Source organism: Biomphalaria glabrata, chromosome 3 (genome assembly GCF_947242115.1).
Source record: "Biomphalaria glabrata chromosome 3, xgBioGlab47.1, whole genome shotgun sequence".
NCBI classification, from domain to species: domain Eukaryota; kingdom Metazoa; phylum Mollusca; class Gastropoda; family Planorbidae; genus Biomphalaria; species Biomphalaria glabrata.
Genome location: NC_074713.1, coordinates 30,283,478 through 30,427,656, shown reverse-complemented (window position 1 = coordinate 30,427,656; position 144,179 = coordinate 30,283,478). Strand labels below are relative to the sequence as shown.

Genomic DNA, 144,179 nt, shown 5'->3' with positions numbered 1-144,179 from the left:
GTTTTTATTTTAATCTTTTGTAGAAAAAGTCTAATTCTTTTAGTTTGAAAGTATTTTTTTCAGAGGTTTCCAGTCCAAGAAAGTCTTATTTGGAAGTGAAAAAGGTGAGATTTCTATTGGTGATTTCCCTTTTTTAAATTTTAGATATAATATATTTAAATATTTGTAGATACTTGTTAGTCCCAAAGTAAAATTTCCTTTTTCACACCTTGATATTAATAGGGAAGATAATGTTCAAATCATCTGTATGTGTGGCCCACAGTTAATGAGGGTGTCATGTGGCCAGCACAACAACCAACCACCTTAATTTCTTCTCCAACCTATGTTAAGTAACTATTTGAGCTGGTCAATTAGATATCCCAAAATTTAAAATTCCTCATTTCACAAGGATTCAAACCTTGGACCTATAGTTCTGTAGTCGAGTCTTTATCTGCTAATTAACCCCATGAATTCACTAAAAATTTTTGAAATATTTTTATTATTTTAGTGCAGATAAATATCTTTATATCTTTTTGATTATAATAACTATTCTGTTTCAGATCAAAAAACAAGAAAGTAAAGAGGGCTCTTTAGAACTGTACATGTCATTGTGACATTACCATTAAGGTGAAGTTATTCAAACATTATTCTTTTTTCGTATAATGTTTTGTTTTGTTTGTGAATTGTTTTGTCATGACGGCCGCCAACAAATGTTTTCGTTTTGTCTTGTACCGTCTATTTAGCGCATGCTTTTTATATTTTTTGAAGCTGTTTTCTTATAGTTTTTTTAAGTTTACTTTTATTCTTTTAGTATATAGTTTGTATTTTAATCTTTTGTAGAAAAAGTCTAATTCTTTTAGTTTGAAAGTATTTTTTTCAGAGGTTTCCAGTCCAAGAAAGTCTTATTTGGAAGTGAAAAAGGTGAAATTTCTATTGGTGATTTCCCTTTTTTAAATTTTAGATATAATATATTTAAATATTTGTAGATTCTTGTTAGTCCCAAATTAAAATTTCCTTTTCACACCTTGATATTAATAGGGAAGATAATGTTCAAATCATCTGTATGTGTGGCCTGCAGTTAATGAGGGTGTCATGTGGCCAGCACAACGACCAACCACTTTAATTTTTTCTCCAACCTATGTTAAGTAAATATTTGAGCTGGTCAATCAAATATCCCAAAATTTAAAATTCCTCATTTTACAAGGATTCAAACCTTGGACCTATAGTTTTGTAGTCGAGTCTTTATCTGCTAATTAACCTCATGAATTCACTAAAAATTTTTGAAATATTTTTATTATTTTAGTGCAGATAAATATCTTTATATCTTTTTATATAGAATAACTATTCTGTTTCAGATCAAGAAACAAGAAAGTAAAGAGGGCTCTCCAGAACTGTACATGTCATTGTGACATTACCATTAAGGTGAAGTTATTCAAACATTATTCTTTTTTCGTATAATGTTTTGTTTTGTTTGTGAATTGTTTTGTCTTGACGGCCGCCAACAAATGTTTTCGTTTTGTTTTGTACCGTCTATTTAGTGCATGCATTTTATATTTTTTGAAGTTGTTTTCTTATAGTTTTTTTAAGTTTACTTTTATTCTTTTAGTATATAGTTTTTATTTTAATCTTTTGTAGAAAAAGTCTAATTCTTTCAGTTTGAAAGTATTTTTTTCAGAGGTTTCCAGTCCAAGAAAGTCTTATTTGGAAGTAAAAAAGGTGAGATTTCTATTGGTGATTTCCTTTTTTTTAATTTTAGATATAATATATTTAAATATTTGTAGATACTTGTTAGTCCCAAAGTAAAATTTCCTTTTTACACCTTGATATTAATAGGGAAGATAATGTTCAAATCATCTGCATGTGTGGCCCGCAGTTAATGAGGGTGTAATGTGGCCAGCACAACAACCAACCACCTTAATTTTTTCTCCAATCTATGTTAAGTAACTATTTGAGCTGGTCAATCAAATATCCCAAAATTTAAAATTCCTCATTTCACAAGGATTTAAACCTTGGACCTATTGTTCTGTAGCCGAGTGTTTATCTGCTAATTAGCCCCATGATTTCACTAAAAATTTTTGAAATATTTTTATTATTTTAGTGCAGATAAATATCTTTATACCTTTTTTATTATAATAACTATTCTGTTTCAGATCAAGAAACAAGAAAGTAAAGAGGGCTCTCCAGAACTGTACATGTCATTGTGACATTACCATTAAGGTGAAGTTATTCAAACATTATTCTTTTTTTGTATAATGTTTTGTTTTGTTTGTGAATTGTTTTGTCATGACGGCAGCCAACAAATGTTTTCGTTTTGTTTTGTACCATCTAATTAGTGCATGCTTTTTATATTTTTTGAAGTTGTTTTCTTATAGTTTTTTTAAGTTTACTTTTATTCTTTTAGTATATAGTTTTTATTTTAATCTTTTGGAGAAAAAGTCTAATTCTTTTACTTTGAAAGTATTTTTTTCAGAGGTTTCCAGTCCAAGAAAGTCTTATTTGGAAGTGAAAAAGGTGAGATTTCTATTGGTGATTTCCCTTTTTTAAATTTTAGATATAATATATTTAAATATTTGTAGATACTTGTTAGTCCCAAAGTAAAATTTCCTTTTCACACCTTGATATTAATAGGGAAGATAATGTTCAAATCATCTGTATGTGTGGCCCGCAGTTAATGAGGGTGTCATGTGGCCAGCACAACGACCAACCACCTTAATTTTTTCTCCAACCTATGTTAAGTAACTATTTGAGCTGGTCAATCAAATATCCCAAAATTTAAAATTCCTCATTTCACAAGGATTCAAACCTTGGACCTATAGTTCTTTAGCCGAGTCTTTATCTGCTAATTAGCCCCATGAATTCACTAAAAATTTTTGAAATATTTTTATTATTTTAGTGCAGATAAATATCTTTATATCTTTTTGATTAGAATAATTATTCTGTTTCAGATCAAGAAACAAGAAAGTAAAGAGGGCTCTTCAGAACTGTACATGTCATTGTGACATTACCATTAAGGTGAAGTTATTCAAACATTATTCTTTTTTCGTATAATGTTTTGTTTTGTTTGTGAATTGTTTTGTCATGACGGCCGCCAACAAATGTTTTCGTTTTGTCTTGTACCGTCTGTTTAGCGCATGCTTTTTATATTTTTTGAAGCTGTTTTCTTATAGTTTTTTTAAGTTTACTTTTATTCTTTTAGTATATAGTTTTTATTTTAATCTTTTGTAGAAAAAGTCTTATTCTTTTAGTTTGAAAATATTTTTTTCAGAGGTTTCCAGTCCAAGAAAGTCTTATTTGGAAGTGAAAAAGGTGAAATTTCTATTGGTGATTTTCCTTTTTTAAATTTTAGATATAATATATTTAAATATTTGTAGATTCTTGTTAGTCCCAAATTAAAATTTTCTTTTCACACCTTGATATTAATAGGGAAGATAATGTTCAAATCATCTGTATGTGTGGCCTGCAGTTAATGAGGGTGTCATGTGGCCAGCACAACGACCATTCACCTTAATTTTTTCTCCAACCTATGTTAAGTAACTATTTGAGCTGGTCAATCAAATATCCCAAAATTTAAAATTCCTCATTTCACAAGGATTCAAACCTTGGACCTATAGTTCTGTAGCCGAGTGTTTATCTGCTAATTAGCCCCATGAATTCACTAAAAATTTTTGAAATATTTTTATTATTTTAGTGCAGATAAATATCTTTATATCTTTTTGATTATAATAACTATTCTGTTTCAGATCAAGAAACAAGAAAGTAAAGAGGGCTCTCCAGAACTGTACATGTCAATGTGACATTACCATTAAGGTGAAGTTATTCAAACATTATTCTTTTTTCGTATAATGTCTTGTTTTGTTTGTGAATTGTTTTGTCATGACGGCAGCCAACAAATGTTTTCATTTTGTTTTGTACCGTCTATTTAGTGCATGCTTTTTATATTTTTTGAAGTTGTTTTCTTATAGTTTTTTTAAGTTTACTTTTATTCTTTTAGTATATAGTTTTTATTTTAATCTTTTGGAGAAAAAGTCTAATTCTTTTAGTTTAAAAGTATTTTTTTCAGAGGTTTCCAGTCCAAGAAAGTCTTATTTGGAAGTGAAAAAGGTGAGATTTCTATTGGTGATTTCCTTTTTTTTAATTTTAGATATAATATATTTAAATATTTTTAGATACTTGTTAGTCCCAAAGTAAAATTTCCTTTTCACACCTTGATATTAATAGGGAAGATAATGTTCAAATCATCTGTATGTGTGGCCTGCAGTTAATGAGGGTGTAATGTGGCCAGCACAACGACCAACCACCTTAATTTTTTCTCCAACCTATGTTAAGTAACTATTTGAGCTGGTCAATCAAATATCCCAAAATTTAAAATTCCTCATTTCACAAGGATTCAAACCTTGGACCTATAGTTCTTTAGCCGAGTCTTTATCTGCTAATTAGCCCCATGAATTCACTAAAAATTTTTGAAATATTTTTATTATTTTAGTGCAGATAAATATCTTTATATCTTTTTGATTAGAATAACTATTCTGTTTCAGATCAAGAAACAAGAAAGTAAAGAGGGCTCTTCAGAACTGTACATGTCATTGTGACATTACCATTAAGGTGAAGTTATTCAAACATTATTCTTTTTTCGTATAATGTTTTGTTTTGTTTGTGAATTGTTTTGTCATGACGGCCGCCAACAAATGTTTTCGTTTTGTCTTGTACCGTCTATTTAGCGCATGTTTTTTATATTTTTTGAAGCTGTTTTCTTATAGTTTTTTTAAGTTTACTTTTATTCTTTTAGTATATAGTTTTTATTTTAATCTTTTGTAGAAAAAGTCTAATTCTTTTAGTTTGAAAATATTTTTTTCAGAGGTTTCCAGTCCAAGAAAGTCTTATTTGGAAGTGAAAAAGGTGAAATTTCTATTGGTGATTTCCCTTTTTTAAATTTTAGATATAATATATTTAAATATTTGTAGATTCTTGTTAGTCCCAAATTAAAATTTCCTTTTCACACCTTGATATTAATAGGGAAGATAATGTTCAAATCATCTGTATGTGTGGCCTGCAGTTAATGAGGGTGTCATGTGGCCAGCACAACGACAATTCACCTTAATTTTTTCTCCAACCTATGTTAAGTAACTATTTGAGCTGGTCAATCAAATATCCCAAAATTTAAAATTCCTCATTTCACAAGGATTCAAACCTTGGACCTATAGTTCTGTAGCCGAGTGTTTATCTGCTAATTAGCCCCATGAATTCACTAAAAATTTTTGAAATATTTTTATTATTTTAGTGCAGATAAATATCTTTATATCTTTTTGATTATAATAACTATTCTGTTTCAGATCAAGAAACAAGAAAGTAAAGAGGGCTCTCCAGAACTGTACATGTCAATGTGACATTACCATTAAGGTGAAGTTATTCAAACATTATTCTTTTTTCGTATAATGTCTTGTTTTGTTTGTGAATTGTTTTGTCATGACGGCAGCCAACAAATGTTTTCATTTTGTTTTGTACCGTCTATTTAGTGCATGCTTTTTATATTTTTTGAAGTTGTTTTCTTATAGTTTTTTTAAGTTTACTTTTATTCTTTTAGTATATAGTTTTTATTTTAATCTTTTGGAGAAAAAGTCTAATTCTTTTAGTTTAAAAGTATTTTTTTCAGAGGTTTCCAGTCCAAGAAAGTCTTATTTGGAAGTGAAAAAGGTGAGATTTCTATTGGTGATTTCCTTTTTTTTAATTTTAGATATAATATATTTAAATATTTGTAGATACTTGTTAGTCCCAAATTAAAATTTCCTTTTCACACCTTGATATTAATAGGGAAGATAATGTTCAAATCATCTGTATGTGTGGCCCACAGTTAATGAGGGTGTCATGTGGCCAGCACAACAACCAACCACCTTAATTTTTTCTCCAACCTATGTTAAGTAACTATTTGAGCTGGTCAATCAAATATCCCAAAATTTAAAATTCCTCATTTCACAAGGAATCAAACCTTGGACCTATAGTTCTGTAGTTGAGTCTTTATCTGCTAATTAACCCCATGAATTCACTAAAAATTTTTAAAATATTTTTATTATTTTAGTGCAGATAAATATCTTTATATCTTTTTGATTAGAATAACTATTCTGTTTCAGATCAAGAAACAAGAAAGTAAAGAGGGCTCTCCAGAACTGTACATGTCATTGTGACATTACCATTAAGGTGAAGTTATTCAAACATTATTCTTTTTTCGTATAATGTTTTGTTTTGTTTGTGAATTGTTTTGTCATGACGGCCGCCAACAAATGTTTTCGTTTTGTCTTGTACCGTCTGTTTAGCGCATGCTTTTTATATTTTTTGAAGCTGTTTTCTTATAGTTTTTTTAAGTTTACTTTTATTCTTTTAGTATATAGTTTTTATTTTAATCTTTTGTAGAAAAAGTCTTATTCTTTTAGTTTGAAAATATTTTTTTCAGAGGTTTCCAGTCCAAGAAAGTCTTATTTGGAAGTGAAAAAGGTGAAATTTCTATTGGTGATTTTCCTTTTTTAAATTTTAGATATAATATATTTAAATATTTGTAGATTCTTGTTAGTCCCAAATTAAAATTTTCTTTTCACACCTTGATATTAATAGGGAAGATAATGTTCAAATCATCTGTATGTGTGGCCTGCAGTTAATGAGGGTGTCATGTGGCCAGCACAACGACCATTCACCTTAATTTTTTCTCCAACCTATGTTAAGTAACTATTTGAGCTGGTCAATCAAATATCCCAAAATTTAAAATTCCTCATTTCACAAGGATTCAAACCTTGGACCTATAGTTCTGTAGCCGAGTGTTTATCTGCTAATTAGCCCCATGAATTCACTAAAAATTTTTGAAATATTTTTATTATTTTAGTGCAGATAAATATCTTTATATCTTTTTGATTATAATAACTATTCTGTTTCAGATCAAGAAACAAGAAAGTAAAGAGGGCTCTCCAGAACTGTACATGTCAATGTGACATTACCATTAAGGTGAAGTTATTCAAACATTATTCTTTTTTCGTATAATGTCTTGTTTTGTTTGTGAATTGTTTTGTCATGACGGCAGCCAACAAATGTTTTCATTTTGTTTTGTACCGTCTATTTAGTGCATGCTTTTTATATTTTTTGAAGTTGTTTTCTTATAGTTTTTTTAAGTTTACTTTTATTCTTTTAGTATATAGTTTTTATTTTAATCTTTTGGAGAAAAAGTCTAATTCTTTTAGTTTAAAAGTATTTTTTTCAGAGGTTTCCAGTCCAAGAAAGTCTTATTTGGAAGTAAAAAAAGGTGAGATTTCTATTGGTGATTTCCTTTTTTTTAATTTTAGATATAATATATTTAAATATTTTTAGATACTTGTTAGTCCCAAAGTAAAATTTCCTTTTCACACCTTGATATTAATAGGGAAGATAATGTTCAAATCATCTGTATGTGTGGCCTGCAGTTAATGAGGGTGTAATGTGGCCAGCACAACGACCAACCACCTTAATTTTTTCTCCAACCTATGTTAAGTAACTATTTGAGCTGGTCAATCAAATATCCCAAAATTTAAAATTCCTCATTTCACAAGGATTCAAACCTTGGACCTATAGTTCTTTAGCCGAGTCTTTATCTGCTAATTAGCCCCATGAATTCACTAAAAATTTTTGAAATATTTTTATTATTTTAGTGCAGATAAATATCTTTATATCTTTTTGATTAGAATAACTATTCTGTTTCAGATCAAGAAACAAGAAAGTAAAGAGGGCTCTTCAGAACTGTACATGTCATTGTGACATTACCATTAAGGTGAAGTTATTCAAACATTATTCTTTTTTCGTATAATGTTTTGTTTTGTTTGTGAATTGTTTTGTCATGACGGCCGCCAACAAATGTTTTCGTTTTGTCTTGTACCGTCTATTTAGCGCATGTTTTTTATATTTTTTGAAGCTGTTTTCTTATAGTTTTTTTAAGTTTACTTTTATTCTTTTAGTATATAGTTTTTATTTTAATCTTTTGTAGAAAAAGTCTAATTCTTTTAGTTTGAAAATATTTTTTTCAGAGGTTTCCAGTCCAAGAAAGTCTTATTTGGAAGTGAAAAAGGTGAAATTTCTATTGGTGATTTCCCTTTTTTAAATTTTAGATATAATATATTTAAATATTTGTAGATTCTTGTTAGTCCCAAATTAAAATTTCCTTTTCACACCTTGATATTAATAGGGAAGATAATGTTCAAATCATCTGTATGTGTGGCCTGCAGTTAATGAGGGTGTCATGTGGCCAGCACAACGACAATTCACCTTAATTTTTTCTCCAACCTATGTTAAGTAACTATTTGAGCTGGTCAATCAAATATCCCAAAATTTAAAATTCCTCATTTCACAAGGATTCAAACCTTGGACCTATAGTTCTGTAGCCGAGTGTTTATCTGCTAATTAGCCCCATGAATTCACTAAAAATTTTTGAAATATTTTTATTATTTTAGTGCAGATAAATATCTTTATATCTTTTTGATTATAATAACTATTCTGTTTCAGATCAAGAAACAAGAAAGTAAAGAGGGCTCTCCAGAACTGTACATGTCAATGTGACATTACCATTAAGGTGAAGTTATTCAAACATTATTCTTTTTTCGTATAATGTCTTGTTTTGTTTGTGAATTGTTTTGTCATGACGGCAGCCAACAAATGTTTTCATTTTGTTTTGTACCGTCTATTTAGTGCATGCTTTTTATATTTTTTGAAGTTGTTTTCTTATAGTTTTTTTAAGTTTACTTTTATTCTTTTAGTATATAGTTTTTATTTTAATCTTTTGGAGAAAAAGTCTAATTCTTTTAGTTTAAAAGTATTTTTTTCAGAGGTTTCCAGTCCAAGAAAGTCTTATTTGGAAGTGAAAAAGGTGAGATTTCTATTGGTGATTTCCTTTTTTTTAATTTTAGATTTAATATATTTAAATATTTGTAGATACTTGTTAGTCCCAAATTAAAATTTCCTTTTCACACCTTGATATTAATAGGGAAGATAATGTTCAAATCATCTGTATGTGTGGCCCACAGTTAATGAGGGTGTCATGTGGCCAGCACAACAACCAACCACCTTAATTTTTTCTCCAACCTATGTTAAGTAACTATTTGAGCTGGTCAATCAAATATCCCAAAATTTAAAATTCCTCATTTCACAAGGAATCAAACCTTGGACCTATAGTTCTGTAGTTGAGTCTTTATCTGCCAATTAACCCCATGAATTCACTAAAAATTTTTAAAATATTTTTATTATTTTAGTGCAGATAAATATCTTTATATCTTTTTGATTAGAATAACTATTCTGTTTCAGATCAAGAAACAAGAAAGTAAAGAGGGCTCTCCAGAACTGTACATGTCATTGTGACATTACCATTAAGGTGAAGTTATTCAAACATTATTCTTTTTTCGTATAATGTCTTGTTTTGTTTGTGAATTGTTTTGTCATGACGGCAGCCAACAAATGTTTTCGTTTTGTTTTGTACCGTCTATTTAGTGCATGCTTTATATATTTTTTGAAGTTGTTTTCTTATAGTTTTTTTTAAGTTTACTTTTATTCTTTTAGTATATAGTTTTTATTTTAATCTTTTGTAGAAAAATTCTAATTCTTTCAGTTTGAAAGTATTTTTTTCAGAGGTTTCCAGTTCAAGAAAGTCTTATTTGGAAGTAAAAAAGGTAAGACTTTTTGGTTATTTCCCTTTTTTAAATTTTAGAAATAATATATTTAAATATTTGTAGATACTTGTTAGTCCCAATGTTAAATTTCCTTTTCACACCTTGATATTAATAGGGAAGATAATGTTCAAATCATCTGTATGTGTGGCCCACAGTTAATGAGGGTGTCATGTGGCTAGCACAACAACCAACCACCTTAATTTTTTCTCCAACCTATGTTAAGTAACTATTTGAGCTGGTCAATTAAATATCCCAAAATTTAAAATTCCTCATTTCACAAGGATTCAAACCTTGGACCTATAGTTCTTTAGCCGAGTCTTTATCTGCTAATTAGCCCCATGAATTCACTAAAAATTTTTGAAATATTTTTATTATTTTAGTGCAGATAAATATCTTTATAACTTTTTGATTAGAATAACTATTCTGTTTCAGATCAAGAAACAAGAAATTAAAGAGGGCTCTCCAGAACTGTACATGTCATTGTGACATTACCATTAAGGTGAAGTTATTCAAACATTATTCTTTTTTCGTATAATGTCTTGTTTTGTTTGTGAATTGTTTTGTCATGACGGCCGCCAACAAATGTTTTCGTTTTGTCTTCTACCGTCTATTTAGTGCTTCCTTTTTATATTTTTTGAAGTTGTTTTCTTATAGTTTTTTTAAGTTTACTTTTATTCTTTTAGTATATAGTTTTTATTTTAATCTTTTGGAGAAAAAGTCTAATTCTTTTAGTTTAAAAGTATTTTTTTCAGAGGTTTCCAGTCCAAGAAAGTCTTATTTGGAAGTGAAAAAGGTGAAATTTCTATTGGTGATTTCCCTTTTTTAAATTTTAAATATAATATATTTAAATATTTGTAGATACTTGTTAGTCCCAAAGTAAAATTTCCTTTTCACACCTTGATATTAATAGGGAAGATAATGTTCAAATCATCTGTATGTGTGGCCTGCAGTTAATGAGGGTGTCATGTGGCCAGCACAACGACCAACCACCTTAATTTTTTCTCCAACCTATGTTAAGTAACTATTTGAGCTGGTCAATCAAATATCCCAAAATTTAAAATTCCTCATTTCACAAGGATTCAAACCTTGGACCTATAGTTCTGTAGTCGAGTCTTTATCAGCTAATTAACCCCATGAATTCACTAAAATTTTTTAAAATATTTTTATTATTTTAGTGCAGATAAATATCTTTATATCTTTTTGATTAGAATAACTATTCTGTTTCAGATCAAGAAACAAGAAAATAAAGAGGGCTCTCCAGAACTGTACATGTCATTGTGACATTACCATTAAGGTGAAGTTATTCAAACATTATTCTTTTTTCGTATAATGTCTTGTTTTGTTTGTGAATTGTTTTGTCATGACGGCAGCCAACAAATGTTTTCGTTTTATTTTGTACCGTCTATTTAGTGCATGCTTTTTATATTTTTTGAAGTTGTTTTCTTATAGTTTTTTTTAAGTTTACTTTTATTCTTTTAGTATATAGTTTTTATTTTAATCTTTTGGAGAAAAAGTCTAATTCTTTCAGTTTGAAAGTATTTTTTTCAGAGGTTTCCAGTTCAAGAAAGTCTTATTTGGAAGTAAAAAAGGTAAGACTTTTTGGTTATTTCCCTTTTTTAAATTTTAGAAATAATATATTTAAATATTTGTAGATACTTGTTAGTCCCAATGTAAAATTTCCTTTTCATACCTTGATATTAATAGGGAAGATAATGTTCAAATCATCTGTATGTGTGGCCCACAGTTAATGAGGGTGTCATGTGGCTAGCACAACAACCAACCACCTTAATTTTTTCTCCAACCTATGTTAAGTAACTATTTGAGCTGGTCAATTAAATATCCCAAAATTTAAAATTCCTCATTTCACAAGGATTCAAACCTTGGACCTATAGTTCTTTAGCCGAGTCTTTATCTGCTAATTAGCCCCATGAATTCACTAAAAATTTTTGAAATATTTTTATTATTTTAGTGCAGATAAATATCTTTATAACTTTTTGATTAGAATAACTATTCTGTTTCAGATCAAGACACAAGAAATTAAAGAGGGCTCTCCAGAACTGTACATGTCATTGAATAACTTCACCTTAATGGTAATGTCACAAACATTATTCTTTTTTCGTATAATGTCTTGTTTTGTTTGTGAATTGTTTTGTCATGACGGCCGCCAACAAATGTTTTCGTTTTGTTTTGTACCGTCTATTTAGTGCATGCTTTTTATATTTTTTGAAGCTGTTTTCTTATAGTTTTTTTAAGTTTACTTTTATTCTTTTAGTATATAGTTTTTATTTTAATCTTTTGGAGAAAAAGTCTAATTCTTTTAGTTTAAAAGTATTTTTTTCAGAGGTTTCCAGTCCAAGAAAGTCTTATTTGGAAGTGAAAAAGGTGAAATTTCTATTGGTGATTTCCCTTTTTTAAATTTTAAATATAATATATTTAAATATTTGTAGATACTTGTTAGTCCCAAAGTAAAATTTCCTTTTTCACACCTTGATATTAATAGGGAAGATAATGTTCAAATCATCTGTATGTGTGGCCCACAGTTAATGAGGGTGTCATGTGGCCAGCACAACAACCAACCACCTTAATTTCCTTTCCAACCTATGTTAAGTAACTATTTGAGCTGGTCAATCAAATATCCCAAAATTTAAAATTCCTCATTTCACAAGGATTCAAACCTTGGACCTATAGTTCTGTAGTCGAGTCTTTATCTGCTAATTAACCCCATGAATTCACTAAAAATTTTTGAAATCTTTATATCTTTTTGATTAGAATAACTATTCTGTTTCAGATCAAGAAACAAGAAAGTAAAGAGGGCTCTTCAGAACTGTACATGTCATTGTGACATTACCATTAAGGTGAAGTTATTCAAACATTATTCTTTTTTCGTATAATGTCTTGTTTTGTTTGTGAATTGTTTTGTCATGACAAATGTTTTCGTTTTGTTCTGTACCGTCTATTTAGTGCATGCTTTTTATATTTTTTGAAGTTGTTTTCTTATAGTTTTTTTTAAGTTTACTTTTATTCTTTTAGTATATAGTTTTTATTTTAATCTTTTGTAGAAAAAGTCTAATTCTTTTAGTTTGAAAGTATTTTTTTCAGAGGTTTCCAGTCCAAGAAAGTCTTATTTGGAAGTGAAAAAGGTGAAATTTCTATTGGTGATTTCCCTTTTTTAAATTTTAGATTTAATATATTTAAATATTTGTAGATACTTGTTAGTCCCAAATTAAAATTTCCTTTTCACACCTTGATATTAATAGGGAAGATAATGTTCAAATCATCTGTATGTGTGGCCCACAGTTAATGAGGGTGTCATGTGGCCAGCACAACAACCAACCACCTTAATTTCTTCTCCAACCTATGTTAAGTAACTATTTGAGCTGGTCAATTAGATATCCCAAAATTTAAAATTCCTCATTTCACAAGGATTCAAACCTTGGACCTATAGTTCTGTAGTCGAGTCTTTATCTGCTAATTAACCCCATGAATTCACTAAAAATTTTTGAAATATTTTTATTATTTTAGTGCAGATAAATATCTTTATATCTTTTTGATTATAATAACTATTCTGTTTCAGATCAAGAAACAAGAAAGTAAAGAGGGCTCTTTAGAACTGTACATGTCATTGTGACATTACCATTAAGGTGAAGTTATTCAAACATTATTCTTTTTTCGTATAATGTCTTGTTTTGTTTGTGAATTGTTTTGTCATGACGGCCGCCAACAAATGTTTTCGTTTTGTCTTGTACCGTCTATTTAGTGCTTCCTTTTTATATTTTTTGAAGTTGTTTTCTTATAGTTTTTTTAAGTTTACTTTTATTCTTTTAGTATATAGTTTTTATTTTAATCTTTTGGAGAAAAAGTCTAATTCTTTTAGTTTAAAAGTATTTTTTTCAGAGGTTTCCAGTTCAAGAAAGTCTTATTTGGAAGTGAAAAAGGTGAAATTTCTATTGGTGATTTCCCTTTTTTAAATTTTAAATATAATATATTTAAATATTTGTAGATACTTGTTAGTCCCAAATTAAAATTTCCTTTTCACACCTTGATATTAATAGGGAAGATAATGTTCAAATCATCTGTATGTGTGGCCCACAGTTAATGAGGGTGTCATGTGGCCAGCACAACAACCAACCACCTTAATTTTTTCTCCAACCTATGTTAAGTAACTATTTGAGCTGGTCAATTAAATATCCCAAAATTTAAAATTCCTCATTTCACAAGGATTCAAACCTTGGACCTATAGTTCTGTAGTCAAGTCTTTATCTGCTAATTAACCCCATGAATTCACTAAAAATTTTTAAAATATTTTTATTATTTTAGTGCAGATAAATATCTTTATATCTTTTTGATTAGAATAACTATTCTGTTTCAGATCAAGAAAGTAAAGAGGGCTCTCCAGAACTGTACATGTCAATGTGACATTACCATTAAGGTGAAGTTATTCAAACATTATTCTTTTTTCGTATAATGTCTTGTTTTGTTTGTGAATTGTTTTGTCATGACGGCAGCCAACAAATGTTTTCATTTTGTTTTGTACCGTCTATTTAGTGCATGCTTTTTATATTTTTTGAAGTTGTTTTCTTATAGTTTTTTTAAGTTTACTTTTATTCTTTTAGTATATAGTTTTTATTTTAATCTTTTGGAGAAAAAGTCTAATTCTTTTAGTTTAAAAGTATTTTTTTCAGAGGTTTCCAGTCCAAGAAAGTCTTATTTGGAAGTGAAAAAGGTGAGATTTCTATTGGTGATTTCCTTTTTTTTAATTTTAGATATAATATATTTAAATATTTGTAGATACTTGTTAGTCCCAAATTAAAATTTCCTTTTCACACCTTGATATTAATAGGGAAGATAATGTTCAAATCATCTGTATGTGTGGCCCACAGTTAATGAGGGTGTCATGTGGCCAGCACAACAACCAACCACCTTAATTTTTTCTCCAACCTATGTTAAGTAACTATTTGAGCTGGTCAATCAAATATCCCAAAATTTAAAATTCCTCATTTCACAAGGAATCAAACCTTGGACCTATAGTTCTGTAGTTGAGTCTTTATCTGCTAATTAACCCCATGAATTCACTAAAAATTTTTGAAATCTTTATATCTTTTTGATTAGAATAACTATTCTGTTTCAGATCAAGAAACAAGAAAGTAAAGAGGGCTCTTCAGAACTGTACATGTCATTGTGACATTACCATTAAGGTGAAGTTATTCAAACATTATTCTTTTTTCGTATAATGTCTTGTTTTGTTTGTGAATTGTTTTGTCATGACAAATGTTTTCGTTTTGTTCTGTACCGTCTATTTAGTGCATGCTTTTTATATTTTTTGAAGTTGTTTTCTTATAGTTTTTTTTAAGTTTACTTTTATTCTTTTAGTATATAGTTTTTATTTTAATCTTTTGTAGAAAAAGTCTAATTCTTTTAGTTTGAAAGTATTTTTTTCAGAGGTTTCCAGTCCAAGAAAGTCTTATTTGGAAGTGAAAAAGGTGAAATTTCTATTGGTGATTTCCCTTTTTTAAATTTTAGATTTAATATATTTAAATATTTGTAGATACTTGTTAGTCCCAAATTAAAATTTCCTTTTCACACCTTGATATTAATAGGGAAGATAATGTTCAAATCATCTGTATGTGTGGCCCACAGTTAATGAGGGTGTCATGTGGCCAGCACAACAACCAACCACCTTAATTTCTTCTCCAACCTATGTTAAGTAACTATTTGAGCTGGTCAATTAGATATCCCAAAATTTAAAATTCCTCATTTCACAAGGATTCAAACCTTGGACCTATAGTTCTGTAGTCGAGTCTTTATCTGCTAATTAACCCCATGAATTCACTAAAAATTTTTGAAATATTTTTATTATTTTAGTGCAGATAAATATCTTTATATCTTTTTGATTATAATAACTATTCTGTTTCAGATCAAGAAACAAGAAAGTAAAGAGGGCTCTTTAGAACTGTACATGTCATTGTGACATTACCATTAAGGTGAAGTTATTCAAACATTATTCTTTTTTCGTATAATGTCTTGTTTTGTTTGTGAATTGTTTTGTCATGACGGCCGCCAACAAATGTTTTCGTTTTGTCTTGTACCGTCTATTTAGTGCTTCCTTTTTATATTTTTTGAAGTTGTTTTCTTATAGTTTTTTTAAGTTTACTTTTATTCTTTTAGTATATAGTTTTTATTTTAATCTTTTGGAGAAAAAGTCTAATTCTTTTAGTTTAAAAGTATTTTTTTCAGAGGTTTCCAGTTCAAGAAAGTCTTATTTGGAAGTGAAAAAGGTGAAATTTCTATTGGTGATTTCCCTTTTTTAAATTTTAAATATAATATATTTAAATATTTGTAGATACTTGTTAGTCCCAAATTAAAATTTCCTTTTCACACCTTGATATTAATAGGGGAAGATAATGTTCAAATCATCTGTATGTGTGGCCCACAGTTAATGAGGGTGTCATGTGGCCAGCACAACAACCAACCACCTTAATTTTTTCTCCAACCTAGTTAAGTAACTATTTGAGCTGGTCAATTAAATATCCCAAAATTTAAAATTCCTCATTTCACAAGGATTCAAACCTTGGACCTATAGTTCTGTAGTCAAGTCTTTATCTGCTAATTAACCCCATGAATTCACTAAAAATTTTTAAAATATTTTTATTATTTTAGTGCAGATAAATATCTTTATATCTTTTTGATTAGAATAACTATTCTGTTTCAGATCAAGAAAGTAAAGAGGGCTCTCCAGAACTGTACATGTCATTGTGACATTACCATTAAGGTGAAGTTATTCAAACATTATTCTTTTTTCGTATAATGTCTTGTTTTGTTTGTGAATTGTTTTGTCATGACGGCAGCCAACAAATGTTTTCGTTTTGTTTTGTACCGTCTATTTAGTGCATGCTTTTTATATTTTTTGAAGTTGTTTTCTTATACTTTTTTTAAAGTTTTCTTTTATTCTTTTAGTATATAGTTTTTATTTTAATCTTTTGTAGAAAAAGCCTAATTCTTTTATTTTGAAAGTATTTTTTTCAGAGGTTTCCAGTCCAAGAAAGTCTTATTTGGAAGTGAAAAAGGTGAGATTTCTATTGGTGATTTCCCTTTTTTAAATTTTAGATATAATATATTTAAATATTTGTAGATACTTGTTAGTCCCAAAGTAAAATTTCCTTTTTCACACCTTGATATTAATAGGGAAGATAATGTTCAAATCATCTGTATGTGTGGCCCACAGTTAATGAGGGTGTCATGTGGCCAGCACAACAACCAACCACCTTAATTTCCTTTCCAACCTATGTTAAGTAACTATTTGAGCTGGTCAATCAAATATCCCAAAATTTAAAATTCCTCATTTCACAAGGATTCAAACCTTGGACCTATAGTTCTGTAGTCGAGTCTTTATCTGCTAATTAACCCCATGAATTCACTAAAAATTTTTGAAATATTTTTATTATTTTAGTGCAGATAAATATCTTTATATCTTTTTGATTAGAATAACTATTCTGTTTCAGATCAAGAAACAAGAAAGTAAAGAGGGCTCTTCAGAACTGTACATGTCATTGTGACATTACCATTAAGGTGAAGTTATTCAAACATTATTCTTTTTTCGTATAATGTTTTGTTTTGTTTGTGAATTGTTTTGTCATGACGGCCGCCAACAAATGTTTTCGTTTTGTCTTGTACCGTCTATTTAGTGCTTCCTTTTTATATTTTTTGAAGTTGTTTTCTTATAATTTTTTTAAGTTTACTTTTATTCTTTTAGTATATAGTTTTTATTTTAATCTTTTGTAGAAAAAGCCTAATTCTTTTATTTTGAAAGTATTTTTTTCAGAGGTTTCCAGTCCAAGAAAGTCTTATTTGGAAGTGAAAAAGGTGAGATTTCTATTGGTGATTTCCCTTTTTTAAATTTTAGATATAATATATTTAAATATTTGTAGATACTTGTTAGTCCCAAAGTAAAATTTCCTTTTTCACACCTTGATATTAATAGGGAAGATAATGTTCAAATCATCTGTATGTGTGGCCCACAGTTAATGAGGGTGTCATGTGGCCAGCACAACAACCAACCACCTTAATTTCCTTTCCAACCTATGTTAAGTAACTATTTGAGCTGGTCAATCAAATATCCCAAAATTTAAAATTCCTCATTTCACAAGGATTCAAACCTTGGACCTATAGTTCTGTAGTCGAGTCTTTATCTGCTAATTAACCCCATGAATTCACTAAAAATTTTTGAAATCTTTATATCTTTTTGATTAGAATAACTATTCTGTTTCAGATCAAGAAACAAGAAAGTAAAGAGGGCTCTTCAGAACTGTACATGTCATTGTGACATTACCATTAAGGTGAAGTTATTCAAACATTATTCTTTTTTCGTATAATGTCTTGTTTTGTTTGTGAATTGTTTTGTCATGACAAATGTTTTCGTTTTGTTCTGTACCGTCTATTTAGTGCATGCTTTTTATATTTTTTGAAGTTGTTTTCTTATAGTTTTTTTTAAGTTTACTTTTATTCTTTTAGTATATAGTTTTTATTTTAATCTTTTGTAGAAAAAGTCTAATTCTTTTAGTTTGAAAGTATTTTTTTCAGAGGTTTCCAGTCCAAGAAAGTCTTATTTGGAAGTGAAAAAGGTGAAATTTCTATTGGTGATTTCCCTTTTTTAAATTTTAGATTTAATATATTTAAATATTTGTAGATACTTGTTAGTCCCAAATTAAAATTTCCTTTTCACACCTTGATATTAATAGGGAAGATAATGTTCAAATCATCTGTATGTGTGGCCCACAGTTAATGAGGGTGTCATGTGGCCAGCACAACAACCAACCACCTTAATTTCTTCTCCAACCTATGTTAAGTAACTATTTGAGCTGGTCAATTAGATATCCCAAAATTTAAAATTCCTCATTTCACAAGGATTCAAACCTTGGACCTATAGTTCTGTAGTCGAGTCTTTATCTGCTAATTAACCCCATGAATTCACTAAAAATTTTTGAAATATTTTTATTATTTTAGTGCAGATAAATATCTTTATATCTTTTTGATTATAATAACTATTCTGTTTCAGATCAAGAAACAAGAAAGTAAAGAGGGCTCTTTAGAACTGTACATGTCATTGTGACATTACCATTAAGGTGAAGTTATTCAAACATTATTCTTTTTTCGTATAATGTCTTGTTTTGTTTGTGAATTGTTTTGTCATGACAAATGTTTTCGTTTTGTTTTGTACCGTCTATTTAGTGCATGCTTTTTATATTTTTTGAAGTTGTTTTCTTATAGTTTTTTTTAAGTTTACTTTTATTCTTTTAGTATATAGTTTTTATTTTAATCTTTTGTAGAAAAAGTCTAATTCTTTTAGTTTGAAAGTATTTTTTTTCAGAGGTTTCCAGTCCAAGAAAGTCTTATTTGGAAGTGAAAAAGGTGAAATTTCTATTGGTGATTTCCCTTTTTTAAATTTTAGATTTAATATATTTAAATATTTGTAGATACTTGTTAGTCCCAAATTAAAATTTCCTTTTCACACCTTGATATTAATAGGGAAGATAATGTTCAAATCATCTGTATGTGTGGCCCACAGTTAATGAGGGTGTCATGTGGCCAGCACAACAACCAACCACCTTAATTTCTTCTCCAACCTATGTTAAGTAACTATTTGAGCTGGTCAATTAGATATCCCAAAATTTAAAATTCCTCATTTCACAAGGATTCAAACCTTGGACCTATAGTTCTGTAGTCGAGTCTTTATCTGCTAATTAACCCCATGAATTCACTAAAAATTTTTGAAATATTTTTATTATTTTAGTGCAGATAAATATCTTTATATCTTTTTGATTATAATAACTATTCTGTTTCAGATCAAGAAACAAGAAAGTAAAGAGGGCTCTTTAGTACTGTACATGTCATTGTGACATTACCATTAAGGTGAAGTTATTCAAACATTATTCTTTTTTCGTATAATGTCTTGTTTTGTTTGTGAATTGTTTTGTCATGACGGCCGCCAATAAATGTTTTCGTTTTGTCTTGTACCTTCTATTTAGTGCTTCCTTTATATATTTTTTGAAGTTGTTTTCTTATAGTTTTTTTAAGTTTACTTTTATTCTTTTAGTATATAGTTTTTATTTTAATCTTTTGGAGAAAAAGTCTAATTCTTTTAGTTTAAAAGTATTTTTTTCAGAGGTTTCCAGTTCAAGAAAGTCTTATTTGGAAGTGAAAAAGGTGAAATTTCTATTGGTGATTTCCCTTTTTTAAATTTTAAATATAATATATTTAAATATTTGTAGATACTTGTTAGTCCCAAATTAAAATTTCCTTTTCACACCTTGATATTAATAGGGAAGATAATGTTCAAATCATCTGTATGTGTGGCCCACAGTTAATGAGGGTGTCATGTGGCCAGCACAACAACCAACCACCTTAATTTTTTCTCCAACCTATGTTAAGTAACTATTTGAGCTGGTCAATTAAATATCCCAAAATTTAAAATTCCTCATTTCACAAGGATTTAAACCTTGGACCAATAGTTCTGTAGTCAAGTCTTTATCTGCTAATTAACCCCATGAATTCACTAAAAATTTTTGAAATATTTTTATTATTTTAGTGCAGATAAATATCTTTATATCTTTTTGATTAGAATAACTATTCTGTTTCAGATCAAGAAAGTAAAGAGGGCTCTCCAGAACTGTACATGTCATTGTGACATTACCATTAAGGTGAAGTTATTCAAACATTTTTCTTTTTTCGTATAATGTCTTGTTTTGTTTGTGAATTGTTTTGTCATGACGGCAGCCAACAAATGTTTTCGTTTTGTTTTGTACCGTCTATTTAGTGCATGCTTTTTATATTTTTTGAAGTTGTTTTCTTATACTTTTTTTAAAGTTTTCTTTTATTCTTTTAGTATATAGTTTTTATTTTAATCTTTTGTAGAAAAAGCCTAATTCTTTTATTTTGAAAGTATTTTTTTCAGAGGTTTCCAGTCCAAGAAAGTCTTATTTGGAAGTGAAAAAGGTGAGATTTCTATTGGTGATTTCCCTTTTTTAAATTTTAGATATAATATATTTAAATATTTGTAGATACTTGTTAGTCCCAAAGTAAAATTTCCTTTTTCACACCTTGATATTAATAGGGAAGATAATGTTCAAATCATCTGTATGTGTGGCCCACAGTTAATGAGGGTGTCATGTGGCCAGCACAACAACCAACCACCTTAATTTCCTTTCCAACCTATGTTAAGTAACTATTTGAGCTGGTCAATCAAATATCCCATAATTTAAAATTCCTCATTTCACAAGGATTCAAACCTTGGACCTATAGTTCTGTAGTCGAGTCTTTATCTGCTAATTAACCCCATGAATTCACTAAAAATTTTTGAAATATTTTTATTATTTTAGTGCAGATAAATATCTTTATATCTTTTTGATTAGAATAACTATTCTGTTTCAGATCAAGAAACAAGAAAGTAAAGAGGGCTCTTCAGAACTGTACATGTCATTGTGACATTACCATTAAGGTGAAGTTATTCAAACATTATTCTTTTTTCGTATAATGTTTTGTTTTGTTTGTGAATTGTTTTGTCATGACGGCCGCCAACAAATGTTTTCGTTTTGTCTTGTACCGTCTATTTAGTGCTTCCTTTTTATATTTTTTGAAGTTGTTTTCTTATAATTTTTTTAAGTTTACTTTTATTCTTTTAGTATATAGTTTTTATTTTAATCTTTTGTAGAAAAAGCCTAATTCTTTTATTTTGAAAGTATTTTTTTCAGAGGTTTCCAGTCCAAGAAAGTCTTATTTGGAAGTGAAAAAGGTGAGATTTCTATTGGTGATTTCCCTTTTTTAAATTTTAGATATAATATATTTAAATATTTGTAGATACTTGTTAGTCCCAAAGTAAAATTTCCTTTTTCACACCTTGATATTAATAGGGAAGATAATGTTCAAATCATCTGTATGTGTGGCCCACAGTTAATGAGGGTGTCATGTGGCCAGCACAACAACCAACCACCTTAATTTCCTTTCCAACCTATGTTAAGTAACTATTTGAGCTGGTCAATCAAATATCCCAAAATTTAAAATTCCTCATTTCACAAGGATTCAAACCTTGGACCTATAGTTCTGTAGTCGAGTCTTTATCTGCTAATTAACCCCATGAATTCACTAAAAATTTTTGAAATATTTTTATTATTTTAGTGCAGATAAATATCTTTATATCTTTTTGATTAGAATAACTATTCTGTTTCAGATCAAGAAACAAGAAAGTAAAGAGGGCTCTTCAGAACTGTACATGTCATTGTGACATTACCATTAAGGTGAAGTTATTCAAACATTATTCTTTTTTCGTATAATGTTTTGTTTTGTTTGTGAATTGTTTTGTCATGACGGCCGCCAACAAATGTTTTCGTTTTGTCTTGTACCGTCTATTTAGTGCTTCCTTTTTATATTTTTTGAAGTTGTTTTCTTATAATTTTTTTAAGTTTACTTTTATTCTTTTAGTATATAGTTTTTATTTTAATCTTTTGTAGAAAAAGCCTAATTCTTTTATTTTGAAAGTATTTTTTTCAGAGGTTTCCAGTCCAAGAAAGTCTTATTTGGAAGTGAAAAAGGTGAGATTTCTATTGGTGATTTCCCTTTTTTAAATTTTAAATATAATATATTTAAATATTTGTAGATACTTGTTAGTCCCAAAGTAAAATTTCCTTTTTCACACCTTGATATTAATAGGGAAGATAATGTTCAAATCATCTGTATGTGTGGCCCACAGTTAATGAGGGTGTCATGTGGCCAGCACAACAACCAACCACCTTAATTTCCTTTCCAACCTATGTTAAGTAACTATTTGAGCTGGTCAATCAAATATCCCAAAATTTAAAATTCCTCATTTCACAAGGATTCAAACCTTGGACCTATAGTTCTGTAGTCGAGTCTTTATCTGCTAATTAACCCCATGAATTCACTAAAAATTTTTGAAATATTTTTATTATTTTAGTGCAGATAAATATCTTTATATCTTTTTGATTAGAATAACTATTCTGTTTCAGATCAAGAAACAAGAAAGTAAAGAGGGCTCTTCAGAACTGTACATGTCATTGTGACATTACCATTAAGGTGAAGTTATTCAAACATTATTCTTTTTTCGTATAATGTCTTGTTTTGTTTGTGAATTGTTTTGTCATGACAAATGTTTTCGTTTTGTTTTGTACCGTTTTTTGAAGTTGTTTTCTTATAGTTTTTTTTAAGTTTACTTTTATTCTTTTAGTATATAGTTTTTATTTTAATCTTTTGTAGAAAAAGTCTAATTCTTTTAGTTTGAAAGTATTTTTTTCAGAGGATTCCAGTCCAAGAAAGTCTTATTTGGAAGTGAAAAAGGTGAGATTTCTATTGGTGATTTTCTTTTTTTTTAATTTTAGATATAATATATTTAAATATTTGTAAATACTTGTTAGTCCCAAATTAAAATTTCCTTTTCACACCTTGATATTAATAGGGAAGATAATGTTTAAATCATATGTATGTTTGGCCCACAGTTAATGAGGGTGTCATGTGGCCAGCACAATGACCAACCACCTTAATTTTTTCTCCAACCTTTGTTAAGTAACTATTTGAGCTGGTCAATCAAATATCCCAAAATTTAAAATTCCTCATTTCACAAGGATTCAAACCTTGGACCTATAGTTCTGTAGTCGAGTCTTTATCTGCTAATTAACCCCATGAATTCACTAAAAATTTTTGAAATATTTTTATTATTTTAGTGCAGATAAATATCTTTATATCTTTTTGATTAGAATAACTATTCTGTTTCAGATCAAGAAACAAGAAAGTAAAGAGGGCTCTTCAGAACTGTACATGTCATTGTGACATTACCATTAAGGTGAAGTTATTCAAACATTATTCTTTTTTCGTATAATGTTTTGTTTTGTTTGTGAATTGTTTTGTCATGACGGCCGCCAACAAATGTTTTCGTTTTGTCTTGTACCGTCTATTTAGTGCTTCCTTTTTATATTTTTTGAAGTTGTTTTCTTATAATTTTTTTAAGTTTACTTTTATTCTTTTAGTATATAGTTTTTATTTTAATCTTTTGTAGAAAAAGCCTAATTCTTTTATTTTGAAAGTATTTTTTTCAGAGGTTTCCAGTCCAAGAAAGTCTTATTTGGAAGTGAAAAAGGTGAGATTTCTATTGGTGATTTCCCTTTTTTAAATTTTAGATATAATATATTTAAATATTTGTAGATACTTGTTAGTCCCAAAGTAAAATTTCCTTTTTCACACCTTGATATTAATAGGGAAGATAATGTTCAAATCATCTGTATGTGTGGCCCACAGTTAATGAGGGTGTCATGTGGCCAGCACAACAACCAACCACCTTAATTTCCTTTCCAACCTATGTTAAGTAACTATTTGAGCTGGTCAATCAAATATCCCAAAATTTAAAATTCCTCATTTCACAAGGATTCAAACCTTGGACCTATAGTTCTGTAGTCGAGTCTTTATCTGCTAATTAACCCCATGAATTCACTAAAAATTTTTGAAATATTTTTATTATTTTAGTGCAGATAAATATCTTTATATCTTTTTTATTAGAATAACTATTCTGTTTCAGATCAAGAAACAAGAAAGTAAAGAGGGCTCTTCAGAACTGTACATGTCATTGTGACATTACCATTAAGGTGAAGTTATTCAAACATTATTCTTTTTTCGTATAATGTCTTGTTTTGTTTGTGAATTGTTTTGTCATGACAAATGTTTTCGTTTTGTTTTGTACCGTTTTTTGAAGTTGTTTTCTTATAGTTTTTTTTAAGTTTACTTTTATTCTTTTAGTATATAGTTTTTATTTTAATCTTTTGTAGAAAAAGTCTAATTCTTTTAGTTTGAAAGTATTTTTTTCAGAGGATTCCAGTCCAAGAAAGTCTTATTTGGAAGTGAAAAAGGTGAGATTTCTATTGGTGATTTTCTTTTTTTTTAATTTTAGATATAATATATTTAAATATTTGTAGATACTTGTTAGTCCCAAATTAAAATTTCCTTTTCACACCTTGATATTAATAGGGAAGATAATGTTTAAATCATATGTATGTTTGGCCCACAGTTAATGAGGGTGTCATGTGGCCAGCACAATGACCAACCACCTTAATTTTTTCTCCAACCTTTGTTAAGTAACTATTTGAGCTGGTCAATCAAATATCCCAAAATTTAAAATTCCTCATTTCACAAGGATTCAAACCTTGGACCTTTAGTTCTGTAGCCGAGTCTTTATCTGCTAATTAGCCCCATGAATTCACTAAAAATTTTTTGAAATATTTTTATTATTTTAGTGCAGATAAATATCTTTATAACTTTTTGATTAGAATAACTATTCTGTTTCAGATCAAGAAACAAGAAAGTAAAGAGGGCTCTCCAGAACTGTACATGTCATTGTGACATTACCATTAAGGTGAAGTTATTCAAACATTATTCTTTTTTCGTATAATGTCTTGTTTTGTTTGTGAATTGTTTTGTCATGACGGCCGCCAACAAATGTTTTCGTTTTGTTTTGTACCGTCTATTTAGTGCATGCTTTTTATATTTTTTGAAGTTGTTTTCTTATAGTTTTTTTTAAGTTTACTTTTATTCTTTTAGTATATAGTTTTTATTTTAATCTTTTGTAGAAAAAGTCTAATTCTTTTAGTTTGAAAGTATTTTTTTCAGAGGATTCCAGTCCAAGAAAGTCTTATTTGGAAGTGAAAAAGGTGAGATTTCTATTGGTGATTTTCTTTTTTTTTAATTTTAGATATAATATATTTAAATATTTGTAGATACTTGTTAGTCCCAAATTAAAATTTCCTTTTCACACCTTGATATTAATAGGGAAGATAATGTTTAAATCATCTGTATGTTTGGCCCACAGTTAATGAGGGTGTCATGTGGCCAGCACAATGACCAACCACCTTAATTTTTTCTCCAACCTTTGTTAAGTAACTATTTGAGCTGGTCAATCAAATATCCCAAAATTTAAAATTCCTCATTTCACAAGGATTCAAACCTTGGACCTATAGTTCTGTAGCCGAGTCTTTATCTGCTAATTAGCCCCATGAATTCTCTAAAAATTTTTGAAATATTTTTATTATTTTAGTGCAGATAAATATTTTTATATCTATTTGATTAGAATAACTATTCTGTTTCAGATCAAGACACAAGAAATTAAAGAGGGCTCTCCAGAACTGTACATGTCATTGAATAACTTCACCTTAATGGTAATGTCACAAACATTATTCTTTTTTCGTATAATGTCTTGTTTTGTTTGTGAATTGTTTTGTCATGACGGCCGCCAACAAATGTTTTCGTTTTGTTTTGTACCGTCTATTTAGTGCATGCTTTTTATATTTTTTGAAGCTGTTTTCTTATAGTTTTTTTAAGTTTACTTTTATTCTTTTAGTATATAGTTTTTATTTTAATCTTTTGTAGAAAAAGTCTAATTCTTTTAGTTTGAAAGTATTTTTTTCAGAGGTTTCCAGTCCAAGAAAGTCTTATTTGGAAGTGAAAAAGGTGAGATTTCTATTGGTGATTTCCCTTTTTTAAATTTTAGATATAATATATTTAAATATTTGTAGATACTTGTTAGTCCCAAAGTAAAATTTCCTTTTTCACACCTTGATATTAATAGGGAAGATAATGTTCAAATCATCTGTATGTGTGGCCCACAGTTAATGAGGGTGTCATGTGGCCAGCACAACAACCAACCACCTTAATTTCTTCTCCAACCTATGTTAAGTAACTATTTGAGCTGGTCAATTAGATATCCCAAAATTTAAAATTCCTCATTTCACAAGGATTCAAACCTTGGACCTATAGTTCTGTAGTCGAGTCTTTATCTGCTAATTAACCCCATGAATTCACTAAAAATTTTTGAAATATTTTTATTATTTTAGTGCAGATAAATATCTTTATATCTTTTTGATTATAATAACTATTCTGTTTCAGATCAAGAAACAAGAAAGTAAAGAGGGCTCTTTAGAACTGTACATGTCATTGTGACATTACCATTAAGGTGAAGTTATTCAAACATTATTCTTTTTTCGTATAATGTCTTGTTTTGTTTGTGAATTGTTTTGTCATGACAAATGTTTTCGTTTTGTTTTGTACCGTCTATTTAGTGCATGCTTTTTATATTTTTTGAAGTTGTTTTCTTATAGTTTTTTTTAAGTTTACTTTTATTCTTTTAGTATATAGTTTTTATTTTAATCTTTTGTAGAAAAAGTCTAATTCTTTTAGTTTGAAAGTATTTTTTTCAGAGGTTTCCAGTCCAAGAAAGTCTTATTTGGAAGTGAAAAAGGTGAAATTTCTATTGGTGATTTCCCTTTTTTAAATTTTAGATTTAATATATTTAAATATTTGTAGATACTTGTTAGTCCCAAATTAAAATTTCCTTTTCACACCTTGATATTAATAGGGAAGATAATGTTCAAATCATCTGTATGTGTGGCCCACAGTTAATGAGGGTGTCATGTGGCCAGCACAACAACCAACCACCTTAATTTCTTCTCCAACCTATGTTAAGTAACTATTTGAGCTGGTCAATTAGATATCCCAAAATTTAAAATTCCTCATTTCACAAGGATTCAAACCTTGGACCTATAGTTCTGTAGTCGAGTCTTTATCTGCTAATTAACCCCATGAATTCACTAAAAATTTTTGAAATATTTTTATTATTTTAGTGCAGATAAATATCTTTATATCTTTTTGATTATAATAACTATTCTGTTTCAGATCAAGAAACAAGAAAGTAAAGAGGGCTCTTTAGTACTGTACATGTCATTGTGACATTACCATTAAGGTGAAGTTATTCAAACATTATTCTTTTTTCGTATAATGTCTTGTTTTGTTTGTGAATTGTTTTGTCATGACGGCCGCCAACAAATGTTTTCGTTTTGTCTTGTACCGTCTATTTAGTGCTTCCTTTTTATATTTTTTGAAGTTGTTTTCTTATAGTTTTTTTAAGTTTACTTTTATTCTTTTAGTATATAGTTTTTATTTTAATCTTTTGGAGAAAAAGTCTAATTCTTTTAGTTTAAAAGTATTTTTTTCAGAGGTTTCCAGTTCAAGAAAGTCTTATTTGGAAGTGAAAAAGGTGAAATTTCTATTGGTGATTTCCCTTTTTTAAATTTTAAATATAATATATTTAAATATTTGTAGATACTTGTTAGTCCCAAATTAAAATTTCCTTTTCACACCTTGATATTAATAGGGAAGATAATGTTCAAATCATCTGTATGTGTGGCCCACAGTTAATGAGGGTGTCATGTGGCCAGCACAACAACCAACCACCTTAATTTTTTCTCCAACCTATGTTAAGTAACTATTTGAGCTGGTCAATTAAATATCCCAAAATTTAAAATTCCTCATTTCACAAGGATTTAAACCTTGGACCAATAGTTCTGTAGTCAAGTCTTTATCTGCTAATTAACCCCATGAATTCACTAAAAATTTTTGAAATATTTTTATTATTTTAGTGCAGATAAATATCTTTATATCTTTTTGATTAGAATAACTATTCTGTTTCAGATCAAGAAAGTAAAGAGGGCTCTCCAGAACTGTACATGTCATTGTGACATTACCATTAAGGTGAAGTTATTCAAACATTATTCTTTTTTCGTATAATGTCTTGTTTTGTTTGTGAATTGTTTTGTCATGACGGCAGCCAACAAATGTTTTCGTTTTGTTTTGTACCGTCTATTTAGTGCATGCTTTTTATATTTTTTGAAGTTGTTTTCTTATACTTTTTTTAAAGTTTTCTTTTATTCTTTTAGTATATAGTTTTTATTTTAATCTTTTGTAGAAAAAGCCTAATTCTTTTATTTTGAAAGTATTTTTTTCAGAGGTTTCCAGTCCAAGAAAGTCTTATTTGGAAGTGAAAAAGGTGAGATTTCTATTGGTGATTTCCCTTTTTTAAATTTTAGATATAATATATTTAAATATTTGTAGATACTTGTTAGTCCCAAAGTAAAATTTCCTTTTTCACACCTTGATATTAATAGGGAAGATAATGTTCAAATCATCTGTATGTGTGGCCCACAGTTAATGAGGGTGTCATGTGGCCAGCACAACAACCAACCACCTTAATTTCCTTTCCAACCTATGTTAAGTAACTATTTGAGCTGGTCAATCAAATATCCCAAAATTTAAAATTCCTCATTTCACAAGGATTCAAACCTTGGACCTATAGTTCTGTAGTCGAGTCTTTATCTGCTAATTAACCCCATGAATTCACTAAAAATTTTTGAAATATTTTTATTATTTTAGTGCAGATAAATATCTTTATATCTTTTTGATTAGAATAACTATTCTGTTTCAGATCAAGAAACAAGAAAGTAAAGAGGGCTCTTCAGAACTGTACATGTCATTGTGACATTACCATTAAGGTGAAGTTATTCAAACATTATTCTTTTTTCGTATAATGTTTTGTTTTGTTTGTGAATTGTTTTGTCATGACGGCCGCCAACAAATGTTTTCGTTTTGTCTTGTACCGTCTATTTAGTGCTTCCTTTTTATATTTTTTGAAGTTGTTTTCTTATAATTTTTTTAAGTTTACTTTTATTCTTTTAGTATATAGTTTTTATTTTAATCTTTTGTAGAAAAAGCCTAATTCTTTTATTTTGAAAGTATTTTTTTCAGAGGTTTCCAGTCCAAGAAAGTCTTATTTGGAAGTGAAAAAGGTGAGATTTCTATTGGTGATTTCCCTTTTTTAAATTTTAGATATAATATATTTAAATATTTGTAGATACTTGTTAGTCCCAAAGTAAAATTTCCTTTTTCACACCTTGATATTAATAGGGAAGATAATGTTCAAATCATCTGTATGTGTGGCCCACAGTTAATGAGGGTGTCATGTGGCCAGCACAACAACCAACCACCTTAATTTCCTTTCCAACCTATGTTAAGTAACTATTTGAGCTGGTCAATCAAATATCCCAAAATTTAAAATTCCTCATTTCACAAGGATTCAAACCTTGGACCTATAGTTCTGTAGTCGAGTCTTTATCTGCTAATTAACCCCATGAATTCACTAAAAATTTTTGAAATATTTTTATTATTTTAGTGCAGATAAATATCTTTATATCTTTTGATTAGAATAACTATTCTGTTTCAGATCAAGAAACAAGAAAGTAAAGAGGGCTCTTCAGAACTGTACATGTCATTGTGACATTACCATTTAGGTGAAGTTATTCAAACATTATTCTTTTTTCGTATAATGTCTTGTTTTGTTTGTGAATTGTTTTGTCATGACAAATGTTTTCGTTTTGTTTTGTACCGTTTTTTGAAGTTGTTTTCTTATAGTTTTTTTTAAGTTTACTTTTATTCTTTTAGTATATAGTTTTTATTTTAATCTTTTGTAGAAAAAGTCTAATTCTTTTAGTTTGAAAGTATTTTTTTCAGAGGATTCCAGTCCAAGAAAGTCTTATTTGGAAGTGAAAAAGGTGAGATTTCTATTGGTGATTTTCTTTTTTTTTAATTTTAGATATAATATATTTAAATATTTGTAGATACTTGTTAGTCCCAAATTAAAATTTCCTTTTCACACCTTGATATTAATAGGGAAGATAATGTTTAAATCATATGTATGTTTGGCCCACAGTTAATGAGGGTGTCATGTGGCCAGCACAATGACCAACCACCTTAATTTTTTCTCCAACCTTTGTTAAGTAACTATTTGAGCTGGTCAATCAAATATCCCAAAATTTAAAATTCCTCATTTCACAAGGATTCAAACCTTGGACCTTTAGTTCTGTAGCCGAGTCTTTATCTGCTAATTAGCCCCATGAATTCACTAAAAATTTTTTGAAATATTTTTATTATTTTAGTGCAGATAAATATCTTTATAACTTTTTGATTAGAATAACTATTCTGTTTCAGATCAAGAAACAAGAAAGTAAAGAGGGCTCTCCAGAACTGTACATGTCATTGTGACATTACCATTAAGGTGAAGTTATTCAAACATTATTCTTTTTTCGTATAATGTCTTGTTTTGTTTGTGAATTGTTTTGTCATGACGGCCGCCAACAAATGTTTTCGTTTTGTTTTGTACCGTCTATTTAGTGCATGCTTTTTATATTTTTTGAAGCTGTTTTCTTATAGTTTTTTTAAGTTTACTTTTATTCTTTTAGTATATAGTTTTTATTTTAATCTTTTGTAGAAAAAGTCTAATTCTTTTAGTTTGAAAGTATTTTTTTCAGAGGTTTCCAGTCCAAGAAAGTCTTATTTGGAAGTGAAAAAGGTGAGATTTCTATTGGTGATTTCCCTTTTTTAAATTTTAGATATAATATATTTAAATATTTGTAGATACTTGTTAGTCCCAAAGTAAAATTTCCTTTTTCACACCTTGATATTAATAGGGAAGATAATGTTCAAATCATCTGTATGTGTGGCCCACAGTTAATGAGGGTGTCATGTGGCCAGCACAACAACCAACCACCTTAATTTCTTCTCCAACCTATGTTAAGTAACTATTTGAGCTGGTCAATTAGATATCCCAAAATTTAAAATTCCTCATTTCACAAGGATTCAAACCTTGGACCTATAGTTCTGTAGTCGAGTCTTTATCTGCTAATTAACCCCATGAATTCACTAAAAATTTTTGAAATATTTTTATTATTTTAGTGCAGATAAATATCTTTATATCTTTTTGATTATAATAACTATTCTGTTTCAGATCAAGAAACAAGAAAGTAAAGAGGGCTCTTTAGAACTGTACATGTCATTGTGACATTACCATTAAGGTGAAGTTATTCAAACATTATTCTTTTTTCGTATAATGTCTTGTTTTGTTTGTGAATTGTTTTGTCATGACAAATGTTTTCGTTTTGTTTTGTACCGTCTATTTAGTGCATGCTTTTTATATTTTTTGAAGTTGTTTTCTTATAGTTTTTTTTAAGTTTACTTTTATTCTTTTAGTATATAGTTTTTATTTTAATCTTTTGTAGAAAAAGTCTAATTCTTTTAGTTTGAAAGTATTTTTTTCAGAGGTTTCCAGTCCAAGAAAGTCTTATTTGGAAGTGAAAAAGGTGAAATTTCTATTGGTGATTTCCCTTTTTTAAATTTTAGATTTAATATATTTAAATATTTGTAGATACTTGTTAGTCCCAAATTAAAATTTCCTTTTCACACCTTGATATTAATAGGGAAGATAATGTTCAAATCATCTGTATGTGTGGCCCACAGTTAATGAGGGTGTCATGTGGCCAGCACAACAACCAACCACCTTAATTTCTTCTCCAACCTATGTTAAGTAACTATTTGAGCTGGTCAATTAGATATCCCAAAATTTAAAATTCCTCATTTCACAAGGATTCAAACCTTGGACCTATAGTTCTGTAGTCGAGTCTTTATCTGCTAATTAACCCCATGAATTCACTAAAAATTTTTGAAATATTTTTATTATTTTAGTGCAGATAAATATCTTTATATCTTTTTGATTATAATAACTATTCTGTTTCAGATCAAGAAACAAGAAAGTAAAGAGGGCTCTTTAGTACTGTACATGTCATTGTGACATTACCATTAAGGTGAAGTTATTCAAACATTATTCTTTTTTCGTATAATGTCTTGTTTTGTTTGTGAATTGTTTTGTCATGACGGCCGCCAACAAATGTTTTCGTTTTGTCTTGTACCGTCTATTTAGTGCTTCCTTTTTATATTTTTTGAAGTTGTTTTCTTATAGTTTTTTTAAGTTTACTTTTATTCTTTTAGTATATAGTTTTTATTTTAATCTTTTGGAGAAAAAGTCTAATTCTTTTAGTTTAAAAGTATTTTTTTCAGAGGTTTCCAGTTCAAGAAAGTCTTATTTGGAAGTGAAAAAGGTGAAATTTCTATTGGTGATTTCCCTTTTTTAAATTTTAAATATAATATATTTAAATATTTGTAGATACTTGTTAGTCCCAAATTAAAATTTCCTTTTCACACCTTGATATTAATAGGGAAGATAATGTTCAAATCATCTGTATGTGTGGCCCACAGTTAATGAGGGTGTCATGTGGCCAGCACAACAACCAACCACCTTAATTTTTTCTCCAACCTATGTTAAGTAACTATTTGAGCTGGTCAATTAAATATCCCAAAATTTAAAATTCCTCATTTCACAAGGATTTAAACCTTGGACCAATAGTTCTGTAGTCAAGTCTTTATCTGCTAATTAACCCCATGAATTCACTAAAAATTTTTGAAATATTTTTATTATTTTAGTGCAGATAAATATCTTTATATCTTTTTGATTAGAATAACTATTCTGTTTCAGATCAAGAAAGTAAAGAGGGCTCTCCAGAACTGTACATGTCATTGTGACATTACCATTAAGGTGAAGTTATTCAAACATTATTCTTTTTTCGTATAATGTCTTGTTTTGTTTGTGAATTGTTTTGTCATGACGGCAGCCAACAAATGTTTTCGTTTTGTTTTGTACCGTCTATTTAGTGCATGCTTTTTATATTTTTTGAAGTTGTTTTCTTATACTTTTTTTAAAGTTTTCTTTTATTCTTTTAGTATATAGTTTTTATTTTAATCTTTTGTAGAAAAAGCCTAATTCTTTTATTTTGAAAGTATTTTTTTCAGAGGTTTCCAGTCCAAGAAAGTCTTATTTGGAAGTGAAAAAGGTGAGATTTCTATTGGTGATTTCCCTTTTTTAAATTTTAGATATAATATATTTAAATATTTGTAGATACTTGTTAGTCCCAAAGTAAAATTTCCTTTTTCACACCTTGATATTAATAGGGAAGATAATGTTCAAATCATCTGTATGTGTGGCCCACAGTTAATGAGGGTGTCATGTGGCCAGCACAACAACCAACCACCTTAATTTCCTTTCCAACCTATGTTAAGTAACTATTTGAGCTGGTCAATCAAATATCCCAAAATTTAAAATTCCTCATTTCACAAGGATTCAAACCTTGGACCTATAGTTCTGTAGTCGAGTCTTTATCTGCTAATTAACCCCATGAATTCACTAAAAATTTTTGAAATATTTTTATTATTTTAGTGCAGATAAATATCTTTATATCTTTTTGATTAGAATAACTATTCTGTTTCAGATCAAGAAACAAGAAAGTAAAGAGGGCTCTTCAGAACTGTACATGTCATTGTGACATTACCATTAAGGTGAAGTTATTCAAACATTATTCTTTTTTCGTATAATGTTTTGTTTTGTTTGTGAATTGTTTTGTCATGACGGCCGCCAACAAATGTTTTCGTTTTGTCTTGTACCGTCTATTTAGTGCTTCCTTTTTATATTTTTTGAAGTTGTTTTCTTATAATTTTTTTAAGTTTACTTTTATTCTTTTAGTATATAGTTTTTATTTTAATCTTTTGTAGAAAAAGCCTAATTCTTTTATTTTGAAAGTATTTTTTTCAGAGGTTTCCAGTCCAAGAAAGTCTTATTTGGAAGTGAAAAAGGTGAGATTTCTATTGGTGATTTCCCTTTTTTAAATTTTAGATATAATATATTTAAATATTTGTAGATACTTGTTAGTCCCAAAGTAAAATTTCCTTTTTCACACCTTGATATTAATAGGGAAGATAATGTTCAAATCATCTGTATGTGTGGCCCACAGTTAATGAGGGTGTCATGTGGCCAGCACAACAACCAACCACCTTAATTTCCTTTCTAACCTATGTTAAGTAACTATTTGAGCTGGTCAATCAAATATCCCAAAATTTAAAATTCCTCATTTCACAAGGATTCAAACCTTGGACCTATAGTTCTGTAGTCGAGTCTTTATCTGCTAATTAACCCCATGAATTCACTAAAAATTTTTGAAATATTTTTATTATTTTAGTGCAGATAAATATCTTTATATCTTTTTGATTAGAATAACTATTCTGTTTCAGATCAAGAAACAAGAAAGTAAAGAGGGCTCTTCAGAACTGTACATGTCATTGTGACATTACCATTAAGGTGAAGTTATTCAAACATTATTCTTTTTTCGTATAATGTTTTGTTTTGTTTGTGAATTGTTTTGTCATGACGGCCGCCAACAAATGTTTTCGTTTTGTCTTGTACCGTCTATTTAGTGCTTCCTTTTTATATTTTTTGAAGTTGTTTTCTTATAATTTTTTTAAGTTTACTTTTATTCTTTTAGTATATAGTTTTTATTTTAATCTTTTGTAGAAAAAGCCTAATTCTTTTATTTTGAAAGTATTTTTTTCAGAGGTTTCCAGTCCAAGAAAGTCTTATTTGGAAGTGAAAAAGGTGAGATTTCTATTGGTGATTTCCCTTTTTTAAATTTTAAATATAATATATTTAAATATTTGTAGATACTTGTTAGTCCCAAAGTAAAATTTCCTTTTTCACACCTTGATATTAATAGGGAAGATAATGTTCAAATCATCTGTATGTGTGGCCCACAGTTAATGAGGGTGTCATGTGGCCAGCACAACAACCAACCACCTTAATTTCCTTTCCAACCTATGTTAAGTAACTATTTGAGCTGGTCAATCAAATATCCCAAAATTTAAAATTCCTCATTTCACAAGGATTCAAACCTTGGACCTATAGTTCTGTAGTCGAGTCTTTATCTGCTAATTAACCCCATGAATTCACTAAAAATTTTTGAAATATTTTTATTATTTTAGTGCAGATAAATATCTTTATATCTTTTTGATTAGAATAACTATTCTGTTTCAGATCAAGAAACAAGAAAGTAAAGAGGGCTCTTCAGAACTGTACATGTCATTGTGACATTACCATTAAGGTGAAGTTATTCAAACATTATTCTTTTTTCGTATAATGTCTTGTTTTGTTTGTGAATTGTTTTGTCATGACAAATGTTTTCGTTTTGTTTTGTACCGTTTTTTGAAGTTGTTTTCTTATAGTTTTTTTTAAGTTTACTTTTATTCTTTTAGTATATAGTTTTTATTTTAATCTTTTGTAGAAAAAGTCTAATTCTTTTAGTTTGAAAGTATTTTTTTCAGAGGATTCCAGTCCAAGAAAGTCTTATTTGGAAGTGAAAAAGGTGAGCTTTCTATTGGTGATTTTCTTTTTTTTTAATTTTAGATATAATATATTTAAATATTTGTAGATACTTGTTAGTCCCAAATTAAAATTTCCTTTTCACACCTTGATATTAATAGGGAAGATAATGTTTAAATCATATGTATGTTTGGCCCACAGTTAATGAGGGTGTCATGTGGCCAGCACAATGACCAACCACCTTAATTTTTTCTCCAACCTTTGTTAAGTAACTATTTGAGCTGGTCAATCAAATATCCCAAAATTTAAAATTCCTTATTTCACAAAACATGAATTGATTGAAAAATGTGCACATTTTTTAATCAATTAGTTATCTTCTTATCTTATATAATACAGACGTTACTTCAAAAAAAGATGATTACGTCCTACGCGTCATGCATTTAGTCATGCATATTAACCAATGACTTAAATTCTGCCAAGTCACTGGTTTTCCTGGCTAGCTCAGGCAACCCATTCCATGCTCTAATAGCACTAGGGAAGAAGGAGTATTTGTACAAATTTGTCCTAGCATATGGGACGAGGAATGTGCCTTTATCTTTGTGTCTTTCAGAGTATTTTATTAAATTTTGTTTTTGTATTTGAAGATTATGGTTCAGTGTTTTATGTATTATTGCTACTTTACTTTTGAGTCGTCTGTCCTGAAGGCTTTCTAAATTTAGTGATTTTACTAAAGGTGTTACTCTAGTCAAATGTGAATATTCGTTTGTTATGAATCGCACTGCTCTATTTTGTGTCTGTTCTAGTTTCTTAATGTTTTCTTGAGTTGAGGGGTCCCAAACGGAGGATGCATATTCTATTATTGGCCTAACCAAGGTTAAATAACATTTTAGTTTTATGTTCTTATTTGATTTATAGAAATTTCTTTTAATAAATCCTAATGCTTTGTTTGATTTTTTTGTAGTTTCATCAATATGTGGATTCCATGACAGTTTTTCATTTATTATAACACCTAGGTATTTTGCGTTTTTAGCCTGTGTTACTGGTTTGCCATGAATAAGATAAGTGGAATTAATTTGTTTTAGTTTTTTTGTTACTCTTAACAACTGACATTTTTCTGGGTGGAAAGACATGCTCCAATTTGATTCCCATTTCTGTAATTCATCTAATTCTCTTTGTAAAATATCTGTGTCTTGTGTTGTTTTTATTGTTCTATATATTATGCAATCGTCTGCAAATAATCTGACTTTTGTTCCTGAACTAATGCAATTTGGTAAATCATTTATGTAAATTAAAAATAGTAGTGGACCCAAGACTGTTCCTTGAGGTACACCTGAGTTTACTGTTATCGGTGTTGATTTAGAGCCATTTATTATTACAGTTTGTTCTCTCCCTATCAGAAAGTCTTTAATCCACTGATGCAGTGGACCATTAATGCCGAAATATTTTAATTTTTTAAGCAAACTATGGTGGTGAACTTTGTCAAAAGCCTTAGAAAAATCTAGTAAGATAGCATCTATTTGTTCACTATTATCTAAACCTTTTGAAAAATCATCAATTAGTCCTATTAGTTGTGTTTCACATGATCTATATTTCCTAAAGCCATGTTGGTATGGTGTGAGGACATTATGTTTGTCTAAGTGGTTTATGATGTTGCTACATATTATGTGTTCTAGGATTTTACATGTGATGCTGGTAAGTGATACTGGTCTGTAGTTTCCTGGGTCAGATTTTTCTCCTTTTTTAAATAGGGGGGTGACATTAGCTTCTTTCCAGTCCTTTGGTACTCTGCCCTGGTTAAGTGAAGCCTGAAAGAGTATTTTGAACACTGGGGCTAGCTCATTACTTAGTTCTTTGAGTAATCTAGCTGGAATACCATCAGGTCCAGAAGCTTTATTTGGTTTGGTGTTGGCTAATAGTTTTTGAATTCCATTTTCTTGTACTACTATATCTTCTATGTTGTCTACTTGGTTCAAATTCAGTAATATGTCTTTGTCTCCTGGGGCTGAGAATGCTGATGCAAAGTATTTGTTTAGAATGTTTGCTTTAGTTTCATTATCATTATGTATTATGTTATGTTCATCTTTTAATGGCGCTATGCCTGTTGTTTCCATTTTCTTAGACTTAATGTATGACCATAGGTTTTTGTTGTTATCTTTAGATATTACATTGTTTATGTATTCACTCTGCAGCTGTCTGCTTACTTTTTGGGTTAAGTGTTTAATTTTTATATACTTTTTGTAAACTCTTTCTGCATTAGTTTTACTTAACCTAGATGTAAAAGTCTAGTCTAGATAGGCCCCCTATCCTCTAGATCTATTAATCATTGTTAATAATATAAGCTATGGTTTATCATTACATTATTTTTCTTCTACAAAATGTAACAAACTGCAAGGATTTTAGATTTAGATTTTACTACTTCAGTTATGTTGAGTTTAGTTTACAAGAATTGAAGGTGTATAGATATATCTATATAGATTTAGATCTAGTCGGGGCTTTTTTTGTAACATACCAGCACCTTTTTCAATGTGGGGAAAACATTATTACTTTTCTAGTTCTGGTATTTTAACGTTTTTTTTTAAATATATTAGTAGTTAAAAGTTAGGAAAAACAAAGCACTGGATCTAGTCTTATAGAGTGTAGTCTAGATATCTATACCGGGTATACCTCAATCTAAAATTTGTTAGGTCAAATCATGATAGATCTAGCATCATATAGATCTATAAATTTGTTCAATTTCATATTAGGTCAGCAGATCTTGGACTAATAATATCGTGAACGATACGAAGTGTGAGTGTGCTAACTTCTGTCGTCATGATCATATTCTAGTCTAGTGACTATGACTAGACTAGTGGCACTGTGACTGTCATTCATTTCAATGATTGAATGAATGTGAATCAATGACAATGAAATTATGAATGGGTACTTAATTGAATTCAACAACGGTACATTTAGAACAGTGTAGATTTATCATCTTATAGTAATTAACAAGGACGAAACTTGAAATATTGATCTAGATTTCTAGAGCTAAGCTTGATAGAATGTTGCTTGCGTAGAGACTTCTTAGCCCTCACTGAACAGAACTCAGGATTTTCACGTGATTTTTTATTAAACTTTTGACGTGGAAGAGCATACCTCTTGTGTTTATTTCAGTTTAAGCATTATTTCAATTTCGCAATATTACCTGTAAATACATTTAAATTTAAAAGAATACGGCTGCCCATTTCTCTTATTGCTAATAAAAATAATATCACTTTGACACATTTAGAACCATTTTTAAGTGCCAACGAAGTCCTAGATCTAGATCTACTTTCTTTTTATTAATTATAATAAAGATTGGAGAGAATAAAAAAAAATTGGGATATTCATATCATGATAATGAATGATATATTCATTAATATTCAATAACAGTTACAATATTAGATCTAGATCTATATTGTTTTTATTTGTTATTGCCTAGATTTATCTACTCTTGTAACTCTAGAGTCTAGAGTCTAGATCTAGATTAGGTTCTAGACTAGTGACTTAAGTAACACTTGTAATAACTTAAATAAGATGTAAACAATGAAAACTTCTTTTTGTTTAAATCTAGAATAGCAATAATCGGAATATATCACATAGATAGATTATATGATAGATAGATGATTAGATCTAGACTCTAATATTAAATATATATCTATTAGTAGTATTAGATCTATTATCTAGATCTAGATTCTAGATATATCATAATATATAGATCTAACTAGATCTAGACTCTAGGCCTTCTACTAGATCTAAGTTCTAGACCTAGATCTAGGGCCTAGGGCTATAATATGGTATGGACGGTAAATGATTAAATTTAAATCATAAATTTAAAATGGTAATACTTTAACTCTTACTACACTGAGTAGTCTTAGTCTTAATATTTAGATCTACTATAATTTAGAGTTAGACTAATACTAGACTAGATGTAGTAGTAGTCTAAGTAGTACTATTAATTACTAAACTAATAGTAATTGCTAATAGTATAGTACTACTAGGTAGTAGTAGTACTATAACTAGTAGGCATAACTATAATAAATATATAGTAATAGATGATTAATTTAGATCTAGTACTAGTACTAATAGTAATACTGTACTATACTATTAGTTACTAGATCTAGACTGTACTATGTCTGTAATATAGTAAAATACTAAAATTAGTAAAATAATAGATCTAGTAATTAATAAGTAATACTAACTTATACTACTTATAGTTGAGTTTGTATAGACTATAGTAATAGTCTAGTTATAAATCTATTAATAGTAAATATTTAGGCCTATACCCTTTAGAATATAGTAATATTATTAATATTATAGATCTATTATGCTGATTGCCTCCGATACTATTTAACTATTAAGTATTAAGTGATAAGTCTATAATTAGTATTATCATTTATGATTTTTATTTGTGATATACTATAGATGTTACATGTACATCAGCTATGTACTATAATGTACACTACTTAAATTATAACCATATACTTGAAAAAGTCATATAGATTAGATTAGATCTAAATCTAAGACACACTAAGACTTAGACTTACTTAGACTTAGGTCCTCCCGCGCCGTTCGGCGTATTGGGCAGCAAGCTGTCTCCATAAAGATCTGTCGTTGGCAATGTCTTAAGCCTCTTCCCACCTGGTGTCCACTGTTCTAAGGTCTTCTATGAAGGTGTGGCGCCAAGTAATATGAGGACGTCCCTGTTTGCGCTTTCCTCGTATTGGCCTCCATGTCATCGCCTTATATCCCACTCGCTAAATTTTGGTCCTATCTAAGTTTATGCGGAGGCCAATTTTGGGTGTTTCTCTATCTAGACTCTCTGTCATTTCTTGTATGCCTTTATTTGTAGCCCAGAGTAGTGCAATGTCATCAGCAAAGTCCAAGTCCATTATTCGATTTTGTTCACGCCATGGAATACCAAAGGCAGTCTGGTTCATTGCTCTCCTCATTATGTAGTCAATGGCTAGGAGGAAAAGGAAGGGAGATAAGATGCACCCCTGTCTCACACCTGTCTCGATGCTGAAAAACTCGGTTGTTCCTTCTTCTGTTTTAATGCAGTAACTAGACTGACTGTATAGGTGTCGTAGGATCTAGACAAATTTTTCTGGGATGCCATATTCTCTAACTATTTTCCATAGTGATTCTTTGAAGGGTGAAAAATCTCTAGCTTTCATTCCCCTCTAAAGAAGCTGATTGTCTGTATGCTTGAACTTTCAAGTAAAGAGTAGGCTAAAAAGCATCCTGAATCAAGAATACTTTCATCATATTAAAGACTGTTGGTAAAGATGTTCTACTAGAAATTAATCACAACCTTAAATAATCTGTCAGCAAGTAGATTGCTAATGAGGTATCTTCATATATTTTGAATATAGATAAGTTATTGTATACAGTAGAACAGGGGTGGGCAACCTTTTTGTATCGAGGGCCGCATTAAAAAAATGTTAAAACTTGGGGGTTATATATTTATATATATATATTTATATATACTTACAACTTAGAAAAAATACGCTAGCTAACTGTATTATGTCTTTTAATTCATATTTATATTGTATTTTACATTTACTTTAACTTTTTTCACACTCCCAATTGAGGAATTACAACAAGAGTTTGCAATTTCTGAAACCAATTTTACTATTTAAAAACAATAATTACTATAGTCTTTTTACATCACAATATTTCATCACAAATGTACAGCTGTACTTAATGTGAAGTATTTAACTGTTTACACTCGTGCCTAATGTTCCGGAACTGTGGAACTAGCTTACTAGCTGTTATACTTGTGACTGCTGTCAAATTACAGTCATTCACCATCAACCTGTGATTACACTTGTTTATTTAAAAAAAAAAATGCTTCTTTACATATGTATGTGTACCCAAATAATGTTAAAGCTTAGCAGCAAAGTTTTTTAAAGTGTGGAAATAAAGCTTCTGGCACCCATTAAGCTACCGCAGTAGTACTGACTTGAACTTCTCTTACAGGTCATAATTTACATAAAGTTGTGTTCTCTGGAACTGAATTAGCTTCTGCTCTAAATGGTGAGCTGATGGTATTGAAAACTGGTTTTTGGCATCAATTCCATAAGGAATCCAATAAGTCTGGTACTTTTAACCATTTCACTATAAATATTTTCACCTTTTAACAAAGGAAAATGACAAAACCTTTTTTCACTTGTTGGCCTGGAGAAATTGGAAATTCTTGTTTGAAAAGATTTAACATGCACTTGCATTTCAATGCAAGCAGCCCATTGAAATAACAGTTATGAAAAACATGAAATCTGTCTTCCACTCTTCACTAGAAATATTAGTAAAAAGGTCATAGTCAATGTGGCCATGTGGCCTGCGGGCTGTAATTTGCCCACCCCTGCAGTAGAAGGAACTTTTAATGGCTCCGTTTTAAAGTGTATACTTTACTAAGCCTGTAATGAAGTATTCAGTTAAAAATAATAAAGGTTATGAGTGTACTGTACATTTTGTGATACACATTAAGATTTTATATAGCCTCTTAACCTACCTACATATAGAAATACATATCAATACGGAATTGTACTTTTGTTTTTATACTCAAATTTTTTATTCCATTATATAACTTTATATATTGTGAGGTCAGGTACCAATAGATGCACATCATATCAGATGTCACTTGTGGACCAGTTCCTGGATCATATGATAATGCTAGAGCTGAATATGACATCTGTTCCACCCCTGAAGTCTAGCACTTTATCACTAGGAAATCATGCCCCCCTGACAATGTAAGGAAATAATTAATTTCCCTTGTAGACAGTTGTAAAATGTACCACATGCTTAGTTTTCATGCCTTGTATACTGTTTCACTTTGACCTTTGCAATGTTTACCAGAATGTTTAAAGAATGCCATAACTTTCTATGTTGCAGTCATTAGCTTAAGTGTCAAAGAAAACAGTCCATGCTTTAGCCACATTAGAGCATCTTTTTGATAGGCAATGGTGCACTGGGTGTGTTATTAGTTTGCTTCTGTAATGTGTTGGTATATAGTAGTAGTAAAATTTCAATTTTCAACCATGTTGATTATAGACCCTAACTTGAGTTTGAAATATTATAGTAGTTAATGAAGTTAATTTGTTTCTATTTCAGAAAGATTTGTGCAGACTCATCTTGTGGGTCAGCTCATGAACAGAATGATACACACAAAATGTCAGGAGGCAGGATTGGTGAAGTGGGAAATTCTCCAACCTGACTTTATAATTACTGATGCATTAATCTTCTATAAGTCCAGGTAGCCAAATCTGTTACATATGTTGTACTTTAAAAATGTGCATATCTTTTCAATGTAAATTCATCATTAAAGGGAAAGTCAGATGGATTTGACAATTTTTGATATAATATGTGTTTTGATAAGGGACGCGGTGGTTGAGTGGTTAAGCGCTTGGCTTCTGAACCTGGGATCATGGGTTTGAATCTCTGTGAATACTGGGATTTAGAACTTCAGGATTTTTAGGGCGCCCCTGAGTCCACCCAACTCTAATGGGTACCCTGACTTGAATTGGGGAAAGTAATGGCAGTTGGTCCTTGTGCTGGCCAAAGAAAGAGATAACCTTAACATCATCTGCCCTATAGATCGCTAGGTCTGAAAGGGGAACTTTACTTTATGTGTTTTGATTTACAGACTAAGACTTACTTAGACTTAGGTCCTCCCGCGCCGTTCGGCGCATCGGGCGGCAAGCTGTCTCCATAAAGATCTGTCACTGGCAATGTCTGAAGCTTCCTCCCATCTAGTGTCCACTGTTCTGAGATCCTCCATGAAGGTGTGTCGCCAAGTAATACGAGGACGTCCCTGTTTGCGCTTTCCTCGTTTTGGCTTCCATGTTATCGCAGATGACTTCCACGTCTCACATGCATATGTAGCAGTTGGAATGACGATTGTGTTGAGAAGGTGTATTTTTGTCTCGAGTCCAATGGCTTGGCTAGTCCAAATAGGCTGCAGCCTTTGGAAAATGCTCCCTGCCTTTCCTAATCGGCATGCTACATCATGGTAAGCATCTCCATCATTTGTTATGATGCTGCCAAGGTACGTGAACTTGTCCAGCTCTTCAAGCTTTGACTCGCCAAGTCTGAGGGGGACACCCTTTGCCTTATATCCCACTCGCATAATTTTAGTCTTGTCCAAGTTTATGCGGAGGCCATTTTTGTGTGTCTCTCTGTCTAGGCTCTCCGTCATTTCTTGAATGCATTTATTTGTAGCCCGAGTAGTGCAACATCATCAGCAAAGTCCAAGTCCGTCAATCGGAGTTGTTCATGCCATGGAATACCAAAGGTAGTCTGGTTCATTGCTCTCCTCATTATGTAGTCGATGGCTAGGAGGAAAAGGAAGGGAGATAAGATGCATCCCTGTCTCACACCTGTCTCGATTGTAAAAAACTCTGTTGTTCCCTCTTCTGTTTTAATGCAGCAACTAGACTGACTGTAAAGGTGTCGTAGGATCTGGACCAATTTTTCTGGGATACCGTATTCTCTAACTATTTTCCATAGTGATTCTCGGTGGACACTATCAAACGCTTTTTTGAAGTCCATGAAACTGATCGTTAGACGTTGTTGGTACTCAAGACTTTGTTCTATGATATTTCGTAGAACGAAAATCTGCTCTGTACATGATCTGCCTCTTCGGAATCCTGCTTGTTCTTCTCTGAGCCTTTCATCTACAGACTGTTGAAGCCGTCTCAACAAAACAGTGCTGAAAACTTTGCCCGGGACAGAGAGGAGAGTAATGTCCCTCCAGTTGTTGCAGTCTGCCAAGTTGCCCTTTTTTGGAAGCTTTACAATCACTCCCTTTTGCCAGTCCTCTGGGACTTTTGAAGTTCACCAACAGAGATTTAAGAGATCAGTCATTCTGTTAACAATGCACTGTCCCCCATATTTTAGCATTTCTGCTGATATCATGTCTAGCCCTGGTGCTTTGTTATTCTTTAGCACTGCAATGGCCATGGTAACCTCCTCAGCAGTTATTGGGTCTTGACCTTAAGATCATTGTCTGGAGAGGGGTCCTTGAATATTTAAGTTAGGTCTGGCGACAGTTGGTTAAGGGTCTCTTTAAAGTGCTCTACCCATCTTGCATCCTGTTCTTCTTTTGTTAACAAAGTTTTGCCTTGCTTGTCTTTTATCGGTGCCCCATGTCCACTCTTTGCTCCAGTGAGATCTCGGACAATACAATGGAGGGTTTTTGTGTCATTTCTGCTTGCAGCTGCTTGTGGCTCTTGTCCCTTCTGCTCAATCCAGTCCCGTTTATCTCGCCGACAGCTTCTCTTTACTTTCAGATCTGCTTCCCTATAGGCTTCTTCCGCTAGGCTGCGATCCTGTGTTTCATTTTTCTGATCTTGTCTACGTTTGACCTCTTTCCTCTCATCAATCTATTTCCATGTTCTGTCTTGTATCCAATGCGAGATGCGGTGGACATCAAGTGGACAAATAATCAATGATGGCAAGACAATAATATATTCAGGACATGATAAGGAGCACATTGGTGGTGTAGGAATCATCATGTCTAAAATAGCAGCTTCAGCGCTAATTGCTTGGAAGCCAGTCAGTGACCGCATCATTACAGCTCGACTCCAAACAAAGCAAATCAAAGTCACTACCATCCAAGCATATGCCCCTACAGAGGATGCGGAAGATACCATCAAAGATAATTTCTATAATCAACAACAAACCACTCTTGATGAAACACCTAATCACGACCTAATTCTACTGATGGGAGACTTTAACGCCAAAATCAATCCCAACCGAACTGGCTTTGAATATGTAATGGGACCATATGCCTCTGCAAAAAAAAAAAAAAGTGGGTAATGGCGAGCGCTTGATTTCTCTCTGCACATCCAACAGCCTTTCAATTGGAAACACATATTTTAAGCACAAACAAATACACAAAAAAACATGGCGATCACCAAATGGAGAAACCTTCAACGAGATAGATTACATTTGCATCTCCAAACGATGGAGGTCATCTCTGTTAGACGTGCGGACCCGCAGAGGAGCGGATATCGGCTCAGACCACTACCTTGTCAGTGGCAAATGTAAGCTCCGATTGAAACGCCAACCAAAACGAGCCACACGACCCCGCCCATTTAATGTAGAGAAGCTTAAAGACGGCAATACTGCAGCACAGTTCCAATTGAAACTAACGAACCGATTTGAGGCTCTTGCAGATATATTGACCCTTGAGGAAGAGTGGGCCAACTTCAAAGATACCACTATTGGGTGCGCGGAAGAAGTTATTGGAAGGAGGCGAGGTTCATACAAGGAACGGTGGATACAAGACAGAACATGGAAATTGATTTACAGATAATGAATATATTCTTTTTTTTTTTATTTGCAATAATAACTAAGTAATTGATGTTTTTCTGACATAATTTTCCTGCGCATCCAAAACTGTCAGACTTTCACTGGGTTTCTATGTGACGTCACACAAACCTATTAATTTAATCTATTGACTTACTGTATAATGGAAAAACATACAGTAAAGTTTACATTGTCATAAAAGAAATATATCTTCGTCTATGCAGTTAGATCTAGGATCTTGTAAGCAAAGAAAACAATGCGTGCCAAAAGTAGATTTATATGCTTGATTAACCATGGCAGAGTGTATTTTCTCACCTTACCACTCAACACACAACAAACACTATTGCTTGGTTGTCTTGTCATGACTGACTACACATAGTCTAGACTAGTCTTACACTGATCAGTTTGTTTGAATCAGTCAGACACACGATCTATTTACTTTCTGGGACAGGGAGGGGCTTAGATGAAAATTTGTTTTTTCTCGAGTTGGTTATCCTAATGCTTTTATATACATAACAGCCTAACAGCTACTGTAAGAATGAAGGGATATGATTGGTTAAATCTAGTTTCACTTTCAGTATTGTTAATGAAAGTGACGTTTGCCTAATTTAAAAACAAAATCTCAAAGAACCCCGGTTTTTTTTTAGATGTCAAGAATTTATTGACTAATTTATTAAATATAAATGTTTCTAAGCATTTAAATAAAAAATGGTAAAATGTTTACTATTAAAACATTAATGCAGAATTTAAATATGTCAATAACTCAAATTTGAAAAACCATTGGAGTTTCCCTTTAAATTATTTGCCATGAAAGCAAACAAACAAAAACATTTGAAACAAAAAATTCGCATTGTTATTCTTGTCAAGAATTGACTGGATGTTGGTAGTAGAAATATGTCTATGTTGTTGTTTTTCTGTAAAGAGTCTATGTTATGTTGATTAAAAAAAAAGTAAAAGTACCCCTTTAAGATCTTGACATATATAAGTTATGTTAATAGATGCCATTATTTTATGTAAATGTTAAAATAATTGTACATGTAGTTAAAAGCATAAAACATTTAGTTACCTATAGAGATTATAGTAATACTTATGGTTACATCTGTAAATGTGTTTTCATCTGTTTAGGTGTCTTTGATTTCACAATGTCTGTACATGACTTCTTCTATATTTTCCCCATCTGATAACTTCTATCCATTAAAGCTTGTTTATTTAAAAACATCTTGTAATCAAAAGTAAAAGTATCCCCACTCTCCCAGTAAATTCATAGTCTTTAATAAAATATAAATATATTATAATAATACATAGATACATTTTTTCCAGAAGTTTCCAGTCCAAGACATTCTTATTTGGAAGTGAAACAGGTGAGATCTTTTTGTTATTTCCCTTTTTTTTTTTTAGAAATGATATATTTAAATATTTGTAGATACTAGGTAGCCACAAAGTCAACATTCCCTTTCAGACCTTGCAATCTATAGGGTAGATAATGTTCAAGTCAACAGTTTCTGTGGCCCATGGTTAATGAGGGTGTCATGTGGCCAGCACAACGATCAATTGCCTTTACTTTTGCCCAACTAAAGTAAGGTACCTATTAGAGCTGGGTGGACTCAGAAGCGCCCAAAGATGCTTAAATTGAAAATCCCAATCTTCACAAAGATTTGAACTCTAGACCTACAGTTCAGAAGTCAAGTGCTTAACGGCTCAGTCACTGCGCCTCCTAGTTAGCCCCATGAATTCTTTTAAATAATTTTGAAATAAAGTTATTCTCTCTTGGCAGATCAACATCTTTGTATCATTTTCAACACAATAACCATTCTTTTCTGTTTCAGATTAAGAAACAAGAAAGTAAAGAGTGCGCTCCAGAACTCTACATGTCACTGTGACATTACCATTAAGGTGAAGTTATTGATACATTATTCAACTTTCGTAGAATGTCTTGTTTTGTTTGTGAATTGTTTTATCATGACGTCAACAAATGTTTTAGTTTTATGTCGTGTACCGTCTTCGTATTGCGCGCCTTTTATATTTTTAAAATTTGTTTTGTTATAATTTTTAAAAGTTTTTTATCCTTTCGGTGCTGTTTTTGGATTTTTATTTTTTGAATTTGTTTTCTTATAATTTTTTGAAGTTTTTTATCCTTTCAGTGCAGTTTTTGTTTAAATCCTTTGGAGAATATGTCTAATTCTTTGAGGTTTTTTCTTTTTCAGAAGTTTCCAGTCCAAGACATTCTTATTTGAAAGTGAAACGGGGAGATCTTTTTGTTATTTCCCTTTTTTTGTTTTAGAAATGATATATTTAAATATTTGTAGATACTAGGTAGCCACAAAGTCAACATTCCCTTTCAGACCTTGCAATCTATAGGGTAGAGAATGTTCAAGTCATCAGTTTCTGTGGCCCATGGTTAATGAGGGTGTCATGTGGCCAGCACAACGATCAATTGCCTTTACTTTTGCCCAACTAAAGTAAGGTACCTATTAGAGCTGGGTGGACTCAGAAGCGCCCAAAGATCCTTAAATTGAAAATCCCAATCTTCACAAAGATTTGAACTCTAGACCTACAGTTCAGAAGTCAAGTGCTTAACGGCTCAGTCACTGCGTCTCCTAGTTAGCCCCATGAATTCTTATAAATAATTTTGAAATAAAGTTATTCTCTCTTGGCAGATCAACATCTTTGTATCATTTTCAACACAATGACCATTCTTTTCTGTTTCAGATTAAGAAACAAGAAAGTAAAGAGGGCGCTCCAGAACTCTACATGTCACTGTGACATTACCATTAAGGTGAAGTTATTGATACAGTATTGAACTTTCGTAGAATGTCTTGTTTTGTTTGTGAATTGTTTTGTCATGATGGCTGTCAACAAATGTTTTAGTTTTATGTCGTGTACTGACTCTGTATGGCATGCCTTTTATATTTCTTTGTTTTCTTATAATTTTTAAAAGTTTTTTATCCTTTCAGTGCTGTTTTTGGATTTTTATTTTTTGAATTTGTTTTCTTATAATTTTTTAAAGTTTTTTATCCTTTCAGTGCAGTTTTTGTTTAAATCCTTTGGAAAATATGGTCTAATTCTTTATGTTTTTTTTTTTTTTCAGAAGTTTCCAGTCCAAGACATTCTTATTTGGAAGTGAAACAGGTGAGATCTTTTTGTTATTTCCCTTTTTTTGTTTTAGAAATGATATATTTAAATATTTGTAGATACTAGGTAGCCACAAAGTCAACATTCCCTCTCAGACCTTGCAATCTATAGGGTAGATAATGTTCAAGTCATCACTTTCTGTGGCCCATGGTTAATGAGGGTGTCATGTGGCCAGCACAACGACCAATTGCCTTTACTTTTCCTCAACTAAAGTAAGATACCTTTTAGAGCTGGGTGGACTCAGAAGGGCTCAAAGATCCTTAAATTGAAAATCCCACACTTCACAAGGATTTGAACTCTAGACCTACAGTTCAGAAGCCAAGTGCTTTACTTCTCAACCAATAATCCAAATATTCAGTGTAAAAGTGAGTGCCAATCTTCTAAAACAAAAAAAACTTTGTTAGTTTGAAAATGTAACAAAGTAGATAATGACTTTCGTGGTGAACATTAATTTCACCTTTTAAGTTATTGTCAACTACTAAGACCTGTATTGAATAGATGATGTTTATTACTCATGCTTACTTCTACTACCAACATTATTTTATGAAACCAAAATAAGAAAGCATTGTTATGATGCTTATTCTAATTGAATTGTTATATGGATGATAGCTCTTATTTTATCAATGCCTTTTGCAATCATTCTTAAATCAATGAATTTTTATTCTCCTTAGGCCATAATGACAAGATAAGAGAAAATTTATGGATAGTGAAATTCATCAATCAATGGAACTTTAATTTCCTGGATATTTGACATGTTGCTTATAAATGTATCAGTATTATTGTCTAAAGATATTAAATTGATAACAACCAATCTTTTGTTAGTCACTTAGTATGTTTCAAGTTATGTGTTGTTGTTTTTTTTTCACATATAAAGAACAAAGTAAAACAATACTTCTTAACACATAATTTTACAATACTAAATAATTTTTAAAAACAGAGTCTTCAATATTATAAATGCATTCATACAAATAAAAGTCAAAAATACAAAATGATCAAAGTTGTGTTGGAACTTCAATATCAATTTCAGCCATTTGAAGGCAATGACACATGAATAATCTTTCCTTTCTTTTACATCCCTACAAGATATGATATTGAAACTTGATCCTGTAAGTCTTGATAGAAGTCATTGAGACCATTCATCAGGAACTATAATATTAGATGTACAAATAAATTCAAATTGATTGTCTAAACCAAATGTTTCCTTTATAAGCCTTATGTCTAAACAAAATGTTTCCTTTATAAGCCTTATGTCTAAGCAAAATGTTTCCTTTATAAGCCTTATGTCTAAACAAAATGTTTCCTTTATAAGCCTTAGGTCTAAACAAAATGTTTCCTTTATAAGCCTTATGTCTAAACCAAATGTTTCCTTTATAAGCCTTAGGTCTACTTTTTATTGTCACTCATTCTCAAGCAGGCAATCAATACATGGTTGTTTTTTCAATCCCTAACTCATTCATCTAATTCAATCATCCTATCACTTGTCTGATCCAATAGTGAAAGGGGGAGCAAGAAGTGGTATCAGTCTAAATGTTACAGTGACCTCTTAAAATGCATTTTGTAACCAAAAAATTATATGCCTTGAATTTGAACTCGATGGCTCAGCCTCCTCAAGCCACTACACTACCCACTGTGCCAGCAAAGGGCTTATGAACATATGTTCAGATTTATATATTGTTAGTTTTTAAAGTTTTTAAGTGAGGACCGAATTCTCTACATAAAGTATAAATGGGACTAATTAAACATATACCACCACATCAATCAATTACAATTTCTTGCCTTTGTTCAATATCAAACAAAATTATTTATTCCCAATAGTTAATAAACTGTTTTTTAAGTGATTCTTGTTTTGTCAGATACATAAAAAAAATGTGCACACTAGGTACATCTGTGATTGGCTGTGGGAGAAATAATGAGTACAAACATTTTACAATACAGATATAAGCTTTGTAGAAAACAAAAATAAAGTACCCTTTTAGACCTAGGGATCAGTTGGGCAGGTTAGGTAAATATGGATGGCTAACAAGGGTGCCATGTGGTCAGCACAAGGACCAACCACCATTACTTTCCCCAACTAATGTCAGGTAATTAGAGATAGAATCGAATACCCTAAAAATCTTAAATTCAATATCCCAATCTTCACCAAAAGATTCAGAAGCTAATATCAGCCAGTCTGCCTCCATGGAAAACAAAAGACTCCACTATTTAATTCTACCGTTATTGAGTAATCTCTAAATTTTAAAATATTTTATCTTATTAAAAAAACAAAACAAATGAAAACTGTGATATGTTAAATTTACTTAAGTTCCATGTTTTATAATTTACAAAGATTCCTCCAAAAAAAAAAAAAATAGCATTGTAAAGATATGCCATCAGTTTCCTGTCCAACTTTTGAAACTCAAGACTAAAATATATGTGTAACACCTGCATTTGATTCTCTGTAGCCTGTTTTTTGTATTCAGTCATTCTTTGAGCCTTTGTAAACAGCCTCTAGTATCTGCATAAATAAAGAAAAAAAAAACCAAGCTCATTTGACTATAGTGTTAATGTTTTAATAAATACACATAGGCTATGTCAAAAACACAAAAGTCGTAGTTCAATGTAATTAGTGTACTCTACAGATGCAATAGCCTAAGATTTGTGAACACTTGGTGGGGTCTATAGCACTGAAATCATTTCAAAGTCATTTGAACAATGACAATGAAAAAAAAAATCTATATTTCAGTGTTAGACCAATGATAACATGCAAAACATCGCAAAGCTTAAAAAAGAACAGAGTAGCATATGAATTAACACATTAGACAGGTTTAACAATGAAATGCCAGAAGTTGAACAGCAGCACAGGATGCTGGGAAGATTTGTGAATGTCACATCTGCTGACTTATTATGGGAGGGTGAAAAAGAATTTTGATGTTTAATTGTAGTAATAAAAAAAAAAAACGGGCTTTGAATAAACCAATTTAGTTCATTATAATATAAGAACTTTTTCATTGCTTAAACATCATGCAATCTGAAGATCCTGCAAAGGTATCCTCCACTCTACATTTGATTTGTCAGTTACACCCAACGCCAAGAGTTAATTGCTAATAGCTTATGATTATAACCAGGTAGCCAGGGACACTTATTCACGGGCCAAAAATATGTTAGGTGATCGTTAAAATGTGGTCCGTTTATTCAAAAAAAAAAAGTAAAAGGGATGTACCTGCCAGAAAAAAAAAAAGAAATAAACCCTAAAACTGCAATACGCTTAAAATCGCAAGAATTTTCTTAAACATTAAGGTGATTAGTCCGTTTCGTTTCTTTGATTAAAAAGTATTGGGCCGGAAGTCGCTTTTTTCCCTATATATCTTTGTATTTTTCAGTTCTCTTTGTAAATTAAACTGACATTATTATGCTATAATTTTAAGTGTGCCTAATAGAGAAAAAAATTCTGCACAAAAACACGGGTAGTTAGGATCAAACCCGATAGAGGCTATAAAAAGAAAAGACCTGAAACTAGCGCGTGAAACTACACATTTACAGTACTTTATTTGATGAGTATTTTACCCAAGATCTGTGTTGTTTTTTTAGGCCTACCTTATTTCATGTACCCGGCATTTTCCGATACACAATTTCATACACAAAATAATTGTTGAAAACAATTGTAGTGATTTTAAACTTTAAATGATTACTTAAAAAGGTGTTACTCTAATCAATTTTGAATATTATTTTGTTATGAATGTCACTGTTTATTTTGTGTCTGTTCTAGTTTCTTACATTTTTCTTGAGTAATGGGGTCGTTTTTCTCCTAATGGGTATACCTGATTTCTCCAAGCAGCCTTTGTAAAATATTGGTCCTAAATAATGCTATGTTTATAAACGAAAAATCGCATGGCTGCATTATGATGAATGTACGTGTTAGTTCAATAAATTTTATATTACTAGTTAACTATAAAGAACCGAATAAATAGACGTAAGTTTAATTTTTTTTTCTGTTACATAAAGTCATATGGCAATTTTTTTTTTTTATATCCTAATTCAAAAATGGAATAATAATAGAATTATACAGTAAAATAATCACTAAGTTTTTCTTTTAATAGTTTTGAAAGTCTAACTGAGTTTGTGTTTTTGCCTAATATTATTTTAAAAAAATAATAATCACTCATTATAGACATCATTCGCAATTTTATTATTAGGTCTAGGCATTGAAAAGTAAATCTATTAATAAACTATAATAGATCTAAGTCTAAGTACTAACTTATTAAATAAGTCATTATAAGTAGAAGTATTATAATGAAAATTGTATAGATCTAGATTGACTAGATTATAGATAGATCTATAGATAGAACTCTAGTTTAGTAGATTAAGTATAGAGTATAGTAAATGTATTACTAATAATTAAAAAACTTTAGTCTTTATTAATATCTAGACTTTTTTCTAATAAAAACTGACTATAGGCATAGCGGTACGTGACGTTTTGGCGCCGCCGTTTTGGCGCCGCCGTTTTGGCCCCGCCGTTTTGGCGACGGGACGTTTTGGCGCGAGCCGTTTTGGCGACAGGACGTTTTGGCGCGAGATATCATTTGACGATTATTTAATAAGCAAGTAGCTTTTATAACAATGTTTATTTCACTCTACCACAATATTGTATGTATAGTATGAATTCTAACACCGTTCAGCGTATTGTTTTTTTTTTTAATTTTAATTTTAAAGGTTTTGCTTATTTCATGAATATAGGCCTATAATAAGTCAGATAAATAAACCAATGTTAATGTAAACAAAGCATTGCATCAATTTTTAGTCTATCATCGTTTCATTTTGTTTTTGATTTTTTGTTTTTAATTTTAAAGTAATTTTAAAGTAATATCTTAAAAAATTTCTTTGAAAATAAAAGTGTGCCTCTTAAAAAGTGTGCCTCTTAATAAACACACATAAATGATGTGAAAAACAAACACACATTTACATTTCATATTTTGATCAAATAAACATTCAAATTTGGTTTTCTAAAGCTACATTCGTTTACGACAGCTGCGAAGCCAAGTTGAGATAGGCCTAGATCTATATTCATTCATGAATCGCGTACAAAAAATTATTTCGTTTTATTGTTACTATAATCCCATCCCTAGATCTAAAACTCTAATTCAACACTAAGATGATAAAACTTCTCTTCGCACAGATAGTCTTATACTTTAACACATAAACATATTAATTAAAGTCCATTCATTTCATATTTTGATCATGTAAACATTCAAATTTGGTTTTCTAAAGCTACATACATTTACGAAAGCCACGAAGCCGAGTTGAGATAGGCCTAGATCTATATTCTATATTCATTCATGAATCGCGTACTAAAAATTATTTCGTTTAATTGTTCACTTTATAATCCCATTCATTTAACAAAGCTATCGCTCTTTTCGTTTTTAATAGATAAGAATGTATCGACCTCGGGTAAACCCATTTTCACAAAACTAATTTTATTTTCGTAACGAAAGAGAAATTACGTGAAAGGATTATTAGCTAAGTTTAACATACATCTAAATCCAATCCACTAGATTATTCAAAAGCATTTTTTACATAAATTAGTTCCTGATATCTGTGACTACAGATTTCCTGGCGAACATTATTTCATTAGACATTACCAATGGTTACACATTAACACATCTCTCTACTGAGTCTATTTCTAGGCCTAGGTCTAAAACTCTTATTGAACTCTTAAGATGATAAAACTTCTTTTCGCAAAGATAGTTTTGTACTTTAACACATAAATATACTAATTATTGTCTATTCATTTCATATTTTAATCAAATTAACATTCAAATTTGTTTTTCTAAAGCATTTTAATACATTCGTTCGCTGTTCGCTAAAGCTGCGTAGCCGTGTTGAGATAGGCCTATATTCATTCATGAAAAAAGGTCACGCATGCACAGCACAGAATGAACTCTATAAAAGCCAATGTTTAACTCTAGATTAGTGTAGATTTAGATCTATGTCTACCTCAATATATACTTTATACTTTATACACATGAACATACAAAATTTAGTCTATTCATCTCAAATTTTAATCAAATATATGTAGGCCTACAAGCAAATGTTTTAATTTGAAAAAAAATAAAAAAATTAAGCCTATTATCTATTTTGATTTGATAGCTTCATTCACACCATTTTTACATTGACACATTCGCTTTACTTATTACATTATTATTGTTTACAAAACACTCTCAGTGACTATATCGACAGTAATGCGCAAATAAAGACCCGCGGGTCGCGGGTAACATATGTCTAGTATACTATAAATTAAATTTTTATATCGAGTCGCCCCATACCTATTCTTTAATGCCAAATGCAATCTTTAGCAGAAATTAGGAGCGAGGATTAATCGTTTTCACTCTACCGCCATTCCCATTTCCAGACAGAGTTTTTGTAATTTCACATGAAGTTATCATAAGTATTTTAAGAAAGACTTTGCATTGGAAACGTTAGAATTCAAACGAAATTTTTCAGTATAAGAGTCATGATTGAGATGAGTTCTAAACTCAAATAACATTTTCATAGTCGCCTTTTCCCAACCTTTACTCAATCTGATATTTTTCTAGCTAAATAAATTTGGGACTCTAACTCACAATTTATGCTAGAGTTTTCTTGAATACTATTTATCGAATTAGTTTTTTTTCGGCGGCGATCCTCAAAGCAAAATCTATATACGTGGGGTATCCTATCTTTTCAAGGAACAAATCGGTTTTATTTGCAATGTATTATGGGCCTATAAATTCATATTAGAATATTTTTCAAGTACAACATTATTCGAAAGGTCGTTTTTTAATAGTATGAATAATGAGCTTCAGGTCAGGAGAATGCGTTTCTACAGTGAAGAATGCAAGAAAACGCTTTTGGCGTCGGGGCTTCGCCCCGAACTCCATTTATGAGTAATTAGTTGTAGATGTCAGGAGAATACGTTTCTGCAGAGAAGAATGCAAGAAAACGCTTTTGGCGTCGGGGCTTCGCACCGAACTTCATTTATGGGTAATGAATTGTAGATGTCAGGAGAATGCGTTTCTGCAATGAAGAATGCAAGAAAACGCTTTTGGCGTCGGGGCTTCGCCCCGAACTCCATTGATGAATAATGAGCTGTACTTGTCAAGAGAATGCGTTTCTGCAGTGAAAAAAGCAAGAAAACGCTTTTGGCGTCGGGGTTTCGCCCCTAACTACATTGTGAAGAATGAGCTGTACTTGTCAGGAGAATGCGTATCTGCAGTCAAAAAAGCAAGAAAACGCTTATGGCGTCGGGGCTTCGCCCCGAACTCTATTGATGAATAATGAGCTGTACTTGTCAGCAGAATGCGTTTCTGCAGTGAAAAAAACAAGAAAACGCTTATGGCGTCGGGGCTTCGCCCCGAACTTCACCAGAGAACCTTATAGCGCTGCCCCAGTTGTTTTGGTTTTCGCCGAAGGTTGAGAAATGCTGCTTTTTTTTATTCTCATATTTATATATATATATATATATATATATATATATATATATATATATATTTGTAACTTCTTCTATAGAGAAATGACTTTTGTAATTTCTTTTACTGAAAATTGGGCTATTTGCGTCTGACACATATATATAATTTTTATGTTCAGCAACAAACCCTATTGAGGCATTCAGAAAATGCAATATCTAATACCCTACATTGCTTGCCTTATGTTTAAAAAAAAAAGTAACCAAAAGTGCCAAAAAAAAAAGTTAGGGGCTGTCGTTTTAATTTTTTAAAAGCCGAAAAGTGTAAGAGCGGGGTGTTTTATTTTATTGTAACATATAACAATAATTCATGGTCTAAAAGTTAAAATGTGGCCCGATTACTGGAAGTTTAAATAAAATAAAATATACTTTTAAAAGAAAAGCTTAGATTAACCTTACTTGTATCAATTTGTTTGTATCAATTTTTTTGTATTAATTTCTTTGTATCAGTCATAGAATTGAATAGAAAAGTGGAAATGTTCCAACCATAGTAAACACTAGAATGCCAGAGAACAAATTCACTTAGCGTTTAATGCTTTTAGAGATATACGGTGGATTATTTTTTTTAATAAAAGACTGATTTCGCTTTTCAAAATTATTCTGCTTATGTGATATTTCTTGACATTCATATGTTAGAATAATCGAAATTCTCTCAACTGTTTGTATTGACAACTTTTGTGTGACAAAAAAATAAAAAGGTCATAAAAGTTGATCTTACAACGATCACAGCCATTTATGTAACTCGGACATTTTCCCTTAACAGTAGGCTAGTTGTCAGTGCTGCTTCCTTCTTTATTAGATCTGCCACTTTTTTTAAAACTAGAATGAAGATTTGCTCTCTTGCAAGAGGATACATCAACATCGGCCTGTCAAATCTTTTATTTGCTATATTTTTTTCCCCAAATTGCGCTCTTCTACTATGAGATAAAAATGAGTTCTGAAGCTCAGAATGCTTTCAAAAGCTTGGCTCCGGGAATCCTTCTCTGACCCCACACTAAGCTTACAACGCTACTCCCCAGACCCCACACAACGCTACTCCCCAGACCCATTGATGAATGAAAGGAAAACCTATTTCCTATTCAATACTATCTCCAGAAAAAAAAATCCTTTTCTAGTATGCAAACAATTTAAGATTACCCTCAAAACGCTCAATTGACTATATGGACTAGTTTTAAGAATATAGGCCTACATTTGGATTCACGACCGGAAACATTTGAGACACATTGCTCTAACAGTTACAATGTTCCAGAGTTATATCAATGAACATTTCATTGTTATAGATAGAAAAGTACAACCCCCCCCCTTTTAACAACTTCATATTATGTATATTTACATTGGTACAACTTTGAGCACTATTGCCTCACCAATAGTCTCAGAAGTTCTTTGATCGGATAAGTAGAACACTAAAATCTACGTACATGGAGAAGTAGAGAATCCAGTCCCAAGAGAGCGTACACATTCTATAAAAAAAACATGCACTATGCCAGTGAAATAGACTACATATCAAAACTGAAAAGAGAAACAGAACAACAAAATATATTTCCTGCTAATGATGACAACCTACAGTAGAGTAAAACGGAAGACCAAAACATTCGCCCTAGGTCATTACAAGCAAACTTTAGAAAGGACAATCCAAGAACTACTCATCATTCCCTGCGACCAAGGGAAGAAACCGACAAGATTCAATGACTGTTTCCTAATCAACTATTCCATGTTCATTTTTACATGTCACATTTCCTATTCATCCATGTACGTCTATGGGCTTGTTGTGCTTTGGTCAGTTCATAGTTTGTGCCACTTTGTTAGAGAAGTCTGAAAGATTCGATTGATGTACATAAAATGAAAATTTGTTAGTATAGAGTGCATATAGCCTACTGGTAAACATTTGTTAAAATTATTATTCTGGAGATAACATGTTGATAAAAGTAGATGAAAGTAATGTGTACTCTCAGTATGAATCAAGCAAAAATCCTATTTGTCTACTGGAATCAATAACTACTTTCTAAATATTCCTTTTCAAACAAAAATTAAAAATAAACATCTTACTCTCTTTGGACTTATAATAACGTTGCAGTTTATTGGCGGATAAAAATGTATTTTATCATTGAATATAAATTAGAATTCTTTGACTTATAAGTAGAATATATACATATATATTTTAACGTTAACTTTATTTTGTACTTGTATAGAATAGAATAGATGTAGGTCCAATTGTCATTTTATTTACTTAATTAAATTACGTTAATATTCATTTAAGGTCACTATCCAATAACATGCGGTGCATTGAGTGTGAATATAGATTTGAAATACCTCGATACTTTGTTGTTGTTTTCAAATTAATGTGTCTAGTAGTTTTGCAACAAGCACGAGATGTATTGTAGGCAATGTTTAGTGGTGTCTAGAATTATTGGACGCCATCTTGACATTATTAGATCTTCTCGAAGAAACCCGTTTTGTTTTGTTTTTTTTTGTTTTTTTATCAAATTTACTGATTATATTTAATTCTTTTTTTTCCACATTGAATTGTTAAATATGGATATTTCGGATTATATAACGCATGTTAAGTTATTTTAAATATTTCTAACCCAAATTTTCTAGTCATAACCAGTCAGCAACTTCTTATGTTGTTGTTTTGTCAGATCTCACATGGATGTGTGGCTTAGTGGCTAAATCATTTGTCTCTCAATCAAATTCTTAGTCAAGGGGTCTCGGGTACGAATCCTATTCTGGCCGAGTGGTGTTTCTTAATTCTCAAAATAAACTAAAATTAAAAATTAAAAAAAAAATCCAGTTCTAAATCGAGGGGTCGGAGTTTAATTTAATAACAAATAAATATCCATAATGGGGGCGCGATATGCAAGTGAAAATACTAATTACTATTAGGCGAGTCAAGTAGGCGTAAGATATAAATGTAGACATTGTGATTACATACGATAGTGAGAGAGGGGTCTCTAAGAGAGAAAGTGCGCACGGTGCGAAAGAAAAAGAGAGGGGTTGCACGGTGCGAGAGAGAAAGGGCGTGAAGTGAAGTAGTTGTGCACTGTGAGAGAGAGAAAGAAAGGTTCGCACAGTGCAAAAGAGAGAGGGCGTGACTTGCGCACGAGAGAGAAAGGAAGAACGGTGGTGCGCACTGTGCCAGAGAGAGAGAGGGCGTGAAGAGAAGGAGTTGCGCACGATGCCAGAGAGAAAGGAAGAACGGTGGTGCGCACTGTGCCAGAGAGAGAGAGGGCGTGAAGAGAAGGAGTTGCGCACGATGCCAGAGAGAAAGGAAGAACGGTGGTGCGCACTGTGCCAGAGAGAGAGAGGGCGTGAAGAGAAGGAGTTGCGCACGATGCCAGAGAGAAAGGAAGAACGGTGGTGCGCACTGTGCCAGAGAGAGAGAGGGCGTGAAGAGAAGGAGTTGCGCACGATGCCAGAGAGAAAGGAAGAACGGTGGTGCGCACTGTGCCAGAGAGAGAGGGCGTGAAGTAATTGACTGCTTTGAATATCTTCTTCAAACCAAACCAATTCTTCTACCAAGTTTTAGCTTCAGCGGCTGTACAATCTTGAAGTAAAATTATTTGTCGTTCTAATTCGGTGTGATAAACGCCTTTTTCATTTAGAAATGTATTGATTTCATTCAAGGACAAAGCAAAACGTTTCATCACCTTACCTTTGGAAAGTCATAGCACTTTCTTGGGAATACTGAGTCTCCATTTCCTTTAAGTGGTAGAGTGCTTTTTACAAGATGCTGTTAACAATCTCTATTACCAAATTCATGACCTCATCTATTTCGGTCGGAATTGGGCACAAAGCGCTTCTTCGTGCATTATTTAGTGAAACGTAAGAATTTCTTGGTTTATTTTGCTTCTACGAATCGTTGTTGCTCTTTTATTTTTTCCTGTCATACCTCTGGCTCTATCAGTTGCTATTTAAATAATTTTATTTAAATCGATCTTATTGTCTTCAAGGTATTTTCGCATAGTATTCGCTCTATCGTCCCTTCTAGTTTGTCATGAGAGCGGTAGCAATCCTAGGGAAGACATATACCTGACAAAATGGGCAACTTGGGCCGTGTCTTTATGTCGCAAGACTAATCTATAGCAAGTGATAAGGCAGAAGAAAGTTGAATACAAATATTTTACATTTAAAGACGTTTTAGCCATACGGTATTGTCTTGTACTGTTTCAGCGGATAGTGGCAAATGTTTGATTTTTTTTTTCAAGATTTCTGGTTTGTTTTTGAAATCACGAAACAGTTCTTCAGATGTACGTAGGAAGCAGTCTATGACATACTAATCATCTGTAAATGGTATGCGTTTTTGTGCAATTTCTAGTGGTGCCGCAAAGCTTGCCAGAATAGCAGATTGCTTCTAATTTTGAGAAGATAATTATCTTGTAACTCATTTACTGGAAACAACAAACTATACGTCACAGTCAAAGCACGTGATTAAGATGCCAATTCGTCTTGCGTCAAAGCGAATTAAAACCTACATAGAAACATCCAACGACGGTCAAGAGCTTCCGACGGATCGAATAGGCACCTCATCTTCGTTAAAAGATTCAGAACTATTTTTTTTAAAGTTTTGATAAAAAAAAAATATTTGCGTATGTATTATGGTTCGCGATCCGCATATGGTTCGCGAGCCGCAGGTTGCCGACCCCGGGGGTTAGGGTTTGGTGTACTATTAGCTTATTAATTAAGGATTTTTTTTATTGCTTGTTAAAAAAGCCCCTTGATAGTGCCTCATGTCACCTATTCGGAATCGCAAGATGATTGCTTGGTACAGACGTAGAGTGTGAAATAAACTCAATTATTGCGAACGTGTAGCTTTAAAAATGTTTTTAAAACACAAGATTCATAGGCGTAGTGAGGGAGTCAAGGTGGCATCATGCCCAGGGTGCCACTCAGAGGAGCGCCAAAAGATTTTCAAGACAAATAGGCCTATGATTTGCTGGAAATTTTTTATTTAAAAAAATCAACTTCGTATCGTCTTGCATTTTAGGTAGGCTATTGCATTGTAATGAAACAACTCTACCAAAATTACCAATATCTTGGCTTTATTCAACAATATAACATTGAACAAGCACAAAAACGTCACACATGTCTGATTGTTTAAAGTACTATGAACACAATATGTACATGACCTTCTGACACGCGCACACGCAGAAAATAAACAACTCGGTTACACTACATCCATCATTAAGGTCATTGTGTTAGGATAGTAGCCTATACACAGGGCCGGCCGCGCGAATTCTAGGTGTAAAGTATTAAATTAAACCATTTTAACTTATTATTAAAAGGGTTCCTGGAATTCTGAAATTGCAAAATATACGAAAAAGTCATGAAAATCTGAAATTATTAAAATCTGAAAACTCATGCAAATCTTCTTTAAAAAAATACATAATTGTCATTTCTGGGTGTCATTCAATATTTAAAACGCCAATTCTTCTCGCAATAAAAAAAATACGCATTGTCCGCTTTCATTTAATAAAAATGTAATAATAAGGTGAATACAAATATAGATCTAAATCTATATCGATCTCTTAAAAAGCGATATTTTGCTAGTCGTAGTAGGCCTAAATCTAAAAGGCAGATATGAATGTTTATAGTCTTTTTGTTGGAAAACTACTATCTACTATAGATAGCTCATTAAGTTAATTTGACAGTGATTTTGTACTTAGTAAAGTATGGATAAAATGCAAAGACGAATTGAGTTTCTAATACAAAATCTTAATTATCATTTATTATCCTTATCCCTACCCATACTGTGCCCCACGCAATCAGTTTCGCACAGGGCCCCGCAATCTGTAGGACCGGCCCCGAGAATACATACTCCTTACAATTAGCTTTATATTACATAAATATATATATATATATATAGTTATGACATTTTTGTTTGCCAAGTCTACAGAAAAAGGTGTATGTTGAGTCTATTCCTGCAGATGTTTAAAGGCCAGACTTTTAACCTTCTCTCATTTTCATCAGATATTTATTGCCAAATTTCATCAGGATCCTGTAAGTAAAAAAATGTCCAAAAAAATATCTATATCTTAAAGTTCATACTTAGCTAGTGTCGTAGGCCTACTTTAACAAAACCATGTTACATCTAAAGCTTTATTACACTGAATGATGAAAACAACTACACATATAGTTGTCCACAGTCCAGTTTTAGAACCTCTGTGACATGAAGTGACACTCAGTCACCTATTGTAATATTCCGTGCGGGCAAGCACGAGGTTATGTGAATAAGTTAAAGGACTCTGAAATAAGGGTCAATATTAGTGAGTTAGTGAAGAACTCCAGCAGAGAGTGGATGTAAGATTTTCTCTGTCTGTAATATGTACCTTAATGAATTGGATCTTATGTTAACATAAGAGATTTCTTCGGACTTATATTGTGAACATTTCATTGATGTGATTACTTATTCTACATGGCATGAGCAGCCAGTATTTATTGGTTCATATTTTGTGACGGCTGAAGTCGCCAGTATTTTCTGTAATTTATCTTATATGTAATAAACTTCATGTCTGCTACCAGTGTGTTTATCAGCAATTCTAAATGTTGTCGTTGGAGACTTCAGTATACTAGTGTTGTTGCGCACTTGCAAATCTAGTGCGTTTAATAAAGTACATCGTTAAGAAGAGCATTATAGCCGTACCAGAAGAGGTACCTACAACATACACGGACACATTCACGTCGTCACGCCTACAACTAAAAATAGGCAGCGACAATAGTGAAGATCACGACACAGAATATGTTCAGTACACAATCTAACAAATGTAAACAAACACAACGGGCGACAATGAAAATATAAAATTTACGACATTCACCCCTCGTTTAAATTTTATACATATAACACAACAGATAGTCAACGATGAATAAAACAAACATCTTTACACATCTGCAATATTGGTTGATAGTTAACTGTTTATCAAACACATTAGTCTTTTAAACCCTGTAGTTGGGGTTTGATTTCCTTTCTCTTATGTTGTATCGGCAGGTTGGATTGGTAGGCCTACTATTAATACCAACAAAGTTACTTGGCGACTCGATGGTCGGGGCTGTTAGACACCTTATTTATATAGGTTAGTTATTTAGCGACGCACCATAGGAGACGCATATTGAACGGGACTAGTGACGTTTGGGATATGTTGGGTTAGAGACCGGAAAATCAGTTAGCAATAGAATACTCCAGGGTAACGACGTGTTTAGTGACAGAGACTTCTACTGTGGCCTTTTATCAGAATAAATCCATGTGAAATTGTTCATCAGAGTCGACTACATCTCTTCACTCGTTAAAACAGATGTGCCAGTTCTTGTTTGTATTGTTGTTCAACTACACGTAATACACCCGAACAATTACACCCAAACGATTGCAGAGTAATTGGTTGACTTCAGGACAGCCTGAACTATAGAAGACGCATATTGAACGGGACTAGTGACGTTTGGGATATGTTGGGTTAGAGACCGGAAAATCAGTTAGCAATAGAATACTCCAGGGTAACGACGTGTTTAGTGACAGAGACTTCCACTGTGGCCTTTTATCAGAATAAATCCATGTGAACTTGTTCATCAGAGTTTGACTACATCTCTTCACTCGTTAAAACAGATGTGCCAGTTCTTGTTTGTATTGTTGTTCAACTACACGTAATACACCCGAACAATTACACCCAAACGATTGCAGAGTAATTGGTTGACTTCAGGACAGCCTGAACTAGCAACATCACAGGGCTTCAACCGAGTCCACTTCACCCGATAAGATTGAGTCGGTTGTTTGGTTAGCAGGAGGATTCAGAGTAGAGTTCTCAGCGTTGTTTTCTGTTTCGCTTTGAAGTGAAAGTGTCGCATTCATGGAAGAACCGTCTCTCAGCACAAGGGGTCTCACATTTTCTGTGAAACAGTCTTTTTCTTTGGGCGCCATCAATCTTAAAGAAACAGTTTCTTTTCGGCCCGTAGATAAGAGCGTATTGAGGGTTGCTGTTCACAAGTTCTACCTCTTCTCTTAATGGGTCATATTTACTATTGTTTTTTTTTAACAACACGGGACCAGGAGATGTTAACCACGTTGGTAGGGATGTTCCAGAACTACTTCTGCGATAGAATCCAAAGAGTCTCTCATGTGTTTTGTTTGTCGCCGTTCCCTTTGAGATGTACTCAAGTCCTGGGACTGTAAGGCTAAAGTTATAGCTTTCCAAAGACGACTATTCAGTTTCTCTATTTGATCGTTCCCTCCAGTATTATAAGGCGTGCTCCTGCTCGTAGCCACTCCTCTTTCCTTAAGATACTTCTGTACTTCAGCAGACATACAAGAAGTACCTTTGTCGGTATGGACATAGGAGGGTAGCCCGAATAAAGCGAACAACTCATTTAGGCATTTAACAACAGTAACAGATGACATATCTGGGCATGCAAAGGCAAAAGGAAACCTAGAGAATTCGTCGATCATGGTAAGTAGATATTTATTGCGTGAATTAGAAGGCTGAATTTAAAGTCCATGCTTATTCTTTCGAATGGCTGAGTGGCTTTGATTAAATTTCCTGTTGGTTGCCTGAAGAATCGAGGTTTAAGTTCAGCACATGTCTGGCACTGGTCGATCACAGTTCTGACGTCATCGCAAGAAAAAGGTAAATTTTTGGATCTCACAAAATGTAGCATCCGAGTGTGACAGGTGGGGAAAGGTGACGTGTGTTTGGCACGTTTTATGTCTAGGGGATGATTATTTTTAAATGCTATCACACCCCCACTTATCAGCATATGAATCGGGAGCAGACACGCAACGAGACAAAGCAATGAAAGATAGATACAAAAGTTAAAATAAAAGAATATTTATTTACATAAATATACATATAAGAATAAAAGGGGGAGGGTTTGCATCTATCTCTAATTAGTAAGGTATTTTGATCATCACTGTAGCACCTAATAAGAGAGTATGTCACTTTGTCCTCTGACTTAGCTGGTTGTCCTGTTGATGTCGCAGCTGGCTGTGTCCTGGCTTGAGGTTCTGCAGCTGTAGGTGGCGCTCTAGCGGATAGAGGGACGCCGGCGATATAGTTCTTGCGGAGTCTCAGTCCCAAGTTCTAGTATCTGTAGTGGGCACAGTAGGGCGGGTGGCCGGCTACCGTGGGCACAAGGTTACTGCGGGCAGAGCGGATCTGCCGTGGGCAGCGTAGTTGACAGGATATGTCCAGTGAGTTGCAGAGGGTTGGCGTAGCTATGACGTCTCACACAGACCTGAGCCCATAGGGACGTCGCACCTAATAGCTTGACAAGTGGGCTGTCGAATAGGCGGGCAATGCCGATAGCGCCAAGTAGTAGAGTTGAGTAGATCTCAGTAGGCAAATGCAGCGCTGAATAGCACTAAGCACAACTGCAGGTAAATGGATCGTTGATCCAGTAACTAGGCAATAGGTGATTCTTGATAGCAACTAGGCAAGTGCAGCGCTGGTTAGCACTAAGCACATAGATAGGCCAGTAGGCAAATAGGCAGGTAAGTGATCCGATAAATAGGCAGACACCTGAGGGAGGCACCAGGTATTCCTCTAGGAGAAAGAATAAGTGATATAGTCCAGACTCGATAGTTCAGCTCGAATGAGAAAGAGAGGGTGATTTGAGTTGGTTTACTATATATATATGCCTGAAAGTGTGGGCGGACACCGGAAATATCCTAGGCTAAGAATTATCTTACACGTGGGTGAAGTCCGACAAGAGCCGCACCTTGGAGTATCACGCGGTGTGTAGACCAGGGTAATCTCTTGGATCAAAGAGAGACGTGAGGAAAAGGGGGGGGGGAGGATTAGCTTGCATTCAACCAAGGTGGCGTCAACCGCGGCTGTCAGACATCCTGTCGATAAGATCAAGGTCTGAGCGTATCTTTGCCCCGGTCAAGGGAAGATAAATGAAAGGACTGGCCTAATTTTCTCCAAGGTGGTGGACTAAGTCTAGCCTGGTAGAGAGGAAAAGGTGTGGCGGGTGAATAATTTAGGGGTAGGATGGAGAAATAATTAAAATAAAATAAATAAATAATGAAAAATAATAATTAATGCTGTGATAAATTAGAGTGACTCTGACAGCGAGTTTTTGACTTGTCACATACGCCGCCGCCAAGATGGATCTATCGCAGAAAGATCCATAAAGTGCGAGCAGACTGATGTCACTCTAACTTTAAGATCAGTTGTTATCACAGCATTAGAAAAAAAAATCTGGAAAATAAAGGGGTATCCATGCCAGGAGGAGAGTCTGTCCAAGTCTGTCCGTGGTCTACTTTCCGTCCCTGAGTATGTAGTCACCTGGGTGAAACATGTGGGGCTGCTTGGGAGAGTAGATTGGGCGATTGGATGAGTTATATTTCCTTCCTGGGGCGGATTGGGGAGGGTGATTGGGGCTTAGGCGGGGTGCCCAAGGCACGTGTGCTCGTTGGGGCTTACCTCCGAAGCCGCTGTGAGGCGCTTCTTCACGAGAGTAAGTAGTCAGCTTACCTCGGTATCGTCTGACACGATCAATGTTAGGGAAGAGTGGCCTGATAAAGAATGTGGAGTTCTGCAGGAGAACGTCCCCACGAGTGCAATAATGTGGCTTACATCGTGGCTTCCTGACATGGTCAATGCCAGGGGAAGGTCGATATTGAATGGTGGCTGAGGAGCCATGGTGAGAAGTGTTTTCACGAGCGCGAGGGTTCGGCTTATCTCGTGACTTCCTGACACTATCAATGCCAGGGGGAGGTTGATTTGGAATGGTGGCTGAGGAGCCATAGGGAGAAGTGTTTTCACGGGCGCGAGGGTTCGGCTTACCTCGTGACTTCCTGACACTATCAATGCCAGGGAGAGGTTGATTCGGAGTAGTGGCTGATGAGCCATGGAGAGGAGTGAGTCCACGAGAGCAAGGGTTAATCTTACCTCGGGGCATTCTGACACTGTCAATGTCAGAGGAATGTTGCTTAATTTTGGCTGAGTAGCCTGGGTCAAGTAGACCCTCACGAGTGCGCGGGCACACTTTAACTCGTGACTTTCTAGCAGTGTCGATGCCAGGGCAAAGTGGTTTGAGCTTCGCTGATGAGTCGGGACTAGGCGTATTAGTGTGGCGACCAGGGCTTCCAACCAGCTGGTTGCTGCCACGTTTCTGCTTCGCCGATCTACCGACGGGCAGAGAAAAGTATGGCTTGTTGACTTCTCCAAGAGGAACATATTTGGAGCCTAGAATGAAGTCATACACTGGCGTGTCCATAACGGCGGCGTCAATGGTGCCATGTACGTATCTGCACTCCACGTGCACCCTCGCGACAGGTAGAACCTGCGGAGGAGTGGCACGGTCTATAGACTGGATTGTCACTGTTCCACCAGTGAGATCCGATGGGTCAATCAGCGTCTTATTGATAACCGCGCCGAACGAACAGCCTGAGTCGTATAGGCCCAAAACTTCGACACCGTTAGCCAGAATGTTCTCTACTCCCGGAGGAGAAGAGGTGGGGTGAGGTAGCACCGGTGGGAGTTCTAATCTGCTGAGATCAACGGCAGTGGGTTGAGGAGCCACGGCCATCGTGGAGACGACGTATGTGTCCTCCTCTGGTTGGTCAAATGGATCAACCACAGAGGGTTGAGGGACTGGCGCCACCATTGATAGGGTCCGTGGGGCCTGCTGCTGCCGATGTAGAGCGGGTCTACTGTCACGCGCGCCATGACGTGAGTCACGCTGAGAGTAGTTGGCCTGGTTGTAGCGAGACTGGTGGTTGGGGCGGTTATTGTGGTTATGAGGGACTGATTGCCGGCCTGGTGCCTGGTTGGGCTGGGGAGTTTTAGGAGCAAGGTTGGATTGAGCAGGAGAAGTTGGTTGGTCTGTTTGCTGGTCTGTCGCGGTCGCTTTGCCTTTTAAGTCCTTACGAGCGTTCAAGTACCTATCAGCGGCGGAAGCTATGTCGGCGGGTGCAGTTGCTTGTTGCTCCTTGACATAAACTCTGACCTCTGGGGACATGCATTCCAACAGCTGCTCAGAGAGTATGAGGCATGCTAGGCCATCAAAAGTCTCTGGCAATTGGCTGAGAGCGTGCCACCTGACAAGGTACTTGTCCAGCCTTTCGCAGAGGTTGCCGTAGGTCTCTCTGCGTTAGAGGCGGGAACTTCTGAACTTTTTGTGGTAGGCCTCGGCAGTCAGCTCGAACTGGATCAGCAGCGCCTGCCTGAGGGCTGCGTAATCTTCTCGCTGGCCGGAGGGAAGTTTGGAGTAAACCTCGTAGGCTTTGCCTCGGAGGCATTGGGATAGCCGGAAGCACCATTTCTCCTCTGGCAGACCGTAAAAGCGTGCTACTTCCTCAAAACGGACAAGATAAACTTCGATGTTCTCTGTCTTGTCGTCGAAGTGCTCCATTGGCATGTGGGGTAGACCGTTCAAGGAACTTTGAAAGGATGCTGGGCTAGCTGGGCGAGACTCAGAAGAAGCCTGGCGGGCGGCCTCGTTCTCTTTGTCCGCGGCTATCTTTTCTCTCGCCGTTATTTCTTTCTCCTTCTCCCTCAGAGTTATTTCCTTTTCTCGCTCTGTGACTTCCTTAGCAATAGCTATTTCAGCTTCCTTTCTTTCTCTTTCTTTAGCTATTTCAGCTTCCTTTCTTTCTCTTTCTTTAGCTATTTCAGCTTCCTTTCTTTCTCTTTCTTTAGCTGTTTCTGTTTCCCTTCTCTCCCTTTCCATAGCTATTTCATGCTCCCTTGCCAGTTTTTCCCGTTCCTCTCTTTCAAACGCCTCAAATCGTGCTTTCACAAATTCTTTCCGTTCTGCCTCATCATCAAATATGGAGGCTGCGGCGTCTTTCCATTCAGCCATTCTCTGCTTCATGTCAGAGTCCGCTTTGGAGCGTGTGCCGCTGGCCATAATGGTGAGGGGTGGGCGATGAGGGGTGCTGGGATGGTGGAAGGGCAGATAGAATGGATAATGGGATTGAGCTAGACTTAAAGAAAGTGGGTTAGCGAAAGTGAGTCGCCGGTTATAGGAAAGAGTGCGAAAGGAATGTGGTGTCTGCCTATGTTAATCACAAATTCCTGCAATGAAATATTACAAATAAAATGCAATAAATATAAAATATAAAATATGACAGAAGTGACACTCTTGAAAATGCGAAGTGATGATACTTATAAATATTCTTAGAAAAATTATTGATAGGAAATTTAGTTATTGCTGCCTGTTCGTGCCTGCTGTACTGATGGGTTAAATCCACGGACGGGCTCGCCAAAATGTGACAGGTGGGGAAAGGTGACGTGTGTTTGGCACGTTTTATGTCTAGGGGATGATTATTTTTAAATGCTATCACACCCCCACTTATCAGCATATGAATCGGGAGCAGACACGCAACGAGACAAAGCAATGAAAGATAGATACAAAAGTTAAAATAAAAGAATATTTATTTACATAAATATACATATAAGAATAAAAGGGGGAGGGTTTGCATCTATCTCTAATTAGTAAGGTATTTTGATCATCACTGTAGCACCTAATAAGAGAGTATGTCACTTTGTCCTCTGACTTAGCTGGTTGTCCTGTTGATGTCGCAGCTGGCTGTGTCCTGGCTTGAGGTTCTGCAGCTGTAGGTGGCGCTCTAGCGGATAGAGGGACGCCGGCGATATAGTTCTTGCGGAGTCTCAGTCCCAAGTTCTAGTATCTGTAGTGGGCACAGTAGGGCGGGTGGCCGGCTACCGTGGGCACAAGGTTACTGCGGGCAGAGCGGATCTGCCGTGGGCAGCGTAGTTGACAGGATATGTCCAGTGAGTTGCAGAGGGTTGGCGTAGCTATGACGTCTCACACAGACCTGAGCCCATAGGGACGTCGCACCTAATAGCTTGACAAGTGGGCTGTCGAATAGGCGGGCAATGCCGATAGCGCCAAGTAGTAGAGTTGAGTAGATCTCAGTAGGCAAATGCAGCGCTGAATAGCACTAAGCACAACTGCAGGTAAATGGATCGTTGATCCAGTAACTAGGCAATAGGTGATTCTTGATAGCAACTAGGCAAGTGCAGCGCTGGTTAGCACTAAGCACATAGATAGGCCAGTAGGCAAATAGGCAGGTAAGTGATCCGATAAATAGGCAGACACCTGAGGGAGGCACCAGGTATTCCTCTAGGAGAAAGAATAAGTGATATAGTCCAGACTCGATAGTTCAGCTCGAATGAGAAAGAGAGGGTGATTTGAGTTGGTTTACTATATATATATGCCTGAAAGTGTGGGCGGACACCGGAAATATCCTAGGCTAAGAATTATCTTACACGTGGGTGAAGTCCGACAAGAGCCGCACCTTGGAGTATCACGCGGTGTGTAGACCAGGGTAATCTCTTGGATCAAAGAGAGACGTGAGGAAAAGGGGGGGGGGAGGATTAGCTTGCATTCAACCAAGGTGGCGTCAACCGCGGCTGTCAGACATCCTGTCGATAAGATCAAGGTCTGAGCGTATCTTTGCCCCGGTCAAGGGAAGATAAATGAAAGGACTGGCCTAATTTTCTCCAAGGTGGTGGACTAAGTCTAGCCTGGTAGAGAGGAAAAGGTGTGGCGGGTGAATAATTTAGGGGTAGGATGGAGAAATAATTAAAATAAAATAAATAAATAATGAAAAATAATAATTAATGCTGTGATAAATTAGAGTGACTCTGACAGCGAGTTTTTGACTTGTCACATACGCCGCCGCCAAGATGGATCTATCGCAGAAAGATCCATAAAGTGCGAGCAGACTGATGTCACTCTAACTTTAAGATCAGTTGTTATCACAGCATTAGAAAAAAAAATCTGGAAAATAAAGGGGTATCCATGCCAGGAGGAGAGTCTGTCCAAGTCTGTCCGTGGTCTACTTTCCGTCCCTGAGTATGTAGTCACCTGGGTGAAACATGTGGGGCTGCTTGGGAGAGTAGATTGGGCGATTGGATGAGTTATATTTCCTTCCTGGGGCGGATTGGGGAGGGTGATTGGGGCTTAGGCGGGGTGCCCAAGGCACGTGTGCTCGTTGGGGCTTACCTCCGAAGCCGCTGTGAGGCGCTTCTTCACGAGAGTAAGTAGTCAGCTTACCTCGGTATCGTCTGACACGATCAATGTTAGGGAAGAGTGGCCTGATAAAGAATGTGGAGTTCTGCAGGAGAACGTCCCCACGAGTGCAATAATGTGGCTTACATCGTGGCTTCCTGACATGGTCAATGCCAGGGGAAGGTCGATATTGAATGGTGGCTGAGGAGCCATGGTGAGAAGTGTTTTCACGAGCGCGAGGGTTCGGCTTATCTCGTGACTTCCTGACACTATCAATGCCAGGGGGAGGTTGATTTGGAATGGTGGCTGAGGAGCCATAGGGAGAAGTGTTTTCACGGGCGCGAGGGTTCGGCTTACCTCGTGACTTCCTGACACTATCAATGCCAGGGAGAGGTTGATTCGGAGTAGTGGCTGATGAGCCATGGAGAGGAGTGAGTCCACGAGAGCAAGGGTTAATCTTACCTCGGGGCATTCTGACACTGTCAATGTCAGAGGAATGTTGCTTAATTTTGGCTGAGTAGCCTGGGTCAAGTAGACCCTCACGAGTGCGCGGGCACACTTTAACTCGTGACTTTCTAGCAGTGTCGATGCCAGGGCAAAGTGGTTTGAGCTTCGCTGATGAGTCGGGACTAGGCGTATTAGTGTGGCGACCAGGGCTTCCAACCAGCTGGTTGCTGCCACGTTTCTGCTTCGCCGATCTACCGACGGGCAGAGAAAAGTATGGCTTGTTGACTTCTCCAAGAGGAACATATTTGGAGCCTAGAATGAAGTCATACACTGGCGTGTCCATAACGGCGGCGTCAATGGTGCCATGTACGTATCTGCACTCCACGTGCACCCTCGCGACAGGTAGAACCTGCGGAGGAGTGGCACGGTCTATAGACTGGATTGTCACTGTTCCACCAGTGAGATCCGATGGGTCAATCAGCGTCTTATTGATAACCGCGCCGAACGAACAGCCTGAGTCGTATAGGCCCAAAACTTCGACACCGTTAGCCAGAATGTTCTCTACTCCCGGAGGAGAAGAGGTGGGGTGAGGTAGCACCGGTGGGAGTTCTAATCTGCTGAGATCAACGGCAGTGGGTTGAGGAGCCACGGCCATCGTGGAGACGACGTATGTGTCCTCCTCTGGTTGGTCAAATGGATCAACCACAGAGGGTTGAGGGACTGGCGCCACCATTGATAGGGTCCGTGGGGCCTGCTGCTGCCGATGTAGAGCGGGTCTACTGTCACGCGCGCCATGACGTGAGTCACGCTGAGAGTAGTTGGCCTGGTTGTAGCGAGACTGGTGGTTGGGGCGGTTATTGTGGTTATGAGGGACTGATTGCCGGCCTGGTGCCTGGTTGGGCTGGGGAGTTTTAGGAGCAAGGTTGGATTGAGCAGGAGAAGTTGGTTGGTCTGTTTGCTGGTCTGTCGCGGTCGCTTTGCCTTTTAAGTCCTTACGAGCGTTCAAGTACCTATCAGCGGCGGAAGCTATGTCGGCGGGTGCAGTTGCTTGTTGCTCCTTGACATAAACTCTGACCTCTGGGGACATGCATTCCAACAGCTGCTCAGAGAGTATGAGGCATGCTAGGCCATCAAAAGTCTCTGGCAATTGGCTGAGAGCGTGCCACCTGACAAGGTACTTGTCCAGCCTTTCGCAGAGGTTGCCGTAGGTCTCTCTGCGTTAGAGGCGGGAACTTCTGAACTTTTTGTGGTAGGCCTCGGCAGTCAGCTCGAACTGGATCAGCAGCGCCTGCCTGAGGGCTGCGTAATCTTCTCGCTGGCCGGAGGGAAGTTTGGAGTAAACCTCGTAGGCTTTGCCTCGGAGGCATTGGGATAGCCGGAAGCACCATTTCTCCTCTGGCAGACCGTAAAAGCGTGCTACTTCCTCAAAACGGACAAGATAAACTTCGATGTTCTCTGTCTTGTCGTCGAAGTGCTCCATTGGCATGTGGGGTAGACCGTTCAAGGAACTTTGAAAGGATGCTGGGCTAGCTGGGCGAGACTCAGAAGAAGCCTGGCGGGCGGCCTCGTTCTCTTTGTCCGCGGCTATCTTTTCTCTCGCCGTTATTTCTTTCTCCTTCTCCCTCAGAGTTATTTCCTTTTCTCGCTCTGTGACTTCCTTAGCAATAGCTATTTCAGCTTCCTTTCTTTCTCTTTCTTTAGCTATTTCAGCTTCCTTTCTTTCTCTTTCTTTAGCTATTTCAGCTTCCTTTCTTTCTCTTTCTTTAGCTGTTTCTGTTTCCCTTCTCTCCCTTTCCATAGCTATTTCATGCTCCCTTGCCAGTTTTTCCCGTTCCTCTCTTTCAAACGCCTCAAATCGTGCTTTCACAAATTCTTTCCGTTCTGCCTCATCATCAAATATGGAGGCTGCGGCGTCTTTCCATTCAGCCATTCTCTGCTTCATGTCAGAGTCCGCTTTGGAGCGTGTGCCGCTGGCCATAATGGTGAGGGGTGGGCGATGAGGGGTGCTGGGATGGTGGAAGGGCAGATAGAATGGATAATGGGATTGAGCTAGACTTAAAGAAAGTGGGTTAGCGAAAGTGAGTCGCCGGTTATAGGAAAGAGTGCGAAAGGAATGTGGTGTCTGCCTATGTTAATCACAAATTCCTGCAATGAAATATTACAAATAAAATGCAATAAATATAAAATATAAAATATGACAGAAGTGACACTCTTGAAAATGCGAAGTGATGATACTTATAAATATTCTTAGAAAAATTATTGATAGGAAATTTAGTTATTGCTGCCTGTTCGTGCCTGCTGTACTGATGGGTTAAATCCACGGACGGGCTCGCCAAAATGTGACAGGTGGGGAAAGGTGACGTGTGTTTGGCACGTTTTATGTCTAGGGGATGATTATTTTTAAATGCTATCACACCCCCACTTATCAGCATATGAATCGGGAGCAGACACGCAACGAGACAAAGCAATGAAAGATAGATACAAAAGTTAAAATAAAAGAATATTTATTTACATAAATATACATATAAGAATAAAAGGGGGAGGGTTTGCATCTATCTCTAATTAGTAAGGTATTTTGATCATCACTGTAGCACCTAATAAGAGAGTATGTCACTTTGTCCTCTGACTTAGCTGGTTGTCCTGTTGATGTCGCAGCTGGCTGTGTCCTGGCTTGAGGTTCTGCAGCTGTAGGTGGCGCTCTAGCGGATAGAGGGACGCCGGCGATATAGTTCTTGCGGAGTCTCAGTCCCAAGTTCTAGTATCTGTAGTGGGCACAGTAGGGCGGGTGGCCGGCTACCGTGGGCACAAGGTTACTGCGGGCAGAGCGGATCTGCCGTGGGCAGCGTAGTTGACAGGATATGTCCAGTGAGTTGCAGAGGGTTGGCGTAGCTATGACGTCTCACACAGACCTGAGCCCATAGGGACGTCGCACCTAATAGCTTGACAAGTGGGCTGTCGAATAGGCGGGCAATGCCGATAGCGCCAAGTAGTAGAGTTGAGTAGATCTCAGTAGGCAAATGCAGCGCTGAATAGCACTAAGCACAACTGCAGGTAAATGGATCGTTGATCCAGTAACTAGGCAATAGGTGATTCTTGATAGCAACTAGGCAAGTGCAGCGCTGGTTAGCACTAAGCACATAGATAGGCCAGTAGGCAAATAGGCAGGTAAGTGATCCGATAAATAGGCAGACACCTGAGGGAGGCACCAGGTATTCCTCTAGGAGAAAGAATAAGTGATATAGTCCAGACTCGATAGTTCAGCTCGAATGAGAAAGAGAGGGTGATTTGAGTTGGTTTACTATATATATATGCCTGAAAGTGTGGGCGGACACCGGAAATATCCTAGGCTAAGAATTATCTTACACGTGGGTGAAGTCCGACAAGAGCCGCACCTTGGAGTATCACGCGGTGTGTAGACCAGGGTAATCTCTTGGATCAAAGAGAGACGTGAGGAAAAGGGGGGGGGGAGGATTAGCTTGCATTCAACCAAGGTGGCGTCAACCGCGGCTGTCAGACATCCTGTCGATAAGATCAAGGTCTGAGCGTATCTTTGCCCCGGTCAAGGGAAGATAAATGAAAGGACTGGCCTAATTTTCTCCAAGGTGGTGGACTAAGTCTAGCCTGGTAGAGAGGAAAAGGTGTGGCGGGTGAATAATTTAGGGGTAGGATGGAGAAATAATTAAAATAAAATAAATAAATAATGAAAAATAATAATTAATGCTGTGATAAATTAGAGTGACTCTGACAGCGAGTTTTTGACTTGTCACACCGAGTTACACCAGGGTGGCACAAACTATTGTGTAGTAACTTTAAGTCGTTACGTGACATTGCGGATAAGTAGCGATTTCTGCTGAAAGTGTTGGCAGCTGAGCTCTGTGTACCTGGTCAGTAAACGACGTTATAGTAAAAGCAGGATAGCTCTAATCTCCACCTTTGGATCCTTTCGTTCTTGATCTTGCCTTTATTTTATTAACAATACATCACTAGCGGATCCAGAACTTTGGAGTGGGAGGGGGAGATTTTTTCCAAACCCTAACCACAAAAAAAAACAAAACAGTCATGTTGAGACCCTTCTTTTGACAGCTAGAGTGTCTGGGGGAGCGCTGCAAGCTCCACCAGTTGGGATCGGGGCGAAGCCCCGACGCCAAAAGCGTTTTCTTGCATTCTTTACTGCAGAAACACATTCTCCTGACATCTACAGCTCATTATTCATCCTATTAAAAAAGGACCTCTTGAAAAATGTTTTACTTGAAAAATATTCTAAGATGAATTTATAGGCCCTTACTACATTGCAAATACAACCGATTTGTTCCTTGAAAAGATAAGATACCCCAAATATTTAGATTAAGACTTTGAGGATCGCCGCCGAAAAAAATGTATTCGAAAAATAATATTTAAAAAAAAAAGCTCATTTGTAAGTGATACATTTTATTCAATAGGCATGTTTGTAACTTGTTTTGTTATAGAACTAGAATTCAAAGCTCGAAACACAAACATGTCGAAAGTGGGAGAAGAAATGAACCAATTAGATTCTACTGAATTTTTTTTTTCATTTTTAGGATTTAAGTAGGCCCTATATATATACACCGGTATTGTGAGTTATAGTCCAAATTTTTTTATTCAACAGAAAAATATCAGTATGAGTAAAGATTGGAAAAAGATGACTAAGAAAATAATATTTTGGTTCAGAACTCATCTCAATTGTTAATCTTATAATGAAAAATTTCTTATGAAGTCTAAATTTTTCAAAACAAAGTCTTACTTAAAATAACTCAGATACATTCGTGTGCAATTACATAAACTGTGTCGCCATATTTGACTTTTCTCTTTTAAAACGTCATGTTTCGTCTGGAAAGTGATGGGGGCGGTAGAGTGAAAACGTTAATCCTCGCTCCTTTTTATAATTTTTGCTAATGATGGCATTCGGCATTAAAGAATAGTGGGTCGGGCGACTCGAGAAAAGAATTTAATTTATAGCATATATAAATTATATTAGTGACAATTTTTTTTTAGTTTTGTAATTTCTTAAATAAAATACAAAAAGAAAAAAGTATTGGTTTGTCCGATGGGCGGAAGGCGATTGCATGTATCGCCCCTCCCACGTGGTACAACTTTTTCATTTTATATTTACTAATGATAAAATTTGAGATCAGAGTGTGTGTGTGACATAATATACAAATGGCTTCAAATATTAATATGTTATATTATATACAGGGCCGGTCTTAAGCCACTGCAACCTATGCGGCCGCAGTGGGCCCCGCGCTTTCATAGGCCCCGCGCTAAGTATATCTGTAATTGCTTAATGATGCAAAATATACGAAAAAGTCGTGGGAATTATTTTTAAAATCTCCTGAAAATTAGACAACATTGTTATATGGAAAAAACAAATCTTACGCGAATAAAAAAAAAAAAGCATTGTCAGTTTTCATATTTAAATAAAAATATAATAATAGTGCGAGTTTTAACCGAAACGAAAGTTCCAATAGAACTAGAATACGTTTTTAAAACGATCAAAACCCGAAAATGAGAACATAATCACTTCTAGTGAGACAGCTGAAACAGATTCTATGAAGAATGCAAAAACTGCAGAGGTGAATGTCGTAAGAGAAGAAGAAAATGATGTAACACTAACAACTGATCAACATGTCGTAAGAAATGAAGGCAATAATGTAATAACTGATCAACATGTAGTTATAGATAATGAGCTAAATGTGGTCGATTCATTGAGAAATCTGGATTATCCTGCCATGTGTCTAGAAAAAATGGTAAGATCTTGTGTTGACTATTTATTACAAAAAGGTCCACCTGAGATTACTTAGTAGAATTTTCCAAAAAATAAGGATGGTAGACATTTCTCTTAAGTGCATTGCAAACCGAACCTGAGTAATGGTGAAAGTGTTTTGCGTCCTTGGCTGATATATTCTGTTTCAGCAGACAAGTTTTATTGTTTCTATTGTCGTCTACTGGAAAAACAAAAAAAGTTCCTTTTTAAATGATGGATTTGACCAGTGGCAAAGCTGTACAACAAAGCTAGCAGAGCATGAAGAATCTCAAAGGCATTTAGATGCCATGACCAGTTGTGTGAAGCTGGAGCAAGACTAAGTAAAACAAGATTACAAAGAGAGTTTGTGTTACACAAACTCAGAGGCGGCCCCCGTCGAAGTCGGATCCCTGTCGGATCTGCATATTCGCAAATAATATTCAAGAAGTGATTTAATTTTGATGTAAAATGTTTTACATGTTTCGGATGTTCCTTCAGAGTTCAAGATAATTACTTCCTAGTCCAAACCTCCCGCAGGACGACGGGGGATGGGAGCGGGCAGGGTTTGAACCCTGGACCATCCATAAATCTGAACGACAGTCTAGCGCGAAAACCGCACGACCAGGCAGCCATCCGATGGTCAAAAGTAATAATGTTTCAAAGATTCATTTGCCGTAAATTTAAATTTAAATTAAATAAAAAAATAGTAGATTAGTTTTAGTATATTAAAACATTACAATATTGATCAAAACGTTTGGAAATGAAAATCTACACTTTTTTTTTACACTTTAAGTTTAGAAATTGAAATTCTACATCTTAATCTTGTCTATTTTAGTCTAAACTAGATCTACAAATTCTAGATATAGACTCTAAAATAATTTTAATTAGAATATAAATCCAGATATAGATATACTGTAATAAAAATCTAGATCTAGTTTAAAAAATCTAGATTAGATCTAAATCAAGATATCATTCCTTTTTTAAACGCGAGTCACATAACGAGGCTTAATAAACATTACTATACCGAGTTCTTTTTTCATTTGAAGAATTAATTCCATATCACGTCAAAGGAAAAAAAAAACACTACGTCACACGGCCTAGCTAGAATAAAAATCGCCTTCATCATTACGAGCCATTTATCGAGTGTTCATAGACATTGGTGCACCGAGTGCGTTCTTTTAGCATTTCTTTTAAAGAATTCATTCCATGTGACGTCAAAGGAAAAAAAAACACTACGTCACACGGCTTAGTTAGACTAAAATATGTTTTTATTAATACAAGCAATTTTTCGAGGGTTAATAGACATTGGTGCACCGAGTGCGTTCTTTTAACATTACATTTAAAGAGTCCATTCATATGACGTCAAAGAAAAAAATTCCATTACCTCACAATAGGCTAGTACCGGTACCATAAAAAAAAATGTCTTTATTTACACGAGATATTTAACGAGGGTTCATAGACATTGGTGCACTGAGTTCTAATAGAATTTATTTAAAGAGGATCAAAGCCGCATTGTTTTTGCGTTTTGTCTGTCAGTCGGTCTGTTCGTCATCTTGATATAAAAAAAAAAACTAAAAGTTATTAAAAATTGATTAACCTTTATTCTACGTTTCAAAACATCGCAATAATTTTTAGGTATGAACACAATTGAAAAGTTTATATAATAGATTGTTCCGGATGTTTGTATAAATAGTAAAAGAAAAAGAGAATTTCAGATAAATGAAATACCGTTAATTAAATTTTTTGGATGGTCTCGTATAAAAATTAGATGTACTACAGCCATGTGGAGAGATTTTCATACCTTACTTTGGTGTTTGGATTCTGTTTTCCTTAAAAATCGGAACATAATATTAACGATAATTAGATTTTTTAATGTTTTAGGTAGAAAGTTAAATGTACTGTAAGAGTAGTGAGTTAAAATATTTTTCATACAAATTGTAAAAACATTATTTCGTAAATGAGAAGATTATTTGTTTATTAATTAGAAGAGGGAGTTCAAACAATTATTTGGCGTTAGTAGATTTTTAAATAAATTCGGAAATTTCTGGCGACGATTTATAAGAAACAAAATCCGGAACTTTCTTTATCGATTACAAAACTTCTATGTTATGTTTTAGCAAAAAAATTAAATGTCTAAAAAGTAATTTTCAGTAATCAATTCTAGTAAATTACTTTTTTTTAAAGCCCTGAACAACCTATTGTCGATATTTTTAAAATTTGTTTAAAGATGAAAATACGGAACAATTTGATATTGATAACCAAATTATAGTGACGCATTGTCAAATAATATAAGTATAATATTAGTAAATTATGCGATTTCAAACAATCATTAGGCATAATTCATGTTTTATAAAACAATATCCGGAACATTTTTACACTTAATGAAATATAAGTCAGTATAGAGATTTTGATTTAGCATTAATATGCTATTTACATAAAAAACGGAACAACATATTATTGATAATGTGTTTTTGCAACGTTTAAGCATGGAAATTGAATGTAATATAAATTAGAAGAGCAAACAAACATTTGTTGGGGTTGATTAGTTTTGCACAAAAAAATCCGGAACAATCAATTTTTAGATACTTAAAACTATTGAGATGTTACGGGAGGAACATTAAAGTGTAAATCAGATTTTCAATAGCTTTTAGAGTTCTAGTTTTTTTTAATCTAATCGTGACGGACAGACCGACCAACAGACAAAAATAATCTTCTTTTATCCGGATGGGGGCACTAAAGAAAAAATAAATAAAATCTGATTTTTTTAAAAAGTTTAAGGAATTGGGTTGCCCCTAATGGTGCCCTATTTACGCCAATGTGCAAAGGATACCCGCGTCCATTAGGGCTCACATGGGGCTCTTTAGGGCTGCAACTAGGACAATGGAGGATGACTCTAATAAAAAAAAGGTACTGGGCCATAATGGTCATGTTTATAGGGAAGATTTCACCTGTGCATAAGACTTGCAGTTTTTCCTCTATACAGAGATTTAGATTTTAGAACTCACGAAATTGCCATAGTGAATTTAAAGGATTATTCACAGAACTGTTGGGTAATTAAATGTGTATTTGGGGGATTGGAGATGGTATTATTTATATATTCTATAATTTGCATGATATAATGAATGTAGTGTAAAAGCGGGGTGGGGCGGGGGGCTTCAAAAGGGGTTAAATAAACAATTACAATCAATAGAACAAATTAATATTTGACAAAATAAATGTTTGGTGATTGAGGCTATAAGTGGATGCTTTTTTTCCCTCAAGGTCTGAAATTAATTTATGAGTGTGGTGTATAATACCGTACATTACTTGCTTTATGATTGAAGTTTGGGTTCCAAGGACTGTCAATGCCGGAGGTGAAAGTGGGGATAAGCTCCGACTTATCAATAAATGTTCCCATGGTTTGCGTCTCTAAATGCCTTTTACAGTCAAATCTCGCTCCTGGCCTTCGTGTGTGATTTTCTCAAAACTCCAACGGAACCTGTTCTTATAAACTGACATGAGAAGGGATGAAAGGTGGAACATTGGCGCCTCAAAGCCAGTTTAGCTTCGTGTTGATGGGACATGTCAGCCTAAATAATGCAACCCATCTAGGAGAAGGAAAACGACTCCAAACCTCCACTTTGTGGTGACACTCCCCCCCATGTGGGTATCGGGGCTTGGAAATGACCAAGAGTAATAATAACCCCACTGCCTTTCCACTTGCATTTTGCTAAGGCGAATAATAATGGACCTTCCCCCCTCTAGATGCTTTTTGACATAGGTCTGGATTGCACTACTCTAGACGGAGGTCTATATCTCACTATTCTCTACTACAGGATATAAACCCAACACGAATTGTTTTCTGGAACTGGTGAATGTGATAGCGTGAAGGGATCTGGATCCAGGATGTGACGATTGCACAGAGCGTACCTAGGGCACAGTCCACTTAATGATTTCTACTGCAAAATGGTTACATTTGGAGAGCTCTGTGGAAAGTGGAGAATGGACCATTGACCAACACCAACTTGTCCCATGGATATTCCTAGTTACCGGTACAGTTTAGACCCAGATGTTCTTGAACGTCAGCATTGGAGCAACATACATGACCGAAAACTTCCTTAAAATGCGGGGATTATGTAAATAAAAAAGCCTGAGGAAACATCCAGCCTACACTAAATGCCAGGAAAACAAAAGAAAAATGTATACGAGACCAGAAGTTGCATCGTAAAAGGTCTGGCAGTTTCTTCGAGGACTGTGTGATAAGACAGCTACTGGAAATTAAAAAAAATAATAATAAATAAAACAGACAAACAGCAAACACCTAAACCTTTTACAACTCGGTAACTTAGACCTACAAAACTTACTTAGACTTAGACTTAGGTCCTCACGCGCCGTTCGGCGCATTGGGCGGCAAGCTGACTCAATAAAGATATGTCATTGGCAATGTCTGAAGCCTCCTCCCACCTGGTGTCCACTGTTCTGAGGTCCTCCATGAAGGTGTGTCGCCAAGTAATACTAGGAGGTCCCTGTTTGACCTGAGTGATACCTTGAGTGAGCTAAAATGGGTCGTTACAGTATCTTCAGTGCATTTTCCTGCTATTAAAAAGTTTTATTTTAAAAACCTAATGTGTATTCTTATTGACTTTGACCCTCCCGCGCCGTTCGACGCATTTGCCATGAAGCTGTTTTCACAAAAATCTGTCACTGGTAATGTCTGAAGCCTCTTTCCACCTGCTCTGAGGACCTCTATGAATGTGTGGAGCCAAGTTGTGCTAGGATGTCATCGCAACTCTTATTATGCGTAATTCATTTTGTCGGAGAACATGTCCCGCAAACCTCATGCGACGCTCTGTCACAATCTTAATAAGGGGTCGACTCCCAGTTTGGCATAGGATTTCCTTGATTTAGACCCGATCTCTATAACTGACTACCAAAACCTGACTTAGCCATCTTTATTAAGCCACATTTAGTGTTTTTCAATTTCGGCAGATGACTATTCACTGCAGTTTATTAATGGAGGCCCGCCGCTGGTAGAAATGTCTATCCCCAGGAACTCTCATCTCGGTTAAGCGGGGAATTCTTTATCGAAGATGCCAAAAAGTCTACATCACATTTGCGCTTATCGCCCCACCGCCCTTGTTCCACCTTCTTCCCATCTTTAAATGGACAAACCTCTCAGTCCAAGATTTCATTCACGCTCAAGACATGCTGGGGAGCGTATCAATCTCTTGCTTGAGCTCTACACTTATCATTCTCTTATTTCACTTTGGATTGGTGGTATGTAGCTTAGTGAAGTGCTTGAGAACCATTTTACTTATTGGTGTTTATATATTTGTGAATTTAATTACTGTATTATTTGTGTACATATTTGTGTATTTCTTATCATGGATAATGTAAATAGATTACTTTATGTTTATTTTTTTATATCATGACTTGTGTGGCTAAATAGTCAAAGTCATCCCGTGTATCTAGACTAGAATTTGTTATAAACCCTTACCATATGTAGGTTATTTAGCTCTTTAGCTATTATTAATTTATCATTGATAAATTATCGCTCACCATGAGCCCTTAATGCATTATTATTGATTAATTCCTTGGCAGGGAATTATCATAATATTTACGCATCATGTCAAATTACCAAGTATGTATTTACTCTCATTCCTTTGTAAGATATAGTGAAACTATTTATGTATTCTATTTTACCGGACATGTTGGCCAAAATACATTACTTAGGTGAAATCATGTCTATTTACTTATATTCTAGTTGGAGACTTTGTCCCAGCTATGTTTACTCATGTGGAAGCTTGGGCGAGTATCAGTCGATGATATCCCCTTCCCTTTCATCTCATTTATCTGGCAGTAGATGTAATTACTAGTCACCGTGATTGGTGAACCTTACCTTATCACTTATTACTGTTTGTTATTTCCCTTTACGGGATTTTCCCATTATTATTGATGGAATACAATATTTATTTGTTAACTCCCTTTGTTATTTATGAAATTAGCTTATAGTTTCTCTACATCATTCTGAAGATCTCCTTCACGGAAAGGCATCTACATCCCAGTGGTGTCATTTGGGCTAACCGACTTATACATCATGTCGTTGCAGCTTTATCTATAGGCAACTTCCACTTGGAAACCTAGCAACTTAACGCTGATACCAGATTTGTTGGCACTAGATCTGCTGATACCGGCCCTACTTATTCTTCACAAGTGTCCAATCGACAACGCTAGCCACAGACCCGTCACTGGCTTGAATGATAGTAGCTGCATCTGAGCTCCCACTACTCCAGCCCACCAGCAGACAGCGTCAGCACCAGCAGACAGCGTCAGCACCAGCCACACTAGTCTCATCAGTGCAACACCGGACACAAAGCTAAGCAACAAACCTAATGACACTCGGACCACTTGGCTCCTAGCATCTAATGATGATAGACTCATATATGTAAATACGCTAGATCCCATCCTAGCTACTGTACAGCATTACACCTTTATAATTGTTTCCTTGGTATAATAAACCTGTACATAATTTTACATCTAAACATAGTATTTGTTGCCTACAATTTAAACGCTGTGCCTGTATGTATATAATTATGTGCAATGTGGGTTCTCAAATTATAAAACCCCCTAGACACCCAAAACGGCCAAATTTTAATCCACCTTGTCACAGATACCTCAGAATTAAATTAATAACTCATTAAATTCGCTGATGATACTGCCATAGTCGGTCTTATTTCAGGAGACGAAACTGAGTATCGAAGCTCGATAGAAGAGTTTACAAACTGGTGCACCGACAACTTTCTAGAACTGAATGTCACAAAAACTAAAGAACTTATAATAGATTTTAGAAAAAAAAAACTATACGTGAACTGCAAATAAACACTACATCTACAGAACAAGTAAAGGCATATAAATATCATCAACATAAATATGGAGTTGAAGCTAGGTGCTGAAACAAATGTGATACATACATATATTAGACATTAATGAATAGCAGCACCAGGGACAGGGTTTTTAAGAGAGAAAGTAGTGAATTAAAATGCTACGAAAATAAGGGTCGGCGCATTCCCTTATTTTCGTAGCATTTTAATTTACTACTTTCTCTCTTAAAAACTTGGTCCCTGGTGCTGCTATTCGTTATCATCAACAACAAGCTTTCATGGGAAGACCACCTTGGAACTCTGACAAAGAAATCAGCCTAGCGACTCTTTTTTCTATACAAACTCAATAGCTTTAAACTAAACAAGAAGATCCTTGAGACTTTTTACGGCGCGACTATACAAAATCTGCTAACATACGGAATAACTTGTTGGCAAGGCAACGCCTCATCTAAACTGTTGCGACGGCTAGAAAACATCATAAAAAAAGCATAAAAAATTACACTCACAACATTACCACATTTAAAGGAACTTTTTGAACAAAAGTGCCTAAGAAAAATTGAAAAAATCTTGGAAGACAACGGCCACCCGCTCCATCAGAACTACGTCAGGTCGTCGCGAAGTAGGCGACTGCTGTCAATCAAAACAAGATCGGAGAGTTACAAAAACTCGTTCGTACCTCACTCGGTCAGACTCTATCACCGCCACTCATTGATCAGGGAACATGAAATGCACCAAGATACCTGTGTGTAGTCGCTGAATGAACTCTTTATGTTGTGTCTGTTGTATTTATGTGTATTTTTCTGTTGTGTTGTCTTTATATGAGAAAAGAGTCCTTGTAATCACAACAAATTTCCGTAAGGATCAATAAAGCAGTCTTAGTCTTAGAATATGCATTTTGTGGTCTTTCAATACCAGAAATAGTGCTTGGCGGCGGGCTCCGCCCCGCGCTGGGGAAACTCCTAGCGCTCCACTAGACTGAGAGTCTATAATTTTTCCACTAACCCCAGGAAGAACCTATTCTAGGGCACAATAAACGTCTTCCGAAAGAATGAAGGGTCAGAATGTAATAAAGATTATGTACACACACACATACAAACAAAAATTTTTTTTTTCGCGGGGGGGGGGGTAGGGGAAAAAATCACCCAACTCCCCCCCCCCCGAAAAAAATCCTGGCTACGCCCATATATTTATATATATATATATATATATATATATATATATATATATATATATATATATATATATATATATATATATATATATATATATATATATATATATATATATATATATATATATGTAGTGAGAGAAAATAAGAATTCCGGATAAATCAAATACTGTCTATTAAATTTTTGGGATGGTCTCGTATGAAAATTAGATGTGGAGAGATTTTCAAACTATACTTTGGTGTTAGGCAGTTGTTTTCCTTAAAAATCGGAACATAATATTAACGATAATTAAATTTTAGCTAGAAAATTTAATTTAGTGTAAGAGAGAAGTGCGATTTTACTTAAATAAAGTTAATTTTTTTTATCGAAATCCGAAACAACATATTTTCATAAATGAGAAGATTATCTGTTTTATTAATTAGAAGAGGGATTTCAAACAGTAATTTGGCGTTATTAGATTTTTCATATAAAATTCGGAACCTTTTTGGCGACGATTTGTAAGAAAATTAAAGTAATGTAAGTCGATTTCTTTTTCAAAACAAAATCCGCACATTCTTTACCAATTAAACTTTTTGTTATTTTTCAGCATGAAAATTAACTATATAAAAAGTCTAAAATGTGATTTTCAATAATCGTTTCTAGTAAATTACTTTCTTATTTTAAAATCCTGAACAACCTGTTGTCGATATTTTTGAAAAAAATAAAGTCATTTGACACAAATTTGTTTTAAGTTGAAAATAGGGTTAGATATCGATAAATAAACTATAGTGACGTATTGTCAAAGAATATAAGTGTAATATTAGTCAATTATGCGATTTCAAACAATCATTTGACATAATTTTTTATAAAACAATATCCGGAACAACTTTATAGTTAATGAAATATAAGTCAGTATATAGATTTTCATTTAGCATTTATATGCTATTTAAAAAAACGGAACAACATATTATTGATCATGTGTTTTTGCAACGTTTAAGCATGGAAATTAAATGTAATATAAGTTAGAAGAACAAACAAACATTGGTTGGCATTGATTTTGTTTGGAACTTAAAACCTTTGAGTTGTTAAGAAAGGAACATTAAAGGTTTTATCAGATTTTCAATAGCTTTTAGAGTTGCTGTTTTTGTTATCTAAACCTGACAAACAGACCGACCGGCAAACAAAACGCACAAAAATAAGCGTCTTTTATCTGATTATTTTAAAAATGTTGAGGAAACTGATAAGTACCATGTTTTGCCACTACTTGTTACGCTACTGCACGAAAGTCGCTGCATAAAAAGTTCATTTTAAAAAATGTGCGTGATATTTCATACAAAGTGCACTCTTAGCCTTTATAAACAGACATAAATGTTTTCTTTTAATTTTAACAGCTAGTTGACCAGAAAAAAATACCTTTGACTAATATTTACATTTGTTGTGAACATTTCTTGTACATTTTATAAATATATTCTTCTAGTTTTCGAGATCCTAGTGTGACAGACGGACATTTTGCACAAACCTAATAGCGGCTTTTCCCCTTACGGTGGCCGCTAGAAGGGGAAAACAATTCACCGTAAATGTTGTTTCTTTCCCAAAATTAAGGAGTAATAACAGCGAAATTCCACTGTTCCATACCTACCATCTTCCAAGATCTGGAATGTATTGTTGAATGTAGAGAATAGCTAGCCAAGGTTGTTGGGCAATCCAAACTTCGTAAAGCTTATTGGCCAGAGCAGTAACAATATAATGAGCACAAAGGTCAGTAGTCATTCGTTTTTCTGTTCTGGACATAGCTCTTCCTAATTTCTGAAAAGAAATACATGTCATACTAAAGCGATGGTGGAATATTCATGAACATATAAAAACTTTAAACGTTGACAAAATAAATGTTTGGGGATTGATGATTTAAGGGGATGCATTTTTTCCCTCAAGGTCTGAAATTGATTTATGAGTGTGGTGTCTAATACCGTACATTGCTTGCTTTATGATTGAAGGATGGGTTCCAAGGACTGTCAATACCGGAGGTGAAAGTGGAAATAAGCTCCCACTTACCAAGAAATGTTCCCATGGTTTGCGTCTCTAAACGCCTTTTACAGTCAAATCTCGCTTCTGGCCTTCATTTATGATTTTCTCAAAACTCTAGCGGAACCTGTTTTTTTTATAAACTAACATGAGAAGGGATGAAAGATGGAACACTGGCGATGTTGGAATGTCCAGGAACATATAAACATTTTAAACGTTGTAGTTTACAATAGAGTGATGTGCTTAAACAAATATTAACATCAATAAGCTTGCTAGGCTAGTACAATTGATGTCATTAGTTTCTTTATTTGTTTATTTCTAAACACATCTAGATCTATATTTTAAATTAAATTTCTCCTTCAGGTGTAGATAATTGTCCGAGAGAATTTGAGGAATTATCCTGAAATCAGTGTGGTTATCAAATGTGTTTTTATAAAGAACATGTAAAATCTGTATGAAAGCGTGTGTGTGTTTGTAAAAATAATACTACAGTTTAAAATGTAAAGACAATTTTAGATCTCCATCTACAAATAGGCCTCTATTGTAAATTTAAAAAATCTAAAAATGTCAAAGTGAAAGATATTAAAAGGGCCTTTTAAAAGTGTGAGTGTCTGCGCAATAGAAGGATGAACGGTTTTGTGAAGATTGTTATTCTAAATAATGTGCGTCTCTAGATTTACGACTGACAAAATAAAACAAACTATGTAAAAGTGGACTAAGCTGCGAATAGTGATGTTTCTTATTTCAAACTCTTCCCATGTAAAAGCAAAGCTTCAATGATTTCTCAGTACTTCAATAATTTACTGGTAAAAAAAAATGTCTAGTGCGGGGAATTATTCTATGCTAGGATGCAACGGGGGATTTAAAGAAGTTTATGTTTTGATTAAAATTGTGCTTTACTGGTCTTTCATTTGTGGGACGCACAAAAAAAAAAGTGGGGCAGCTTAAAAGTTCGTGATTGTGAATGAGGGCTTTCTATTGCAGGATGTCAAATAATGATGTGATGTTATTGTAATGCTGGCTGTTCCACTAAATAGGCCTATACAAGGGCCAAAAAGTATGTTGTTGGGGAAAGGCCTTTTTATTTGTAAGTAGTTTGTGTATTGTGCAAGTGTGTGGGCGTTATAATGTAGGCACACGAGAAGGCTACGAGTTATTGGTCTTAACAAGTGTTTGTGCTCACTCTATTAAGGGGTTTCAACCGTATCTGCTCGTATGTAGATTATGGCTATATAGATATGTTATGTTACCTCATTGTGCTTACTGGTTGCGGCATGGAGAAACAGGTTAGAGAATGTTGGTCCAGGACATGCTATTGTGATGGATATGTTGTTGTCAGCAACTTCAGTTCTCAGGCATTCAAAATAAGCCTAAAAATAAAGAAAGTTTGACTTGAAATGTACGATGATTCACTTGGACGTTGCTGAAAAGACATAAACATACAGGTGCTTTTCAAGAAACAGATTTTTTTTACATTATCTTTTTTTTTTATATAGATCTCACTTCAACTCGCTGATTGCGCACTAAATAGGAGAGTTTCAATGAATGTATTCATTTGTTCCATTTACTCGTGACTACGACACTAGTGTTCCCCAAGCCATTTTAAAATACAAAAAATGTGTCACTCGGGCTTATACTGGTTGAAACACAGTCACACTCTCCATTCCTGTACTTTGGCTCATACTGGCTGAAACAGTCACATCTCTCTCCCTGCTGATAATACAAAATCCAACTCCAATTTCGTAAGCAGAATATTTTCAAACTCTCCGATGTCAATAATAGTCTAAAATGTAACCGTTGATACCATAAACTATTGCACTATACCACTTGTAAATCTAACAAATTGTAGTCTACTAACACCTTGATAAGATAGCTATGTATAGGCAGTAGAGTTGTTTTTTTACCACAGTTTATTTCCTGATTTTTTTTTTAGATTGGTTCTAACTAATTAAAAAATCCAACTGACAGATTTACACAACTTTATTTCTATGGTACGAAGAGGATATTTCCAAATTGATGGGCCTCTTTCGCAGTGCAACTGTAGCTGTTCACGTAACGTTCCAAAGAAAACAAAAATTTCTCAACTCAAGTTGTTTGAATACTTTGGCACAGCAGTTTTGAACTAATTTTAGGACGTTATACAGTTATACCTGAACTGCAGATTTGGTTCCGTTATATGACCTTGAATGAGGCAAACCTGAAATATAACAAGTGTACTTTATTGTGGGATTGATGTGTCTCTTTAATAATAGGCATACGTAGACGCTCACTATAAAAACAGTACATATTTTCAACTCTAGTTTCAATTTAAAACCAAGCAATTTTAAAGAATACTTTAAAAACAAGTAAAATAAAAAAAAAAAACTGTAAAAAAACCCAAAGCTTATATTAAGTGTAGTTGTATAAATTTGTTTGTTCTCACTACGCTATGATCCTATCACTTGTCTGGACCAGTTGGGAAGGGGAGAGGAGAGAAAGAATCATTTAATGCTACCCTTCTTTGAAACACTAGAATGCTAAGGTCATTAGGAAAAAGTACGGCATTTTACTTTGTGACGAAATCCATGCTTTACTATTTAACCTAGAGTTTTTGCAACATTTGGTGAAGTTGAAGCTAAGAATTTTTAATTATTTTTTTGTTTGCATAACGAATACCGAGGGTAACAAAAGTTCTGCTTCAATGATTTCTGACAAGAACTACAATGTCCCTAGCAATGCTTCTTGGTATCAAAGTGGCGCTTGGGTAGAAACGGGTGTTAGAGAAGACAATTAGTCAAAAAGGGTAAGCATAATGGAATAAAGCCTCAAGTCACTACCCACACAGTTTTCCCGATGTGCTCGGCCTACGGACTTGCCTTTTACCCATTGAGATACGAGCCATTGGTAATAGAGATGTACAAAATGTACATCCGCTTGGATCTATCCCGGACAGAACAGTTAGTTCAGACATGTAAATGGGGGCAAGCTTCCGTGTGCCGAGAGTTTCAAGAGTCTTCGACCCAACGTTTAGGACAATTACAAAGAACTGAAATGGTAAACATCTGAGGATGGGCCAACGAAGTGTGTCCGCATGGTTTAAATTAATGGCTTCAAGATCGTTTGACTGAAGGATGAAAGAGACAAACAAGAGGGGGTGACTTCTGAAGCTTAGGGACAAGAAAAAGTGTGAGGTTGAAGGATGAAAAAAATTTCCGCTCAAAATAAATTGATCAATTATTTCAACTGTAGCGAAACACGGGTATCACACCATACGAAATAACTTTTTTTTTGTTTAGTCTGCAGAAAATAATAATAATCCCTGTGATAGGTAAAATTTACAATAAAGAGATAATGAAACAAGCAAGCACAAACCTAATTTTCCAACCATGCTGCTGACAATAACAATGGTACCCCTATTTCTTTTCATCATGTGGGGCAAAACGACTTGACTCAGCGAGACTGGGCCCAAAACATTAATTTCAAATAGAGTTCTGTCGACGTCCAGTTCGATGTCCATCCATTTAGCTCTCTGGCTACATCCGGCATTGTTAATCAGAATGTCGATCTGACAAGGTCATGTTTATTTTTTAGATTAGAACCGAACCAAGGAATCGATACAAGTTTTACAAAGGGCAGACTTAAACAGACACACACACAAATACATATTAGCAAACATTAAATAATAAAATTAGAGATTTTCTTTTTCAAAAGCATGGTCAGAACTATAAATATGAAGCTGCTTGTTCTGGGCTTGTGCAAATTATGAGCTAGTCATTAAGATTTAAAATATGCTTGTTGATCTATTGTGGTTTGAGACAGAAGCCATAAAAAAAAAGCTCATGTATCATTGACCCTCTCCTTGATCAAACAAAGGGTAAGCCATTCCCCACCTGTCCCCAATTCGAAACAACTTTATTACCACTTGCAATATTGTGTGCTTAATTGTTAGGTCTAACTAATCTAATACATTTACAAACAATTCTCAGCTTAATTGTTAAGTCTAACTAATCTAGTACATTTACAAACAATTCTCAGCTTAATTGTTAGGTCTAACTAATCTAATACATTTACAAACAATTCTCAGCTTAATTGTTAGGTCTAAATACACTTACAAACAATTTTAATTGTTAGGTCTAATACACTTACAAACAATGCTCAGATTAATTGTTAGGTCTAATAGGCCTACACTTACAATTCTCAGCTTAATTGTTAGGTCTAATACACTTACAAACTATTCTCAGCTTAGTCAAGTCAGGTGACTGTTGAATGCTCATGAAAGTTTTTAATTTGGATCAACAATTCTATGATAAATCTGGTTCGAAATAGAACTTAAACAAGGCTAAGAGTGGAATTATTTTTTTAATTTACAAACTAAAATCGGAACCAGACATTTTGGGATCTATTAATTAGGATCAAGATCGTGCAAAGGTAGCCTTTGAGGATGGCGAGATGGGTAACTTCACAACTTCAAGTGGGAGGGGAGGCGATGAGGCAATACTTATGCTACCGTTAGCTCGTCATGTAAATAAACAGAGTCTTGCAACACATTCTTAAGTACCGTACTAATCAGTACTAGTCTGAGATAAGGTGCGTTGTATTTTTGTTAGAAACAGTCTTCATAACCAAGACTTGTGATTTCACTTATTTGCTGAAAAAATTCTTTCATAACAGAATTATTCTTAGATCAAGTATTCAAAACAAAAAAAAAATGCTTTCATCATTGAATTTGTGTATAACTTGAAGACAGCGCCATATCTGGATAACATGTTACACTAAAAGACTAATAAGGCATCTTGAAGAATTGAAAATTTTCGAGAAAAATTCCTGATAACATACAGCTCAAGGATGTCTCTGGCCCATTTGAAATGTCAATATTGTACGACTGTACGTAATACATATTTACATAAGAACACTCACCAGTTAACAATACACAACTTACAATGATATAAACGAAGTTAACAAAAAAAACAAGGAAGACAGATTATGTGGAAACACAGACTCAAAATCGGCAGGTTTCAATATTTTCAGAAGAATATCGGTATTAAATTCTATCAGAAGTAGTCCGCACAGGCAGGTAAAAAGGCAGGGTTCAATATTTTTAGAAAGAATATCATAATGAAATTCTATCAAATGCAAATGACAGAGAAGAATGGAAAAAGAAGGTTGACAGATTCTGTGTGGTGTCCCAAAGGTCCAGCAGACCAAGGGATAGGTGAAAAAGAATGTGAAGTTTGATGTCTTATAATGAGTATCTAACTGATCTATTTTTTATGTGTTTTTTTTTAAAGAAAAAAACATTGCCGAAAAAAAATTCCTTTAGTTTTCTGTACTGGTATGTTTAGAGCGCCTTGTAGTCCACACAATTATATTTATTAATTGTTGTTTTAAATTATGTTAAACTTATTTGCATAGTAAATAGATTTTTTTCTCTTTAAAAAAAAAGTTAACATTTTTTTGTAAATGCAGTATTTAGTATGACAGAACTTACAAACCTTAGCAATACAATTGTAAAAATAACATTTTTTGATCAGACGGACAGACAGGCCACACAAAACTAATAGCGTCTTTTCCCCTTTAAGGTGCCGCTAAAAATCTGTAGCGACATAAATTTATGATATTTAATGTAATGTTATGATGCTCATTTCAGTGCCCCCTACACAGGCGCACTAGGCATGTTATTCCAACACCACCCGCCACCTCCTGGTACGCCACTGGGCATAACAGATTATGCGTTTGTTTATTTTTTTTTTCGAAAAGGCATTAACAATTTACTACAAGGATCGTATCAACGATTTTTCTCAGAAAAAAAGCTACAAAAATGTACTTCCATTTATATGACTGTCACAGCCACTGATAGGTGATTCTTTCCTTCCATAAATTGGCCATCTCCAACGGGTTCAGCAGAAATTATTTTTATCTAGACCCCCTCGCCCCCGAGCAGTGCGGGTAAGCTCATGGCTGTTGTGGAATGATATATATATATATATATATTAATATATATATATATATATATATATATATATATATATATATATATATATATATATATATATCATACACTTAGGCATCCTTTGGGCCCAACCTATAAACATATCCGTGACCCGCGCACTGCTAAGACCGCCTCTGTTTCGTGGGTTAATTCATCCTAGAGTATTCCACATAAGTCGTATTCCCATTTTACACTTATACTTGTAGAATTAATTGGTTTATTAATTAATCTTAATCTTGATCAAATTTTAATTTGAAAAAAAAAAAGCACTAATATTAGCTTAGTCCAAAGTTCATACTATGACCTTTGTAAAGTGTTCCAAAACTTTGATGACTAGAGACTTGTGTGATTCAAAATCTTGTACGTCCAACACCTGTACCAAGATATCGTCTGCTGTCAATTGACCGGCAGCTGGAAAGCAGAAAGATAGTCACCATTTTTTCTCACCGTTTAACCTAATTTTATAATTTGAATGCAGCAATCATGCAATGTTATTGCTATGCTTAGCTTGGAACAAGAAAATGTTCGGCTGTAGGATTCCTTGACTTTTCTTTCACCCATTTTTTTTTTAAATTAGGAATTTTTTGTTTTCTATTAATGCAACTTAATTTCACAAGTTTTCTTTTAAAATTAAATGAGAAAATTAATTGTAATATCAAACAAATGTTAATTAAACAATCTACAAATGTTAAACATTTCTCTAAATAACTCCAGGGATGGACAAAAGTTCTCTTCAGAGAATCACATTGAAAACCTTATGTATTTGTATCGAAATACAAATTTACACCTATGAAAATATGAACTAATACAAATAAAACGAACATTAAGTAACTCCTTGTTTCCCTCCTATGATTTATTAATAAGTGTGCTTTGTCTTGAACTTTGGTCCGATACCTAGCTCAATTCCCAACTTGCATCTTAAGTGTAGCAATTGCAACGAATATTATATATCTCGTCAATACACCACACAAGCGCTTTCTTGATATATACTTACTAAGCTTATATCAACTCACTCTGTCTGTCTGGTAAATAAAATTGTAGGCCTACACCTTATTTATCCAACAGCCTATCTCGATCAAGCTGAAATTTGACACAATTATTTCTTTTACCTGACAAAAAAAGAATCAATTTAAAAAAAAAACAATTGGTTAATTAAAATGGTAATTCATTATTTTTTCGGTAGAAAGAAATAGTACTTGACTTATACGGTGGTATAAATTGAATTAGACCCCTTTGTATTTTGTAGAGATTAAAGTTAAAAACTAACAATAGATAACTATAAAACTTCTATTTTCATAAGCACTTTCGTAGCATTGGATTTGAAGGGGACTTTAACCCTCGAGTTCGAATTCAGGTCGTTCACTTTTTTTTTAATAAGTGCATTTAAAAAGCGATCACCCAGATACCCGTTTCTTTCTCCCTCTACCCCTTTGCAACTGATAGGATCATAGCGTATATAGAAAGATAAAAGCATGAAGTTGCGCTTAAACAAAAACAATTGGTAGAAATATTTGTAATAAATTATTTTTGTTAGTCTAGATCTGTTACAAATTTAATTACATGACTGATTCAAACTAATTGAAACAACTATATATATAAATATTGGCCTCCTTCAGTCGTATAACGACTATGGTTCACCTCGAAGGACAGGGAAAAGCGAATGGAAACCGTGAATATTCGTCAATCATTGTTAACAAATACTTGTTGCGAGTAGCTGATGGCAAAGGACCTTTAAAGTCAACACTTATTCTTTCAAACGGCTGAGTGACCTGCAAATTCCTTATAGAATAGCGGCTTAATTCTATTGCAGGTTGTGCATTGTTGAATGGTCTGTCTGACCTCTTCAACCGAGAAGGGTAAGTTCTTTGACCTGACATAATGTAGAAGTCTAGTGACACCTGGATGACACAGGTATTCATGGTACGTCTTTAGGTTACTGTGTTTTGACATTGTTGTAAAGTGCCCTCTAGACAAGGTGTCTGCTGCTGTGTTTGCGTTCCCAGGTCTATACTGTACATCAAACTTAAAGCCTGCCAGTTCCAGGGGTGAATCTCAAGAAGCTTGAAATCTATCAGGATCAGGTTTCAAATGTCCATTGGATATTTCATATCCGAGCAGTTTTACCTTATCAGTCGCGATTACACTTTTACTTTCGTTGAAGGTTATTCTGTATTCTTGAGCTAACTTCTGAAAGCGCAACAGATTTTTGTTGTGAGATTCTAATACATCTTTACCACATATCGTTGCATTGTCGACATAGGCAAACGTGTCGGACTTTTCTTTTTCTAGAATAGTGTCTATGGTTTTCTGGAAGCAAGCTACACCATTGGTGACGCCAAAGGGTATTCTGCAAAACTGGTAGAGTTTCCCGCAAGCTTCGAAAGCTGTGTATTTCTTTTCGCTCTGTTGGATAGGTATTTGGTGATAAGCACTCTCCAGATTTAATGTGCTAAAGAGTTCATACCTGGAAATTTTCTCCACCATTTCATCCACTCTTGGCATAGGGTAAGCGTCCAGGCAAGTAAATATATTCATAGTTTGGCTATAATCAACGACCATTCGCTTTTTGTGCCGCTCATTGGTCGTGACTAGGACTTGAGCTCTCCAAGGTGATTTAGAAGGTTCAATGATACCGTTTCGTATCAATCTCTCAACTTCAGCTTTGATGAATTGTGTGTCTTGGAAGGAGTGACGGCGAGATTTAGTAGCAATAGGTCTGCAGTCAGGGGATAAATTAGCAAACAATAGTGGTGCCTCTACCTTAATAGCATTGAGCGAGCAAACATGAAATGCAGGCCGACCACCGTTGAATGAGATAGTCAGTTCTTTGTGTAATGCGAGAAAATCCAACCCAAGCACTACGTCAGTGCATCTAGTAACGAAAGTTTGAATTGATTGTAAACTTCCCCTTTGTATTTTAGCGATGCAAACATGTGACCTCTCGTGACGCTTGACAGCTGAGATGACGCCATAGAAATTTTGTGCTTTGAACGTGTCACTGACCAATCATACTCTCTTGGTATGTTTGAAGAAATGTAGCTCCCCCCGCTACCTGTATCAATTAGGGCTTTTAGGTTCACGCCATTTACGGAGATGTGTACTGTTGATTTAGTTAAACCAAGTACAGACGAAGTAGCAATTAGTGATGTTAGATGTGTAGAGTCCTTAATGCAGCTACAATCTTTACAAGATTGTCTTTTAATCTCGTAGCTAGGAGATGGTTTGACTTTTGTTTTGGTTATAGGTGTGTTGCGGGACCTGCAAACCTTAGAAAAATGTCCATTTTCCCAGCAAGAATGACACATTCAGTCTTTGGCAGGGCATTTCGCTGAGATGCCGACTACCTCCGCAAAAGAAACATTTAGTACTCACTGTTGCTATTGTTTCTGAGTTCACCATTTCTTCGGTTGAGATTGCCGATGACGAAAGAGATGACTCTACCAATTGAGAAGGAACAATAACGAACTGGATTCTTTTTGGGCCATGTCGAGTGTCTTGGCAATATCTAAAGTCATTTTCAAATCAAGAGATCTTTTCTCAAGTAGCCTCTGTCTAATTACACTCGAACGCATGCCGCTAATGAAGGCATCGCGAATGGTGTCCTCTTCATTTTTGTCAGCACTGACAGCTCGGAACTGACAATCTCTGGCCATCACTCTCAGCTTGTGTACAAATTGATTAAGACTTTGATCGACTTCTTGTTTGCAAGTTGCAAGCAAATGTCTGGCCAATGTTTCATTAGGGGCCTTCACAAATAAATTCTCAAGAATAGATTTTGCTTCTGAGTATTTAGAACAGGTAGAAATATACTGATATAAGGATGGAGACACAAAGTTGCATAGCAGGTCAAACTGTTCGCTTTCACTAGCCCCTAACTTTGTTGCAAATCTGTCAAAACGAGAAATCCAATGTTTCCATGTAACTGAAGCATTAGTTGAACTAGGATCAGCATCCAGTCTATTGGGACGCAAAAACTTTTCCATTTAAGAATGGTTATATTTAAATAAATTGTAATATACTAAGTCAACTCATAACCTTAGAAACAAGGCATTATTTTAATAAAACACGACTTATACACACAATAACACAGTACAGACTGGTCACGATTCACAGACTACGATAATACGAACACGATTACAAATACTAGCACGATTACAAGCACGGGTAACACACAAGTTCATTTAACGATCACGCCAATAAAGTTTGCGTCCTTTCAAAGTATTTTTAAAATGCTTTTCTTGTTGTTTTTTTCGTAACACAAAATGTGTGACACATGTTATGAGAAGCCCATGATTAACTTGTTATCAGAAAATAAAAAGCACGTTTCGTTTTACAAGTACTAGTAGTAGAGTAGCTGACATATTCTCATTGTACCGAGTAAACTGTCAGTCACAACCACCACTTGTGGATGCGGGAAGAGGGGGGTATTCTTCTGCATCTATGTATGCTTCTTCGGTGGCTGTGTTGTAGCTCTAAACAGCGATTACAAGGAAACCGTTCTAGGTGTATTATATTCCTGTGAATACAACTAGAACTATTTCTTTAATGGACGCAACTTTTATTAAAAACACATATAGACATTCTATAGAATGCTGGATTTTACCGGCAACATATAGGCTACAAAGATTTCAACTTGTAAACACAAGTGAAATAATGATCACTAGTTGACCCACGGCGTAGCATACGCCGCTATTTTGCAGGTCCGGCCTTAATTTTCACTTATTATCCGTATCCCTACCCAAACTTGGCCCCGCGAAATCCGTTTGGCATAGAGTCCCACAATGGTTAAGTCCGGCCCTGCTATTTAGAGACGGGTTAATGCTACCTGTTCTCCCCCCCCCTCTTTTTTTTTTCGCCGCTAAAGTTAAGTGGGGTAACTCTAGTCCGACTTGCAGAAATAAAAGAGTGATCTTTCCATGACTTCTTGGTGGTGTCAGGAATGGTTTAGCCATGAAGAGAATAATATATATGTATAGATTGATTTTAAAAAGTAACTATCTGAATTCTATAAATAACTCTAATCAGTCCAGCCGGTTTGTCATGGCAGGTCACTAAGGACAGACAGTACACATATCTGTATGCTTGTTATCAATATTGTAACAGCAATAGCATCTTATCGCTTCCCACCCTATCCACTAATGCTACTAGGCCTATTACCATTATTATTACCATACAGCAAACTGTCAATTATTCCCATAATTCGAAACTAACTCAAATATTTAAAAAAAACATGAAAAACATAAAAATACTTTTAAAAAAAGCTTATACAAAGTGTAATTGTATCAATTAGTTTGTATCAGTCATTTAATAAAATTTGTAATAGATCTAGACCAAGAACAATAAACCTGTACTTTAGAATTTTTTTTACCAATTGTTTTTGTTTAGCGCAATTCCATGCTTTTAGCTTTCTCAGTATGCCATGATCCTATCAGTTGTCGGGACCAGTATGGAAGATGGGGGGGGGGGAGAAAAAAAAGGGAAATCTGTGTTAATTTTAACGTTAACCCTTTTTAAAAGCATTTACAAAACAAAAACGGAAAGAACGACCTGAAATAATTGTGCCAAATGTCAGCATGATCCGAGATTGGGTGTGGAAGAAATAGAGTCATTGCTTGGTACAAATACAAAGACACTTCGATTCACATTAGGACTTATTGAGAAACTAACTAGTATGATCATCGACAATATGTTGATTTTGAGAGAACTAGAACTTGGCTATGTCGCTTACCTTCTCTTAAGCATGCAGATCTAACTCTTTCAAGCTCGTCGCGTCTTCGTGCAGACAATATCAAACGACAACCAGCTCTTGCTAATTCGTAAGCAATATATTCCCCGATGCCACTAGAAGCCCCAGTGATCCAAGCAACTTGACCTTTCAGTGATTCTAGTAAAACCATAATGATATTGAAGATTATTAAAGTATTTTATTAAATGAATACTAAAACTAAACATCTTTCTTATACATATAAAAACACAAAAGCCCTGACTGACTGACAGACTCATCACTAATTTTCACACTTTCATTGGACGAAAAAATACAAAAATTTAACCTGCTATTACTTAAATTACTATGTACCGACATATCAAAATGTACAAGATCATTCTTTCTTCCGTTTTAAAGTACTATTTAAACTTTTCTTTTGGTGTAAATTTCAATAGCACTTAGCTTGTTTTTTTTTTGTAAAAATTGCATAAAAACAATCTTTTTTTTTGTCAGTCATTGACTGAATATGTGTTTTATGTAAAAAGTTTTATTTTGTGTGTTGAGTGCGGAGGTATAAAATAAAAAGATAATAGAATTTTTCTTGGCTGAAAAAGCATTACAACGCCAGAGTGACAAAAAAAGGATCCCAACAAAAAAGCAACATAGAGGGCATGGGCACCCGCAGGGGGGTGCAAAGGGGTGCACTTGCACCCCCCTGGATTCTGAGTAGCCAAAATCTAGTCATTTTTTCGCACCATCAAATCAATTATTTTCTAAGTAGCAACTGAACAAGTAGTGCTTCCACTGGTTAATGTAGTAGTAGTAATAAGTAGATTAAATTAGGCGATTGGAATATTTTTATAATATTTAGTTAAGATTTAGAATTTTTTTTTTTGCCAATTATCTTTCGATGTGATAAAGGTTATATTTTCTTTAAACAAAAGTAAAGAGTGTTTCGGAGTTGCAGTCGGTGTAAGCGCTCGATAAAACAGCAGGTTAAACACGTCCACCAGTTTACAATAGAATAGATACAAGAAAGTTTTTCACATGCCGTCATTCGAGTGAAAACGTTGATTTGGATCAACGGAGCACTGGCAGCAGCAAGAACACACAAAAAAATCCGAGCTGCAGCATCATGAATTAACACTGCTGGGTGATGAAACTGCAGATATCTCAGGCACTGAGAAGATGTCTTTGAGTGTTCGGTTTGTTGATTGCGATTGTATTCATTGGTTTAATTCCTTGTTGTTCAGAGAGACGCACTGCATGTGTCCAACGTCATTGAAAAGTCTAGACATGGACAAACTACTCGGCCAAAGCTGCCCTGTGATGGCTAGTATTCTTTTTCCGTAACTGTCCCTAGCGATAGCGTTGGTGCTAAATTTACCTTTTTTGTGTGAGACACAATGAACTGAAAAATACGAATCCATTCGAGCTTTAAGTCTCAACTTAGAGACCATTTGACTGTTTGGCAGATCGTAAAATAACGACTGCAAGTAAAACTAGACAAACTGCACATGTGTAGTAAATGTCTCCTCCTCTTGTGTTTCTGATTTGTCGTCTCATTGTCGTCAATTACTCATCTGTTCTTGAACCAGTTTCCATGGTGTGGCATCTTTACAACTTAACATAGTGGCCGCTCAACAGCACATCATCAGTCACATTAAAGGCATAATAAAAAAACAACTTGACCATCCTGAGGAACACGTCAGAGGTGTCATCTTGAGGAAGGAGAGACTGCTGGCAGAAAAACTTGATACCGGATATTGAGTCGCTGCTGCCGGAGAATTCGCAGCCAACAGACACACTGAGAAAAAAACATGTGTGTGAGTTATTACAGAACACGGCTTTAAATTACATATCTTAATTCTTAAGTTTCTTCATTATGTCTCGCTTTTCGAGCAATAATAATGGTCAATTCAACTTGTTTTTTGTCTTTTCTTTAATATTATAACAATAAAGTTGAGGATACGCCTTTGAAATATGGATGGCAGCTTGCACCCCCCCTGCAAAAAGTCCTGCAGGCGCCCATGCATAGAGCTCATGATATACTTTAATATTGAATTCAGAAGCCGAAGTAGAGTCAGTGATTTTATGTAGAAATATGTTTAGAAATATGTTTAGTATAATGATCCCGGGTACGCTGTTCTGCCTCATCGTGGCACCTGGGTGGAAACGGCTACTTGAGGGGGTAGCTAGGCTAAATGAATGGCAAAACATAACTCCCGTGGGGATGCCCACGGGTAGACGAGAGTCAACCTCTTGCACGGGCGGGGTTGTAAAAAAGTCCCCACGAACACGTCCCACATCCATGCGCTGTTCCTCAAAGGGACCGTTACATAAATGGCGGGTCCCGCACAGTTAGCTTGGTACAACGAAGGAAAATGGCGGAGGCTCCCGGTGCCCTCGGCCTTCGGCCATGTGCAGCCAAGCATGCGTCGGGGGCCAAAGGCATTGGAAACAGCAATGTTTTATATAGGCATTGACTCGGGTCTCTCTCAAACAGAACTGTGTTCTCACAGGTTTTTTTTTTTTTACTGTTTGACGTCCAAACAGGTTTTTTTTCAAACTTAGAGCTCGAAGAGCCTTCGGCTCAGCTCTTGGACATCAACAAGTATAATGATTGGGGGAGTGAAACTAGAATTGTCAACACCAAAACTATGTGTTTGTATGTTCAAAATGGGCACAAATTATGTTTGGGGAGAGATGAAATGTGGCCAGCATGTCAGGTACTCATTAGAGTTGGTTGAACTCAGGAGCGTCCTAAGAATCCCGAAGTTCAAAATGACTTTGTCCCTCGGTTCTGGATCTAAGCCTTTGCAAGTAGCCATCCCCATTCCATCCCTTTACGTCACAATATCTTAAATCGCAAAACAAGAAACAAAGAAACATGAATTTTCCCGGTAAAACCTTTGCGTTACTGACAATAAAACGGAGAAAACGCTTGGTGTTGTCCTTTGCTTTCTGATTTTCTTCCGAATGAAAACAATTTGGCTACAAATCTTTTAGATTTATTTTTATACATTTCTAAGTTACAACCTCCACCCTGTTTTCATCTTTTATAAAAGAACTTTTGTTCCTAAAATATAACCAATACACTTTTATCTACAAATTCTCAAGATGAAAATAAAACTTCTATGTTATAGGATGGCTGCCTGCTCGCGCGGTTTGCGAGCTGGACCAACGTTCTGATTTATCGATGGTCCCGGGTTCAAACCCTGCCCGCTCCCATCCCCCATCGTCCTGCGGGAGGTTTAAACTAGGAAGTAAATTATCTTCAATTCTGAAGGAAAATCCGATATCTGTAAAATATTTTACAAAGAAACAAATAAACATTTTATAAAAGAACTTTTGTTCCTAAAAATATAACCTATACATTTTCATCTACAAATTCTCAAGATGAGCTCTCCTCACCCCCCCCCCCAAAAAAAAAAAAAAAAAAAAAAAAAACTTACATGGGAGAAACTTAAAGATGCCATTTAAAGCTAAGAACTTAATGAATTTGGATGTCAAAAAAGCAAAAATGTAGACAGACAGAAACATTTTCATCGAGAGAAAGAGATCTGCACACCTCGTTCACAAAGTAAATCCTAGCTCAAAAGCTCTGCATGCTTACAGAATTGATAATAAAGAGGTAAAACTAATTGTTAGACGGTGTGCTCATAACTTCTGAAGAGATATCTGCAACAAAATACAATAACTTAGGAAAAAGCATAGCTCTGTGTAATGACGTAAAAGCGGCCCTGGGTCCTGCAGTGTCTAAGGCTGCCCCCCTTCTATCAAAATCTGGGAAAAAATTACGGATAAAACCAAGCAGGTAGAACCATGGACAGAACACTACCTCGATATCTATACCACACAGAATAAGTAGAAGATGTAGCCTTGGCTACTCTACCAGATCTTCGAGTATTGAAATGCCTAGATGAGCTACCGAGCCCTGAATATTTAAAAAAAAATCAATAACTGGAATGAAAAATAGAAAGTCTCCAGAGAGCGATGGCATTCCAGCGAAAATAATAAAGGCCAACCAACCATTCCTGCTCCCAGAATTCCATAATCTCCTCTACTGTAGCATGGAATCGGGCCGTGTCCCAAAGGACATAAGCGACGCAAATATATATTCACTATATATAAAAGCAAAGGAGATCCCAGTGATAGCAACAATTATAGAGGTATCTCTCTCCTCAGTATAGTTGGTAAAATATTCGCTAGAGTGGTACTATCCAGGCTGCAAGGAATAGCTTCTAGAGTTTATCCAGTGTCTCAATGAGGATTCAGAGTTGGTAGATCCAAGACGGTCGACAAATCTTGCGTGGTGCCCCAAAGGTCTAACAGACTAAAGGATAGGTGAAGGTCAAGGTGAAGAAGATCCACTATATGCATGATATCCTCTCTAAGACTTGCAGGAGAAATTACGAGAGACAGACCCATTGCATCGTATTTGTTGATTTGACGAAAGCCTTTGACATGATAATTAATTTCTTCATGAGGAGACAAAATTTACAGTGAAATTTAATAGAGCCCAGCCAGCATCTTTTGAGGTCAGTAGTAGTTTCAAACAGGGAAGTTCGCTTGCACCAACTCTGGCATATTCTTTTCCTGCCTACTGCATTATGCTTATAATGAAATCAACGAAGATGTATTTCTCTATACAATATCAACTGGAAAACTCTTTAATGTATCCAGATTGAGGCAAAAACCAAAGTTGGAAAGGTACTAATCAGGGAACTTCTCTAAGTTGATGATGTAGCTATTGTTGCTGAATCTGCCACTCAGCTTCAGACCCTGGTTGACAGACTGTCTGGTCCATGCCAGAAGTTTGACGTAAATTAATCAAAGCAAGACCAAATACTAGTTCAAATCAAAAGCATTGCACCTCATGTGACATTTAATGGCCAAACACTAGGAATAGTTGACCATGACCGTGACACGAAGCTTTTCAAATTCGACACCAACATTCGGGAGAAAGAGGTACTGGATCAGTGGCGTAGCTAGAGTATATGATGCCTAGTGCGGTACCTCATCTTGATGCCCCCCCCCAACCCCCCAAAAAAGAAAAAAAACTAACTAATTAATAAAATTGCAAAACCTGTTCAAAATATTATGTATTCATAAATCAAATATTGTTAATTCAAAATCACTTTTACATAAACATACTACAAATGAATTTTACGCGCTTTCTTGCTGGCAAAAGTATCAATAATTTTATCGAAATCCATTTTTTGTCCACCAGCTCTTGTTCAATGGACAAAATGGCCAAATTAGTGAGTCATCGTTTATCGCAAATAATTCTTGATCAGCTTAAGTTTGCAAAAACTTCGCATGTAGCGACGCTTACTGCAATAGTCAAAAATATGCGAATCATGATGACGATATTTGGGACTGAATCATCTAGCTGATATTTATTAATAAAATTCAAGAGCTCAACAGGTCCTTGTTTTGGAAGTTCGGAGGCTTCTGATGAAACTGTGACAAACCGTTAAGCCTCTTTCGCTCCAGCAGAAATTTGTTTTTATCAATGTCGCTAGGAGTACTATCGAGATTGATTTAGACCTGAGGATTTAATAGCTGGGAAGGCGACAAAAATTCATATCTATCTGCTACATCATGAAGTTGCTCGAATCGGGTGATTATTTCTTGAACAATCCTGTCCAAGGTAGAATAAATTTCCCTTCGTAGCTCTTCTTTGTGTGTAAGTACAGAGTCGTCACTTTTCTCACCAGGCATCTTTTTCTTATGGCCAATACGTTTTTGAGGTTCTGTACTGATTCTCCGATCTGAACACACGCTTTCTGCAAAGGTAATGCTGGCTTCAGCGATGTCCTCTCGATTACTACTTAAAAATGTCTCTAATGTTTTTAGTTTGAGTGAGCAGTCTCGAATAGACAATCCTTGTTTTTTGAGGTAGAATTGCGCAGGAGCCCAAAATCCAAGATAGGTGAGAAAATTAAAAGACTGAACAGCAACTAATAATCCACCTGCTTCAGATCCAATCGATGAATTTTCATCTCTGCTAGTTAATGAGTTAATGTTAAACTCTAATGAGTTTGAGCAGGCAATAAATAGTGACTTCTAGAATACGTTTTTGGACACCGTAGTTTTGACCTTTCATGACCGCAGCATTATCATATCCTTGACCCCTGCAGTCCATTGTGTCTAAGCCATCCGAACGCAGTTTCTCTAGAATCATCTCAGCAATTCCAACAGCATGCTTGTCCTTTGTGTCGATGAAGTCAATAAAAGACTCACGAACATGCACCCCGTCATTATCCATGACAACGTACCGTAAAATTTGGGAAGTTTGATCCAGCTTTAAGATGTCAGGAGTACTGTCAAAAATAATAGAGAAATATTTGGCTTGTTTTACTTGCTGTATGATTTGTTTTTTAGCGTGATCCCCCAATATTGTAATAAATTCATTTTGTATTTGTGGAGACGTATGTATTCTGTCTGGAACAAAGGTTAGTTCGAAGCACATGCTCCCTCAAGAGTGGATCGTACTTTGATAGTAAATTTACTAACTCTCCAGGTTTTCGTCTCTTGTATAATCAAATCTTGGGCCTTTTTGTCCATATTGTTTCCTACTTACAAGCAAGCGATGACTGAATGTGAGCTCTGCTGGTCTCGTGTTTTTCTATTTTCGGGGATAACCTCCACCACTCATTGAATCCATCTTTGGATTTAAATGAAGATGATGAAATCTTAACAAACGTGGCCCCTTTACATTTAAGGAGGGAGAGGGCGGTACTTACGGCCTACGAGCGCTACAAAAGGGGCGACTCTAGGCTACTCACCACAATCTTAGTGCAACAGTGGAGAGAGAGGAACCGCATAAAAATGCGATCGTTCCTCCACATTGCGGCCAATTAGTCAAAATCATCTGGGCTCTCCACTGATAGAATTCCTATTAGAAGAATTAATACTTGCCCTCCGTGGAGGAGATTGCCAGCCCCACAAATAAACATGTCCCTTATAGGGCAAGAGGGAGCCACCAAGAGGCGATTAACATCTGCCATACTCCAAAACTTGGCATCAGCTACACTAAAGTCCTACCCATCAGATGCCATTTTCTGCTACACCGATGGGTCGGTAATGAGGGACCCCGATAGATCTGGGTATGGGGCCCTTATAGACTACACAGACTGGACAGAACCAGAGATGCCGATTTCTCCGTCTGAGCTTAAAAGGGTTTTGAGGCGCCAGCCAGACTAGTCAGTCTTGAGCACTGTTCATCATTTTGTTTACATTACAGTATTACAATTAACTAGTTAGTTAAAAAAAACTCGTAGAAAACAAAAGTTAGCTTATTTTAAAAAATTGACATTACAATAGAATTATTTCAAAAATTAAACTATTAATAATCATAAAGAAATGAATAAACTAAGACAATTGTCTAGAGCTAGAGTTTAGAAATATATTAAACCAATGGACTAAACAATGAAGTAAAAAAAAAGTTGGCCTATCTTCTTCTTCTTTATATTACAGAGCATCGATCAGTGTAGTAACAACATGTACCGTGTGTCCGAAATAAATGTAGTAAATTAGATTCAAACTGTTCTATAGCTTACATTGTATTGAAGAAATAGTCAAGGAGATGAAACAAAATAGCGACATGACTAGCTTATAAATCGTTAGTTCATGTTTAAAATACAGTAGTTTAAGTTTGTTCTTGTCCATACAATTAGTCGTTTGTACTGAAATGCTCAGGGAAATAGGAATTTAATACACGGTGGGAGAATTATGGTGCCCCTCTCCACTTGGTGCCCTGTGCGGCCCGCACCACCCGCACATTGGTAGCTACGCCACTGTACTGGATACATCCAAGTTAAGAGCAATAATAAAGTAAAAAAATGGTTGTGGCCAAAGCAGACAGAAGGGTGAAAATGCTGAAGCTTCTGGTGATTACAGATGCATAACATGGCCGCAGTTGTGTATCAAGAAGTTGCTAAGGGAAAAGATAGTGGTCGAAGATGAACAAATCTCATTTCAGATGAACAATGGGGTCCGAGTCCTATTTTCGTTTTGAAAAGCCGGCCACACACAAAACAGGGAATTTTTGGGTCTGTTGCTGAGCTGCTTGATTTTTCGTGATTTTTTCTTTGCTGATGTCTGATCTCTTTGTTTCGTATTTCAAAATAACTTAAGTCACGGCTTATAGATCTAACGTTTCCAAGTTGTGGATGTCAATTTTATATTCTTTGAAGGAGCTCGTTAAGAGTGTTTTATATTTTTGTTGTTAACTGTTGAAAATAAAATTTATTACAGGGACCTATTTTGATCCATAGAAAGACTATAATCTTTAAAAACAATGAAAATAGGTCTACATAGATCTCTAATTTTTTTTCTGTTTTTAAGTCAGTGTCTGTTTGTTGGACTACTACAAGGTAAACACTTATATTAGTACGTATACTGCCCGGCTGCTGTGCCGTAGCAAGTGGGTATCCAGCTAAAATACAGTTTAACAAAATGTAGTTAATAATTTATGTAAAAAGATGGCTGGGCTAGGGTGTAGATCATATTCAACTCTGATGGAACATTTAAAACATGTCAAAGAAACATTTTTAAGACGTTTATTGAAACAAAAAGGCGCCGCCCAAAATATATGATGTGCATTCTATCTCACTTCGCTTGATCTAATTTGTAAGCTACTAATAGCTTATTACTTACCAGGACCACGGCCAAATTTTTCCTTGAACAACAATAAAAGGTCTGCATCAGCGGAGCGCCAGAAGAGAACGATGAATGAGCAAATCAGAAATAACACTACCGCTACGATGACCACGACAAAGATCAGGAACATCTTTCTAAATGTATACAGAGTTAGTATCTATATGAAAACAAAATTATTGCAAAGATTAACACTTAATCTAAAAACAATATACCAATACTAAAATACTGTAAGCATTCTTTTTTTTGTTGTTGTTGTTGTTATATTTTTGAACTGATTGTTTACTCAGCCTTCGGTTCTTCTTTGTTTTCTTTCTTCCTGTTAGGGTCAAAGGTCATCCCAATGTCTCGCTGCGCACAATGTTGACATAGATTTAGATCTAGTTGAAGTTACTTATTGCGATTGAACAGTTTTGTTGTGCAACGAATGATTCAAAATGCACTTTGACCTAAAGCCTTTTTGAAGAAAGAAAATCAGCATGATCCCTAGAGAATGAACCTTCTTGAAATGTGAACTTTACAGATAACAGTGTTTACTTTTTACACGTGCATGGGCCTTTTAAAAAGTAGTGTGGAACCTTTCCATGTGTTTGAGTGTGTGGAACCTTTCCATGTGTTTGTGTGTGTGGAACCTTTCCATGTGTTTGTGTGTGTGGAACCTTTCCATGTGTTTGAGTGTGTGGAACCTTTCCATGTGTTTGTGTGTGTGGAACCTTTCCATGTGTTTGTGTGTGTGGAACCTTTCCACGTGTTTGTGTGTGTGGAACCTTTCCACGTGTTTGAGTGTGTGGAACCTTTCCACGTGTTTGTGTGTGTGGAACCTTTCCATGTGTTTGTGTGTTTGGAACCTTTCCATGTGTTTGTGTGTGTGTAACCTTTCCATGTGTTTGAGTGTGTGGAACCTTTCCATGTGTTTGTGTGTGTGGAACCTTTCCATGTGTTTGAGTGTGTGGAACCTTTCCATGTGTTTGTGTGTGTGGAACCTTTCCATGTGTTTGTGTGTGTGGAACCTTTCGACGTGTTTGTGTGTGTGGAACCTTTCCATGTGTTTGTGTGTGTGGAACCTTTCCATGTGTTTGTGTGTGTGGAACCTTTCCATGTGTTTGTGTGTGTGGAAAGGGTGAGGTGAACTTATTGTCCGTTTGAAAAAAAAACTGTAAGAAAGAGCCATTGTTTTTATTTTGTTCGTCTGCAGTTTATGAAAGAGAACGTGTGTTGAAGGGGGTAAGCAATGATGGAAACACATGCAGGGGGAACATGAACTGGTTATAGTCAAATGAAAAACAAACACTTGCGCATTTAGCAGTTGGTGTACTTTTAGAGCTGATAGTATTTTATAGTTGACATTGTTTATTGCTCGCTATGTCAGGAGTAATGTCAATAGGAAAAACTTGTGGAAGAGAAGAGACAGTGGCAGAACCGACTAAGTCGATTGCGGAACAATCTTGGGGTACTGTTCAAAATAAAAAGTACTTCTTAAACAAGAAAAACATTTTTTTAAAAGCTTTTTAAAATATCAATTAGTTTCCATCAGTCATTTAATTAATTTAGACTAACAATGAAAAAGCATGTATAAAAATAATAAAAGGGGGAACAACCTGAATTCTCAGGCTTCTCAAGCCAACACGGTAACCACTCTGCTAGTGGAGAGCTTATGAACATGGAAGATTGTATAGTTATCTATTGTTTCTATAGTCTCGTCCTATTTTTCATTTTTGTGTTCACTAAGACTAAGACGACGACCTATAAAGGGGACTAATTCAGCTTATATCATAACTTCAGTCAATTACAATTTCTTTCCCTTGTTCGAGATACTAAACAAAATAATTTATTATCAATTGTTAATTTACTAATTGGTATTTTTTTAAATTGATTCTTGTGTAGTCAGGTAAAAGAAATAATTGTGAAAAATTTACACTTGATCCGAGATTGGTTGTGGGTGAAATTACGTGTACAAACTTTTTACCAGACAGACAGATAGACAGAGGGAGTTATAAGCTTTGTGAGAAAAAAAAAGCAGAGCTTATATAAGGAAAAAACTACACATTTACAGCCAAATATATCAATAGTGTAAGATTCATTACCCTTTTTCTATATCAAAAAAAAAATAATTATTTACCAGTGCCACTGATTAACTAATTATTATTATTTTTTAAAATTCATGTTTTGATAGGGACAAGAAATAATTGAGCAAAGTTTCAACTTGATCCAAGAATAGGGAATGGGAACAAAATGTGTAGGCCTACAAGACAGACAGACAGACGGAGTGAGTTGATATAAGCTTTGTAAAAATATACTTCATTGCAAATAGAACTGTAACTTTTTTTAGCGGCCCCCGAAAGGGGAAAAGACGCTATTAGTTTTTTGTCTGTCCGTCAGTCCGTCCATCCGGTTTAGATCTCGTAAACTAGAAAAGATATTGGAAATCCGACATCATGATATTTAAGACCTTTCAAAGTTCTGAAGCAACGGCTACTATTTCTTTTTTGAAAGCGAAAAATTTAATTTTTAAAATCAACTATGCAAGCAGTTTTATCATAAAAATACACCATTTTTACAACTATGCACAATTTTTAGTAACAAACACGGGAGGCTATTTAGTAAGGGAGATACCTATTTAACATATTTTTAACACATTTATGCAAACGATTTTAGATTTTTTGTAAACATTTTTTTTATATAAATGTAGGCCTATTGCTAAGATAACTTAGTTCTTTCATACTAACTACTACTTTTACAAAAAAAAAAAAAAATTTAAGAGAAAAAATCTATTTAATATGCATATAAGTGGAACATAATTTAAAAGTAGTTTTTCTTATCATCACGAGAACTGCAGAGCTACCTACACACATATGATACCATTACTACAGGAATATTTTTTTTTACGGAAATGTATTTTTAGCGACCCCGAAAGGGGAAAAGCCGCTATTAGGTTTGTGCAAAATGTCCGTCTGTCACACTCACGCACAGCGACTTTCGTGCAGTAGCGTAACGCCGCGACATGATATAGTGCTAAACTAATTCCTCAAAATTTTTTAAATAATTAGATTTTTTAATTTTTGTTTAGTGCCCCTATCAGGATAAAAGTCTCTTATTTTTGTGCGTTTTATATGTTGGTCGGTCTGTCCGTCACGTTTATAAATAAAAAAACATTAAACGCTATTGAAAATCTGATTTAACCTTTAATGTTCCTTCCAAAACATTACAATAGTTGAAAATATCTATAATAGATTGTTCCGAATGTTTTGTGAAAAAAAACAAACAATGCCAACGAATTTTTGTTTGCTCTTCTAACTTATATTACATGTAATTTCCGTAATATGAATTATGAAGAAATATGAAGTTGTTCCGGATATTGTTATATGAAAAAAAATATGTCAAACGATTATTTGAAATAACAACATTGACTTACATTACCCTTATATTCTTGGACAATAATATATTGGACAGTCACTATAGTTTAATTATCGATATCCAGTTGTTCCGTATTTTTAACTTAAACCAAATTTATGTCAAATGACTTTTTTTTTTGTTTAAAAAATATCGGCAATAGGTTGTTCGGGATTTTAAAATAAGAAAGTAATTTACTAGAAACGATTATTGAAAAACACATTTTAGAATTATTTTACATTGAATTTATCTTGCTGAAATATAACAGTTTTTTTTTAATCTGTAAAGAATGTTCCGGATTTGATTTTGAAAAAGAAATCCTTCTACATAACTTAAATTTTTTTACAAATCGTCGCCAAAATTGTTTCGAATTTTATATATGAAAAATCTACTAACACAAATAACTGTTTGAAATCCCTCTACTAAAAAATAAAACAAATAATCTTCTCATTTACCAATATTGGTTGTTCCGGATTTTTATGAAAAACATTCTAACTCTATTTATGTAAAATCGTACTACTGTCGTAAATTACAGTTAATTTTCTAGCTAAACGTTTTAAAATCTAATTATCGTTAATATTATGTTCCGATTTTAAAGGAAAGCAACTTCACCAAAATATGGTATAAAAATCTCTCCACAAGGCTATGGTACATCAAATTTTCATACGAGACTGTTATTAAATTTAATTAACGGTATTAGATTTATCTAGAATTCTCTTTTTCTCTCACTATGAATACAAATATCCGGAACAATCTATTATAGATAATTAAAAATATTCAATGCCAGAGTAGGATCAGATCACACTACCTGGCCAGAGTGCCTTGGACTTTTTGGTTGATTTGATTTTTGATTTGAGGCACATCGGCACAATTTAGGCCATGTCGTGCCTGCAGTCCCTTAAGGATCCCTCTCTCTCTAAACAACAGGGGCCAGATTCTATACAGTCATATCATTAAAATCAAGGTCTATTCACAGTTAAAATAGTAAAGGTAGTAAAAATTTAAATATTTGGTAAAAATCTAATGTAAATAGTGCATGTTCACAAATTCATAAATCAGATCTTCGTAGATAGCCCCACTTCCCGGATAAAGCCCAGTACCTTCCCAGGGTCGACATTATCAAATAGTGTATTTAAATTAGTGGCTCTAAAATATTTCGCCCTGACATCCTGGTATCTGAGGCAATCAACGAGAATATGTTCCACGGTGAGGCGAGAGTCACAGTACTCACAAATTGGGGGCTCCTCTCTCTTCAGTACAAAAGAGTGCGTGATGTAGGTGTGGCCAATCCTAAGTCTGGACATGGTCGTGCTACCACGCCTTGTCAGACCCTTAGATGTGGGCCGCCACCTGACATCCGCCACAATCTGCCTGAGTTTGCTGTGAGTCTCAGCCTCCCATCGGTTCTGCCACTCTCGATAGGTGGCAGAGGCAATACTTTGTCTCAGGTCCGAGTAGGGAATTTGGGTTCCTGACACCGCATGATTTAGGGCTCTCTTTGCTTCTCTGTCTGCGGCTTCGTTTCCCTCAATGCCAACATGGGAGGGGACCCAGATGAAGGTGACATCCCTACGGTCAGCTGTTATTTGGTCCAACAGCTTCAGGCTCTTATGTACCAATGGGATGTCAGTCTTCATCCGCCCCAAAGCTTGCAATGCAGATTTGGAGTCGGAGCAGATTATAAATTTCCTCCTTTCTGATGCTTTTACGGCCATAAGTACAAGCAATATTGCGTGCAATTCGGCCGTAAAGATGGAGCAGCCATCGGGGAGTCTACGGGAGATTGTTTTGTTCCGAAAGGAGCAGGCACACGCGACCTTTCCCTCCATTTTGAATCCGTCTGTGTAGATGGTGCCACAATCTCCGTAGCTCTCCTGCAGTTCCCTAAAGTGGACTTGTAGTATGCTTGGGTCTGTATTTTCTTTTTTGAAATTAAGGAGGGATAAATTTAATTTGGGTTTATTCATTAGCCAAGGAGGGTTCTGAGGGGTTTCTATTTTAGTGATTTGGTCAATGGGTGGGGTTAAATTTTGGATGGATTCTCTCATTCGAAGGCCCAACGGCTGTATGACGTTAGGCCTTCGATTGTATAATTCTACCTCTGTGGGGTTAAATATGGAGTCAAAAGCAGGGTTCGTGGGGTTGGATTTTAGCTTGACTATATACTGCATTGCAAGCTTTTTCATTCTTATATCCATGGGGAGTTCTCCAGCCTCCACATGGAGACTTGGAATAGGTGATGTACGAAACGCGCCGAGACAGAGACACAGGGCAGCATTTTGTATTGGTTCCAGTATTTTTAGGTACGACTTCCTTGCTGCTCCATATATTATGGATCCGTAGTATAGCTTGGATCGAATTAGACTCCGATAGAGCAGCAGCAAGGTATCTCTGTCAGCTCCCCAGTCCGTATGGCTGAGTACTCTTAGTATAATTAATGACACTTGGCTTTTCTTCTTAAGTTCCTTAATGTGGGGGAGAAAATTAAATTTGGAATCTAAGGTGAGGCCTAAAAATTTTGTAGTTTTCACGACAGGGATCCCTAACCCTAACCCTTAGATTACAAAAATGCATACTAACTGTTTTGGAGTCTGAGAATTTGAAACCATTATAGTTTTCCCAACCCTGAATTTTGTTTAAACATAACTGTAATTTTCTTTCTAAGGTGTTCATGTTTTTCCCATAAGTAAGGATGACAAAGTCATCAACATACAAAGAGCACTATATGCCAGGGGACAAGCGCATTTATGATGCTATTTATTTTAATGTTGAACAGGGTGACTGAGAGAATGCTGCCCTGGGGTACACCCATTTCCTGGTCATGAGTGTCAGAAGCGGAGTTGCCCACTCGAACCTGAAATTTTCGATCTTTCAGGAATTCCTCCACAAAACGGGGGAGGTGTCCCTTAAGCCCCATAAGCGCCAGGTCACATAGAATGCCATGTTTCCAGGTTGTGTCATAGGCCTTTTCTATATCGAAGAATACAGCTACTAGATGTTCTCTTCTGAGTAATGCATTTCTAATATAAGCTTCCAGCCTTACCACGTGGTCAGTTACTGTCCGCCCCTGCCTGAATCCGCACTGGTAGTTTGAGATCACTTTATTCCTTTCCAGGTACCTGAGATGAACTCCTATTGAAAAATCAGAGCAGGAAGGACTAGCCCTCCCGTAGTGCTCTGGCAAGAAACTTAGCCGTCCGGCGTAGTGCCTCATAGCTACCATACAAGTCGAGTGACTGCACAGGCAAGTCCCCCCTTAGCTCGCGGAGCTGGGGACACTCGTACAAGACATGCGACACTGTTTCGACGCTCTCTCCACAGTGACGGCATCGGGAGTCAAAGTTAGTGCGGAACCGGGCAAAGTATGCCCCAATAGGACAGTGTTCCGTCCTGCACTGCGCAACTATTGACTGCTCTGACCTCCTCAGTCGCCACCATGGATCGTCGCGATCTGGGTGACGCATGCGCTGCCAGACACCACGTGCTCTGTCGGATTCCTCCCAGGACTTTAACCACTTCTCATGAATGAGTGCTCGGATTTGTGCCGTTGCTTGTAAGTACGTGCTTGGTGCTTCGAGGTGTGTGGCTGCCATTGCACCCTCCCTTGCGAGGGCGTCTGCCGTTTCATTGCCCTTCACGCCGCAATGTGAAGGCGCCCACTGCATATAAACGACAGCTCCAATAGCTCGGCGGATGTTATCTGCGGCGCCGATTGCCTCTTCTATTACGGGCGACCCTCCCCCGCCGCCACCCATAACTAGGAGACTGGAGCGAGAGTCAGTGACCAACACCACCGTAGTGGCGCTAGTCTCGCGTTCGAGCATTCGGGCCCTAATGGCCTCGAACGCCCTAGTTATCCCTGTCAGTTCGGCATCCATGGAGCATGCAGCGTAGCCGCATGGACCAGAGAGCCTATCTGGTTCAGTCCGGTCGGGGTAGACAATAAGGGCCCCATACCCCGATCTATCAGGGTCCCTCATTACCGACCCATCGGTATAACAGAATATGGCATCTGATGGGTAGGATTTTATAGTTATGGATGCCAAATTTTGGAGAATGGCAGGTGTTAATCGCCTCTTGGTGGCTCCCTCTTGCCCTAACAGGGACAGGTTTATTTGTGGGGCCGGCAATCTCCTCCACGGAGGGCACGTACTGATTCTTCTAATAGGAATTATATCAGTGGAGAGTCCAGCTGTATTTGACAAATTGACCGCTATGTGTAGGAACGATCGCATTTTAATGCGGTTCCTCTCTCTCCACTGTCGCACTAAAATTGAGGTGGGTAGCCTAGAGTCGCCCCTTTTATAGCGCTCGTAGGCCGTAAGTACTGCCCTCTCCCTCCTAAGATGTAAGGGTGCCACGTTTGTAAAAATTTCAGCAGCGTTTGTTGGGCTTGTCCTAAAGGTGCCACAAATGAACCGTAGAGCCTGTGCTTGTACCCGGTCGAGTGATTCGAGGGCAGTTTTACTAGCATATACTTGAACTGTATAGCTGTATTCGATTTGTGATCTGACTGCCCCTAGATACAATGTGCGTAGCATGTCAGCTTTAGCACCCCACTTTGTGCTGGCCAGGTACCAGACCAGCCTACTGTTAATCATTCTTTCCATGGTTTTGCAGATGCAGCTTGTTAGTGCTATTGGTCGATAGTTAGCTGGGTCAGAGCCGTCTCTTCCCGGTTTAGGTATCGGTATAACTGTGGCTTTCCTCCAGCTGTTTCGGAAAGCGCCTGTTTGCCACACACAGTTATAGACCCCTAGCACGACAGCCAATGAGGGTTCGGGAAGGTGCTTGAGGAACTGGTAATGGATTTCGTCTTCTCCAGGCGCTGTGTCATGTGATTTGTCCAGCGATTCCCTCAGTTCCTCAAGCGAGAACGGTTTGTTGTAGTCTTCATTGTTCTCTGACCTGAAATCAATGGGGTGTTTTTCCTCCCTGGTTTTGACTTTTTGGAACTCTGGCGTGTAGTGTGCAGTGGATGATTTTTCTGCTATTGAGGATGCAAGGCAGTCAGCCATTTCTCCGGGGGACGTGACAGTTCGTCCTTGGTTTTTCAAATGCTCTATTGCATTTAATTCTTTCCCTTTGATTCGCCTTACTGCCTTCCAAACCGCTCTAGCAGAAGTTTGGCATCCAGACTGCCGACAAAACTTCTCCAGGAATTCCTTTTGGCTGACCGTATGGTTTGTCTAGCCTTTGCTCTAGCTATCCTGAATAGCTTTAGGTTTTCCTGGGAAGGATTCTTTATAAATGCAGCCAGTCGTTTTTTTCCTATCACCAATAGCACTTTTGCAAGCTGTATCAAACCATGGTTTGCTAGGCCGTTTTGGATTTGCAGAGGTTAGGGGTACAACTTTCCTGGCTATACTTAGTAGCTTGCTAGCAAAGGTATCAGCTGGGTTCTGTTCATGGAGGATATTTTCTGTGATATCCTCGGAGCATCTTTTTTGGAATTGTTCCCAATCGGCCTTATTCAGTTTCCACCGCTGAGGTCGTCCCAATGAAGGGAGATTGTTAGTAATGATGATTGGGAAGTGATCACTTCCCCGTAGATCATTGCTAACTGACCATTTAAAATCGTCCAGAAGTCCGGGGACGCATACGGTGAGGTCAATGCATGTGAGTGATCCAGTTCCTGGGTGCAAGTAGGTCGGTGATGCATCATTAAGTATGCATAAATCATGTTGGAGGAAGATATCCTCCAGCATACGACCTCTTGTGTCAGTATTGTTGGATCCCCACATGGTGTTATGGGCATTGAAATCCCCAAGGATTAAATAAGGCCGGGGGACTTGTTTCAATAGGTCCTCCATGTCTGTTCGGTTTAATGGAGCGCCTGGTGGTAGATACTGGCTGCAGCAAGTGATAACCTTGTGAAGGGTTATCCTAGCTGCTACGGCCTGTAGTGTGGTCTGTAGTTCTACCCTCTCATGGGGGATGCTATCCTTCACAAGGATACAGACTCCACCTGATGCTCTCTCTGCATCCTCAACATTCTTGCTATAAGCACGGTAGCTTCGGAAGCTGATGCAATCTTTTAGAAATGTTTCCTGTAAGCAGACAGCTACAGGAGTCTCAGAGTCCATCAGTAGCTGCATTTCCTCGTAATTGGCCTTGAGGCCTCTACAATTCCACTGTACAATTCTGGAATCCATGGCTTATTCTAGATGACCTACTTGGAGCTATTTGGCCTTGGGAGGTCCCCGGAGGGGTTTCCCTTTATTTCAGTGACCTGGTATTTTTATTCTTGGGTTTGGATGGAGAGGAGGACAACCCCCTTTTGGGGGAAGTCTTTCTCTCTGGAGATGGGAGATCCCTCTGGTTAGAGCGGAGGTCATTTCCTCCTCTCTCGCCTCGGGCATCCTCTCCGCTTTGATTTCTCCCCTTAGGGAGTTGGTCAACCTCTAATTCGGTAGAGGTTGGGGTGTCTGGCTGGGTTCTCTGAGGAGAACCTGTGTCAGACATGATGTCTCCGGGTTCTCCCGGAGTATTGGTTTTGACATGCTGCTCAGTCTCCATGCTCTCATCAGCGAGCACAGAGAACCTGTTCTTTAGCATGACAACAGGGCTTTCTTGTTTCTTCAGAGGTGTGTTCTTTTGCGGTGTTTTCTTCTGAGTTGGAGGAGGAGGAGGGGGTGGTGGGGTCAATGTGTCCGTCTGTGTGGCTATGGATCTTCCTATCTTAGCAACAGCCTGGGCGTAGGTCTTTGTCAAGCCGAATAGGCCCTTGGGTAGGGCCAGTACAGCCGATTTCGCCTGGCTGAAGGTACATCCATTTCTTGCCTTGTACTCCTGCACGGCAACCTCCTGTTTCCACACAGGGCAGTCCTTGGAGTAGGCTGAGTGGCCAGCTTGACAGTTTGGGCACTTGAACTGGGCTGTGCAGCCCTTGTCCTCATGACCCTCTCCAGCACATCTGGCACACACAGTGTTCCTCTTGCAGACTGCCGCGCCGTGTCCATAACCCTGGCACTTGAAGCACCTCATGGGGTTAGGTATGTAGGGCCTCACTGGAACTCGTAGGTATCCTGCCTTCACATACTCTGGCGGTGTCCTAGTTCCGAATGTGAGGATAATAGTGGCGGTTTTGACCTCCTCACCATCCCTACGCCTGGTAATGCGCCGGGCATGGGTGACTCCTTCAATGCCCTCCACTATTTCCTTCTCGGAACATTCCAGTAGGTCCCTAGAGCTGATTACACCTCTGCTGGTGTTCAGACTCTTGTGTGGCATGACTTCCACTTGGAGATCACAGAGTCTTCTGCATCTTAAAAGCCCATCAGAGTGTGTCTTGCCATCTACTTCTACAAGAAGTACCATTGATTTGTGTAGCTTAGACACACTCTTGGGCTCTCCCACTACTGACTTGAGTCCCTTATAGATAAGGAAAGGGCTCAGCTTTGTCAGACTTTCCCCCTCCTCTGTGCACCTGACCACCAAAAATGAGGGCCAGGTAGTACAGCTTTTTGTGGCCTCCTCCTTTTTTGCCTCAATGCGGCGTCTCTTGCCCAGACCTAAATCTGGGGCAAGTAGTTTGTTGGGGTTTTTTTTGTCCATGTATATTCTTGTTAATTCGGCACCTGTGCTCCCCACCCGCCATCGAGTCCAACAAGGGGACGGGCCATTCGGAAGTCCAGAATGAGCCCGCCAGGGCTACACAGGTGCTATACTCAGTCAGCTGCTGCTTGTAGCTCGGCATGACCAGCCGATCGACCCAAAGCGGGCCATCTGGGCCTCAGATCTAGGGGAACTTGGAGCCAAAGTATTGTGTTGTGGTGGTTTATCCTCAGATAGCCACCACTCAAACACCAGGATCTCTTTATCCCCCCTTACCCGTCGCAGTCCACGGCAAACGGACTGGTCTAGGACGTAGTGAGATATTTAGAGATAAGGAGACAGAGTGATGATCAATGAAGGCAGACTGAGGAGAAGAGGAGGCAGACACAATGATAGAAAAGAAGTAGGCACTTTTGAGCTCCAAAAGTGCTAAGGAAAGAGGAGCGCAGTTTAACGTCATGTCTCGGGACGGACCAGAAATGGAAACTGCCACTACGAACAAGAGAGTAGCCATGCTAATCTACAGGAAGGATCCCACCCCAAGCAACTTAAAAAGGCTCAGAGCTGCACGTAACAATTCCCAAAGAGTAGCGAGACAGTGTGCTAACAAATACTGGCAGGAGCTATGCGAAGATATTCAATCTTGTGCCGACTGTGGTAACATAAGAGGACTATACGAGGGCATGAGAAAAGCCTTTGGACCTCACACCAGCAAGTGTGCTCTGCTCAAATCAAAAGATGGCTCAATCATCAGCGATCGTGCGCTGCAAATGGAGCGATGGGTAGAACACTATGCAGAACTCTACCATATTGAAAACGCCATCTCAACTAATGCTGTTTCCAGCTTACCATCACTTCCAGTTTTGTCGGAATTAGACGAAACGCCCTCAGTAAAGGAGCTGAGCATAACTATTGACATGCTTGCACTTGGGAAAGCACCTGGAGGAGATGGCATTCCTGCTGAAGTCATTCAGGCTGGAAAACAAGCCCTAATCAAACCACTCCATGAACTGCTAAGCTTGTGCTGGGAACAAGGAATGGTCCACCAGGAATGGAAAGACTCCAACATAGTTACAATTTATAAAAATAAATGCGACCGCTCTGATTGTAACAATTATAAAGGCATCTCACTGCTTAGCATAATTGGAAAGGCTTTTGCTAGAGTATTACTAAAGCGATTACGGATCCTGGCAGAACGTGTTTATCCAGAGTCGCAGTGTGGCTTTAGGGCAGGTAGATCTACAACAGATATGATTTTCTCTCTGCGGCAGCTACAGGAGAAGAGCAGAGAACAAAAGCAGCCCTTCTTCATAGCATTTATTGATTTGACCAAGGCCTTTTACCTTGTTAGCAGAAGCGGTCTGTTTGCTGTATTAAAGAAGTTAAGGAAACTAGTGTCAGCTTTTCACGAAGATATGCATGGCACTGTTCAGTTTGAAAGTTCTTCCTCCATGTCATTCTCCATCAAGAGCGGTGTAAAACAAGGATGTGTACTGGCTCCAACACTATTTTGGCATCTATTTCTCAGTCGTACTAACCAGTGTTTTTAAATCCATGGAAGACGAAATATATATATCCATAACAGATCCGATGGAAGGCTTTTTAACCTGGCACGTCTTAAAGCCAAAACGAAAAGACGTCGTATCTTGATAAGGGAGCTACTGTTTGCCGATGACGCAGCACTCGTATCTCACTCACAAGGAGGTCTACATATGCTACTGAACGCCCTAGCAGCTGCTTGTCAAGAGTTTAGCCTTACTAAAAGTCTCTCCAAGACCGAAATCCTGGCACAAGACGTCGCAGAAATACCTGTAATACATATTGGGAACCACACCCTTTCAGTGGTGTAGGAATTTACCTACTTGGGTTCAACAACTGTCAGTAACCTAGATTTAGACATCGAGCTGACAAAAAGAATAGGAAAAGCTACCAGAGCATTGGCAAAACTTTCCAAGCGCGTCTGGGAAAATGGTAAATTGACCACAGATACCAAAATCCTAGTCTACAACGTCTGTGCTGTGAGCACTCTCCTTTATGGCAGTGAAAGCTGGTCAACATACATGTACCAAGAGCACAGATTGAATAGTTTCCACTTGCGCTGCCTGAGACGCATAATGGGCACCTCTTGGAGGGACCATGTCTCCAATCAGGAAGTTTTGAGATTGGCCAATATGAACAGCATGTATGCTCTCCTGACACAAAGAAGATAACGCTGGCTCGGACATGTCACCCGCATGCCAGATGGCAGAATCCCGAAAGATATCTTATATGCTGAGCTTGTGGAAGGAGTCAGACCCAAGGGCCGCCCAAGACATCAGCGAAAGTATGTGGGAAAACATAGTTAAAGACCGGAAACATGGAGACAGACTGTGCGTGCTGGGACAACCCTAGCTGAGAACAAAAGAATTGAAGCGGCCTTAATCAAGAGGGAAAAAAGAAAGCTGCCCTGTTCGCTAGCCCTGAACCAGAGCCATACACATGTATGAATTGTGGCAAAGTCTGCCGTTCTAGGACCAGCTTGATTAGCCACACCAGATTCTGCCCCATCTCAAGATTAAACCAAAACCAGTGACTCATCTGGGCGCATCCATTGCCTTTCGAGACAAAAAGGAGCCATATAAATTTATTGCAATGTTTCGGAAGGAAAAATAAAGGTTAATCAAATTTTTCAATAGCTTTTAATTGTTTTTTTTCCTCGAAATTAACATGACGGACAGACAGACTGACAGACAAAAGGCACAAAAAATGCAAACAAATCGTAAAAATATATAGAATATTTATAATATCTTTAAATTAATTCTATTAGAACTTAATATATTAGAGGCTATCAAATCTCTCGTGTTAATAAAAAAAAAACATTTTTTGTTACTAGTCCATTGTGACGTAATGGATTTTTTTCTTTGACTTCATATGAATGAATTCTGTAAATGTAATGCTAAAAAATCAACTCGGTGCACCAATGTCTATGAACCCTCGATAACTGGCTCGTATTGATGAAGCCATTTTAGTGTAACTAGGCCTTGTGACGTAGTGCACTTTTTTCCTTTGAAGTCATAGAAATTAATTCTTTAAATGAAATGCTAAAAGAACTCACTTGGTGTACCAATGTCTATGATCCCTCGATAACTGGCTTGTATTGATGAAGACATTTTAGTCTAACTAGGCCATGTGACGTAGTGCATTTTTTTCCTTTGACGTCATATGGAATGAATTCTTCAAATGAAATGCTAAAACAACTCGGTATATAAGGCTTGTCTTCGAGTCCGAAGATTATCGAGGAATACAGTATTTCCCGTGGCTACGCAGCCCCAGCTGTGACCTGCATATTTTGCCACATCCAGCGCAAGCATAACCATTGTCCGCAGGTGGTCGATTTAGATTTTCTTTTCGTCGACTGCGTTTGTCCTCGGCAGCAGATTTTCTTTTGGTCTCAAATGTGTATCCCGCGGCCTTCGTGAGTGACCTCCAGCTGTCTTGTTCCGACTCCGCATGCAGTCAGGTGCAGTCAGGAAAGTTGTCGCCTAAGCTGGTCTTTGAAGCGTTTCCGTGGGGCGCCTCTGTTACGTCGACCACTTTTTAGCTCACCAAAAAAAGACTGCCTTTGGCATACGTTCGTCTCCCATATGGGATACGTGCCCTGCCCAGCGTAGCTGTCGGACCATAAGAACTCCCTCTATAGTACTCTATACCGACGTTCGCGAGGACATCGCTGTTTGTAGTGCGGTCCTGCCACCGTATGTCCATGATGGAGCGCAAGCATCTTGTTATCTCGTTATTTAAAAGGCATGATAGCTAGATTTAGATCTAATCTAGATTTTTTAAACTAGATATAGATTTTTTTATGTAGGCCTATATCTAGATTTTTTTAAAAAACTAGATCTGGATTTATATTCTAATTAAAATCGTTGTAGAGTCTAGATCTAAATTTCTAGGTCTAGTTTAGACTGATATAGACTAAATCAAGATATATTATTTCAATTTCTAGATTTAAAGTGTAGATTTTTATTTCCAAACGTCTAGATCAATATTGCAATGTTATAATATACTAAAACTAATCTACTATTTTTAAATTTAATATTGCATTCAGTCTATTGATAGATTATTTAGAATTTATTGTTGCCAAAAATCTAATCTAAATTACATCTAAATTATTCCAAACTTATATTATAGATCTAGATCTAGTAGATATAATTCTTAAGAATGCTAAATCAGAAGTTTAGTTTATGCATGGAACTATACTAATGGAACACCAGCTTCGAGTTTTTTACAAAGGCAAAGAGAGTCGAAGTGCTGTCGCGCATCTTTTTTGGCGCACCGTACCATTTGAAAAATCAATGATTATGCCAAAGAAGAAATTTACTCGGCGAGCCACTTGGATCGACCTGCATTGGGTGTAAAACTTCCTTACACTATATTTTATTAGATCTGTAAAAACTTTATCCATTTTCTGACTATCTGATAAAATAGATAAAATTTCCCTGAATAAGAGATCGTCACAAAAGTTATTTTTTTCGATCACCCTATAAAATGCCACTTTTTTTTCCAAAAATAGATTTTTCAGTGCATCTGCATTTGGGTTATTTACACAAAATCTGGATGCAGACATGTCTAACGTTCCGATAAATGCGTATTTGTTACGATATGCTAAATCGCAAGAAATAAAAGAAAGTAGGACACTACAAGCTACGCATTTCTTCTCTTTTATTATTACTATTGACACGACTATAGGCTACAAATGTACGTCTCATAAGATGAAAAAAAAAAAGTCGAGGTGGAAAAGAAAATGAAACTACCTTGGGTGACACGTTGGTACCATGCCGTCAAAAACTACGAATAAGCTAGTATATGTCTACTCGGTAGAGTCAATCAGCCGAGACGAAACCAGGTCAAACACAGTGATAAAACTATTAGTGTTGTTTATATTGTATGCTAGATATAAGCAAAATGTCAGAGATATTAACACAGTTAATAGCTGCTGGAAAAGAGATGGGATTGTCAGGGACAGCTCTACAGGAGAAGTCAAGCTGGAAAAGAAAGAAAAAGAAAGAGAAGACGCAGATCGAGATGAAAGAGCTAAAGAGAGGGAAGTGAGAGTTAAAAAGGCTGAAGAAAGAGCTAAAGAAGGAGAGGCAGAAGAAAGAGCTAAAGAGAAAGAAGCTGATGTAGAAATACACAAATTGAGAGTCAGAGAGTTGGAGCTTAGGGAGACGAAAGGAGAAATCAAAGAGCATATCAAACCTGTATGGAAACCAACGTTGCCACCTTTTAATGAGATTGTGGATCAAATGGATGCATATTTGGCGAGATTCGAAGTGCATGCTCAAGCTACAGATATACCTAAAACTCAATGGGGAAGTCATCTTTACACATTATTACAGGGAAAGGCACTGCAACCTTGTATCAACTTTTCTAAGAAAGATTTAGAGGAATATGACAAGGTGAAGGAAGTATTATTGAAAAGATTCAACGTGACAGATGATGGGTATAGATGGGTATAGAGAGAAGTTCCATAAAGCTAAACCAGAGAGAAACCAGCCATTCCATGAATTTGTTGAAGACATTACAAGATACTTAATGCGTTGGGTGGAATTGTCAAATACTGAAAAGACATTCGAAGGTCTCATTGATCTGTTCATCAGAGACAAGATCCTCACATCTTGCAATCCTCACTTAGTGGCTTTTCTACATGAAAGGAAACCGAAAGATGTGCCAACAGCAGTCAAGTTGTGTCAGCAATATATTACTGCACATCCAGAGCAGACAATTCAGAGAGAGGAAGACTTGATAACTAGCAAGTTTGCCTTTGCTGCAAAGACTAATGATAACAGAAGTCGCTTTAAACAAGAATGGAGACAGGACCGTCTGCAGAAAAAAAAGTGTGGGTGAAAAAAGAAAATGTTTTAAGTGTTTAAAAACGGGACATTTAGCAGCCCAATGTAGAAACAAAAGCCCATTAAGACGAAATGAGACTATGGACTCAAGCAGAAGTCAGGAATTTAAAACCAGCAACAGGGGAAGACCAACCGGACATCCGTATAATGCGTCAGTTTGCATAGACTATCAACATGGTGAACAACTCCCTCATGACTCTGATCAGATCCAGATGGCTGGAGCTGTAACTTGTGACGCTGGGAAACTAAAAATGTATCCTGGATTTGTTTGGAAGAAATCTATTTGGTCTTGAGAGACACAGGAGCGACCACAATCGGAGTGAAGAGACTACATGTGCACCCTCACCAGTTGACGGGTAAGAAAGTCCAATGTATGACATTTGGAGGAACAATTGAAGAATATCCCACAGCTGTCATTGACATTGATACGCCATTTTTATCTGGGAAAGTTGAAGAATGTGTGTTGGAGAGGCCTGCAGCTGACTTGATTCTAGGAAACGTGACTGGCATAACTGAGCCTACAATCACAGATATCTACAAGTGGCAAAGGTCAGCAATGTCAGAAGTTACAAATGCGGTAACTAGGTCTCAATCTGGTGTAATAGAAAACATGGGACAACCGATCCTACATAGTCAGATTGAACAGCCAGAATCAGAATTAACATCCAGTTATGCATTGAAACAAAATGAGGACCAAACAGTGGTTAAACTTTTTAAATTGGCTGAGCGTCCCACCAGTAAATTTAAAGTGAAAAATGGGCTTCTGATGAGACAAGATAACAAAGAGAAACTACAGCTAGTCGTTTCTGTCGCCAAAAGAAAAAGAATTTTGGAGTTAGGTCATGACTCACCTTTTGCGGGTCATATGGGGACAGCACGAACAACGATACAGCACAGTAGAAAGAGAGTGCTTGGCAGTTGTTTGGGCAGTAACCAAGTTGGCCAGGTACCTGTTGGGCAGAACATTCGTACTCCGCACAGATCACGCACCCTTACGCTGTTTAAACACACGTAAGTCGGTGAATTCCAGGGTAACTCGCTGGCCCTGATGCTTCAGGACTTTCAGTTCGAAGTGCAGCATATTCCAGGTAAAGGAAACGTCGTAGCGGACATTCTGTCACGCTTATCATAGATATAAGCCTACGTGGCTTCTCACAAGCATGTGTTGCTTCATCAAAGACTTTGTGTCTTCAACAGTTTAGACTTTGTTGCTTGATGGTAGACTTTCTGTCTACAACTAAGACTTTGTGTCTTCATCTTTTAAGACTGTGTGTCTTCATCTTCTAAGACTGTGTGTCTTTAACTAAGCCTGTGGTTCTTATACTAAGACTGTGTGTCTTAACTATAGACTGTGTGCCTATTACATTAAAGTCTGTGTGACTACGTTAAGGTCTGTGTGACTACATTAAAGTCTGTGTGACAATGATCAAGTTGTTTGGATACATAAACGCCTGTGTGGCATACACAGAGCATTTGTGGCCTATCGAATTAACATTTTGTTGTATTGTGGTGTAATGTTTGATACTTGTTTTATAGTCGTGTTTTTTTATGTATCTTTGTAAAAATTAATTATAATTTTAGGAGGGGTGAGATGTCACGGATGAATGTGTGTATGTATATATAATCAATTTTTACATTCTGCGCGAATGACCGGAAGTGTGTTTTGTTGTGAGACAGAGAGAGACCAGCGTGTGTGATATGTAGTAAAGCTGATTAAAGTTTATGTGTTTAATCTAGTGGTTTCATTGTTTTATTTCGTTAGCTATAGCTGAACCAGGGACACCTAGACGTATCGAGATCTAAGGTAGATTCTATCAAGTTATAATTATAAATATTGTTACGAATCTCACTATCCAGGCTCTCTGCAAACTGCACCATACACCACCAACTTAAAGAACTTGACAAGTCAGGGCTCCAAAATAACGTAAAGGTTTAATGTTCATAAATAACAGCCAATACTGTACAATTGGCAGCACGTAGAACAGTACAAATAGCTCTGCGATAACAAATATCTCTCCGATAACACCGTTCCGCCGTATCAAGTCTTGCACTGGCCTCTCCGTCTCGTTCCGGGCTTGCACTGGGTTCAACAGTTCGGGACTGACTTCACACACTTGGGCTCGTTGTGTCGGACTCGATCACAGACCAAGATCAAGACGCCGTTCGTCTCAACTGTACTTGACAGTACTCCGCACTGAACCGTCGTAATGCTCCGTACAGAACCACACCGTTGAACTGTGCTGTAGTCGACCGTGTTCTGAACTCCTGTCGTGAACCCGCTTTCTGAACCGTCTTGACTGCGTCACCTCCGCTCTTATATAGGGTCCCTACTGGCCTTCTCGAACCGGACAGAACGCCGCTCGACGTTTCTAGGTGGTCAGATGACTACAACTCTCGTGACGCCCCTGAGCTCTGTTCACGTCGGCGATCCATCCCGAACTCTCTTGTTGACACTCGTCTCGGCCGATCGTCGTAACTCGTCACGGTTGACCGCTCGTCTAGCGCTGGCCTGGGGCGATTTGCGTCGGCTGACTACACACACACCACTACCCCCATCTGTGCCACCACCAGGTTTATAACACTGCCCCCTCCTTAGATCTGTCCGTCCCGGACAGAATCAACATCATGGCATTGGCTGTGAAATTTCATCGCTTTAGGTGGGGGTCGATCGGTGGCAGTTGGCTTGCCTCTTGAGCTTGACGGAGTCATCCATGTTACAGTCAGCAATGGTCGCTTCCTTCTTCTTCGCCAGTTTGCCTCGACCTGGTTGCCCCGCCGTCGTGCTTTCATTGCCATCCACGTGGAATTCAGAAGACGTTTTCTTCTCCTCCAGTTAGCCTTCATCTGGTTGCATCGATGTCGTGAGCGCATCGTCATCCATGTTGCACTCAGGAAAAGTCGCCTTCTTCTTCTTCTCCGCCAGTTGGTCTTCATGTGGCTGCAGTTATTTCTTGGTTGAATCACCATGCACGTTGGACTACGCAAACGCCGCCTTCTTCTTTTCCTCCAGTTGATCGTCCTCTTGTTGCAGTGACGTTTTGGTTGCATCGCTCTCTTTTCTGTCAGTACTGAGGACAGCCACTTGACACATGGAGAGGTATAGGATGTAAGGGCAGGGATTACCAAGATTGTTGACCAAAGAGGTGGCTTCATAGGGCTTTGCGAAGAAGGACTGGGATGGGCTTCAAATCCACAGGACAGGGAATTGTTGGACAGGTCATCATCTTCAGCCTTGTCTGGGGGGCATGCTTGTGGGGCAGGTTGGTAACACTCCTCGTGCAAAGGTCCCTTGTCTTCGGCTTCAGGCTCCATTTGGCTTTCTTCACCACCATCAGGACCTCTCTCTCTCGTCTCAGTATCGGGCCAATCGCCTGTTGGTTTCAGACCTGGTCGATGACTTTCATCGTGCGAATGTCCATCAACTTCAACGTCAAGCTTCCTTGGATTCTTTTCACCACCATCAGGACTTTCCTCTCCAGTCTTGACAGCCTGACCAACGTCTGTTGGGTGCCGATCTGGCTGGTATCTTCCGACTTGCAATTGTCTCTCAACGACTTCATCAGGTATCAATGGGTTCTCACGATCACCATCAGGGCTTCTCTCGCTGATCTTAGCATCTGGACGAACGTCTGTAGAGTCCAAGCCTCGTCGGTAGCTTTCATCATGTAAACGTCCCTCAGCAACAGGCTTGTAGGCAAACTCAGCGTTCTCTTGATCTGTCTCTTTCGGCTCCACAAGTCTGTACTCCTTGTTTTCGGATTCACAGGCAGCACCACCTTCATCAGCATTGCCATTGTTACTGCTTATTGATTCGCAGCATTGGGTGGGTAATTGTTCAATGTCCAACGATGGTGAATCTCCTTCATCTTTCAAGTCTCCTTGGTCGTACAAGGTTTCTTCCACCACGTCCATCGTTTTCACCACGGGGCTCGTCATTTCCTTCACTGAGGTACCCATCTTTTTAATCTCTCTACAGAACTCCTCGGTGTTCTTCTTCAATGTCACACTCATCTCTTCTAGCATGATACGGGTACTGGTGAGCTGTTGCTGCATGCTACTGGTGAGCTGTTCCAGCAAGTTAGGTTCGACTTCAAAAAGATATGTGTCCGGATCTTCTTTTTCTTCCAACATGTCTTCTCGGAGGCGTGCTTGTAAAGTTTCCTTGTTACCATATACCTTCAGCCTTCGTCCACGGAGTTCTTCCTTCAGTTCTCTAAATTCAAGTTCGTACAGCAGTTTCAGACAAGCCATAGTAGATCCGATCCAATCCGATTCCGATCCGATCCCACTTCTGACACCAGTTGTTACGAATCTCACTATCCAGGCTCTCTGCAAACTGCACCATACACCACCAACTTAAAGAACTTGACAAGTCAGGGCTCCAAAATAACGTAAAGGTTTAATGTTCATAAATAACAGCCAATACTGTACAATTGGCAGCACGTAGAACAGTACAAATAGCTCTGCGATAACAAATATCTCTCCGATAACACCGTTCCGCCGTATCAAGTCTTGCACTGGCCTCTCCGTCTCGTTCCGGGCTTGCACTGGGTTCAACAGTTCGGGACTGACTTCACACACTTGGGCTCGTTGTGTCGGACTCGATCACAGACCAAGATCAAGACGCCGTTCGTCTCAACTGTACTTGACAGTACTCCGCACTGAACCGTCGTAATGCTCCGTACAGAACCACACCGTTGAACTGTGCTGTAGTCGACCGTGTTCTGAACTCCTGTCGTGAACCCGCTTTCTGAACCGTCTTGACTGCGTCACCTCCGCTCTTATATAGGGTCCCTACTGGCCTTCTCGAACCGGACAGAACGCCGCTCGACGTTTCTAGGTGGTCAGATGACTACAACTCTCGTGACGCCCCTGAGCTCTGTTCACGTCGGCGATCCATCCCGAACTCTCTTGTTGACACTCGTCTCGGCCGATCGTCGTAACTCGTCACGGTTGACCGCTCGTCTAGCGCTGGCCTGGGGCGATTTGCGTCGGCTGACTACACACACACCACTACCCCCATCTGTGCCACCACCAGGTTTATAACAATATAATAGGAAAGTTGTGACAATCGGTAAATCTTCTTTCTCCATTCTTCTCTGTCATTTGCCTTTGATAGAATTTCATTATGATATTCTTTCTGAAAATATTGAAACCTGCCTTTTTTCTGCCTGAGTAAACCACTTCGGGATCCGATTTTGAGTTTGTGTTTCCACACAAACTGTCTTTGTAACCTTTTTTTAAAGCTGTTTTTGCTTTTTTTTCTCGGGTTTTACAAAATAGTACTCTTTATAGAATTGTTGTGAACTGATACATTGATGTGTTGTCATGTGTAAGTGCGTACCATTACTAGCATGGGCGTAGCCAGGGAGGGGGGTTGGGGTTCAATTCCCCCCCTCCGAATGATATCCCCCCCTGTGGGGGGGGGGGGTCGGAATTTAGTGACTGATTTTTTGCTTTGATTCTGTTTATTAAGGTGATATTTTAATACTAAACCATCACTTTCCCCAGCGCAGCTAAGGGGGTTTTGAGTTTAAAACAAAACCGAAAAAAAAAAGAATGCAAACGACAATCTTCAAGATCCAAGAGCAAAGCTAAGGAAGATTTTGATTTTAAAACCCCTCCGAAATTTACGATAAAACCCCCTCATCAATATAAGACTATCCATACATCAGTCACCAGATTCTATGAGCGTAGCCAAGAGGGGTTTTGTGTTAAACCCCCCCCCTCCAGCGGATTTAGAGCTAAAAAATACCTCTTCAATATAAAAAAAAGCAAATAGCACACTCAAAAATCTATGAGCGTAACCTAAGGGGTTTTGAGTTTAAACCCCTCTTCAGCGGGATTAGTAGCTAAAAATACCTCTTCAATATAAAAAAAGCAAATTACACGCTTAAAAGTCTATGACCGTAGCCAAAGAGGTTTTGAGCTTAAACCCCCTCTCTAGCGGGCGGGGTTTGAAGCAAAAAAAAACAAACAAAAAAAAACAACTCTTGAATATTAAAAAAAAAGCAAATTACACACTCAAAATGCTGTGATCGTAGCCATAGGGGTTTTTGAGTTTAACCCCCCCCCCCCCCACTTTCAGCGAGGTTTGAAGCTAAAATATACCCCATCAATATAAACAAAAGCAAATTACACACTCAAAATTCTATGAGCGTAGCCAAGCCAAGGGGGGTTTTGAGTTTAAGCCTACTCCTCCAAAGGGCTTTTTTTAACGTTTAAAACCCTTCCTGGTGGGTTTGAGTTTACCCAATACAGAGAGTTTTGAAGTTGAAAACCTCTCTCTTCAATTTTATTCTAAAACAAACTACAGTATCAAATTATATGAGCGTAGCTAATGGAGCTTTGAATTTAAAAAAAAAAACTCCACAGATTTTTTAGTTTAAAACCCTTTAAAAATTTATTTTGATGATAAAACTTCCCTTTTCGATATAAGATCTAAAGCAAACTACAGTCACCTAATTCCAAGAGCGTAGCCAAGAGAGGTTGCAACAAAGATGGCTAAGACGGATTTTAGGAGTCAGTTATAGAGTTCGGGTCTCAATCAAAGAAATCTTATGCCGAACTGGGACTCGACACCTTAGTAAGGTTGTGTCAGAGCGTCGCATGAGGTTTGCGGGACATGTTTTCCGACAAAATGAGTTGCGATGACATGGAGCCATTACGCGGAAAGCGCAAACAGGGACACCCTAGTACAACTTGGCGCCACACATTCATGGAGGTCCTCATAGCAGATGGGAAGAGGTTTCAGACATTGCCTGTGACAGATTTTTGTGGAAGCAGCTTGCCGCCCAATGCGCCGAACGACGCGGGAGGACCTAAGTCAGTAAGAATAGTACGTAAGGTTTTTAAAATAAAACTTTTTTTTAATAGCAGGACAATGCACTGTAGATACATCAAAATATGCATTTTGTTGGCGTTTAATAAAGGAAATAGTGCTCACTGCGCTCCCCCCGACCCCCTTGCTGGCAATGGTGTGGCGTCTACAATTTTTCCACTAACTCCAGGAAGAACCTATTCTAGGGTGCAATTAACGTCTTCCGAAAGAATAAAGGGTCAGAATGCAATAAAGATTAATTAAGTACACACACACACATTTTTTTTTGCTGGAGGGAGAGAAAAAATCCCCCCACCACCCCGAAAAAAAGCCTGGCTACGCCCATGATAACTAGTATTAGGTCTACTTCCAGGCTTTTAAATGTAAATTTTTTTCAATTCTAGACAAGGCAGGTTAGAGGTTTGTATGCATCGATGTGACACTGGTTGATCGGGAAAGGGGGGGGGGGGGGGAGGGAAGCGTAAGGGGGTGATAATTTCTTCCACCTTCCACCCCCAACAGATCTACATAAGTCATAAATGTAGTGTGCAGGCATAATATGTGTAAACAATTAGTCATTAATGTAAATGTAGTATGCTATTTATAAATAAATTCTTATATTTTTTCTAACCTCTCTGGCGGATAGAGGGGGGTGGGGGTGGAGATGCATTAGCGATCACCCATCCCTCATTAGACAGACCCATACCAATGTAATAATGAGTCAACCATGTCAAATGTAAACGCATGCTATTTATTGATCAGTTGAAACTTATTTTAAGTTGTCCTCCTTTCACTGTTGGATCGCGGTTGGGGGGAGGGGTTAGAGAGGGATAGACATTTTGGCCACATAAAAATAATGCTTTTAAAAAATTGTTCGAAATCGAATTGTTAAAACACCATCTATTTATCGAATGTATTTGATTGTATATTGAATGCTTGTTATATGTTTTAGGACCAACGAAAATAAGCAAAGCTCGTGTTTAATATCATTGACACCTCATTTTCTTCATTTTCTCTTATCTTTTGACCTGCCGTATGAAGTTCGCGTGAACCACGTTCATATGTATCTCTCTATTTTGGAGAAAGAAGAAGATGTTAAGTTTAAAGTATTTCCAATAGTTTGTGTATAATTTATTGATATGTAGTTTGTGATTTACTTGCAACTATTAATATGTGAAGAGAAAAAAATTCAAATGTAAATATAACAATATATCAACAATAACAACACCATATGAAAATTGAAATTATAAAGACAAAAGATTATAAAGAGAGTTTTTGTTTGTACTTGTGAGGGTCCGCCCATGGGTCATCTGTGTAGATGGGGCAGATAGCCATGGAGGAGTTCTGTTAGCAATATAAAAAAACAACACTAATAATACTAACTTAAAAAATATCGAATCAACGTTTTGCAAAATTATAGTACGTAGATACTACCGACCTCCAAATTCTAGCTTAGAGTATTTGCAGAAATTATGTAATCAGCTTTCAATAATTAAAGAAAAACATTTTTAAAAAAGCAGTTTTTTTGGTTCATGGTTGACTGCAACCTCCCCGATATAAATGAGAAATAATTAATTTCGTCTGTAGGTGTCCACATAAACTAAACGGTACGTGGCAGGAAAAACTAAAAGAGGCATGAAGCCCATAAAATAGGCGTAAGCCCATAAAATAGGCATAATCCTAAAAAATTTCACCACAGACCACCATCAAAGCCTTAGGGATATAAATGAACCATTTATAGTAACATTACATAATTTAGATCAAATTATTAAAAGAAAAAAAAAAATAAACAACACATTAGATCTATTACTAACTAGCAGGCCTGGATTAGTGGTAGATTATGAAAAAATCCCTGGACTATCTGACCATTCATTGGCCTCCTTCAGTCGTAGGACGACTATGGTTCATCTCAGAGCACACTTCCTCATGTGGCTGTGGAACCCTATTTTGGAGAGACACTCCCGTCCACAGATAAGTGAGATGAAAGCCTGGGCATTGTTTATGGTCGGAACGATGTCGCCCACACAGCAGTTCCCCCTCTCCGCGCAGCTTATGTGACCAAAGGAACGGAGTATCCAATACAGTTTGGGATCAGTAGCGCCGCAGGATCTGCCAGGCTGTAGAACGGTGTGCCACAGTCTGCCTAAGGGTCACCAGCTCCTGATTTTTCCTCAAGGTTGTCTCCCGAAGCCTTTCCCGTGTTTGGGTATAGCCGCAGGGCAGCGGAGGTTTGGATTCAGAGTTTTCCTTCTCCTAGATGGGTAGCCAACCAAGCCCCTATCTGTCCATGATATTGTTAAAATACACAGTCAAATAAAAGCAGTAACCAAAATAAAATCCAAAAGAGGAATCATTCTCTGAAACAAATGCAACCTAACACAATTACACCAAGATGCATTAAACTTCCAACAAACATTCTTATCAGAAAAAGACATTAACCAACCAGTTGATGACCTGTGAAATATCATTAGTAGATATCTTTAAAATATTATAGAAAATCATATAAACACCATTATAGAAAATGTAAAGAAACTAAGGCAGAAAGAGTTTATAAAAAGTATATTAAAATTAAACACCTAACCGAAAAAGTAAGCAGACAGCTTAGCAATGTAATATCTAAGGATAACAATAAAAACATATTGTAATACATTAAGTCTAAGAAAATGAAAACAGCATGAGCAGCACCATTAAAAGAAGAAGATAACTTAACACATAATGAAATTAGCTAACATCCTAAATATATACTCTGCATCAGCATTCTCAGCCTCAGGAGACAAAGACATATTACTTGATTTGAACCAAGTAGATAACATAGGAAATATAGAAGTACAAGAAAAGGGGGTCCAAAAAACTATTACAAAGAACCAAGCAATGAGTTAGCACCAGTGTTCAAAATACTTTTTCAGGGCAGAGTAGTGAGGGACTGGAAAATAAAAAGGAGAAAAATCTGACCTAGGAAACGACAGATAACCAGTATCACAGGTAAAATATTAGAATCGATAATATGTGCTCTCTTCTATGTCAGCCAAGGAAAGTTGACGCGTAATAATAATAATAATAATAATCTTTATTATCCGTAAGGAAATTTGTCTTACAATTTGTGCATTACACCAAACAAAAAACATTATAACTATAAGAAACCAAAGTGTACATTCACACCAGACTCACTCATAATTTACATGTGACAAAGTTTATACCAGATTGTTCTTATTTAATGATTTGATTGCCAGGGGAACAAAAGAGTGTTTGTGTCTGTTTGTCTTTGCTATCGGTGTCTTGTATCTCTTTTGTGATGGTAAAATCACAAAATCCTGACACAAAGGGTGATTCTTTATTTCGAGGATCTTGTTAGCTTTTTTATAGATGTTTGTCTCAAACAACTGCCCAAAGCTTGTCTTTGAAGCGTTTCCGTGGGGCGCTTCTGTTCTGTTATACCCTAAACTAGAATTTGGTGGTCTGTAGGTACTGCCTATTATTAGGGATGTTGAGGTGGTGTTAATTTTACAAAATGCTGATTCTATATTTTTGAGTTAGGTAAATTAATTTCTTCAGCTATAAGAGTGTTTTTTATTGCTAAAAGAACTCCTTCATGATAACAGTAAATCACTGCCTATTAAACCTAGTAAATAGTGTTTTTAAAATATAAGATTAATATATCTATAGAAAATACAATATTTCTTCTTAAAACATTATAAACTTAAAAAAAAACAAGAACAATTGAATACAAATAGAATGTAATTATTGCTGCCTGGTGGTGTGGTCCGGAGTTTGAATCCTAGACGTATTCCCGTCCTACAGGAAGTCTCGGCCATGACGTAGGGTACTCTTCTTTTCTGAAGGAACTAAAACATCCACTAGGTGTAATAAACTAAAACATCCACTAGGTGTAATAAACTAAAACATCCACTAGGTGTAATAAACTAAAACATCCACTAGGTGTAATAAACTAAAACATCCACTAGGTGTAGTAAACTAAAACATCCACTAGGTGTAATAAACTAAAACATCCACTAGGTGTAATAAACTAAAACATCCACTAGGTGTAATAAACTAAAACATCCACTAGGTGTAATAAACTAAAACATCCACTAGGTGTAATAAACTAAAACATCCACTAGGTGTAATAAACTAAAACATCCACTAGGTGTAATAAACTAAAACATCCACTAGGTGTAATAAACTAAAACATCCACTAGGTGTAATAAACTAAAACATCCACTAGGTGTAATAAACTAAAACATCCACTAGGTGTAATAAACTAAAACATCCACTAGGTGTAATAAACTAAAACATCCACTAGGTGTAATAAACTAAAACATCCACTAGGTGTAATAAACTAAAACATCCACTAGGCTTTCAAACGACACTTTTTTTTTAAAGTGCTTTTACTAATTATTTTTTATCTTAAGAAAAAGTTGTATAATAATTTTAAATCTTAAAACAAAATGTACTTAGAAAACAAAACCACAATAAACTACCAACCTTTTAGTCTCCAGATTGTATTTCTTTATGACTGAACGTGACATTGCACTCCTCAAACTCATCAATGTGGAATTCTTTACGTTAGTAATAGTTTTTAAGTAAAAAAAAATTGTCTTCCACAAACCTTGGTTTAGTTCTATGGATCCTTATTGTTCCTAAATTGTCCATTGTATTAGCGCGTGATTTATCTGAAATCGTCCAATTTACTGCTAACACCTTTCCAGTGGTTGGAATGACCTCATTAACATATGTACACTCATACGTACACGCTACACGCACACTTTGTCTATTCAATCTATTGTATATTTTGACCTTTGCAAACTCTACCACACACACACCAACCAATGCTATCATACATTTTTACTTTGTGATAAAATTTGTGAAGTAGGACACACACAAAAATTCTATTGGTGGAAATTACATCTAAAAATTGAGATGACATCTAAAAATTGAGATGACATCTAAAAATTGAGATGACATCTAAAAATTGAGATGACATCTAAAAATTGAGATGACATCTAAAAATTGAGATTACATCTAAAAATTGAGATTACATCTAACAATTAAGATGACATCTAACAATTAAGATGACATCTAACAATTGAGATGACATCTAACAATTAAGATGACATCTAGGCCTAATAATTTAGAAAGTGCAAACAAGGACGTCCTCGTATAACTTGGTGCCACAGTGGGCGCCAGGTGGGAAGAAGCTTGAGACATTGCCAGTGACAGGTCCTTGTGGAGACAGCTTGCCGCCAGATGCTCCAAACGGCGCGGATGGCTCTAAGTCCAAGTAAAAGTAATAATTTAGATTAAGCCTACATCTAACAACTGAGATTACATATAATAATTTAGATTACATTTAATAGTTGAGATTACATCTAACAATTTAGATTAGAACTACATCTAACAAGTGACCTTTTTTTTCTTTTGCCGCTTTCGCTTTCAAGGGAAGTTGAATCTGCAGTAGCGGCCTTGGGGGGTGGCAAGTGGGGCTACTGCCCCAGGCACCGCGCCTGAGGGGGGCCCCGCGATCGCAGATTTTATTGTCACCAACTTCGAAAACCAAATCAATTCTCATAAACTAGGACTTGTTACTCAATATTTTCCCAGTACCTTTATGATACCAATTACCATTTAAGCTCTTAACATACATTTTGGTTTGGAAATACCTTTCAGTTTTGTTATAGACTGCATCTTATGACCTGCCGAGTCTAAGAGGCTATCATCGTTCAACAGTTCACAATAAAAACACGTGGCTGGAAGCGTCCAATCCAAATGGTATCGACGTCCAAAATCCTAATGATTATGAAAATTGTATATGAAAGAGTCTTTTATAACATTTGTAGTAACATAAATGTAACTTTTGATAAATTGATTTTTTAAAAATGAAAATAACTAAACAAATATACAGTGTTTTCTTGACTTTCGCTGGTGATACGATCTAAGACCGCACGCAAATGTCAGATTTTCGCGGTTTTTAATTTTAAATAGCCTACGTACACTATTTTCGGATATGAACAGTATCACAGGACATAGCCAAACGCTTAAAACCTCTAGATAACAATTTCCCATTTCATTAATAACTTTTACATGCTGTTCCTTTAAAAAATGTATGGAGTGTTCAGTAATTTTTAAAACTGTCCTACAGCACTGTTATGTCGCATTACAGTACAAAAACATTGGTACGTAAACATTAAATATACTGTTAAGTCTGCAATGGAAAAAAAAATGGGCTGAGGGTGTATGAGAAGGATTTCTTGTTTCGTACTGAAACCTAGCCTGTATTGAACCAGTTGATATGCTTATACAGCTATCAGCTTCCAGAAGGTTTGGCGATGACGTAATAATTTTTTTTTCCAAAAGGTTACTGTGCATAGACATTGGGAAAACCCGTGTCACCATGTTAAAAAAAAACGCGGGAGTATTTTTAGCGGCCCCCGTAAAGGGAAAAGCCGCTATTAGGTTTGTGCAAAATGTCCGTCTGTCCGTCTGTCACACTCAGATCTCGAAAACTAGAAAAAATATGAAAAATATTATTTCACCATTAAATGCGGCTTGAATAGTTTAGGTGCAACGGCTACTTTTGGTTTTCTAAAAGCAAACCGTTTAATTTATAAAATTAATTATGCAAGCGATTTTTTCATAAAAATACACTAATTCTAAAACAATAACGTAAATGTAAGGGAGGCAATGTTACAATATGCTAACAAAGATTGACAACTTTTGCGTATTTTCAGTATCACTAAGTCAAATATTTTTATAAAATGTACTAGAAATGTTTACAACAAATATAAATATTGTAATGACCATGTTCTGTAGTGACTCTATGGTTGCGCACCAGCGCACAAGGATGGACTAAATGAACGGGGAGGGAGGAAGAAGAAGTGCGAGAAGATTGGAACGGTTCCTGTTTTGGTGATCTAGGTTGATTAAACTTTGTATTGTCTTTGTTCCCATACCTCGTTGAGTTGCCTCCTTTAAATGTTGTAACATTGGTGTAGAAGTGGGATTATAGGCGACTCAACGAACGGGAGGTAAGTTAGTAATGGCTTCCCCTATTATGAAACAACTAGACCAACTCTTGATTAAAGAACTAAAAGAAGAGCTTCGGTATCGAGGTCTAAAGCTTGGTGGTAGCAAGGAGACACTTACAGCTCGTCTCCGGCAAGCCCTGATTGAGGAAGAAGAAGACCCGAAGTAGGGCCAGATATGACTGAACTCCTAAGTAAGATACATGAAAAGATGGAACTCCTAGGTAAGATGCAGGAAAAGATGGATACACTTGATATAGGGATTAGAACCATGCATGACAAAATAGACACACTGGATTCAGGGATCAGGACTGAATTGGTATCGGTTAACCAGAAAATAACCACGATGGAGGTCACGATGAACCAGAGAGTCGATGTGGTAGAAATAGACATAGAAGAACTGAAAGTTCAAGTTAGAGAAGGGCTCAGCAAGGCGCCGGTGAGTAATACAGGATCAATGTTACCCGAAGGGCTTGTAAAGATGAAACCCCCTGTGTTTGATGGGTCCGTCTCCTGGTCAGTCTACAGAAGACAGTTTGAGGCAGCTGCTAAGGTCAACAAATGGGGCAGCGAGGAGGAAAAGCGACCGCTATAGTACTGGCCCTTATAGGAAAGGCTTCCGAAGTACTCCAATCCATTCCAAACCAGCAGGATTATGCTGCTCTCGTCCAGGCTATGGAGCTTCGATACGGGGACGAGCACTTACAAGAAGTTTATAGCGTCCAGATGAAGACCAGACAACAGCGGGTTAGTGAAACCCTACAAGAGCTAAAGACGGACATTGAACGACTTGCCCATCTGGCATACCCCACAGCAGCACAGGAGTTCCTCGAAGTAATCGTCACAGAAACGGGTGCATGGCCTGGAGCCAATGGCTATCAGGAAAACTAACATTCGTCGTCTTCAAGGGGCAGAAACCGGCGATCCAGGAAATGGGAGCCCCTGTCAATGTCACTCCAATAGCTGTGCTGGGACAGAGTAGGAGTCTTATGGTAGAAGGAAAAATTGGAATTCGGAAGTATCGGTTTCTCATAGACACTGGTGCTTCACGTTCAGTCATTCGGCCAAATGTCGCAAACAGCAATAATACTACAAATGTGAGCCTTTTCTCCCTGAAAACAGCCAGTGGAGAACTGATGCCCATAAAAGGACTGGCGGACTTAGGATTTAAGCTCGGATGTCAGTCATTCGTGCATGAATTTTTGATAGCAAACATAACTGATGATTGCATTTTAGGTCTAGATTTTCTACAGAAATTTGGATTTTCCATTAACATTAGCGGAGGAACTTTGTTGTATGGAAATGTGGAGATTCCTTTGTTAGGTGATAGTCCGAATCAATTATTTGGGGAAAGTTAGAGAACAGACATGAAAAGTCGGGAACGGCGCTAATCGAAGGAACGGAAGACAATTACGACGGAGTGGCTGTAGGGAAAACGCTGTTCGGTAAAGATCGTCAGAGAGTACCTGTCAGAATCATGAACCTTGGTTTGAGGGAGAAGCATCTACGAAGGGATAGTTACATTGCTAAATGCCATACAATCGACCTAATTAAGAATTGCAACATTAACAACGTTTCTTTTACGCCCACTGAATCGGTCAACCCTCAAATTACCAGGCTTTTGACAGAAACCAAGGCGAACCTATCTGAAGAGCAGTATAGCAAAGCCAAAGAGTTGATAATGAAATAAACAGACATCTTTCCATCTGATGAGTCAGAATGCGGAAGAACAGACATGGTACAACATAGGATCGATACTGGAATAAATAGACCGATTCGGCAGCCACCACGCCGCCTTCCTCTCGCAAAACAACAGGAGGCTACAAACCTGATAGAACAAATGAGACAGCAAGGGGTCATAGAGCCCTCTAATGGCCCTTGGTGTTCACCGATGGTCCTAGTGAAAAAAAGGATGTATCCATGCGATTTTGTGTAGACTACAGAGCACTTAATGAAGTCACGCATAAAGATAGCTATCCACTCCAAAGAATAGACGATACCTTGGATACGCTTGCTGGATCACATATTTTTTCTACTCTTGATCTAAAGAGCGGATACTGGCAGGTGGGAATGCATCCTGAGGATAAAGAGAAAACGGCTTTCTCTGCTGGCAACGGTCTTTGGCAGTTCACTGTGATGCCTTTTGGTCTCTGTAATGCTCCCGCCACTTTTGAAAGATTGATGGAGCGCGTTTTACAGGGACTTCATTGGAACACGTGTCTTGTATACCTGGATGACATTATAGTCACTGGTAGGATGTTTGAAGAGCATCTGGCAAATCTACATGAAGTTTTTGGACGGATCAGAAATGCGGGTATGAAAATCAATCCAAAGAAGTGCTCGTTTTTCAGGAAGAGTGTCAAATATCTTGGCCACATAGTATCAGGGGACGGCATCAGCACTGATCCCGACAAGACTGAGGCAGTAAAACGTTGGCCTACACCATCCAATATTCGAGAACTAAGAAGTTTTTTTAGGACTCTGTACGTACTATAGACGGTTTGTGCCAAATTTCTCCAATATATGTGCACCCCTTCATCGATTGACAGAACAAAAGAGGTCATTCAACTGGACACAGGAGTGTCAAGAGTCCTTTGAATGTTAAAAGACACACTTGTCTCATCCTCCATACTTGCCTATCCAATACCAGGCATGACGTTCATTTTGGATACCGGATGCAAGCAATACCGGAATAGGCGCCATCCTTTCCCAAAAGATTGATGAAACGGAGCGAGTCATCGTTTACTTCAGTCGAAGTTTGTCAAAGGCTGAAAGGAACTACTGTGTCACAAGACGTGAACTCCTGGCCACCGTCGATGCAATAAAACATTTTCATAAGTACCTTTATGGGCAGAAATTTATTTTAAGGACAGATCACGCAGCAACAGGGCCGGTCTTAAGCCACTGCAACCTATGCGGCCGCAGTGGGCCCCGCGCTTTCATAGGCCCCGCGCTAAGTATATCTGTAATTGCTTAATGATGCAAAATATACGAAAAAGTCGTGGGAATTATTTTTAAAATCTCCTGAAAATAAGACACAATTGTTATATGGAAAAAACAAATCTTACGCGAATAAAAAAAAAGCTTTGTCAGCTTTCATATTTAAATAAAAATATAATAATAGTGCGAATTTTAACCGAAACGAAAGTTCCAATAGAACTAGAATACGTTTTTAAAACGATCAAAACCCGAAAATGAGAACATAATCACTTCTAGTGAGACAGCTGAAACAGATTCTATGAAGAATGCAAAAACTGCAGTGGTGAATGTCGTAAGAGAAGAAGAAAATGATGTAACACTAACAACTGATCAACATGTCGTAAGAAATGAAGGCAATAATGTAATAACTGATCAACATGTTGTTATAGATAATGAGCTAAATGTGGTCGATTCATTGAGAAATCTGGATTATCCTGCCATGTGTCTAGAAAAAAATGGTAAGATCTTGTGTTGACTATTTATTACAAAAAGGTCCACCTGAGATTACTTAGTAGAATTTTCCAAAAAATAAGGATGGTAGACATTTCTCTTAAGTGCATTGCAAACCAAACCTGAGTAATGGTGAAAGTGTTTTGCGTCCTTGGCTGATATATTCTGTTTCAGCAGACAAGTTCTATTGTTTCTATTGTCGTCTACCAGAATAGGCCCCGCGTAATCCGTTTCGCATAGGGCCCCGCAATCGCTAGGACCGGCCCTGCGCAGCAGTACAATGGCTTCTTTCTTTTAAGTGCCCTAAGGTCAGGTCGCTAGGTGGATCGAACGTCTGCAAACCTATGAATTTGAAATTCACCATCGAAAAGGACAAATTCACCAGAATGCTGATGCACTATCTCGACGACCTTGCAAAACAGAATGCAAACATTGTAAGAAAGCTGAGGAAAAGGAAGAGATAATCGATTGTCAACGTTTGGATCTGAATGTTTTAGGACCTTGGTCTGATGAGAATATCCGAGAGGATCAGCTGAAAGATGAGGATCTGGCAACCGTTCTTCTTTGGAAGGAGAGGGGACAACGGCCAGATTGGCAACACATTGCTGAAAAAGGGGCTGCCATGAAGGCGTACTGGGCACAATGGAACTCAATGGTAGTGGAAAACGGTGTTCTTAAGCGAATGTGGCAATCTACTCATGGGACATCAACACGATTACTAATAGTTCTCCCAAAAGTTAGAATCCGAGAGGTACTCCAAGAGTTGCACAATGGATCCACGGGTGGTCAATTGGGTATTAACAAGACGTTGGAGAAAGTGAGACAAAGGTTTTATTGGTGTCGGTACAGGGAAGACGTAGAGGATTGGTGCAGAAGATGTGCATCAACCAAAGGCCCGCAACGTCGAACAAGGGGACCCCTACAACAGTACAACGTAGGTGTTCCATTCGAAAGAATCGCACTGGATATAGCTGCCCCGTTTCCTGAGACACTAAAAGGCAACAGATATATTCTAGTAATAATGGACTATTTTAGTAAATGGCCTGAGGCTTTCGCGATACCAAACCAAGAAACCACAACAATAGTCGATATTTTAGTGAAACACTGGATTAGCAACTTTGGTGTACCTATGGAACTACATTCAGATCAAGGACGCAACTTTGAATCCAAGCTATTCCAGGAGATTTGCAAAATCTTAAAAATTGAAAAGACTCGAACAACGCCACTTCGCCCTCAGTCAGACGGGATGGTATAACGCTTTAATCGCACATTGATACAACACTTAGCTAAGATGACAGTAGAACAGCAAAACGATTGGGATGACTACATTTCTCTATTCCTCATGTCTTATAGAGGAGCCGTTCATGCAATCACTGGTTATACGCCAGCCAAATTATTATTTGGTCGGGAACTTCGGCTGCCAGCAGACCTCTTATTTGAGTTGCCAGGAGAAAAACAAAGGACAGCTAGCGAATACGTAACAGAACTTAGGGGGAGACTTGAGAGGGTTCATGCACTTGCATGGAGTAGGATAAAAGACAGTAGCGACCTCATGAAGACCAGATATGATAGAAGAGCCAATTCTACGGGGTTTGTAGAGCATGATCTCGTTTGGCTGTACAACCCAAAGTGAAGGAAGGGAAGATCGCCTAAATTACAAAAGGATTGGGAAGGTCCATATCGGATTGTGAAGAGAATCAACGACGTGGTATACCGTATCCACAGGGGTCCTCGAACTAAATGCAAGGTGGTACACGTCGATCGGTTGTATCGGTATTGTGGAGAGGAGAGAGGAACAGAGTCAGTTCGGGACGAACAGACATAAGAAGGGGGCAGTGTAATGACCATGTTCTGTAGTGACTCTATGGTTGCGCACCAGCGCACGAGGATGGACTAAATGAAGGGGAGGGAGGAAGAGGAAGTGCGAAAAGATAGGAACGGTTCTTGTTTTGGTGATCTAGGTTGATTAAACTTTGTATTGTCTTTGTTCCCATACCTCGTTGAGTTGCCTCCTTTAAATGTTGTAACATTGGTGTAGAAG

At 36.2% G+C, this 144,179-nt stretch overlaps 2 protein-coding genes and 1 long non-coding RNA gene across 20 annotated transcripts; 1 reads left to right on the top strand and 2 right to left on the bottom strand.

The window, feature by feature from the left end:
* The first annotated feature begins 38,729 nt into the window (after positions 1–38,729).
* On the top strand, positions 38,730–49,822 carry LOC106061228 (uncharacterized). Of its 11 annotated transcripts, XR_008777038.1 has the most exons (9): positions 39,114–39,409; positions 41,551–41,607; positions 42,179–42,320; positions 42,463–42,542; positions 42,682–42,823; positions 47,200–47,240; positions 47,706–48,655; positions 48,968–49,008; positions 49,683–49,822. It is a non-coding gene; the product is annotated as an uncharacterized LOC106061228 (long non-coding RNA). The 11 variants fall into 11 exon arrangements; XR_008777036.1 differs by lacking the exons at positions 39,114–39,409; positions 41,551–41,607 and adding an exon at positions 38,730–39,107; XR_008777030.1 differs by lacking the exon at positions 41,551–41,607.
* A 110-nt stretch (positions 49,823–49,932) lies between these two features.
* On the bottom strand, positions 49,933–136,311 carry LOC106057127 (dehydrogenase/reductase SDR family member 7-like). Of its 8 annotated transcripts, none has more exons than XR_008777027.1 (11): positions 135,416–135,619; positions 108,033–108,192; positions 99,390–99,545; positions 93,966–94,072; positions 91,045–91,237; positions 89,844–89,890; positions 88,944–89,063; positions 87,311–87,477; positions 81,854–81,913; positions 51,433–51,505; positions 49,933–50,157 (listed from the first exon to the last, which is right to left on the bottom strand). XR_008777027.1 is itself a non-coding variant. In XM_056024457.1 (11 exons), coding segments are annotated over exons 2-11 (1,041 nt in total). In that variant the 5' UTR covers positions 108,372–108,488; positions 136,173–136,287; the 3' UTR covers positions 51,287–51,504. The 8 variants fall into 8 exon arrangements, 7 of the variants coding, with proteins under 7 accessions (XP_055880432.1, XP_055880435.1, XP_055880431.1 ...); XM_056024457.1 differs by lacking the exons at positions 49,933–50,157; positions 135,416–135,619 and adding exons at positions 108,319–108,488; positions 136,173–136,287 and having other exon boundaries at positions 51,287–51,505; positions 108,033–108,169; XM_056024460.1 differs by lacking the exons at positions 49,933–50,157; positions 135,416–135,619 and adding an exon at positions 136,173–136,311 and having other exon boundaries at positions 51,287–51,505.
* LOC129925227 (uncharacterized) lies at positions 109,492–116,130 on the bottom strand. Its single transcript, XM_056024453.1, has 2 exons — positions 116,001–116,130; positions 109,492–114,541 (listed from the first exon to the last, which is right to left on the bottom strand). The coding sequence occupies exon 2, from the start codon at positions 113,618–113,620 to the stop codon at positions 112,478–112,480; it is 1,143 nt and encodes a 380-aa protein (XP_055880428.1). The 5' UTR covers positions 113,621–114,541; positions 116,001–116,130; the 3' UTR covers positions 109,492–112,477.
* Positions 136,312–144,179: the final 7,868 nt, after the last annotated feature.

Bases quoted from the DNA above. Each gene is read 5' to 3' on its own strand.
- LOC106057127 (XM_056024454.1), bottom strand. From the start codon at position 135,502: ATGGCCGAGACTTCCTGTAGGACGGGAATACGTCTAGGATTCAAACTC. The intron at 91,238-93,965 runs GTCATAGTATGA...TGACCTTGTCAG, and splicing joins TTTTGGAACACTTTACAAAG to ATCGACATTCTGATTAACAA. The intron at 87,478-88,943 runs GTAACATAACAT...ATTTCTTTTCAG, and splicing joins CAACCAGTAAGCACAATGAG to AAATTAGGAAGAGCTATGTC.
- LOC129925227 (XM_056024453.1), bottom strand. From the start codon at position 113,620: ATGGATATAAGAATGAAAAAGCTTGCAATGCAGTATATAGTCAAGCTA.